At 43.3% G+C, this 133,849-nt stretch overlaps 1 protein-coding gene and 1 pseudogene across 1 annotated transcript; both read right to left on the bottom strand.

Moving 5' to 3' along the window:
- Window positions 1-40,590: 40,590 nt before the first annotated feature.
- LOC124624995 (dipeptidyl peptidase 1-like) lies at window positions 40,591-106,434 on the bottom strand. The gene is made up of 10 exons (XM_047149143.1): window positions 106,360-106,434; window positions 96,089-96,268; window positions 79,589-79,740; window positions 79,356-79,508; window positions 74,040-74,182; window positions 71,280-71,405; window positions 67,288-67,474; window positions 56,022-56,133; window positions 51,717-51,877; window positions 40,591-41,081 (listed from the first exon to the last, which is right to left on the bottom strand). Exons 2-10 carry the CDS (start codon window positions 96,249-96,251, stop codon window positions 40,896-40,898), a joined length of 1,383 nt encoding a protein of 460 aa, XP_047005099.1. The 5' UTR covers window positions 96,252-96,268; window positions 106,360-106,434; the 3' UTR covers window positions 40,591-40,895.
- LOC124554058 lies at window positions 61,205-61,322 on the bottom strand (annotated as a pseudogene).
- Window positions 106,435-133,849: the final 27,415 nt, after the last annotated feature.

The raw sequence follows: 133,849 nt of genomic DNA on the forward strand, positions 1-133,849 counted from the left end.
GCACTGGCGGCTGCCTTCTATGATGAGGCTATTGAAAAGTTGGTACAACGCTATGACAAAAGTCTAAGTCAGAACGGCGACTACGTAGAGAAGTAGCTGAAAGGTGTAGCTAGTTGTTACAAGTAAAACATTTCTGATGTTCACTGTGGTTTCAATTTGGCAATCAATCGGAGCTTACTTTCTGAACAGGCCTCGTATTATACTAGAGGTGACATGTGATTACATTTTCACGCAATTTGGGTGCATAGATCCTGAGAAATTAATACCAAGAACAACCACCTCTGGCCATAATAACGGCCTTGATACGCCTGGGCATTGAGTCAAACACAGCTTGGATGGCGTGTGCAGGTACAGCTGCCCATGCAACTTCAATACGATACCATAGCTCATCAAGAGTAGTGACTGGCGTATTGTGACGAGCTAGTTGCTCGTCCACCTTTGATCAGACATTTTGAATTGGTAGTTATCTGGAGAATGTGCTGGCCAGGGCAGCAATCGAATATTTTCTGTATCCAGAAAGGCCCGTACAGGACCTGCAACTTGCGGTCGTACATTGTCTTGCTGAAATGTAGGGTTTCGTAGGGATCGAATGAAGGGTAGAGCCACGGGTCGTAACACATCTGAAATGTAACGTCCACTGTTCGAAGTGCCGTCAATGCGAACAAGAGGTGACCGAGATGTGTAACCAATGGCACCCCATACCATCACGCCGGGTGATATGCCTGTATGGCGATGACGAATACACGCTTCCAATGTGCGTTCACCGCGATGTCGCCAAACACGGATGCGACCATCAAGATGCTGTAAACAGAACCTGGATTCATCCGAAAAAAATGACGTTTTGCCATTCGTGCACCCAGGTTCATAGTTGAGTACACCATCGCAGGTGCTTCTGTCTGTGATGCAGCGTCAAGGGTAACCGCAGCCATGGTCTCCGAGCTGATACTCCATGCTGCTGCAAACGTCGTGGAACTGTTCGTGTAGACGGTTGTTGTCTTGCAAACGTCCCCATCTGTTGACCCAAGGATCGAGACGTGGCTGCACGATCCATTACAGCCATGCGGATAAGATGCCTGTCATCTCGACTGCTAGTGATACGACGCCGTTGGGATCCAGCACGGCGTTCCGTATTACCCTCCTGAACCCACCGAATCAATATTCTGCTAACAGTCATTCGATCTCGACCAACGCGAGCAGCAATGTCGCGATACGATAAACCGCAATCGCGATCGGCTACAATCCGACCTTTATCAAAGTCGGAAACGTGATGGTACGCATTTCTCCTCCTTACACGAGGCATCACAACAACGTTTCACGAGACAACGCCGGTCAACTGCTGTTTGTGTATGAGAAATCGGTCGGAAACTTTCCTCATGTCAGCACGTTGTAGGTGTCGCCACCGGCGCCAATTTTGTGTGAATGCCCTGAAAAGCTAATCATTTATACATCACAACATCTTCTTCTTGTCGGTTAAATTGCGCTCTGAAGCACGTCATCTTCGTGGTGTAGCAATTTTAATGGTCAGTAGTGTAAAATTGACGGAATGTACTTGATTCTAACAGAGGGCCTACAAATGCTTGGTAATTCTCATACTCAGTTCACCCAAGTCGCAATTTGTCATCATATTCTGCACTCAGTAGTGGAAAGTAGTGGGCGACGTGAAGCGCTGTAGACTGCAATACATCAGCCACCGATTGCTAGCAAATAATTTCTCGACATCTGCAGAGGTCGTGCCCTCTTCTGTCCCTCCAGACCAAGTACTTTCCTCTGGATCCCCAGACGGGGTGTCCTCCTCACGGTCCCCAGATGAAGTATTATCTACCTACACAGACTTCCTTCTCCCTCTCTGCAGGTCTGCACAGGTCCCGTGAACCAACTCAAAAGGCTCTGAAAAATGCTGAGCACTGACATTTTTGTTATCCAAACAAATATCTTTCCTCCTAGCAAAAGTTTTAATAGCGTTAACCAATAGTTTCATTTCCACATGAGCAGTTCTTTAACAGTTCTGAGTTACACTCCCGTATTTCTTGCTAGGTTTTCAAATACACTAGTCTCTACCACCGTATTTCTCGGAAATTGTGTCCTGACAGGGCCTTCTCTGCTATATTTTCATATTAACAAATGAGAAGCCCTCCCACAACTTTTAAGACAATAGCTTGTTCACCCTGTGTAAAGCGGCACCTGAAAGTCGGTCCATCACTTTCCAAAGAGAAAAGAACTGGAACACGATGCAATTCCGTTGCTCATCATAGAATACAGAGATCTCTGTCTGTTACTGTCCAGCCGCTGCAAGGCATTCCCGGAAGGTACCTGTCAGCAGAAAACAAAGTTCATTTTAAATGTGCTATGACTGGATCGCAGTGCTTCTGAAAACCAAGATTCTGCATGAATTCAGGCGCTCGTCATGCCACGTTATACCACATCTGTGGATGAAGGTCTGAATTCCCTATTGTGCAGGGCGCATTATACGAAAAACTGCCAGAATGTGACGCTCAGGTGCCTGAACCATTGCATGGACAGGGGCGTACATCCTACACGAACGGATGCTTTGCCCAATCCTACCCACTCCCCTCTCTGAAAGCCGGCCAAAGCCCGTAGGATCGGACACCAAGTCGCTGTCCTGGGCCTCTGCTGACCCTGGCTCACCGTGGACCCTGCTAAGCTACAGAAAATATCACACACAAAACAGCCTGTAGGAAAGAGAATTAATTTATATGAAAGTACTTGGTTTAATCCTGGCAATCAGTGAAGTTGCTCATTACAAGCGTTGAATATGTTATTAAATGCTAGAATGGAACCCAGGTTTTAATGAATTTAAAAGAATTTTTAATTACGCATGGTATGTGCCAGTCCAGCAATAGACATTTCCGTACCGGTATCCGATAGCAGTAGAGCTCTTCTGTTGACGAAATATTTCTTCTCCTGATATCTTCCGCGCTTCGACCTGGGCAATTTTGCTTCCCAGAGAGAATGCTTTCACTTACTTGTCTACTCCTTCCCAATTTCAATGCCAGGCAAGTCGCTATTCCCCTTTGAGCTGTGCTGCGGCTCGCGTTGGTGCTTTTTGCAGGTTTCTGCTCTCTGTTGCAGGGCAGACGGTATCCTTTAGTTGGCATCGTTGCGGTTGTTTGTCGTATTCTCGTGTTGACTGGCGCCACTCGGTTTCGCAAGCGTTGCCTGTCCACTAGTGGCAGCAGCGGCGGTTATCGATATGTAGTAACTGTTGCCCTATCCTTGGTGCGACATCGTTGTTTTTCCGGGTCGTGTGAGTGTGCCGGTTCGGTTGTGGACTAAGGAGGAGCCAGCAGGACCGCTGGCGGCATGCATGGACTGCCGGATGGAAGGGCTGTGGACACGAGGGTGCACGACCTCGTAGTAAACCGGATCCACCAAGCTTAAGATATGCATTTCAATCCAAGTAGAGAAACCTACACCATTGTGATATCTCGTGATTCTCCAGTGACTTGGGTTCGTGTAGATGCTCGTAGTGACGCCGAGGCGAAGAGCAGCGAGTGGAGTGCTTTCTACTCTGCTGGCAGTGGTTCCTTTCTCGTTCCGGGCGCACTTAGCACAGTATTCTGGGGACGTAGTGCAGACCGCCGGTTCCGGCTTTGGCGTATTGTTCCATCGAAGCATTTGGTTTATCGTACGTCAGATATCTTCACCAAGATTATCTTTCGTTAGACTGCCACTAGTCTGAGTTAGCATCTCGTGAAGTGAATGTAACTCTTGGCTGCCTGTCTCATCGCTCCCGAAAGCGTCTGGTGCTGGACCATCTCAGAGGTCGATTCCTGGAGCACTGTCTGTGGCCCTTTGTGTTACAAAGTTTACCATCATCTTATTTCACCCGTTTGGTGGTCAGTAGCTTGTTTCTTTTAATTAACCTTTTTGCTTGAATTTGCTGTTTTATTGCAAGTTTCTAAATTTTTTATATAGTTGCCATTCCTCGCGTGTAAGGCCTTCAGCTGTGAGTGTGGTCATTTGCTTTAAAAAAATAATTCGATATTTGTATTTAAGCAGTAACACTTAAAACTTTATTTACTGTCATTCCTGGCGTCCGGTACCTTCTCCTATGTTTGTGGCCACATACCTTTTAATATTTCATTGCCTGTAAGTTGTAATTGCAGCGAATTCTTAAATATTCTTAATTTATTGCGATTCTTGGCGTGTAAGGCCTTCAGCCGTGGTTACAGGGCTTGCTTTTTTTTCAGTATCTGTATTTTATGGTGATTTGCTGAACTGTAACGCACTGAAAATACTATTACTAACACAGTTGTTTATTCCTTCAAAAATGGTTCGAATGGCTCTGAGCACTATGGGACTTAACATCTGAGGTCATCAGTCCCCTAGAACTTAAAACTACTTAAACCTAACTAACCTAAGGACATCACACACATCCATGCCCGAGGCAGGGTTCGAACCTGCGACCGTAGCGGTCACGCGGTTCCAGACTGAAGCGCCTATAAACGCACGGCCACACCGTTTTATTCATTCATTAATGACGTGTGGTATTTTTTATTTATTGTTGAGTCTGGAATTACTGTTTTAAAAATAATGTGTGTAACTGTAAAAGGCAACCAATAGTAACTGATTACGGCCCCGTCCACAATCGTAACCGAATCCTGCCTTCCCTTGACTATCACGTCTCAACTGGTAGCAGAGCGTGGTTACGATTGTAATATCGCCATTTCAGTTACTGTTGGTTTGATTTGTTGAAGTCTGTTAGTGTTGTACGATTCTTGCCTTTGGTATTGTGTTCTGTTTTAGGTGATCAACTCTGTAACGGCGGTTAGGCAGTGCCCCGGGATCGGCCTATTGAGGAAGGACCACCTCACTTGTGAGCTGGCGATAAGAAGTTTTACCACTTTTGTCTTTGCTTTATGTTCTGTGCCTTGTTAATACCGTGAAATCAGGTAAAACTCTCAAATATTAACCAGAGCAGCGTAATGCTTCAGCGTTATGTATATGCAGAAGACAACAGTATTTTTCAGAGTAGGAAGACGCTCGGTGTATTGGAAATGTAACAGCCCTGTCGAAAAGGTATCGAGGTATTATTTTGCAGAAGGCCTGTAATAGGTAATCGCCGCCAGATTTGAAGAACACCAAACTCAAGCTGAAACGCTCATGGTGTTAACTGTCGTCCTTCCGTCCTTCGTAGACTGTGGACACCGTTTCTAACAACAGCTCCGGCATATGTTAGGCTCAGCCAGGAGTCGTAATATGCTACGAACCGAATCTCGGTCAATAAGTCATCCATCACGTTCTTCTATTAAATGTCTTAGCGTAAGAATTCAGAATGCTACGTCTCACATAACTGCCCTCAACGCAAAACTGTAAGCAGCAATGCACTTTCGGAAAATATCTCAAATACGTACTATGCGACTCAAACGGATTATTGAATTGTCCATTAAATACCCCGAAATAAATACCAGGACAGTGAGTGCCTTTATATCAATTTCCATCCAGAAAATGCAAACGCCTTATTTTGTTACTCGTGTTATGAAAGGAACATTATAACTACGTCACGATTTTTTATATCTTATAGGTATCTACTACTTTCATAGTAAATTACATACATGTACACTTAAGATATTGTACTATGCCCTTCATGGAAACCTGACTTTATATTGATTTCCACTATTGTACGACCATGCTCGGCTAGGTAGGTGGAAGTGAGTTCCTGGCAGTGGTGGCCAGTTGGTGGTCGGCGTTTACCAAGGGCGTGTGAGCGCTCTTTCGGACCGAACGTAGCTTAAAGGCGACGGCCTAGCGTGTGGAGTGTTAAGCCGTCGGCACATGGACCGTGCTGTCGAACGTTAACGTCGAGCGTGCCAAGTTAACCTGCTGCTGAACGCTCAGGAACGATGCGACTGGTGTATACGGTACGTGGGCCTCAAAGTGGCATACGCGATCGCAACGCACTCAAGCGCCAGTTGAGGTATGTTTCTAGTTCGTAAATCACACTGTTTACTCAACGGGCGCGCGTAAAATTCCGACGTTAGCTCTATGTAAACGCACATTTCCTCCATCGTCCACGAAAAGGAAAGTACCATGTCCAATCAATAAGGACACAGGCTTATAAAAGCCCCATTACAAACAGTGCATTACAAATTTATAATACTTCACCGCATAAGATAAACATTGTTTCATCATTCCCACATTTTAGTAAAACCCCAAGGTCAGTCTTACTTGATCACTGTTACTACCCAGCAGCAGAATCTTTGCAACATGTGAAGTACAAAGCGTAAACGAAAAAGGAGCAAAATATCTCTATACAAGTGGCGCAAGCTGTCCTGTAGATTGCCGCGCGGGAGTAGCCGAGTGGTCAAAGGCGCTGCAGTCATGGACTGTGCGGCTGGTCCCGGCGGAGGTTCGAGTCCTCCCTCGAGCATGGGTGTATGTGTTTGTCCTTAGGATAATTTAGGTTAAATAGTGTGTAAGTTTAGGGACTGATGACCTTAGCAGTCATAAGATTTCACACACATTTTTGATTTGTCCTGTAAATTAAGTCATCCGTCAAAAAAAGGTGAAATATTTACATAACATAAAATATTATAGTATATACTTATATTAAACTAATAACAAAGTACCAGAACCTAATAAAAACGCGAATGTTAGGAAAAAAAATTTGGAAGCGTGAACACGCGAACCATCGCCCCAACTAACATCAACACATAACAGTGACGCTACTAATCTATTTTTTTAAAAAAAATCTCATTTTGTTTGCTTTTGTTCGTTGCATCTGCTCGGGCCGGACGTCGTAAGACAACAGTTTAAGTTCGTTGTTGATCGATTAACTCAGTTTTTTTTAATTACAGAGGGCACGTATCCTTCTGACCGAACACACTTTTTTTTACCTTTTTTTTCCTTTATTAAAACAACCATATATGTACATAAGCACAAAAACAAAATATTGAAGTGCTGGAACTGATTCAACACGAATTGTATCCTACAATAGACTGAAGAACACATTTCAATATAGTTCCATTTGTAAGCTTACAAAATAGAACATAAATAGTAAACTGACAATAGCCTCTTCAGTCCAGACAGAGACATAGATCCGAAACGCAAACATAAGTATAATTGATTGTCTTAACTGGAATGACAGTTCTGTCATTTGATTCATAACCGTCCAAACTCAAAGTCATTTGGAGCACACAAACGGATAACAAGAGATGCACAGGAACATAAATTAATGAAAACGTCATAATGAAGTTAATAGCACCATTGAGGAGTCGGGAATAGTCCTAGGAACTGGTATAACCCCTTATTCGTTGTGTATTTTGTTCGCTACATAGTCTTGCATGTGATTTGTGTCCTTACCGGCACCGAGAATTACCCTACGCCTTGTTTTTCAAAAGTTATGTCTAACATGTTAGCAAACATCTTTCTGAAATTTGGGTAACGTTTCATCTTCCAGCGTGCCGTTCTCATGTAAGCCTCGAAACTAATGAGATTATCTTCACTATTGTGGATGATGATATATGTCACAAACTGTCCTAACATCCACATCACGGTGTTGTTCTTGGTAGCGGGAAAATGTTTCGCGTCCGGCCAGAGCAGGATGTCTGTGCAGTGGCTGGCTGGGCTGCTGCGGGTAATCAGGCCCAGCCTCTGCTGCACCCATTTCCAGTTAATGAGCTGGCCACCACAAGTGAAGCGATGGAGTAAGGTGTCGACCAGACCACAGCGGACGCATTCATCACTGTCACTTAAACCGATTCTATGCAACCTTTCATTAGTGGGTATAACATCGTTTACCACTTTATACCATGTGGACGCCACTTCAGCAGTGTGGACGGTTAAACTTATGTTGTCCAAAACTGCCTTCCAATGAACACTCGGATATTTAAGTTCAATGGGATTCCGGATTATTGGAGATGTCCATCTTTTTAATAACAGGTCCGTCGTCGGTAAATCCTGCGTGAAATAATGTCCATCAATATAGCTTATTTCAAGAAAAAACTGATTGACATGTCGTAGTTTGTAATGTATTTTACTTACATCAATGGGTGGATGCGTATCGGTGGGTTGTAAGGTTCGGAAGAGCCAACTGGTTACGCTGAGAGGTTCCTTGTCCAACAAATGGGTAAATCGTTTAATATATAACGCAGTACACTTTCGGTTAATGTCAGGCATGTTTAGTCCGCCTGCCTGTCTGGAAGACGTCAGCGTGGTGTATTTCACTTTGAACAGATGCCCTTGCAAGATAAATCTATTAGAGAGTTTCATCACGTGTTTGGCCTGCATCTTGGGGACTGGAAATAGTTGGGCCATATAGTACGCTTTACTGAATATATAACTGCTGAGGAGTCGTATGCGTTGGAGAATGTTAACGGACCGCCAATTGTTTTCATAGATGGCACCTTGCATTTTATTGGTGACCTGCTTCCAATTTCTTGCATTCATTTTTAGCGGGCATTTGTCGATAATCATCCCCAGAGTGGTGTGGATTTCGACACGCTTCACCCAAGGTATAATAACTGCGTCGAATCCTCGAATGTTGACAAAGGTGCATTTACCGGCGTTGATTTTAGCACCGGAAGCACTACAGTACTCGTCTACCGCAGTCTTGAGGGTTGATACGTCTCCGTCGTTGCGCAATAACACTCCGACGTCGTCGGCGTAAGCACGAACCACGAAGGACGTCCCGGCGATCGACAGGCCTCAAGTTTGTCATGAGTAGAGCGTAAGAGCGGCTCGAGCGATAAAACAAATAACATCATGGAGAGAGGGCTCCCCTACGGCATTCCTCTTTGGACCTCGATGGGTTGAGTAAGCTGTCCATTTACGCTGATTCTGGTTGTAATTCCCGTGACGAAATGTTGCACGACATTTATAACCCGTTGCTCAAAACCACAACGCTGCAGTAGCTGTAGGAGGTACTCGTGGCGGACGCGATCAAAAGCCTTGCAAAAGTCGATAAACAGCAATGCGAGATTCACGTTAGTGACTGACGCTATGGTTATTACATCTCTATATTCGGAAAGGGGCGTCATAATAGTGCGACCAGGGATGCATGATTGATGGTTGTGAATCACTTGCTTCATTAACGGAGACAATCTGCTGTTGAGTGCTCTGGAGAAGGTTTTGTAATCAAAATTGAGTAAAGTAATAGGTCGGACGTTATCTAAGGTTTTTCGGTGTTTGCTTTTTGGTATCAGTACAGTTCGGCCTTCCTTCATTTCGGCCGGCACGTCACTTCATTGAGAACATCTGTAAATGCGTGTCCGATTATGGGCCAGAAGCGCACATAGAATTCCCGTGGCAAACCATCAGGCCCAGGGGATTTATTCGATGGCGAACCAGAAATCAGTTCAAGGACTTCGTCTGGAGCAAACTCGTGTACGGCTGCCGAGTTGTCCCCAGGCGTGACTACGGTGGGCAGAGCACTCACGATATCGCCGCCGTCATCACCATATGTATCGCACTGCGAGTACAGATCCGTGAAGTACTGGTAAACTGCAGTAAGAATATCACTCTGTCGGGTCAAACGGAGTCCATCATCTGTGTCCAGCTCCCCGATAAAAGCTCGCTTGCGATGGGCACGATGTTTTATGAGGTGATACACCGATGCAAGTTCGTCCTCCTGAAGCGATTTTGCTTTAGATCTGATCCTTCAAGCTGCGTTCGCTTTATGCCTATAAGCTTCGCCTTTATTTGTTTGACGGTCATCAGCTACACAGCTGTCGTAGTCGCATACAACTCTCGCAGAACTGTTTGGTAAAAATCAATCGTGCGTTTGACATCTTGCGCCAGTTGCCAACTGTAGTTTCTTAAAGACAATCGCATTTTCCGTTTGACCACAGCATTCCACCAGGCTATCTTGCTCGGATATCTGCAGCATTGCTTGAGACAATCCGCCCATGTCGTGGAGATGACATCTTGTAGCAAGGCATCGGCGAGAATAGAAACATTTAGGCTCCACGGAATCCTATGCCATTTAGTATGCTGTTTGGCCAGATTTATCGTGACACAGAGGGTGCAGTGGTCGGAGAAGCTAGCCGGAATGACATCGGCGTCCAGAACATGTTGGCAAATGTTCCCAGAGATGTACAAACGGTCTAGACGGCTACATGCGGTGGTGGTCAGGTACGTGTACTTTACCAGGGTAGGAAATTTTAGTCCCACGTATCCTTCAGCTGCAGGTGACGCACCAGATCATGTAGTTCCCTACAGTAATTAAAGTTTGGCGATTGGTCTTTCCTGTGGATCACACAGTTGAAATCACCACTAATTATCAACTGGGTTGGGTTGCGACGTAGCAAGTGTATGATGTCTTGTTTAAAGAAGTTAGCTCTTTCTGATTTTAAGGTCGTTCCAGATGGAGCATAGATATTGACGAGGGTGACGTCAAAAATTTGGCAAGCTATGCCTCTACCGGAGTCCAACATTTCGATATTGCTCACTGGGATTCCGTCTCGTGATAGAATGGCCGTACCTGTACCCCCATCCGCCACGGTGTTTACGATTGTTGCAAATCCTGATACATGAAAACTTAAGATAGACACTTCCTGTAACAGAACTATATCAGCTTCGGACTCATAGATAAACTTCCGTAGCATTGCTAATTTTAAATCTGTCCGAACTCTATTAATGTTCAGGGACAAAAACTTATAAGCTTGACTCATGATCGTCCGAGACTTGTGGGTGATGGGAAGCGTAGGAAGCCCAGTCCATCTCACCGTCGGACTTCGAACCTACATCCGCAGGTTTTGTACCAGTTTTTGCGCTGACTTTACTTTTTGAGTTACTTACAGCCACGGAGTCCTTTGGTTCAACTTTATTTTGCCGTCGCAAAGGCGTTCGAAGTGTCATTGAAGATTTTTAAAAAAATCTAATTTTGTTTGCTTTTGTTCGTTGCATCTGCTCGGGGCGGACGTCGTAAGACAACAGTTTAAGTTCGTTGTTGATCGATTAACTCAGTTTTTTTTTTTTAATCACAGAAGGCACGTGTCCCTCTGACCGAACACACTGAGCTACCGTGCCGGCTACTGATTGAGCTAATCCTACAACACAGCACTTGCATCTAATCATATTAAGTTATCCCTTGCTGAAAACCTTAATTCTAGATATGTTACTAATTGAAATTTAATCGTAACAGATTGCACCAAGAACAATGCGTTTTGGGTGGATCTTCAGTGTGTCGCTGCCTTCAAATAGCCTACTCTCATAATACGCAAGTTACAATAATTCTTTTGCCACCAATATGCTGTTTCTCATTCTTTTATTGGAACGAATCACACAGTTAACAACGGGTTTTCCAGTGATTCTCAATTTGCTGGTGCTCAGAAACGCCATATATACATATAGGCTTGAAATGAATGCCAATATGGCGACTCACAACTCTGCACAGAAGGGAGACGGGTGCGTGTGACGTAGGTGGCGTTGTGCCATCTCATTGGTCAACGCTCAGACGCACGCTCAGAATATCTGACATGACAGATATTGCTCTGCACGTTCGGAAAGACTCCAGAGCGTGCTATTCCACGCTATGACGTCAGAAACTCGGCACGCTCAACACTCAACGTTCGGAGGCACGGTCCGTGTGCACCGACATGCCAGCTGCAGTAAAGTGTCAGCTACTCGACTGCTGAAGGAAGCGAACCTGCTCCGGGAACTGTTGCTGCCCATATTGCGGACCTTATGGTGAGGTCTTTTTGTAATGGGCAGTAATTTTGCTCCCGTCCTTTGTATGCACCTCTGCATCCTGGTTTCTTTCGGGTGTACTTGATATTTGTATCGTTCCTTCGGTCCGATGTTGGGAGCCAGAGGCACTCGTTCGTGTCTATGCCTAGGCGATTTTCTGGACATGTATTCGTGATTTGTGGCGAACGTGTATTAAATTTCAAATGTTTACTCGCCACGTTACTGAGCAACATGGCTGGCTTGTTCTGTGCACAAGAGAAGCTTCCTACCATACTATTATTTAGGTTACCTGGCACTATCGTGCATCATGGACCAGTCTGTGCCTGTGAGATTCTGTTTGTGATGTGTCACTGGTGAATTGGCAATGGTACAGCGAGGTGTTCCTATTTATAAGTTACCATGTATACACTGTGAATGGGAGGCCATTACTAGTGGTCGAAAAGGTGTGACAAGAATTTGGAATCCAGAGGCTTTCTTGATCTATTGAACTTACTGTTATTGAAAAAATTAGCACTCACGTACTCCTATGATATGATATCCTCAAGTACACCGGGCGTATGTGAAATTACGTGGAAAAGATCATCATATTCCAATTTAGATCAGGAGAGAATTATTTTTTGAGCAGGCACTGGCTTTGTTCTGCAGAGGAAGACCAGTTTCCGTCTGATATACCCCAATTGAGTAAAGAGCAGATACATGCCTTGGTGGAGGTCTTGGGGCGGTACCGTGAAGTACTTACCGACAACCTTTGGGTCATCGACAAAATCCAGTATAAGATCTTACTGGTTGGTTAGGTGCTGATCCAGCGACCACCCTACCAGTTGTCACCATCAAAGGTGAGAGTGAGAGAGAAATAAGAAAAATTGCATATCATATTTTGGCCAATGGTGTAATATAACTGAAAGAGAAGCGCACTGGTCAGTTGTGGATTATAGTGCACTGAATCAGAAGATCATTCGGGAATCCGTATCACTGCCCAACCTTCACAACTGCTTTACTTGGTGCTCAGTGTTTAACCGTTCTTCTCAGAATCAGGCTTACCACCAGGTATCTCTCATGGAGCAGTCCAAGCCTCTTACTGCTTTCTGCATGGACTGGAACCTCTTTCAATATAACAAAATTCCGTTCAGTTTGGTTACTGGAGCAGCCATTCTGTTGTGCTTACTGGTTTCTGTGCTGGTTGACATAAAATTTAAGTGTGTCTGCAACTTACTAGACAATGTGGTGATTTACAGCAAAATCCTCAGTGAATTGGAATCATGCAGATCAAGTTCTTCACTATCTCCAGTAAGCTTGGTTGACGGTAAAACATGGTCATCTGATGTCGAGTGAAAGTGCGAGGATGAACCACGATCTAACTAAAGCTTTTCATCTGTCCCCAGGCCCAATTATCAAAAGGATATAGCTAGGTTTATAGGGATGGTGAATTTTTCCTGCAAATTCGTTCTCACCTTTGCTCAGCTGTCTGACCCCTTTACGCAACTATGAAGGAAGTGCGAGAATTTTCAGTGGGGTGTTGTTCAACGTGTGAGTGTGTGGGTTTTATTTTGTCAAGTTGCGCAATGGATTGATCCAACAAGTACCCTTTGGCTCCTGTAAGAAATATTTTCCACTTCACACTACTACAGAAGTCAGACAGACGCTCCTACAGTACCAACAAGAACTGCTTGAAAAACATTCAGCAACAAATATCTTCTGGAGTCGTCCGCTGCAAGGAAAAGATACTTGGGTACTGGAGTATTGCTAGTAACTGTAAAAAAACATTAAACGAACTAAAAATATTATTTATTGCAAAAAAATTCTGAGAAATCAAGCGAAACTTTTTCTTATAAATTAATAAATTTCTGGGTTCTTTTTGGAACAGTAGATTGCCTCTTATGGATAGGAATGCTATTAATTTGCAAAGTATGGAAAGGTTCTTTTCTCCCTTTTCTTTAAGAATGTTATTTACTCGGCAGAATGGCTGACAGCCGCGCCTACACAACTTAAATAACTTTTATAGGTATTGTCAAGACTGTCGCGTGAGAAATGTAATGTGAGAAATGTCATGGAGGACAGATGGGGCTTGTATATGCTGTAGCGCACAATACCGTGAGCTGCGACGACTGCTGCCTGCGTCGCTCGCAACTGACAAATAACACAACTATCTCTTTCTATCTGGATTGACCTTCGCCAGTCAAACTCTCCCTAGGCCTTGATGAAGTCAAGGACTCCTATCCGCCCCTAGTCTAACTATTGGCGTAGTACACCGGTCAGATAACTAGTGCACTGCGATGCCACTCAATATTCGCTCACAGGCGTTTAACTAGTACTCTGTCCATGTTCACACCGCAAGTGGCCAACACAGTGAACAATGCTTAATCGCGAGTGACTCATTATAGAATATCACTCTGACTCGCTAACGACAGACGTGCTCCCCCAGTGAAGTGGTGATGAGAGACTTTGTTCCTCACTCTTTGCATACACGTACGAGCGCACTCACTCTCGTTACGTATTCCCACTCCAAGAGTGACAACGGAACAGCCCCTTTTTTCTGGAAACGTTGCAAGGATATATCATTCACTGTCTTCCCTCACTCCTCTAGCTCTTTGTATCAGAAATATTCCGCCAATCAGCATTGCTCTTTTAAACGGGAGAATGACGTTTCGTTTAAGTCAACCAATGCGAAGATATATAGCATCTCCGTTAGGCGGATACTGTCCTCCTGTGAGAACTCCGTAACTGCGCAGTTGGTCCATCAAAAAATGCGTCTTCTGGGTGCTCCCACACAATGTAGCGGAATTTGCTTTTAAGTCGAATACGGGGGTCGTTATCCCTTCGCTCTGGCAAAAGCTGTCCTCTCTCTGGGCGGTCGTTATGGCTGAAGTAGGTGTACACCGACCCATCCCTCTGAAGGGACGGGCCTCCCAGCAGAATGAAAGTTCCTGTGCCCATCATGTTGTGTACGCCAGCCTCGACTTTTTCAACCTTGGTGCGCACTTGAGATTTACTTATTGAATTTGCATATCGCTCTCATGAATTCATACAAAATTGACTCTACCTTATCGAGTTTGGGTTCGAATGAAGCATCTTGATGCGCAGAATATGATTGTGAGGACGGGTTATGTAAGAAATGAAGGTCAGGAGACCACACCACCTTACGTACCCCCCCCCCCCCCCCCCCACCCTTGTGAAAAAATTTTTGGCTGGAGTTTGTCAATGCCGAGGAAAACATTGACAAAGTCAGGCAAAAGTTGTTCTTTTAGATTTTCCAATAAACTTTCTCAACCGCTCTTAACAATTTTGTAATTATTTCTTTATAGCTATTGTTTCTAGTTTTTGATTATAAAATTTGTGTTTTGTTGTTAGGAAAACATAGACTTTACAAAGGTTGATTTTTCTTTGTCATTGCCATTACATGTCTTTATTTTTCATTTCCAAAAGTTACTTTTACAATATTATTTTTTCTAAGCTCGTTAGTTAAGCTTTGCGCGCATTTTAGCAAATGCTCTGTTGTGTCACTTTGTTTCATTTATTTAATTCTTTTATGTGTCACTGTTTTTCTTTTTAAAGAATAAAGAAGCTTTTCTCTTAATTGTATCCTCATTACTAATGTTATGATTGCAACAAAAACGTATTGATGAACATTCTTTGCGGAAGGAAAATATTACATAATTCTTTTTCTAGTTCTACATACACTCCTGGAAATTGAAATAAGAACACCGTGAATTCATTGTCCCAGGAAGGGGAAACTTTATTGACACATTACTGGGGTCAGATACATCACATGATCACACTGACAGAACCACAGGCACATAGACACAGGCAACAGAGCATGCACAATGTCGGCACTAGTACAGTGTATATCCACCTTTCGCAGCAATGCAGGCTGCTATTCTCCCATGGAGACGATCGTAGAGATGCTGGATGTAGTCCTGTGGAACGGCTTGCCTTGCCATTTCCACCTGGCGCCTCAGTTGGACCAGCGTTCGTGCTGGACGTGCAGACCGCGTGAGACGACGCTTCATCCAGTCCCAAACATGCTCAATGGGGGACAGATCCGGAGATCTTGCTGGCCAGGGTAGTTGACTTACACCTTCTAGAGCACGTTGGGTGGCACGGGATACATGCGGACGTGCATTGTCCTGTTGGAACAGCAAGTTCCCTTGCCGGTCTAGGAATGGTAGAACGATGGGTTCGATGACGGTTTGGATGTACCGTGCACTATTCAGTGTCCCCTCGACGATCACCAGTGGTGTACGGCCAGTGTAGGAGATCGCTCCCCACACCATGATGCCAGGTGTTGGCCCTGTGTGCCTCGGTCGTATGCAGTCCTGATTGTGGCGCTCACCTGCACGGCGCCAAACACGCATACGACCATCATTGGCACCAAGGCAGAAGCGACTCTCATCGCTGAAGACGACACGTCTCCATTCGTCCCTCCATTCACGCCTGTCGCGACACCACTGGAGGCGGGCTGCACGATGTTGGGGCGTGAGCGGAAGACGGCCTAACGGTGTGCGGGACCGTAGCCCAGCTTCATGGAGACGGTTGCGAATGGTCCTCGCCGATACCCCAGGAGCAACAGTGTCCCTAATTTGCTGGGAAGTGGCGGTGCGGTCCCCTACGGCACTGCGTAGGATCCTACGGTCTTGGCGTGCATCCGTGCGTCGCTGCGGTCCGGTCCCAGGTCGACGGGCACGTGCACCTTCCGCCGACCACTGGCGACAACATCGATGTACTGTGGAGACCTCACGCCCCACGTGTTGAGCAATTCGGCGGTACGTCTACCCGGCCTGCCGCATGCCCACTATACGCCCTCGCTCAAAGTCCGTCAACTGCACATACGGTTCACGTCCACGCTGTCGCGGCATGCTACCAGTGTTAAAGACTGCGATGGAGCTCCGTATGCCACGGCAAACTGGCTGACACTGACGGCGGCGGTGCACAAATGCTGCGCAGCTAGCGCCATTCGACGGCCAACACCGCGGTTCCTGGTGTGTCCGCTGTGCCGTGCGTGTGATCATTGCTTGTACAGCCCTCTCGCAGTGTCCGGAGCAAGTATGGTGGGTCTGACACACCGGTGTCAATGTGTTCTTTTTTCCATTTCCAGGAGTGTATAAAGGAAATAAGACATTGTATGACTATTCTAATTCAATTTCTTTCTCAAAAATTTTGAGGTATATATAAATACTTCACATATTTAATAAAATAATTATTTTTGCAAATGGAAAGAAGGTAAGTATTATTCGTATATATCTAATTTTTATAATCTATGCTGGTTGCCTTTATTCTGTCTGTTTCTTTGTTCGATGATCCTCATGGAAGTGCTGGAAGGTGTTGACTCATTTATATGGGTGTCACAAATCATGTGAGAAGCACTCTAGCATGCGATGCCGGGTCTTATTTGTTGATGTTGTCATCATGAAGTGGTGTTTTTAGCCGATGATGATGACGGGTTTATTGAGTATACGGTGATGTCTTGGTACTCCTTTGCTGTCACACCTGGGGCAGTATGGCTGTTCGATGATTGTAGTAAGTTGGTGATTACCGACGATCGTCACCTAATATATGTGCAATGATGTCTTGGTACTCCACACCTGGTACAGTATGGCAATTTGGTGATGTGGTAGGGAGAATGATGTTCATTTTGCTGAATCCATTTCTGGATAATGTTTGTTGGTACCGCTTTATATTTCGTTTGCTGTTCGTTTGTATTTGTTTGACTATTCAAGGTTTATTTTTGGAGAGGTGGTTATAGTAGTTACCATGCCTCAAAATTCATGGAAAGACGTTTGTAACAATTTTCTTTGTAGGATAGGAGAGAGAGGTATCTTGCTGTCTTCTGCCCTTCTTCGTCTTGCATCTTCTGTTCTTCTCTTCTTTCTTGCATTCTTCTGTTCTTCTTGGGCTATGAATATGTGAATTTTAATGTAGGAGAGATATAGGATTTGTAGGATCTGACTGCCTTTCCAAATATAAGTTGATGAGTTTATTCCTTGTACCTTCTTTGTAGTCTTGTCGTATTATGATTCTCCCCACAATTGTCCATGAAGTAGCAGTATCGTGGCATATGACATGTCCATGCTGCGCGTTGTTTTTCTGAAGTCCAACCTGGTTGCAACCTGCATTTCCAGTGTGGTGTTGGTCTTCATGTTGTTGTCGTTGCCCTAAGTGCTTTCTCAACATGTCTGTACCCTCGCCATCTCGAAGCATCTGGTGTTGAGGGAGCTGGCGATTGCTGTTGGTGGCAATGTCCCTCTGGTGCATACAAATATTTACTAATTTTGTTTTACATATATTTGTTATTGTTATTTAGAAAAAAACTCTGATTTTATATAATGCAAAAATTTTCTGATAGTGTCAAACAGTATTAGATCGATATGATTTCTTTTCTTTATTCTAATTATGTCCTAGCACTTCTTCATCCTTTTATGGGTTGTGTGTCATTTCCTGCTTGTGTGCATGTTGCAGGATACTCAATACTACAAGAGACTGTTAGTCTGTTTTGTGTCCGTTTTTTTCTTTTAATAATGTTGTTATGTTGATCTATTAATTTAACTTTTATTTAGTGGTTAGTGTAAAATAGGGTGGACGTTGGTTTGCCTAACCTCTTCCGCATTTTTCGCGTCAATTTTTACGTTTTGCAGTATTCGGTGGTCTAACTTCTACTTCTGGTTTGCCTTTGCTGTGTTGTTCTTGTCTCTGTGGACCACAATTTCCTCTGTAATTATTCGCGCCCTGGTCTCGCCAGTTGCTGTTTCTGACATCGTGACCTCTTTCAAAGTACCCTTGACCGTTGGCATTTTCATTCCTAAATCCATATCCGCCACTGTATGAGTGTCCATTACCGTTCCTATTTCGGTACCAATTATTCTGGTTATCTTTTCTATACCAATTACCTTCATTGTGCCACTGTCCTGGTCTGTTAAATTGCCTGAAATTATTGGTATTAGGATTAAGATTATTATTATTGGAATATTCGTTCCTAGTCCTCTCCTTTTGCTGTTCCCTCTCCTTTCTTTTTTCTTTCACCTCAACTTCTTTAAACATGAATTCAAGTTCCCTTAAGACCTCTTTGAATTCTTCGGCATTTTCATTTTTTCCTACTGTCGCCTGTTGATATTTTACCGGTAACTTCATTCTACATAGAGGTATCAGCTCTCCGTTACTGTATGGTTTGTCTAGACATTGATACTTTTTGTGCATTGTGTCAAAGAATTTTACCACGTTTTTCTCCCCTGAGTTTTCATATGGTGTCATCTGAAGTAACTCATATTTAATTTTGTTTTGCGCCTCCTTAGACCAATATCTTTCGACATATGCTGTTCTGAACTGTAGGTAAGACGTACAGGTAGCAGCGACCTTTTGCATCACCTCCGCTACTGTTCCTGACATGTGTGCACAAATGAAGTCAAGTTTGTGAGCCACGCTCCAATGGTTTGGCAAGCCTCCTTGGAACTGATCGATGAATATGCGTGCATGCAAGCTACCGCCTTCTTCCTTGAAATTTTGAAATTTTCTAACTGTTAGGAAGTGGTCTGTATCGTATCTACTCATAAATCCGGTTTGTGGTTGATTCATGGACTCAAATAATCTACCACTGCTTGTGTCATCTTGCCTATTCTCTGGTAATCTACTGCCTGTCTGCATATTCTCAGTTTCCTGCCCCATAATTGCATCATATCGTGACATTGGTTAACAAAAGTGTTGTTCGTTTGTCTCTACTCTCGTCATTCGCGGTACTGTTCCTGTGCTTCTGTTATATTGTGTCACTGGATTTAGTGGATCAGTCGCCTGTCTTTCTGTTAGTATCGGCTGACTGTATGTGTCCTGTTTTTCTAGATACTGTGCCTGGTTCTGTGGTATGTCATGTATTACTTTAATCGGGGTTTTCTGTTTCGATTTCTGCGCGAGTGTTACGTCTGGCCTTGGTTCTACTTGAACTTTCTTAGACGGTGCGTGTTCGTGTACTGAATTAATGCATGACGTATCAGTTGCTTCGCTACAGGTGTAATCGGTCTCGATCTTTTCTTCGATAGTTTGTATGAACTCTGTTCGAAGCTTTTCAAATTGTTCTTTGTTTTTAAGCTCTATCTTATTGATCCGCTGATCATATTTTTTCAGTGCAACTTTTGCGACCTTGCTTTGAATTGCTTGATCTTCCGAAATTGGTATTGCTGTTCGATTGGCTTTCTTCGTAAAACGTTCCACCATTTTGTCAACGTTTACAATATCCAATAGGACCTTGTCCACGCCAGTAACATCTCCATGATCGCGTCCTGTCCTGTAACACTGCCTTCTGCTGAACTGTGTGTTCTCGTTCTATTGTTTTCTACTCGGTCAGTTACGTCGCTTACTGGGCTATGCTGTGCCGTTTCTAAGTTTGATAACTGCAATAATCCTTGCTGTCTTCCCTTCTCCCTGTGTTGTTCTTTGTGTTGAGGACTAGTTGCGCATGTCATAGAACCATTACGTGACGCAAACAACTCCGCCCATTGCGGAGGGACACAAAACAGACTAACAATCTCTTGTAGTATTGAGTATGTCTTGTGCCTGTAGGTACAGTTGTGTCTGTTACGGCGCCCTTTCGCGGCGCTCACAACTCCACAAAATTCTGTGCCTGCTGCTGAGGCATATTTAGAATGTGTACAAGAGGTTCGACGTATTCTAAATGTTCCCCCTCTTCCTCACTGTCTACTTCTCTTTCGACGTCAGCTGACTGCCGATTCATTGACTGTATTGACGCGTATTCTGTCTCGGAATATGCGCCACACAAACGCGTTTCTTTATCTCGTTTCGCTGCTAATCTTTGCCACTTCCTGCGTGGGCTGTTTCTGGCTCAGAATGTGCCCTACACGGAAAATTTCGTATTCTGGAAATTCGATGTTCTCGTCCCTTCGATTCCCATCTGTCTGATCTGTCTCAATTCTATCTCAATCGAACTGAGCCTGCTGATTCTGCAGCTCATCGACTGACCTATCCTCTTTTTCACAGTCTCTCCTATTTTCCATTAGTTCGTTTACTTGCTGTTTATCTGGTTGATTTTCCACCATCTTGTCTACCTGCTGTCCATCACGCAACCTTTTGGCTTGTGCTCTTGTTAACATGGAAGTTCTTTCAACACACCACAACCCTATCTATAAAACTGTACGACTGATTACCAGTTGGTTGAACCAACAACAACAACGTCGTGAATGCTGTGCTTCTGTGTGCTCTACTACAGTCTCCAATCTCCACCTGTGCCCTGGCAAAGGGAGAAAAATGTTATTTCTTAATTCTAACTCATTTGATACTGCGTCACTCTGGGTCTCTGCGTCACTCAGCGTCTGTGCCTATCACCTGAAACTCCTATGCCCTAACAGCTACTCAAAAATCGTTAAAATCCAAAATTTTCCAACACAATAACACGAAACCATGTCCCTACAATTCTACTTTCCTCGCTACTGGTATCTATTCTAACCATAAATCTTTCCAAATAACTGTTTACTACATTAAAGAAAATTTCTTCAAAGTGATAATGCTATGACCTGCCGTTCCTAACTATCATATATCACCTATTGCGACACTTTCCTATCTTGGTAACGTACCTATTTTACCTATCTTGGCAGTTTTACCTATCCTGGCAGGGTCGCCATGTTCTGTGAGTGTGTGGGTTTTATTTTGTCAAGTTGTGCAATGGATGAATCCAACAAGTACCATTTGGCTCCTGTAAGAAATAATTTCCACCTCACACTAAAACAGAAGTCAGACAGATGCTCCTACAGTACCAACAAGAACTGCTTGAAAAACATTCAGCAACAAATATCTTCTGGAGTCGTCTGCTGTAAGCAAAAGACACAAAAATATTATATATTCTTACATAACTAGTGGATTACTTGGGTACTGGATTATTGCTAGTTACTGTAAGAAAAACATCAAACGAACGAAAAACGTTATTTATTGCAAAAAAATTCTGAGAAATCAAGTGAAACGTTTTCTTATGAATTAATAAATTTCTGGGTTCTTATCGGAACAGTAGATTGCCTCTGATGGATAGGAATGCTATTAATTTACAAAATATGGAAAGGTTCTTTTCTCCCTTTTCTTTAAGAATGTTAGTTATTCGGTAGAATGGCTGAAAGCCGCGCCTACACAACTTGAATAACTTTTCTAGGTACGGTCAAGTCTGTCGCGTGAGAAATGTAATGGAGTGTACTGTTATGGAGGACAGATGGGGCTCGCATACGCTGTAGCACACAATAATGCGCTTACTAAATATTAAATGCCGATCATTTTTAATAGCTTGTCTCCTAGATCAGTTGGTGGCGATTTGCGCAGCCGCTGATGTGACCATTTCATTTAGAAAATTATCATTTATATTTATTACATAGAACTTACATGTATTATATTAACGAAGTATCGCCTATCAGCGCGAATAGAAATTGACGTGCTTATAATTTTGAAGATCCACGGTCATAAAATTTTCAGCCAAGTCAGTTACTTGGAAAAGAAATACTTCGTGTCATATATTCACGGACAGTAATGTTATGGAAAACGGCCCTGAGATCTTTCTCGATGGCGTAAAGGACGTTTTTGTGTGACCTGAAACCACGATTCGCTACTGAATCAGTCCCACACTGGACATCTTTTAAGCTAAAAGATTTTTCGTAATTCCTTCTTTGCTCAGACAGCATATAACGACGTTACATAGTGTAATTCTGTCCACATAAGTTTGCTTTGTGGTACCTGTAAACTGGCCTTGTGGTCGAGGAAACGTTTTCCTTAACGAAAATGGCATCTAAATTTGTATTAGTTGAAATGACTTCGCCATGGAAGGCACTTATGATTGTGTCTTAAGCCGTCTGTGCCATTGCTAAGAATAATACTGATTGGTCTTGACCTGTAACTCGTACTGCAGCTACATAAAACTTTAAATTTTTGGCTTAGTCGTGAAAGACACTTGTCATTCGATAAATTTTCATTTGTGGGACATCCCAACTGAGGACTGTGGGACGTCTTCAGCATGTTCATGGTAAAGGAAAACATCACAGTTGTAAAATACTTTTATCGACCGAAATCTTACAGAACAGAAGTCGCTATACACAATCACTGTTTCGAGATCTTAACCCCATCATCAGGTGCATCTGAAATCTAACAGTAGTAGGTGTCATTTCCATTCCCAAACAACTGGCACACAAACGTCATAAGATCCCAAATTGTGGCTGCAAAGATTCCCCACATTCAAGCCCGGGAATGCGATTAACAGTTTTGTTGAATATGCTTAAGAATTAAATCCTGGATCATCTACTCTCTTTTCGCGATAGTAACATGATTTGATTGTATTGCATCTAATCATGCAGCTAAGATGCTGCGAAACCAGTCGGGCTTATAAACAAAGGACTTACAGCTAAAGCGGTCATATCTTTTCAAACTGACATATCTAGGCTGTTGGTTCCTTGACTACAAAGTCTGCTGAATACAACTGCATGGTGCTTGAATCATTTGATAATTTCATTTGATCCTCCAACGTGGGGCGATCTTTGTTGTTTTTAATTATGATCTTACTCGCAAGCATTTCAAAGGTTATATTTAACTGTGTATTTTCTCACTGCAAAAGGTTTAATTTTTTTTGTTAAGAGATCACTGTTCTAGTACACTTAATTTTGTGGTGCCAGTATCTTTCATTCCCCTACCAGCTCCCTATCGCTTCACTGGGGATACACAGTTTCTATCTTCATTGCAGTGGTTTCCATTGCCTCTGCATCCTCATGCCGCTGGTCATCGCTGAGTATTCCGCTTTGTAGGGGCAGTTTCCACCGAAATGACAAGAGGGTGCCATGGCCGCTCCTTCGCCCTCTCTGACAAGACCGTTGGCAGAGAGTGGCTCCTTATACTGGAGGTCTAGGGTCATCAATACTGAAGATATTCAAAATTTAAGCAATTCCTGGATTCGAATCCTGGACCCAGGAAGACTTGAGTACTACTCAGAAAAGGATCTCTTACACCACGGTGGAAAGATCAGGTGGCACTAAGCATATGCGAATTGCGCGTAACTAGGCGAAAAAGATCTGGTATTGTTTGATTACGGGATCGAAGTTCATCGCTGGAATAAGTTCAAATACTCAAGTATCTAGGAGTTTCTGTCCAGAACGATTTGACATACAACGGCAATGTAAATCTAGGCATGGGGAAGGCAGATGGCAGACTCAGATTAATTGGAAGAATCCAAAGGAATCGTAAACCATGCACGGAAGAGATCGCATACACAACCTTCTTTCACCAGTTCTTGAGTATTGTTTGTTTGAAACCGTTACCAAGTTGCATTAATGTAATAGATAAGATTCAAAGAAGATCTGGGCGATTAGTTTCTTTCATTTCAGCGTAAGTCTGTACACAGGTACAAGATCGCTCCACTCACAAAACTGTGAGTGTCCACGTTCCAAACGAGTTAAGAAACATACTCTTGATTAATCTGCTCGGGTTATCAACCTAGTAGCGTCGTTGTGTTGTTACAACGTTTCGACGAGTTTTCTACTCGTGATCACGTTTCACCACATCGTCTGAAAATGACGAGTAGGAAATTATCGAGACGTTGAGACAACAAGACGCCACGACTAGACTGAGTTCATCGATGAAATTCTCCGAGAAAGACTACATAGTATAAAGAAACACACAGCTTCCTCCAATATACATCCCGCGTTATAAGCATGATCCAGAATTGGATAATTTCGGTCTCCCGCAGAGAGATACCAACCAACTTCCTTCTCCTGTAACATATGAGAAGGGAAGGGAGAGGGGAAACAATGCTAGAACATTACGTACTGTGAAGGTAGAGCTGAGCTTCCGAGGGTTGGGGGTTGGGGAAGGAGACCAGACAGCGAGGTCATCGGTCTCATCGGATTAGGGAAGGATGGGGAAGCAAGTCGGCGTGCCCTTTCAGAGGATGAGCTTCCGACATTTTCCTATGGATATCAGAATTATCTATCTCGTTTGGACTGCCCGATGCTCATATCGCTCCACTTGGGTTCATATGCGTTTAACACAAGATGTGAAATGGATAACCAACAGGACAGGTCTGGTCCTAGGAAACATGTGACATGGATGTTGTACCTCACAAAAAATAACAAACATGATAATCATCTAACTATGAAATGAATTAATTGCTGTTTATTATAGAGTTCCTAAGTTTTCTACTTCGGCTAATACACTAATCTCCACTTCCTCATTTCTCGGAAACTGGCGTCCTGACTGACTTCCGCTTCTCTGCAATTTTTTTTAAGATTAACCAATGAGGACAAGAGGTTGTTCATTCCACGTACCGCGGCGCCAGAATCCAGGTCCATTACTGAACAAAGAGAGAAGAACTCCTGTCCACAATGCATTACGTTTGATTCTCAGAGAACATCCTAGGAGAGCGGCCAGTCAGTGCAAAACAAAGTTCCTTTGAAATCAATTTTGGCTGGATGGCACTGCTTGTAAAAACTAAGATTCTGCATGAGTGAAGATGTTCGTCACGCTACATTGCACGACTTCTATGGACGTAGGCCTGAGCCCCTTATCGTACAGGGTGCGTTATGCAAAGAACTGCCAGAAAGCAGAACCCCGATGCCTGCTCCAGACAGTGCTTGGATTGTGGTGTATATCTGCGACTAGCAGACGCTGCATACCATCCCACTCTCTTTCGCCTCTGAAAGCGAAGCCAAATCCCCCAGGGGGTTCCGACCAGACACCAAGTCACTGCCTTTACCTCTCTCTCAACCCTAGCTCCTTATGGGCCCAGCTAAAGTACAGAAAGTATCACACATAAAACGGCCATTAGTAAAGAGAAGGAATTAACATAAAAGTACATGGCTCACTCCTTACAGTCACTGACGTAAATATTTTATTAATTGATAAGAATAGAATTCAGATAATAATGACTTTAAATCAATTATGAAATATGCAAGAGATTTGCCAGTCCAGAAATGGACTGAAACACATCAGTGCCCTGGGCCACCCACCGAATGACGGCTTTGCGAAGTACAGATGTAGATGGAAGACATGGAGAACTACGCGCCGGCCGAAGTGGCCGTGCGGTTAAAGGCGCTGCAGTCTGGAACCGCAAGACCGCTACGGTCGCAGGTTCGAATCCTGCCTCGGGCATGGATGTTTGTGATGTCCTTAGGTTAGTTAGGTTTAACTAGTTCTAAGTTCTAGGGGACTAATGACCTCAGCAGTTGAGTCCCATAGTGCTCAGAGCCATTTGAACCATTTGAGAACTACGCTCCACGCCACACAACCAGCGTCTCGTCTGAAAGCGTCCCTATTAAATGAATATTAGGTCAAGAATGAAGGTTTCCAGTTTTTCACCAAATCACAAGACGTTTGCTTTCAGAAACCAAACGACCCAAAGCATAAGACACAGCATGCATTACAGAGAGTTGACCCACTTCTAGACCGAATACGCACGGACGGATAACGACTGTGGGCCGGTACACAAGCCAGACTGAGTGTGATTTTTAGAGGGTTTCCCACCCTCGATTAGGTAAATGCTGGGCTGGTCTTCAGATATTACGATACACAAACAATTAAAATGCGGTAACATAATGAACAAGGTTTACACAATTTACACACATATGGCACAACTGACTCCTTCTCTTAGTTTACCATGACGACAGTGGCTTCACGTTAGGCTTCCGACCACGATGCTAAAAAATAAAATGAAATTTTCCAAATCATGGGAAAGCACACCCCGTAATGAACGTGGTTAAAAGAAAAAGAAGAATGTCCACTTCCGGTTGAATTAGAAGAACAGGTATAACAACGTGGATGAAAAAAACCGGTCGTGTAGGGAATAACAAAGTAATTTTAAGGAGTAGAACTTACAACGATTAACACCAGGGATCTGTGTCATGGTTATAACAGACAGGGGCCGAGTACTTGATTGTTTTTTCAGTTATCTCGTGAGGCCTCCATATCGGCTCAGCCAGATGTTGACGTGAGCGCCGGTACTTTCCCAGGGGTCTGAAGGCCGCACATCTCACAGCGCATGTCTCTCTAGTCCGTACTCACTGCACGTGTCAGCAAAAAAACTGGATCTTGTGCCTGAATGTCCTGATAGATTTTTCTGACAGGTGACTGACAGCCAGAACCGTATATCTGATTCCTTGGGTTTGCCTGGTCGAGTTAACCTTAAGCTGCATGGTTACCCCGTGCTTTTATCCTCCTTCGTGAACTGGGTTTGGATGGGAATATTTTAATAAATCAAACGCAGAAATAATCCTTAGAATGTGATCTTTAATTACCAATATTCACTTTTCCACATAATAAGCAGCCAATTGGATACATTTCTGCCAACGATGAACAAGTTTTCTGAAGCCGTCACGGTAGAAGTCGACACACTGTTTCCGCAACCACAGTCTCACAGTCCTCTCGACGTCTTCATCAGAAGCACCACGTTTCATATCCTGTCACAACTGAATGGAGAAAGGCGTCACCTTCGTTCTCGTAACGTGAGAGGAGTTCCTGGCAAGTTTCAAGTCTGTGCGTTTACATTTCAGGAATCAGCATCCGGGGTACCCATCGTGCGCAGATCGTCCGATAGCCAAGCAAAGCAATAATGTGACCCACACGTTCTTGTGAAATGCCGATTGTGCTTGCAATTTCTCTCTGAGTGATACTACGATCGTCCTGAATCACTCTGTCAACATTTTGCTTGTGAAGCTCGGTGGTTGCTGTCACAGGAGGTCCAACTCATTGTTTGTCAGCCAGGTCAGATGTTCTCGCCTCAACATCTTTAAACTTACTCGCCCAACGACGCACAGTACTCACAGCAACACAATCACTATAAACTGCTTTCATTCTCTGATGAATCTCCTTTGGGGTGACACCTTCTGCTGTCAACAATTCAATGACTGCACGTTGCTTAAATCGCATTGACCGACCGTCTGCGCAGGGTTCCATACTTTACACTGTAACAACACAACCGTTCAATGCTAAGGTTTCCCGCCAACTGGAGTTGTAGAGAAGAGGCTACGAAACAAGCCAGTACCTGCCGCATACCAATGCTGCCAACTGTTGAAGAGTTACGAATGTAGAGGCATTACTTTTCAGTCAACCCACGTATGTGAAAAAAATTAAGGAAATTGCTTTTTACTTCAAAAATAATCGACGTAAGTGTTATGACAATTAGCCCACTGAGAGACAAGACACTCAGTGCCTTCATGGAAAAATGTCTGCCGTTGCCCAAGGAACAACGATTGTACCCAGCCGTGTGTGTCTTCCGGAGCAAATCGACAGCCACGAATATCTTTCTTCAGAGCTCCAAAAATATATAAAGCGCCTTAAAACTGTGTGTATTTAACTAAAGAATCACACGTGTAACTTCACTTGACGAAGCCAACTGCATGGTAACATGCTGGAAAGTTAATAAATAAACATCTAAACATATAAAATTTAATGCCACGTGTTACTATCAGTGTAAATGATGCAACGCTTCATTACAGTTTTCTCAACGATTTCACAATTTCATGTGGCAGATCTGTGATACAAGTAATATCAACTTATATATACTATCTGTCATCAGTATTTCGGAATCAATATCGTGATAGGCACGCTGATAAGTCTCAGACCGAGTGTACACAGTCATTGTTAAAATGCTCTGAGAATAATTACCGCAAGCTGTTTTCGTGTCCAAATATTGCATAAAAATGTGACAGCGCAAGAATGAAGCTTCAGGGGTGGTGGTTTTTGTTTATCAGGATATCGTTGAAATCATTGTTCAGTGTTAATATTTACACACAAATTAATTTTTATGTAAATTAACGTTCAATTATTTAGTCATATAGGGCCAATATCGTTACAGTGATCAAAACCGTTTCATGCAAAAGTGTAACGATGACTCCTAGAAAATGTACAAGTCTTTTTTCAGACTGGGTGGGGGGCAGAGGAATTTTAGGACCTATTACTTGTACCGATAGTACGGTCTTTTGGCTATCAGCATTATGTACGAGAGCAGGAAATTTGCTTTCGCCATTCGGAAGAGTTAGCATCTGCAAGCAGTTTCTCTTGATAGGACCGATTCCTTTGCAATGATGACGTACAACCTCTTCTGTCTGCTACAGTAGTAGAAATATCGCCTAAACGCAGTAAAAGACGTCGATCTCATCTTAGTTTCAGTAAAGGCACTTTGAACAGCTCAATCGTCGCTAATAAGAATAATTCTTCCAAAGAAACCCAAATTTAAAATAAAATCTGGCAAATGAATCTGTCAAAAACCTTCCAACGTAACTTAACGACATGATTGAATTTAGCGAGATATTATCTGATAAAACTGCTTTATCTCCCGCTAATACTGGAGCACGCACAGCGTCGGTTGCAGTAGCTACTACTGATATACTTTCTGCATCTGGTGCTACGAAAAAAAGAAGATGAAACATACTCTACAATTCACACGTAAATGACTGGCAGAGGATCCTTTGAACCACCTTCAGTCTAGCTCTAGGTTTCTCTCTCTATCAGAGCGTGGAAAAAATGAGAGCTTAAATCTTTCCGTACGAGATCTGATTTCTCTTATGTTATTATGATGGTCGTTCCTCCGTATGTAAGTTCGCAATAATGAAATATTTATGAATTCAAAGGTGATTCAAATTTCGTGGAAAAAAGCCGTTGTTTCAATGATTCCCGCCTCAACTCGCTTTCGTATCTGCGAAAATCCTGTTTTTCGCAGTAATACAAAACGACCTCTTCTTCTGACTCTTTCGACATCTTCTGTCAGTCTTATCTGGTAAGGGCCCCGTACCGCAAAGAAATACTGTGGCAGTGTAGACAGTCTCTTTGGTATACCTGTTACATCTTCTGTTCTGCTCGCAACGCGCAGTCTTCGGTTTGCCTTTCCCACAATATTGTCTACGTGATCGTGCCAACTTAATTTGTTCGTAACTGTAATTCCTAACTATTTAGTTGAATCAACAGCATTTAGATTTGTGCGATTTATCGTGTGAACGAAATTTAACGGATTTCTTTTAGTACTCATATCGACGACGACACACTTTTCCTTACTCAGAGACATTTTTCATTTTTCGCACCATACAGATATCTTAAATACATTGTTTTGCAATTGGTTTCATCTTCTGAGAACTTTACTAGGCGCTAACGAACAGCATCATCTACAAACAGGAGGTCTGATCAGATCCTCACCTAAATCGCATATATAGATCAGGAACAGCAGACAGCCTACAATACTTCTCTGGGAAACGCCAGATACTGTATCACTTTTGTTTTGTTCGATTATTTTTCGTCGATTACTGCGTACTGTGTCCTTCTTGATAGGAACTCAAGGATCCAGTCACACACCTGAAAATACAGGGTGGTCCAGGGTGGGCCAAATATCTCACGAAATAAGCGTCAAACGAAAAAACTACAAAGAACGAAACTCGCCTATCTTGAAGAGGGAAACCAGATGGAGCTATGGTTGGACCGCTAGATGGCGCTGCCATAGGTCAAACGGATATCAACTGCGTTTTTTAAATAGTAACCCCCATATTTATTACATATTCGTGTAGTACGTAAAGAAATATGAATGTTTAGTTGGTCCACTATTTTCGCTCTTTGATAGATGGCGCTGTAATAGTCACAAACGTGTAAGTACGTGGTATCACGTAACATTCCGCCAGTGCGGACGGTATTCGCTTCGTGATAAATTATCCGTGTTAATATGGACCGTTTACCAATTGCGGAAAAGGTCGATATCGTGTTGATGTATGCCTATTGTGATCAAAGTGCCCAACGGACGTGTGCTATGTATGCTCCTCGGTATGCTGGGCGACATCATCCAAGTGCCCGGACGGTTCGCCGGATAGTTACGTTATTTAAGGAAACGGGAAGTGTTCAGCCACATGTGAAACGTCAACTACGACCTGCAACAAATGATGATGCCCAAGTAGGTGTTTTAGCTGCTGTCGCGGCTAATCCGCATAACAATAGCAAACAAACTGCGCGAGAATCGGGAATCTCAAAAACGTCGGTGTTGAGAATGCTGCATCAACATCGATTTAATCACGCTGTAACAGCATGCGTTCTCAGAAATGATAAGTTCACAAAGGTACATGTATCACACTGGAACAACCGAAATAAAAGGTTTAATTTAAAAAACCTACCTGTTACTAACTGTTGGTCTAAAATTGTGAGCCATATGTTTGTGACTGTTAGAGAGCCATCTATCACAAAGCGAAAAAAGTGGTCCAACTAAAAGATTCATATGTCTTTACGTACTACACGAATATGTAACAAAAAATGGGGGTTCCTGTTTTAAAAAAAAAATGCAGTTGATATCCGTTTGACCTATGGAAGCGCCATCTAGCGGGCCAACCATAGCGCCATCTGGTTTCCCCCTATAAGATCGACAAGATTCGTTCTCTGTAGTTTTATCGTTTGATGCTTATTTCGTAAGATATTTGGCCCGGTCACGATCAATGGACCACCTTGTATACTCCATAAGTACGTAGTTTGATTAGGACTGTTCTGTTAAAAGCCTTCTAGATCGGGGATCCAAATGTGGTTCATCAATTCAGATTTCTCAGTGCGGTACTGGCGAAATAGCTCCCGAAAGATAGTGCCATGTATTTAAAAGAATTCAAAGTATTTTTGACACGCGACAAGAAAGCAGGAAACGATACTTCCGCTCGCAAAAGAGTACACTAAATATTTTGCAGCTCCGCGACGGTTAATTGAGAAACAACTCATAAAAACCAAAGCAATCGACGAACAACAACACTTACGGCGATTGTTAAGTGCGTTTGGAAAAGGAACGGCTGCTAAATACGATAAGTGTTCGTCATCTCTATTTTACGAGAAGAACAATGCAATAACGTCGATACGATCGAAGTAAGCAGTAAACAGTGTAAACACAATGCTGATTCAAAATCGTTAAGGCTTTCGTGGCCACTTGTTGACAAACTGCCTATTGGCTTCTGTCTCGGGTCCTTCGGCCGACGTTCATCTAATGGTTCTTCTGAGGTTCGCCAGCACGAGTGGCTAGCATTGTCAAAGCTTCATCCCCCATTGCCGGTGGTGAACTGGAGGCGAGCTCGCGGCCGCAGGCTGTATGTACATGGCGAGCCAACGTCCGAGGGCTTCTCCGCGATCATTTCCGGTGTGGTTCTCCTCTTGCTACCTGCGACGGTCCTTCGCTGCAGTACGGGAAGCCAGGATCCGTTTACCTTAAGGCTTTCCTCTTTCTTGTTGAAACTGTTCGCGGGTTTTTGGATTTCTAACGCTTCTCTGAACAAGCGCGTGTGATAGTGCTTCTCTACAGCCAGAACTTCCGTGTCGGCGAATTTTATTACGTTGTCGGTCTCATTCAGTGTGTGCTCTGCCACGGCCGATTTCTCCACCTTCCCCAACCTGCAATGTCGCTTATGCTCTTTGATCCTGGTGTTAATTGATCGTCCAGTCATTCCGACATAACTTTTCCGCATGTGCATGGTATACGGTATATTCCCGACATTGCAAGTGGGTCTCTTTTGTCCTTCGCCGATCTAAGACACTCTTTGATCTTCCTTGTCGGTTTGAAAATCGTCTTTACGCCGTGTTTGCGCAATATACGGCCGATTCTGTCCGTCGCTCTGAGAATGTATGGCAGGAAGGCCGTACCCGACATTTCTTTTTCTGGTTCCTTACTTCGCCGAGTGTTTGGCTCTGTTACACTTCTAATGTAATTTGTGGAGTACCCATTGCTCCTCAGAACAGTTTACAGGTGTTGCATTTCTCGTTTGAGGTGTTGAGGCTCACATATTCGTCCTGCTCTCGTTACGAGCGTACTAATCATGCCTCTTTTCTGGCTCGGGTGGTGGTTTGACAGTTTGTGCAGGTATCGGTGCGCGTGTGTCGGTTTTCGATACACGCTGTGTCCCAGGTTTTCGCCGTCCCTTGTGACCAGCAATCTAGAAATGGCAATTTCTTGTCCTTTTCTACTTCCATGGTAAATGTTATGTTGGCATGGAGGCTGCTCAAGTGTCTCAGGAATTCACCGAGCTGTTCTTCACCATGGCTCCACACCACGAAAGTATGATCGACGTACCTGTACCACACCTTAGGTTTGCAAGTCGCCGAGTCCAGTGCCTGTGCTTCGAATTGTTCCATGAAGAAGTTGGCCACCACTGGACTGAGAGGACTACCCAGGGCGACGCCTTCTTGCTGTTCGTAGAAATGGCCATTCCACGTGAAATAGCTCGTGGTGAGACATGCATGGAAGAGCTTTTTGATGTCTTGCGGGAACATGGAATCGATGTGCTCCAGAGCGTCACTGAGTGGCACTTTCGTAAATAACGAAACAACATCAAAACTGACCAGGATGTCGTTTGGTGCAAGTTTCCGTTTCTTCAGCTTCTCAATGAAATGTCCTGAGTCCTCAATGTATGTGTCGGTCTTCCCCACGTGTGGCTGGAGCAGAGAGGCCAAGTGTTTCGCCAGTTTATATGTCGGTGAGCCAGGAGCGCTAACGATCGGTCTCAGTGGAACGTTGTTCTTATGGATCTTGGGTAATCCATACAGCCGAGGTGGTAGGGCTTCTGTGTTGCGCAGGTTTCTCTGTATGTCCGCCGGCAGAGAACACGCCTTGATTAATCGATTCGCATTCCGAGTGATACGCTGCGTCGGATCTGCTCTTAGTTTTCGGTGCGTCGTCGGATCTAATAGGTCTCGGATCTTTTGCTCATAATCTTCGGTCTTCATTACGACGGTCGCATTCCCCTTATCGGCAGGCAGTACCAATATACTCTTGTCGGCGTTTAGATTCTTAATGGCTTGTACCTCTTCTTTCTTCAGGTTGCAAGCTGGTGGTTTTGCTCGGCGCAATATCCTGGCTGTTTCAGTGCGTATTTCCTCTGCCCTTTCACAAGGAAGGGTCCGAATGGCTGCTTCGGTGTTGGCAATGATGTCCTCCATAGGTATAGTTCTCAGGATGATAGCGAAATTCCCTCCTTTTTGAAGAACAGACACTTCCTCTTCGGTCAACTGTCGTTCAGTGAGGTTGACCACTGTGTGTGACATGTCGGGAATCGCCTTGTCGGTCTGCTTCCGGCATCTTTCAAACTTTTTCTTTTGCCGCTCGGTGTAGCGCTCGAGTTCGTTCTGCATGCTCCTGTGAGTGATGCTGTCGATCTTGTCCCAGTCGTCTCGATGCATTCTGCTACTTAGTTGATAGAAAATGTCCAGAAGTTCCTGATCCGTTCTTGCCAAGTCTCTCCGTGTTGTATGTATTCGCTCACAAAGAAAAGCTCGTTCCATTCTGTCGTAGATACGATGTGCTTGGGCGGTGGTGAATAGGCGCTTGCATCTCAAGAACTTCGGTGTAGCACATTCAACTCGGCACCATGACAGAAAGGCGAGAGAGGACATCAGTAGCGCTTTCTTCTTCCGTCGTTGGTCAAGGCGTCGGTACAATCTGCAAATCTCCTCCCCGTGGAGGCGTAATACAAAATTGTTAAGGATTTCGTGGCCACTTGTTGACAAACTGCCTATTGGCTTCTGTCTCGGGTTCTTCGGCCGACGTTCATCTAATGATTTTTCTGACGTTTCGTCAGCACGAGTGGCTGGCATTGTCAAAGCTGTGTTGTACAGGTACGTCGATGATACTTTCGTGGTGTGGAGCCATGGTGAAGAACAGCTCGGTGAATTCCTGAGACACTTGAACAGCCTCCATGGCAACGTAACATTTACCATGGAAGTAGAAAAGGACAAGAAATTGCCATTTCTAGATTGCTGGTCACAAGGGACGGCGAAAACCTGGGACACAGCGTGTATCGAAAACCGACACACACGCACCGATACCTGCACAAACTGTCAAACCACCACCCGAGCCAGAAAAGAGGCATGATTAGTACGCTCGTAACGAGAGCAGGACGAATATGTGAACCTCAACACCTCAAACGAGAAATGCAACACCTGGAAACTGTTCTGAGGAGCAATGGGTACTCCACAAATTACATTAGAAGTGTAACAGAGCCAAACACTCGGCGAAGTAAGGAACCAGAAAAAGAAATGTCGGGTACGGCCTTTCTGCCATACATTCCCAGAGTGACGGACAGAATCGGCCGTATATTGCGCAAACACGGCGTAAAGACGATTTTCAAACCGACAAGGAAGATCAAAGAGTGTCTTATATCGGCGAAGGAGAAAAGAGACCCACTTGCAATGTCGGGAATATACCGTATACCATGCACATGCAGAAAAGGTATGTCGGAATGACTGGACGATCAATTAACACCAGGATCAAAGAGCATAAGCGACATTGCAGGTTGGGGCAGGTGGAGGAATCGGCCGTGGCAGAGCACACACTGAATGAGACCGACAACGCAATAAAATTCGCCGACACGGAAGTTCTGGCTGTAGAGAAGCACTATCACACGCGCTTGTTCAGAGAAGCGTTAGAAATCCAAAAACCCGCGAACAGTTTCAACAAGAAAGAGGAAAGCCTTAAGGTAAACGGATCCTGGCCTCCCGTACTGCAGCGAAGGACCGTCGCAGGTAGCAAGAGGAGAACCACACCGGAAATGATCGCGGAGAAGCCCTCGGACGTTGGCTCGCCATGTACATATAGTCTGCGGCCGCGAGCCCGCCTCCAGTTCACCACAGGCAATGGAGGTTGAAGCTTTGACAATTCCAGCCAATCGTGCTGGCGAAACGTCAGAAAAATCATTAGATGAACGTCGGCCGAAGAACCCGAGACAGAAGCCAATAGGCAGTTTGTCACAATGCTGATTATCACTAATGACAACACCGCCCACAAACCAGACGACTTGGTCTCTTCTGAATCAAACTGGGTGCATGCTAATACATCTGTAGCCTTCACGAACCTGATGCAGTTTGTTATACAGTATCTGATTGATATTGCCTTCACCTAAGAGCCGTATTGTTATCAACAAAACGTAATGGGAATCACTAGGGGGTATAAGATACTAAGCGCAGGCAGAACAAGAAAAAGGTGAAAGTTGCCTCTTAAACAGCACATTCAATTCCTCAATTATTCGCGAACTAGTCTATAACCATACTTTTATCAACAAAACGTAGTGGAAATCACTGGAGGGGCTATAAGATATTTACCGCAAGTAGTACAAAGACAAGGTGGAAGTTGCCTGTTAAGCAGCACATTCAATTACTCAGTAGCTTCTCTTTCAATAATTCGCGAACTGGTCTCTGCTAATATTTTCCAAAGGCATTCTGTGACCTGTATCGATAGTGGTGTAGGTGTTCTTTGGTTTGTGATTACGGCGGAAGCGTGTTACCTATGGTGGTTTCCGCGCTCCCAACCAGTCAGACAACTAGCAGTTAGTTTGAAACACTCTTTGTTCTGAGGATATGTGATGGGTAGACTCAGGTCAGAAGTGGCACCAGCAGTCGATAATTTGGTGAAAACGTTCCAGTTATTCATTCTGGTTGCTAATATGCAAGGTGCTGCACTCAATTCATTCATGTGGTACTCGTATCACACGGTTTATTTTTCATTAATTTTGCCTGGTAAACTTGTGGTGATTTGCGAAGGCGAGCTGTTGATTAGACGTGTGGTGTCACAAATGTTAAGTCTTTATGTTTCCGGTGAGCTTGAAGCGGGTTACAGTATCGTGCTCTTGTCATTCGTTTCGAATCATTATCCACTCAATTCCGTCATTCTTTCCTACAATTTAAACCATTCTCTATTTCACTGAAAGTCGTGCCATAAGCCAGGTGCTTATGATTAAATTTTCCCTATATAACACGTTATACCACAGAAAGTTATTACCGTGCGAGGTCCAAACTTGGTAGCATTAATGCCAAGGACAAGGGGAAGAGAAATATTGCGGAATCAATTCAATTGAAACACTTATAATGTTCTGCTGCGGTACGTCATACCATTACATACCTGTACCAATACTGCTCCAAAAGGGTCTCAATATGGTGCCCATAAATGTCCAGAAGAGTCTAAATGCGAAGGATTGCTTTCTGCACAACAGAACGAAGTATATCCGTAGTTATGCTTAATACCTCTCTTGATATGCCGCGCTTCAACTCAGCACATGTGTGATGTTCCCTCGGTAAACACTGTCCTTCAGGTACCCCCACAACTGCAAATCACAGGGAGTGAGATGAGGTGATCGTGCCGGCCAAGCATTTGGAAACGATCGGCTGATAATTCGATCATTACCAAACGTGTTTCGGAAGAGCAGGTGAACTTCACGAGACGGGTGGGGCCTCACATTGAATGAAAACTGTTGAGTTCAATGCATGTCTCTCCTGTAGGGCGGTATGACATGCTGGCGAAGCATATCGCATTAACGCTGGCCAGTCACACTGCGCATCTTTAGCCCTTGAGCGCCAACCTGCTCAAAAAAGAATGGGCCAAGGATGAACATGGCCGTGAAGCCACACCATACGGTGTCACGTTCACCATACAGAGGGACTTCATGCCCACTGATTGGAGGTGAAGATCTCCAAACTTGGCAATTCTGTGTTTTCACCTCGCCCGTTAGAGATAAATGAGCTTCGTCTGTCCATAGGATGGTCGAGCGCCAGCTCTCGTCAGCTTCAATCCTTGCGAGAAAGTGGAGAAAGAAGTCAACAGGTCTTTGTGCGTCCTGTGATGCAAGCTGCTACACGATGTGGATCTTGTACGGATACCATTTGAGAATGGTTCGAAGCTCCACGGATCACGGGATGTTCAGCTGTCGTAACACAGCACGCGCACTGCCTGCCGATTCGGAATTGCGCGCAGCTTTGTCTGCCATAGCAACAGCGATTTCATCGACCACCTGTGGTGCAACCGGTCGTCGGCCTCTTCCCGGAGCGACGCCCAGTTCTCCAGTTGATTCGAACATCTTCATCGTACTCCGCACAGCCGGTGGAGAAAGAAGACCCTTCCGTAATCCCTTCAACCCGTAATATTCTCGAAGTGCGAAAAAAATGTTCAAATGTGTGTGAAACCTTATGGGACTTGACTGCTAAGGTCATCAGTCCCTAAGCTTACACACTACTTAACCTAAATTATCCTAAGGACATACACACACACCCATGCCCGAGGGAGGACTCGAACCTCCGCCGGGACCAGCCGCACACTTTCGAAGTGCAGACGCAGCTGTTGTTTTGATAATAGAGCTTCACTAATAATGTTCTGCTTATTCTGTCTAAACTTATGTTGACACGTCAAGAAACGCACTGTGACTGGTCAGGTGTGTGAGACAAAAGAATCAGGATGAGTGATCACGGCACCTGGTAGCCGCAGTTGGAACCGTACGGTGGCGCTGTGACACATGGAAATCATGTACCCTATACTCTGGACATTAATGCTACCAACTCTGGTACTCGTGTGGTAATCAGTTTCCACGTTAGAAAGTGCTAAATAGGGAAAGTTTAATTATAACCAGCCGGTATTTGAATTGGAGGATTATTGAATCCTCACGTGTCTCTTGAAAGTCTAGTGGTTCAAATGGCTCTGAGCACTATGGGACTTAACATCTATGGTCATCAGTCCCCTAGAACTTAGAACTACTTAAACCTAACTAACCTAAGGACATCACACAACACCCAGCCATCACGAGGCAGAGAAAATCCCTGACCCCGCCGGGAATCGAACCCGGGAACCCGGGCGTGGGAAGCGAGAACGCTACCGCACGACCACGAGATGCGGGCGAAAGTCTAGTGGAAATAACTTTGTTCATTTAATTTGAAGTCAATATAGATCATTTAATTACATTTGCTGTTACTCATCTCTACTTTTCTAAGTTATTTTTTAATGTTTACTTGTATACCGGGTGGGTCTTTTGTCTGACGCCAGCTTGTGTACATATGTTGCAAGGCACCCCCTTTTGTCTATTAATCAGTGCAAAAAGTGCAGATGATAAGGTAATTCGTTATTCAAGTAGTTTTCCCACATTAATCGTGATAAATATCCTGTTCTCTGCATGCAAATTTTCAAGCGTGAAGGTAAGTTTTGTTGTCGATTGCTGAATATAGAATTGCCGTGGCAGATTGTCTACAGCGCTTGTTCATGTTCCTTTTAAGCAATTTGCACGGCGCATTGCATGGATGTTTTCAGTATTCAGTAATAGTTATTGTAGATTCAGTTCTTTCGAACGACGTCGTTTTTCAAATAACGTGAAGCATCATCGTCAATTAGTATAAGAAGTGATAAAAAACTTCTCGTTTCACGGCGTTGCTGGAGCCTGTATGCAACGTAGCGCGACTGCGTTGCGGATATACTGTATAAGCAACGACATGTAGGTAAGGGATTAGCGTGGGGGTAAGAACAAGGGGAGACGGCACTTCCTATGCAGAGCACAGCCATCAACTGAAGCCAGAGGCAGCATCTCGGTGAGTGCAGGAAGTGAGTTTCTCAGTTAAATACCGTGTGACGCTTGCCGTCTTAGCTTTCGTACATCTAATCGGCATTCTTTCCTGAACTCGTATTTTGATACAATATAAAGTATCACTCCAGTGCAGCATAAATACACACTCGACACAGCAATATGGCGGCGGTGGCTTCACTTTTGCTACGTAAGGGCATCTTCCTTATTCTAACCTCCTTGGGAATTAATGTGACTTTCATGTTTTTCCGACGTGCATGAGGTAAATGCTGAAACGCGAACTATGGCGATGTTACTGCCAAATATGACGAAACAGGACCGACGTGCTGTTATTATTTTCTTGGCTGCCACAAAACCTGGTAGACATCCTTCGGAGAATGAAGAATGTGTATGGGGCAACAAGTTTGTCGAAGACCACAGTTGTGGGATGGTGGACCAGGTTATGTGATGGTCGCGATGGGATACAAAACCCCAGACGCTCGCAGAATCTACGCCAGCTGAAGTGGAATCTCGAGCACCCGCCCTATAATCCTGATCTCTCCCCATGCGTAATATCACGCATTCTGCCCCTTAAAAAAGGCCTCGAGGGGTCGACAATTCCTGTCGAGTAAGGGTGTGCACCAGGCTGTTATGGATTTCCTCACGGTGCAGGACACGATGTTTTGTCAAGCGGATGTTCTCAACCTGGTGCGTTGGTGGGAGGATTGCATCAATGCTCACTGCGATTTTGCCTGATTGGCATGCTCGGTGATCGCCCCTTATAATTTTCATGTTTAAGGGTACAGTGATTACAAACAGGGACCAAGATCCACACTCCACACTTTTCAGCTACAAGTTAGTCACTATTACACTCTTGTAATTTTTATACAATTTTACGAGTGATTTTTCGCAGGGGTTGATGTCCAGTCACACAGGGTAAGGATGAATTTTATTAATTGCGTGATGTTTTGTAAGTGTGAGCTACAAAATTAATTTGTTATCATTTTCCAAAGTCAGATTACATTATGAAATTGTTTGTTGGATCATGCATTTATTTATAATAAGGCGTAGTTTCACTAAATCATGGTCTGGAGATAGTACTTGGATTAGTGGTTGAATCTCCTGAGATAGCAGCCCATTTGCAAACTGATGACACATTCCATGATCCTGAACTAAGATTCTATTGATTCCTTTACTAATTAAAGTTGCAGTTTATTTCAGTTAACTGTAATTGAACTCAGGTTGGAATGAACTTTGTACAGACATGTTGCCTTTCAGATCAGCCATCGCTAAACTGCAAATTCATATAAACACGACAGCAGAAGCGCTCGTAGGCTCAACAACAGCTAACCAAACCACTCAGTTCGTGGCCACTTTCCACAATGATCCAAGAAACATGTGTGGAGAGACATCTGGTAATATTTTAACATACTCGTAATCATTTTCTTGCCAAAGTAAATTTCGGGAACTTTCGGAAGCTATCTCGTATCTAAAACAGTCCTCCAAAGTGGAAGTAGTGGTAGTGAATTAAGGTAGGCATAGTAATATTGTAATAAACCACGTTCACAACATGGGAACATTGGATGAAACATGCTGATGCTTAAGGTACAATACTGAAGCTTTGACCATCATTTAATCTGACTTAAATCTGTAAGGAATGAAGAATAAAGGAGTAATATTGCATGTGTAAGTGTTAATTGCGGTCTCTTTATTTCAATCATTGCTGTACCTTGAATCCCGTCTTATGTGACAGTCATTTTGGGAAACATAATAGCGTTTGATGATAATATATTCAAAGAAATTATAAGTATAAAAAATGAAACTTTTATCGTTGAAGTAGTGGGAGTAGGAGTTCAGAAGGGACAAATGTTTAATTCCAAAACATTCGTCGTCATGCATATTTCCAATCTACATCTTTATTGATGACCAAAAAATCTTCGTATTTATTGAGTAATAACCATGTCAAGTGGCAACAGTTACGAGAATAGCAGTTCAGGCAGGGATGGGGGTCGCCTGGAAAGCAATGCTCTCGATGCCGCACTCGTTGGTCCCCCTGAGGATCTTGAAGTAGCCGGCGTCTCCCCAGTCGCCGCCCCAGCTGTTCTTGACGATCCAATACTTCTCTCCAGAGGCCTCGTCCACTCCGTATCCCACCAGCAGCACCGAGTGGCTCACGGACTGCACAGTGAGTGACACAGACGATTAAGCACTAATAAATAAATTATTCGTAATTACCTCACATTGTCAGAAGAAGAGTGATCTCTCTGTCATTGAAAAAACGCTTCCAAAATAGAAGATTCATTGCCCAGATCGCAGTTGATACATACCCTGACCAGTGGTTTCAGTGAAGTTATACTGCCATCTTCAGGTAATCGGATACATGAATTGTAAAGCACCCATGTGTGGTACATTGCCACCTGGCCACTGGAAACATGGAGCTAAACTCACAAAAAGACAGTCTCATGCAACAGAAAGTACACTAAAATGGAGGCCATAACTATATCAGCAAGGCACAAAGGCGTCATATACTCTGTGATAAAAGTATCCGGACACCCCCACAAAATACGTTTTTCATATTAGCTGCATTGTACTCCCAGGTACTCCATATCAGCGACTTCAGTGGTCATTAGACATCGAGAGAGCAGAACGGGGTGCTCCGTGGAACTCACGGACTTCGAACGTGGTCAGGTAATTGGGTGTCACTTGTGTCATATGCTTGTGCGCGAGATTTCCAGACTCCTAAACATCCCTAGGTCCACTGTTTCCGAAGTGATAGTGAAGTGGAAACGTGAAGCGACACGTACAGCACAAAAGCGTACAGACCGACCTCGTCTGTTGACTGACAGAAAGCGCCGACAGTTGAAGAGAGTCGTAATGTGTAATACGCAGACATCTATCCAGACCATCACACAGGAATTCCAAACTGCATCAGGATCCACTGCAAGTATTATGACAGTTAGGCGGTAGGTGAGAAAGCCGGCCGAGGTGGCCGAGCGGTTCTAGGCGCTACAGTCTGGAGCCGCGCGACCGCTACGGTCGCAGGTTCGAATCCTGCCTCGGGCATGGGTGTGTGTGATGTCCTTAGGTTAGTTAGGTTTAAGTAGTTCTACGTTCGAGGGGACTGATGACCTCAGCAGTTAAGACCCATAGTGCTCAGAGCCATTTTTTGGTAGGTGAGAAAACTTGGATTTAATGGTCGACCGACTGCTCATAAGCCACACTTCACACCGGTAAGCCAAACGACGCATCTCTTGGTGTAAGGAGCGGAAACACTGGACGATTGAACAGTGGAAAAACATTGTTTGGAGTGACGAATCATGGTACACTATGTGGCGATCCGATGACAGGGTGTGGGTACGGCTATGCCCGATGAACGTCGTCTGACAGTGTGTGTAGCGCCAACAGTGAAATTCGGAGGCTGTGGTCTTATGGTGTGGTCGTGTTTTTCATGGAGGGGGCTTGCATCCCTTGTTGTTTTGCGTGGCACTATCACAGCACAGGCCTACATTGATGTTTTAAGCACCTTCTTGCTTCCCACTGTTGAAGAGCAATTCTGGGATGGCGATTGCATCTTTCAACACGATCGAGCACCTGTTCATAATGCACGGCCTGTGGCGGAGTGGTTACACGATAATAACATCCCTGTAATAGACTGGTCTGCATAGAGTCCTATAGAACAGCTTTGGGATGTTTTGGAACGCCGACGCCGTGCCAGGCCTCATCGACCGACATCGATACCTCTCCTCAGTGCAGCACTCCGTGAAGAATGGGCTGCCATTTCCCAAGAAATCTTCCAGCACCTGATTGAACGTATGCCTGCGAATGTGAAAGCTGTTATCAAAGTTAAGTGTGGGCCAACTCCATATTGAATTCCAGCATTACCGATGAAGGGCGCCACGAACTTGTAAGTCATTTTCAGCCAGGTGTCCGGATACTTTTGATCACATAGTGTATATCAGATAGAGCGCATCCTTTGTTGTCAGATGCGCATATGTTGACAACCGGTTAATCAACACAGACACATCTAATTGCAGCGGACGTGCTTTATCTTATGTATTTGACACCTCTGTGTCTTGTTGATACAGTTATGACTTTCACTTTAGTGTACTTAGTGTTGCATGAGAGTGTCTTTCCTATGAGTTTAACTCCATTTTTTCAATGGCCGGATGGGAATGTACCACACATAGGGACTTCATAATTCAAATATCTGACTAGATGAAGATGGTAGTATAAGTTCACTGAAACTAGTAATCAGGATATATACCAATTGCGGTCTGGGTACTAGAACTTGTATTTTGGAAGCCATTTCACATAATTGAGTTATTCGCATTTGCTTATAGTATTTTGGTTCCTTCCATACAACTAAAAATGCTTAACGTTTCAGTGATAGGGCTCACAGACAAATAAATTGTTTTGAACGACTTCATGGTTACCTTTTACTCTAAATACTATTTCTTCGTAAAATCCAAGCTTGTGATTTCGGCCGTATGGCCATTACCAAATGGAGTACAGTGAAAATTGTGCTTCCGTACATACCAAAACTTGCAAAAATATCTGACATGCATATATGTCATCAGCCTTTTAATACTGAGCGTATGCACTTTATGATGACATACCGTAAACTTCAGATATCTTTTAAAGTTTTAACATGTACGGAAGCATAATTTTCGCAATAGTCCACTTGATAATGACCACGCCGCCATAATAAGAATAGTGTATTTCATGAATAAATAGTTTTTGATGTAAATGGCAACCATAACATCTAATAAGTAATATTAAGAATAGTGTTTTTTTATGCCTCTCTTCCACAGTGTGAGGGATTTTTTTGTGGTTGTAATAAAGTCTTATTTGGACCAGAGGCCTTTTGCTTTATTTAAAAAGTCCTGTGTGGTCCCTGTAACAACTATGACTTTGCTTATAAATCTTTTTACCAAGATCATAAACAGTTTTCATGTATAGTTTTATACTCACATGTTTGGGCCCCTACAGTAGTTCTACGTTTTCGTTTACACACGGATGTTAGATTTTTAGCACACCACAATGCACTGGCACACAGTATCTTCTCGTTTTCATGTTATTATTAATCGACATTCACTTCATGAACTTTGTGGGATTTGTATTGATCACGCGTCTTTTGTTTTCTTTATGTGGTTGTGGCAGAATCTGCCATTCCTCTTTGTTTCTTTTTTTAAAAACTAATTTGCGGTAAGTTCCCCTGTGACTAAACTTCTGAAATCATCGGTCCCTAGGCTTACACTCTACTTAATCTAACTTAAACTAACTTACGCTAAGGACAACACACACACCCTCGCCCGAGGGAGGACTCGAACCTCCGACGGGGGGAGCCGCACTAACCGTGGCAAGACGCCTTAGAATAGGAATAGCAGCCGCGCGGCTGCTATTCCTCCCTTCGTGTTCTACGCACGGTATATTCTATGTAGGCCTATACAATTATGTCTCTCTTTCTCTCTCTCTCTCTCTCTCTCTCTCTACTTTCTCTCCATGTGTGTGTGTGCGTGTGTGTGTGTGTGTGTGTGTGTGTGTGTGTGCGGGACCGTGCGTGCACCTAGAATCACACAGGAGAATGGTAGACAGTGCATATCCACAAAAACATCACGTTAATTTAAACAATAGGTTTCCGATGTCCTTAAATCGATTTATAAGCACGACCACAATTGTTACAGTGACCACTGAAGTCGCTTTCAATAAAAACCAGAAGCATCTGGTCCAAACGAGACTATTACAGTCGCAAAAGACGGAACAGGACACATGTTAATGAAAATGCGCTTTCATTTCGACGCACGGGTTTCGTTAAATTACTTTAAACATAGTTGGTCTACAATTAAACATTGGTTTGGTTGAAGATTCAAGAACAGTTCGTTCAGTAAGTTCTTGACGTATGATGAATTACTGCATTTTCGTCTGCTTTCCGTTTACGTTAAGGAAATTTCTGCTTGCACATTTTTCAAGGATTCTTGTAGTTGGCTCTGGTCTTTATGGTCTTGTTCCACGTTCACTTGCAGCACTACCCATTTCCTGTTATAACATTTGAGTAAATGTTTCATTATACCACAAATTGAACCATAGACCTGTTAGTGGATATCAATGTCGGATGTTCCACCATTCACCATTATGCCGTCTTGAACTCTGCTGGAGGAATGGCAGCCCATTCATCCTCAAGATGAACGCTGAAGTCTTGAGCGAAGTCGACGTCCCAACTAATCTCAAACGTGTTTCCTTGGGTTTAGGTCGGGGCTCTGGACAGGTTCAAATGGTTCAAATGGCTCTGAGCACTATGGGACTTAACATCTGAGGTCATCAGTCCCCTAGAACTTAGAACTACTTAAACCTAACTAACCGAAGGACATGACACACATCCATGCCCGAGGCAGGATTCTAACCTGCGACCGTAGCGGTCGCGCGGTCCCAGACTGTAGCGCCTAGAACCGCTCGGCCACTCCGGCCGGCCTCTGGACAGGCCAGCCCATCTCAAGAGTGTTATTGTCCACAAAGCAATGCCTCACAGATGTTGCTTTACGTTGCAGTGCATTATCACGCTGATACATTCGTTGCCTCCGAACTGTTGATATACTGTAAACAGTACACAATACTGGAAAATGTGATCACATCCTTCCGCTTTTAGCGTTTTCTTAAATGTAGGAAGAAATCGACATTCTAACCTCGAAAACTACCCCAATACCATAATACCATCTCCACCACAGTTCACTGTTTGGCGCTACGCATGATGGCAGGTAACATTCTCCCGGCATTCGCTACACCCAAATCTATTCATCGAATTGCTACAGGGCATAGTGTGATTCATCACTGCAAATCACTCGTTTTCAGTCATCCACTATCCAACGGCTTCGCTATTTACGCCATCTCAAGCATCGCTTAGAAGTGACCACAGAAATGCGTGACCTAAGAGGAGTTTCTCGACCACTGTACCACGTTCATTTTAAATCCTTACACACACTCATTGTTCTAGCTGAACTGCTGGAAGCACTTTGGAACTGGAAACTGATTCCTTCGGCTGATTTCGTGTGGTTTTTTTACCCTGTTCCTGTCCGTCGTTACACGAGATCTACCTGGTCTTGGTTGAGCTGTGGCTTGTCGTTAACATTTCCGCTTCACAATCGGAAATAGCCGACTTCGGGACTTTAGAAGAGTTTTAATGTCCCCGATTAATTTTTATCTCGGGTGACATCTAGTGACTAGCGCAGGTTGGAAGTCACTGAGCTGTCCTGACCCACCCGTCTTTCTGTTACTGCTTCTAATACCACCGCCTCCATATCTAGTGGTCGATTCCTAATTACATATGGGTGTTTGAACGTCTTTGATCAGATACTGTAATTTAGTTACACTCCAGTTCAAAGCGGTGTACGTTGTTGTCTCAATGCGAAAGGAACTGAAGTGAACGCCGAAAACAACTTCGCAGGGAGGTAAAAACAAGAAAGGAATGAAAGTACTGAAGGAAAACGTGACGGGACGTGCAAGCACGTGTTAATGGTGTGCGTAGGAGAGACCTGATGCCGAGTGGAGGAGTAGGGTTCAAGTATCTACCCAAAAGAAGTAAGGTGCACACAAGAAATGCCCCATTGATGATATGGATTAATGTCTTACCACCTACCAATTTACGCGATATTGTGAACAGTACATGAAAATGTCCAGACTCTGACAGCACTGCACTTCAAGCATAGCGAGAAAATCCTGAGAAAAATGGTTCTATCTGTGGGATTTGGTTTTAAAAGATGTCAGCTTAAAAGAATCAAGTGCGAAAGAGACTATATATTTTCAAAACAGGGAGGCTACATTTTCACGACAAAATCAATCATAAGAATTAAAATGTCCAGCGGTTCATGTAGACGAGACGTGAATTCAGACCCATCACAGTACGAATATATGCTCTGGAAATGATAGCGTGCGATTATTGTCAAATAAAAGTGTTGGTTTCTTATTTCCGTCTATGGTCACGTAATGTTATGTCCTGTCTGAGGACATAACACTTTGTGATCGTAGACGGAAATAAAGAAATTTATTCTGCACTTTGCCAGAGTGGCCCTGCGGTTTTAGGCGCTACAGTCTGGAACCGAGCGCCCGCTCCGGTCGCCGGTTCGAATCCTGCCTCGGGCATGGATGTGTGTGATGTCCTTAGGTTAGTTAGGTCTAATTAGCTCCAAGTTCTAGGGGACTGATGACCTCAGAAGTTGAGTCCCATGGTGCTCAGAGCCATTTGAACCATTTTTTATTCTGCACTTTCCGGATCACTGTTCGAGTCGTGACCATCTCGCCGCTTGTGAAAAAAGTGCTGCTCATTGCCTAATTTTCAGGGCATTTACTCATTGGCATGTAGCTTGTGAGTGTGTCCTAACCTTCCCCCCTCCCCCCCCCCCCCCCCCCCCCCCACCGCCCACCCAGTTACGTGGTGCTATCATCGCTTTCCCGTTTTACCTGCTAAATATGATGTTCGTTCTTAAAAAAAAATACTGTTTTGTTCTGTGACTGGTTCTCAAATAATAAAAATACAATCATAAACAAAAAATGTAGTACACACTCAACAGACTCTGAGCATGATAACATTTCTAGATGTAGAAAGGAAACCCCTTTTGGAAATTTATGAAATCGTAAAATTACTACAGCTCATTCTGTCGTAAAATTACTTTCAATTCGATAAGGAAATAAGCACACAGGAAGAGCGGGCAGCAATGGGAAATTGTATAGCAGGTACTACCGCAGACATATTTCTTAATGTGCTAGGAGAACAATTTTTCACCTCCAGTTCTGCTTCCCTCAACAAAATTATCTCTGACTACCTTAGATCTAATTTATTTATCAACATATCGCGTCAATGGAACGATCTGTCATTTGACAAATGTTAAAGAGTAACACGAAATTTCTATAGAAGGTAAATTCCTAACCTATATTAACATCGCGGTAAATAAAAGTAATTACGTTCCAAGATGTTTTATGGACATCACTCTATCTAGACGTAAGTACAACATAAGATAAAAATCTTACAGAACAGTTACATAGACGTAGAATTAAATGTTTCTTAAATGTAACGTTAACAGGAGCACTTTAACACCAGTTTTTTTACTTCTTCCTTTACAAATGGTTGGTGAAAGCCTACAACACTAAAAACAACAGAATTGCATCTAAAATAACCTTTTTCTGCTGCCACTCACAATTTCCCTTATGTTTCTCTTTTGCACGACACATTTCGGAAAATGATTCTCATTTTCAAGAACGTTTTTCGTATATTACATTTTTTCGATGTGTGAGGGGCCATATTGTTCCATTACCTTTACTGTAATACGAGGTGCGACAGTAAAGTAATGAGACTGATGTGAAAAAAATGTTGCTTACCGTTTCAGTCAAGTTTACTGTTGTCTCCTTCAAAGTAATGCCCTTCTGATTGTACACACATTTTCCAGCGCTTCTGCCACTGATGGAAACATTTCTGGAACTCATCTTCTGTAATATCCTCCAAGACCCTCGTCACAGCTTTTTGGATATCTTGTGTTTTTTGAAAATTGTGTCCAATGACCGCCGTTTTGACTCTTGGAAATAGAAAAAAGTTGCACGGAGCGATATCTAGTGAACAAGATGGCTGTGGTAGTACTGAAATCTGTTTTGAGGTTAAAAATTGCTGTACTGACAGAGCAGTATGGGATGGTGTATTATCGTAATGCAGAATCCAATGGTCACCGATGTTGGCACGGACACGAAGAACTCTTTTACGAAGTCTTTCTAAAATTTCTTTGTAGTAATATTGGATAACTGTTAGTCCAGGAGGCACCCACTCTTTACGAACAATTCCCTTGGAATCAAAGAAGCACACAAGGATGCATTTCACTTTTGACTTTGACATGAGACCTTTTTTTCGTCTGGGTGATCCTTGTGAGCACCATTGCGAACTTTGGCATTTTGTCTCTGGATCGTGCTGAAAAAAAACAACTTTCATCACCAGTGATAACACGGCTCAACAGTTCTGGATTGATTTCCGTTTGCTCTAATAGATCGGCTGCCACATTTTTCCGTGTTTCTCGCTGTTGTGGTGTGAGATTTTTGGGGACCATTTTTGCAAAATCTTTCTCACACCAAGATCTTCAGTTATTATTAGACGAACCGTTTCTCGGTTGATGTTCGTTCTTCTGTTATCATTTTCACGGATAACCTTCGATCGGACCGTACGAGCTCACGCACCCTGGCCAAGTTGACATCCGTCCGTGAGGTTGATCGTCGTCCACTGTGGTCTTCATCTTCAACATTCGTTCTGGCTTCACTAAACATTTTATGCCAACGAAAAACTTGAGCTCTTGGCATAACCTCCTCTCCAAAAGCCTTCTGAAGCTTACCGTAAGTTGTCGCCACGTTTTCACCCAATTTAACGTAAAAAGAAATGGCATACCGTTGGGCAATATTATGCGGTTCCATTTCCGTGACGAGAGACACAAACACGTGTTAACTTATTACAGCACAACTCATGACTTAGCAGTTACATCGATGTGTCGCTTGGACTAGAAGCAGCTTATAGACCAAGGTCAAAGATATTGTGCTCACGCCACACCTTGCAAAGAAAATCAGTCTCATTACTTTATTGTCGCACTTCGTATGTAAACACGCGTAATTTTGTAAGAAATGATCGATCTTCACATAGAGATAATTGCGAATTTTTAAAGTGAATTTCTTAATATGCACCAATAACATCTTTAAGAAAAGAAACTGATAGTGATACATGGAAATAAGTACTTTCGTAAATATGGACCATAATGTATGGTCTGCACAGATTTTGTTTTTGTTTAATGGAATTAGTATTTTGTTACACCCATTGCTGATTTGCAAATCTATGTGCTTTAAAAGAGTTAGCAATATTTCATACCCCCTGCCAGTCTTTGCATATTTAAAATGTTCCAGCGGTTTTAATCTAATTTCATGTACGGAATTAAAAAAAAAAAGAAGTTCTAAGTTCTAGGCGACTGATGATCTCAGAAGTTAAGTCGCATAGTGCTCAAAGCCATTTGAACCCTTTTTTGGCAAATCGGGATAAGTGGTTCTATGGTTATCACAGTCAGTCTTAAACACCTGGTACTGAATTCTCCCATCTCAAACTGATATTCCTGTACATGGAATCATATCTCAACTTGGTACATATTTTGTCGTCGGAAATGATTAGCTTGCATATTAATTACAACAGAAATTATTCTATACGTTTATATTAGGTATACTGAAGAATTAATGTATTGAAGATCCGTTTCTTTTTCAACGCAGTTCTGACAAAGCTGATTTGTCGTGGTGACTGTTAAATTGTTTCTTTTATTTTATTCACAAATGCCACACTTTATAAACTTATTACTTTAATTAAGCCGATAAAATCACGGTCTTTCTCGACTGTACTTTCGTCCAATAAACCATTCTGCTTTCATAATGAAACATTGTTATAAATCTATTTCACCCCATTAGTGGCTGAATTTCCAGAACTCTGAGACATATATGTTTTTTATTTCTAACCGAGAAGTCAAATATCACTTTTCATAGGTATAGCTTTAGAAATGTCTTAGTAGTTCTTTAATAGTGATTTATTTTCCAAAAAAAATCACCCACAATTTCACCACCTTTGGGGTTGAATTTCCAACAATTCAGAAACGTATTTTTTTTTTTAATTTCTGTCCGAGGAACCAAATACCAATTTTCGTATTTATAGCTTTAAAATTGTCATAATAGCGACATATTTCCAAAAACCTTTCATCCTCTGTTTCACCATCTTTGGGGTGGAATTTCGAAAAATCTATTCTGAAACGATGCCCATAGTGTAAGTTCAACTCTCTCGCCAAATTTTAAGTTTCTATCTCCAGCAGTTTGAATTGTGCGATGATGAGTCTGTGAGTCAGGACGTTTCCTTTTATGTGTAAAAAGTACTAGGTTATTGAGAAAAATACCCTGTGTAGAAAGAATAGTATATCATTCTCTCTATAGCGTTATCTTTGTTGACTACATGTAAAAGTATCTGTATGACTTTTGTTTTTGTACTTCCGCTGTTCTGAACCTATACTGTGCACGGTAAATTGTATGTGATTAACATGTATGAGTTTCTCTGTAAGTGGACAACAAGAAAACCGTAAGTAAGAGTTTTTTTCCAAATTCACCGTGAACTCTTTATCAATATCGATCACTACTTACAATATTGGCCGGCCGCTGTGGACGAACGGTTCTAGGCGCTACAGTCTGGAACCGCGCGACCGCTACGGTCGCAGGTTCGAATCCTACCTCGGGTATGGATGTGTGTGATGTCCTTAGGTTAGTTAGGTTTAAGTAGTTCTAAGTTCTATGGGACTGATGACCTCAGATGTTAAACTCCATAGCGCTCAGAGCCATTTGAACCATTTTACAATATTGCTTTTGTTTATACAGGGTGAACATTAATAAAACCGACAAACTGCAGGTACGAATTCTGACCGGAAATGTATCTTTGCCCAGTAGATGGCGATGATGAATGAAAGAAATTCGTCCCTGCAGTTTGTCGGTTTTATTAATGTTCACCCAGTATATTACAGTAAAGGCAACAGCATAATACAGCAGCTCATACATCGAAAACTTTACGAACAAATTACATAACATACGAAAAACGTACTTGAAATGGAAACCATTCCCAGAAACGCTTCGTGCAAAAGACAAATAAGAAGAAAGACTTGACTGGTAGCAGAAAAATGTTATTTTATAAACAGAAGGTACCAGCTTACCTCACAAATATTTTGTAAAGAGGAAGTTAATTGCGACATTAATAGGGTACGGGCGTCAACGTGTACTACTCACCACGAGCGGATTGAAGTCCGACCTGGTGGTGGACTCGACGTGCTTATAGACGCCACTCGTGTAGGCCCGGAAGTCGTCGTAGACCATGAAGTCCACAGAGAGTGGACCGTTCTGTATCAGCGCCTCCTGCATCAGCACCTCATTGCAGCCACCGTAGTAGCCTGCAAGCGAAACCCAAACTCAGTTCCCCAAACTCACCAGAACAATACACAGGCTGTTTCAAAAATATTCATACCATTTCACAACAGCATAATTACTAAGCGAATGAAGACATTAACTTCTGGTGATTTTTAACTTATGTGTAGTGTGTTGCGGCACACTCCAGCGGTGTCAAACTGTTGTCGTCGCATCTGGATTGGACAGATTACATCTTAGCGAGCCTTTCAGGCTATAAAAATATTTCTATATAAAGTAATTAATATTAATTATAATTTATTTGCGATTGTATATGTGTTGCGAGGGCGGGCAAGAGATACCAAACAAACAGTCTTCGCACATATTATAAAAGTAGGTGTATTTAAGTATCTCTGTACCATATCTCCTCCTAAACCACTGGATCCATTGCAGTCTAACTTGGTACACATACAACTTACTGTCTGGAAAGAACCGATGTGGATGTAAGAACCACCTACCACTTAAAAGGTTGGGTGAGTGGGATGAAAAAGAAACCTAGCTCACGATTTGCAAATAGCCAGACTACATTCATCCAGTATTTGAGACTGAGAGCACTTAGTGAGTTGCAACAAACTTTACACATAAGTTCAAACCTGCAGGAGACTTTTTGTCGCTGACATCCCCCACAAAAAGGTGAAAAATAAAATGTATATCGCTGTTCGTGCAGTAAAACGCACGCATCAGGCATAACCTTTCAATGTATTGCTTCTTTACTACTAACTCTATTTGCAACATAAGTTACGAACAATATTCATATTCACATATAACACAAAATGTACTTATGATGCTTTGATTTATTACTTCTTTACTACCAACTCTATATTCACAACATGTTTAGTAGATAATAACCACATATACCACTGAATGTACCTGAAAAGTTTATATCATTGTAAGTCACATAGTTCAGGAGATATGACGCCATAAATGTATACGTAGCTCAATGTCACGTCAAACAGTCACTGTACAGTGAAATTCGTTAGAGATACAGGTGAAATATGTGTACAAATACATGTGAAATGTGTTAAAAATAAGTGAAATATAAGTGACATGTGCGTACACTGGAAAGCCACAGGAAGAAGGATCAGATGGACAGAGAGAAAGGTAGGAGGAGATGAACAGTGAGGCTGGATGTGAGCAGAGAGAGGATGAGGATTAAATGGACAGAGTGTGGACAGTGGTGAGGAAAAGATGGACAAAGAGAGAGGGGAGGAGATGGATTTAGAGGGCGAATGAGGACGGATTTAGAGAGGAGCCATGGGGTGGACAAAGGAGCAGATGTACTGTGGGGGGGGGGGGGGGGGGAAAGAGATGGACATACGGGGGAGAGATGGAAATAGAAAGCAGAGCAAGAAATGGATATAGCGGTGGGAAGAGGGAATGGACAGAGGGAGGAGGAGCATAGGTACAGAAGGGGGAGTACCAGATGGACAGAGAGTGGGGATGCAGGAGGTGGACAGATTGGGCGAGGAGAACGGGTAGAGAGGGGGACGAAGAGATAGACAGAGAGAATGGGAAGGAGGGCATGGGTTCATAGAAGATGAGAATAAATACTTAGCCGGGAACGCCGGACACTCATCTAGTTGCCCACACATTTTACCGGTACTGATTGCTATTAAATCAGAAGTTGGCAGTTTTCGCCTGGCTGGCGTTTTTCAATGTGAGGGACCTCTTCTCTGTGCCCACTTTGAACAGTCCTTTGCGCATAGATACACTAGAGATGTGCCAGAGAAGCGATCCTGACCCTTAGAGGAGGACAATGCTAGCTAGCTAACCTAACTTTGCAGCCTACCCAAAACTGTGCGAATTAGCACTCTTGGGTTGGCTATAAAAGTGGGGCCTTTTGCGCATAGGTCGTTTTCTCCGAAACGCGAGTCGTTAAATAACTCTTACAGCAATAGCTCTACCTTACTAGGACCCGTCTTCGTCCGCCATTAAGGCGTATATCCATGGCTCGTACAGTCAGTCTCCAAACCATATGGACCCAGTTCAGATGCCATGTGAAGGCGGTTTCACAGAGTGTTACAATCACAAAGACGTCGCTCTAACACTACTGATTAGTCGGAGAATCAATGCATGGTCTTGCTGACCGCTAGTTATGACAATCAAACCATACGAAATTATGATGGCCACTCGTATTTGAGACGTTAACTGGACCACTGTCGTCGCCATGTTGCTGCTAGGGTAACCTACTTCGTTCTGCTGCTGTGTACCATCGTTAGACAGTATCTCTTTTGCTCACCCTAAATTACATGTTTCATTTGTTCCTTTTGCAAGTTTTCTCTAATCATCTATGTGTGTAGTTCTTCTTGACTGACTTGGAGTTGTAATCACTGTCTTGTATTCCGGCACTTTTGCCACAGTAACTTTTCACTTTGTGTGTGTTTCATTGTCAACGTAATTGTGTTTTCTTTTCAAATTACAGCTATTTAAGTAGTCTGTAGTCGATTATCATTTCAGTAGAGTTATGCTATTCCCTTTTGACGTTAATCTGTCATCAAGCTGGATCTACTTCTCTGTGGCTGTGTAGATAAGGTTGAATTACCCCTGTTAAAAGAAATCAGTTAGATGCCTTAGGTTCTGGCAGGATAGAGGAAGGTAGAGGGTGCTTCTTTTCAAATCACACACAGCTCGGAAAGCGGTTCAGCAATTTCACAATAGGACTCCAAAGATTTTATTTTCAAAACATCCATGCAATACTCCTACTCCTGTAGCACTATGCGAGCCGTCGAGTTGGACGAATATTAACAGCGTCACATGGCGCCACACAGTTTGTTATGAAACTGAGGACATGTTAGGGATTTGATACGGAACTCGTTACAAGCAGACGATAAAAAATCGTGTGGCAACCACAGCTCCCCAACATCGTCCCTCTCACCCTTATGAGTACTTTGATACGGCCTGCCGTCATTTCTGCCCCTATGGCAATCTCTTCATCTCAGAGCAGCACATACACCCAACATCGTCTATTATACGCGGTATATATTCCGGTTTCTGCCTACAGATCTCTAGTGCAATGCAAGTTATTCATTGATTACTTACCATATGTCATATCACCCTGCCCCTTCTCCGTATTAATGTTTTACAAATGCTTCTCTCCTCGCCAATTGTCCAGAGAACCTCCCGATTTGTCATCATTTCATCTACCTTTCAACATACTTCTACAGCACGTCTCAAATGCTTCGGTTACTTTCTTTTCTGATTTTTCCACAGTCCATGATTCACATCTATGCGTTGCTGTGCTTCAAAAGTATGTTTTCAGAAATTTCTTCCTCAAATTAAGAACAATTTTTGATACTCGTGGACCTCCCTATAAGGAGTGCCCTCTTTGGCTGTGTTGGTCTGCTTTCCATGTCCTCCTCAGTTCGCCCGTCACGTGTTACTTTGTTTCCTGTTTCCATGGTAGCATAATTTCTTCACCTCGTCTGCTTCGTGGACCCCAATTTTGATCAGTTTCTCGCTATTCTCATTTCTGCTATTTCTCGTCTTACCCCTCGTTCTATTCATTGCTTTCCTCGCCGATTCTGCGGAGACCCACATCTTTTCTCACTTCTTTTCAGCGCCCTTCTCTTCTTTTTTTAATTTTCTCCCGTCCACTCACTTCCACAGAATTTTGTGTTCAGCTTGAACGTGCTCTAAAATATCGTTCTCAAAATTTAAGCGTTGTATAATATGAGAGATCAGACTGTCTGTATTCTGAGCAGCTGAGTTCCGACACGGACGAGTTAACGTCGAAGCACAAGGCAGACTGAAGATGGATCTGGAAGAAACGCAGGACACTGTCCTTTTCAAAGGAACAATCCCTGCAATTGCCTTAAATGGTTTAGGGAAAGAAAGAAAAATCTGCACACAGACATCCCGTTGGAAATCTGAACAGCTGCCCCCCGGCTGAGGGAATCTGGTGGAGAACATGCAGCGAATGGCGGTCGCATTACTTGTCAGGTTCCATCCGGACTCAGCATGACAGGCATGTGCAGCCTCCATGAGAGAAATGTTACAAATAATATCCCGTGCGTTGCTAACGATGCAGGAAAAGGAGACATTTCATAAAAGACAGAGGTACACATAATGCCCACCGCCAGAGACGATAAGGTAGCTTGTACAGTGTACGTATATACGAAAAGGATTGCTCACCGCCAATGAATTCGTAGGCAGAGGAGTAGTGACGCGTACAGGTGACGTTAGTGGAACATTCCGTGTTGCTGCCGACATATGGGCTGCACGACTCCTCCACGAGACCGTAATCCTGCACGAAGGAGAAAAAACATATTAAAGTAATTACGGCAGCTAAAATCTTACTGCACAAACAACATCATTTTAGGCCAGACAAAGGCGATAAATATGTTAGACAAGCCACATCCTAAAGACAGGCCGTAACTTCAGATTTCGTGGCACCATACAGTTGCTCCACACACGACCTACAACCTGGTCCATGGACCTCATGGAGAAACTATAAATGCAATATATGCAAATAAGATCAAGACAGAAGCAAGATACTAAGTGAAGTAACGAAATTTAAGATGAAATATTTTCTCAGCAATCTGATCGATCGGATGAATAAATACCGAGTGCACAAATACATTTTATGTGGTAGTAATTGACTATGTTTAGTAAATATGTAATTCACCTACTATAAACTATTAATTCATGGAGAACAGAAAGCATTTTCACGCAGTTTCAATATTTTTTTCATGCCAAAACATCAACAGAACTCCTATTCGACTTCATACGTAATTATGTGTTGATCGTTTTGTAATAAATGATATCAAAATGTCAGCAATAGCCCTTATCTCAAGTACGTACGAGTATGTGCACAAAGTAAGTTCCGTTTGGTTATATAAAACAAACGTGTACAAATACAGAAAAAATATTTATTGCACAAAAATCTATAACTATTAAACAACTTTTCTACATAGCTTCCGAAATGTTGTAGGCACTTGTCACAGCGTGGCACAAGTTTTTGTGTGCCTTATTCATAGAATCCTGCCAGAACCTAAGGCATCTAACTGATTTCTTTCAACAGGGGTAATTCAACCTTATCTACACAGCCACAGAGAAGCAGATCCAGCTTGATGACAGATTAACGTCAAAAGGGAATAGCATAACTCTACTGAAATGATAATCGACTACAGACTACTTAAATAGATGTAATTTGAAAAGAAAACACAATTACGTTAACAATGAAATACACACAAAGTGAAAAGTTTTAACCATGTGGTAACATGTTCTTTCAGCTCGTCATCATCGTTGAATTGTTGACCACCAAGAACAGATTTTAGGTGTAAGAAGAGATGAAAGTCGCTAGGAGCGAGGTTCGGGCTGTACAGAGGATAATCAAACGCGTCCCAGTGAAATTCCTGTAAGAGTTTTTGGTCCAATTCGGGGTATGAGGTCGGGCATTATCGTGGAAAAAAACAACACCTTTTGACAGTAATCCTCGGCGCAATTTCTTAATGGTTTCGCAGTAACCATGTGCATTGATTGTTTGGCCTCGTGGTAAGAAAACAATCAGCAAAATGCGTTTTCTGTCCCAAAGAACGGTGCACTTGACTTTTCGAGGTGTCAATATTTGCTTACGCTTAACCTTCTTTGGGGATGAAGTGTGCCTCCATTCCACTGATTGTCGTTTTGTTCCAGGGGTGTGGTACGATACCCAAGTTTCATCCCCCGTGAGTATCTGAGAAAGAAAACCATCGGCTACTTCATTGTAGCGTGTCAAAAACTGAAGTGCACTGCCCATCCGTTGTTTTTTGTGTTCAGTAAGAATATTGGGTACCCAACGTGAGCAAAGTTTTCGAAATTTCACTTTTTAAGTAGCAATTTCATGAATTAGTGGTCATGAGATTTGCGGAACTTCCATAGCAAGGGCACTAAGTGTAAACTTACGGTTGTGCTTAATCTTCTCTTCAATTTTGTGAACCAGTTCATCAGTAACCATAGACGGGCGTCTACTTCGTTCTTCATCGTGCACTTGATCATGTCCTCCATTGAACAGTCTGACCCATCTTCTAACCATTGAATCACTTATAGCATTTTGTCCGTAAACCTCACAGATTTGTGATTAATTTCCTTTGGTTTAACTTTCTTTGCATTTAAAAAAAGAATCACAGATCTGATTTCACACGTGGCGGCATTTTCAATTACGGCTGACATTATAAAGAAGCACTGCAAAGCACACGTCGGCAGCAGCGATCTGAAAATGGCGAACCTGTCTTCTCCTTGAGTCAGAGTAACTGCCGCGCAAGCTCGGAACTGCTATCGTAGCGCTGCCGCGGATAGAAATACGTAGATACGGAACTTACTTTGTGGACGACACTCGTATATTAGCACACACACTGAGGTGACGGAAGTCATGGGGTACTTCTTAATATCGTGTCAGTCCTTGTTTTGCCCGACGTAGTGCAGCAGTTCGACAGGGCATGGACTCCACAAGTCGTTGCAAAGTGTTGTTGATGGAGGATTCTGTGCACAAAACGACCTCTCGATTATGTCCCATGTCGGGCAACTTGGCGGGCCATATCATTCTCTCGAATTGTCCAGACTGTTCTTCAAACCAATCGCGAACAACTGTGGCACGGTGACATGGTGCATTGTCGTGCATAAAAGCCGCGTGGGGTAGCTGCGCAGTCTTGGGCATCTTGCCATGGTTCGCGCGCGGTCCCCCTTGTCGGAGGTTCGAGCCCTCCATCGGGCACGGGTGTGTGTGTTGCCCTTAGTGTAAGTTATTTTAGGTTAGATTAAGTAGTGTGTAACGCTAGGGACCGATGACCTCAGCAGTTTGGTCCCATAGGAACTTACCACAAATTTCCTTTCCTTTCCATCCATAAAAATTCCATCGTTGTTTGAGAACATGACGTCTACGAACGGCTGATAACGGTTTCCAAGTAGCCGAACATAACCATCTCCAGTCAATGATCAGTCCATTCCATGTAAACACAGCCCACTCCATTATGGAGGCAGCACCAGCTTGCACAGTGCCTTGTGACAACTTGAGTCCATGGCTTCGTGACACCTGCGCCACATCCGAACCTTATCGTGAGCTCTTACCAACTGAAATTTGGACTCATCTGACCAGGCCACGGTTTTCCAGTGTCTAAAGTCCAACTGACATGGTCACGAGCCCAGGACAAGCGCTGCAGGCGATGTCGTGCTGTGGTTTGCTGCCATAGCTCACTATCGCCAAATTTCGTAGCACTGTCCTAACGGATACGTTCGTCGTACGTGTTGCACTGATTTCTGCGGTTATTTCACTCAGTGTTGCTTGTCTGTTAGCACTGACTACACACACGCCCAGTTCTCGGTTGTTAAGTGAAGGCCATCAGCCACTGCGTTGTCTGTGATGAGAGATAATGCTCGAAATTTGGTAGTCTCGGTACGCTCTTGACACTGTGAATCTCGGAATATTGAATTCCGTAACGGTTTCCGAAACAGAATGTCCCATACGTCTAGTTCGAACTACCACTCCGAGTTCAAAGTCTGTTAACTACTGTCCTGCGGCCATAATTAAGAGTTACGTCTTTTCACCTGACTCACCAGAGTACAAATGACAGTTCCGCCAATGCTCTGCTCTTTCATACCTCGGTCCGCCCCGATAGCTGAGTGGTCAGCGTGGCGGTCTGTCACGCCAAGGGGCCCGGCTTCGATGCCCGGCTGGTTCAAAAATGGTTCAAATGGCTCTGAGCACCATGGGACTTAACATCTGTGGTCATCAGTCCCCTAGAACTTAGAACTACTTAAACCTAACTAACCTAAGGACATCATCACACACATCCATCCCCGAGGCAGGATTCGAACCTGCGACCGTAGCGGTCACCCGGTTCCAGACTGAAGCGCCTAGAACCGCACGGCCACACCGGTCGGCTTTCCCAGCTGGGTCGAGGATTTCTCCGCTCAGGGACTGGGTGTTGTGTTGTCCTCATTATCATTTCATTTCATCATCATCAGTGGAAGGCAACGGGAAACCACCACTGTAATCACTTCCCTAGACGCTCATGCGGTGGACCTCTCTGACGAGGCTTCCCCCAAGACAAGACCAGCCGTAAGGCAGAACACAAAGTTTAAGTTCATATCTTGTGTATGGGATACTGCCACTATCTGCATATGTGGATATCGCTATCCCATGACTTTTGTCACCTCAGTATAAGTACAATATAAAAACTTTACTACAGGGTGACCTAACTTCACGAAAAAATTTCGGATGTTGTTTAGAGACATTTTCTGAGTATTTTGGTATCAGAGACTCGTGACTCCAGCGGTTCGTTACAGAGTAATGATGTAATAATGATTTATTCTGGTTCTTACTGCAGTTACCTTTGTGTCTGTGAAAATATTTTCACAACAGTGATAAAGCCTGTAAATTCGTCACCAAAACGGACAAAACAGAGTACTGCAACAAACCGCAGACCCTCTTAGTGAACTGATGCCCGAGGTGCACATCGGCCATCTCTCGCCAGCCAACCAGTGCGTACTGTTGTGTGTCACTGATAACGTACTAATCCGAGACAGAACCGAGTAATACAGAATATAATACTGAGGGCCAAGAGAAAAGTGCACTTTGCTTTTGTGAACAGGAGGTATACTGTGTGAACGAACCATATTTGTTTCCAAACATATACATGACAGCACGTCTTCTGTCAAGAAAGAAAAGGAAGAAATGGAAACCTTAAGCCCTATATCCGAGATGGGTTCAATAGAGTTTTAAATGAAAAGATAGAGCTATGAAGTATGAAATTCCTCGAAAATTTTACACCAATTGTATTGCGATTTCCTGCAGCACCTAGAGCTCACCATCGGTGTCAAATGGCTCTGAGCACTATGGGACTTAACATCTGTGGTCATCAGTCCCCTAGAACGTAGAACTACTTAAACCTAACTAACCTAAGGATATCACACACATCCATGCCCGAAGCAGGATTCATCGGTGTCGTGGTGACACTAGACAACCAGACAATACAGATGATTATGAAGAGACCTTAAACCTAAGAGGATGGTTTTAATATGTAGATGTAAAATAGTACTATATTTTAATAATTTATCGTGACTGATAGATTGTACGCTGCTATTCTTAAATTTTATTCACATATTGCTTCTATACCTATGAGCACGACGTTAGATAGCGCTCCGTCTTCAGGCCACAAGTGGCCCATCGGGACCATCCGACCGCCGTGTCATCCTCATATGAGGAAGCGGATAGGAGGGGCGTGTGGTCAGCACACCGCTCTCCCGGTCGTTATGATGGTTTTCTTTGACCGGAGCAGCCACTATTCGGTCGAGTAGCTCCTCAGTTGGCATCACGAAGCTGAGTGTACCCCGAAAAATGGCAACAGCACATGGCGACTCGGATGGTCACCCATCCAAGTGCCGACCACGCCCGACAGCGCTTAGCTTCGGTGATCTGACGGGAACCGGTGTATCCACTGCGGCAAGGCCGTTGCCACGACGTTAGATAGATGTGGAATATTAATTATCTTTTTAAATATGCAGGCTGCCATTGGCATAAGTTCTTTATACTAACACATTCTGGAGCACTGACGATATTGCCAACGCAGCAGATAATTTGATGAGCAAACTGAAAACAAATATATCTTGTAAATCAGTACATGTAGCGTAACTTATATTGTTTCACATTACCGATTCAACTTTATAGAAAGAATGTACTGAAGATCTCACATTATTTTATAAATGACCCTTTAAACAGGGTGCTTGAAAGTGATCTACGACCATAATTGCACAAAAGTATGAAAATAAACTGAAAATTAACAATTGCAAGCAGCATGAAGTCATTCAAAAATTCATACCAATCATGGAGCCAGGTTCAAAGAAAATCATAGCTTAAATAACTGTGCAGCAACTGTGGACCCTACAACGAGACAACTGAAGAAGTTCACTAAAATTTTGAATATTAACTACATATTAAGTTTCATCACGTTAAATACAAATAAGTTAATCCCTCTTAGTTTATCTAGGGTCTCGTTTAAATTGGGAGTTGTTGTATTCTAGGCCCGCATCTCGTGGTCGTGCGGTAGCGTTCTCGCTTCCCACGCCCGGGTTCCCGGGTTCGATTCCCGGCGGGGTCAGGGATTTTCTCTGCCTCGTGATGGCTGGGTGTTGTGTGCTGTCCTTAGGTTAGTTAGGTTTAAGTAGTTCTATGTTCTAGGGGACTGATGACCATAGATGTTAAGTCCCATAGTGCTCAGAGCCATTTGAACCATTTTTTTTTTGTATTCTAGGACTGAAGCCCCCTATGGTACAGTGAGGTCTGCTGGGCTGCCTACCCGGCAGACGTCAACAACACAACAAGCAGCAACATGGTTGCAGTCAGGCTCGTGGGAAGTGCAACACGGGATAGGAGGCACCATCACTGCTGCACTGTTTCCTTAATCTTGTCTTGTGTAAGAAAATAGAGCTGGTCGAGTGACGTTCAGCCCAGACAACATTTCAGAGCCTACACGGTTCCATGATAGTCAGTCGAATTGTTACTGCAGTGATAAGCATTTACCTCAGAGTTCTACGACCTGTTTTCCACAAGTTGCCTGACAGTGGTCATGGATTAACCATCGAGCAACCTGCCAAACTTCTACTCCGGTTTATGAAAATTTATAAACTACACCTAGCCAGCTTACTATCCAGGACAGGACTTTGAATAAGCAACATATAATTAATCCAGTTTGGATTTTGCTTCTAAGTGATTTTCAGTGAACTAATGTATTTTATACACAACCTACCCATACGACTCGAACTATATACTGTGCATTGAATAAACTTGGTGAAGCTCGGTAATACCATTATTTGCACTTGCGTAGCGACCTCGGAGAAACTGAATTTTATTTGGGGTGCAATGTAACTGCCCTCACAAAAAATGGCGACACGGATGTTTGATAATTTACTTGAGTGACAATTTACATTGCAAAATTTTTTTGTAAATTTGTGGTTAGATCTTATGAGATAAAACTGCTTAGGTCATCGGTCCCTAAGCTTACACACTAGTTAATCTAACTTAAACTAACTTACGCTATGGACAACACACACACTCGTGCCCGAGGGAGGACTCGAACCTCCGACATGGGGAGCCACGCGGACGCGGACCTTGACAAGAAGCCCAGACCGCGCGGCTGCCCCGAGTGGTTTTACGTTGCAGTTGTGGTTACTTCATGCAGAGCATATTTTTGAACTATTCTCAGTGAAATATTTTGGTCTTCCTGCCAATTCCTTGAATTTGTTCTGATCAGACGCTTTTCCGTTTCAGTTTTCTAACTCTGAAACTGGATATCGCAATGTAATTAATATTGCTCCTGCAAAATGCGCAAAGGACACAGGAAAACTAACTTAGCCCAAGCGATGAGAATGCCATTTCCGCCGTTTCCCAGTTTCGACAAGAAGTTGGAGCCGTGGCTCAACTACGTGGCCAGATCGGAACTACATACGCAGGCACTAAATCACAGGTGAAGAGCAACAAAGAGCCTTTCCCCATGCATATTTTGGTGATATGTACATTCTCATCCAGAAGCTTAATCATGAGGTAGAGCCTAGTGAATTAATAATCGTTCAGTTGAAAGAGAGCAAACAGATTACTATGATTCCCAAACACATGCAGTGCGGCTATACATATTTTTTCTCTGCGATTGAATGAAGAAAACGGACAAAGTTAGTGTGAGTGGTTAGCCTAATTACATTGGTTAACGTGCGATTTGTAAATTCCATTGTCTCAGTGAGAACCAATCATACCTGAATTCATTACCGTGGAAGATTATTCTATTGCATCCAGCCGACAAATTTCTGAAAAATGATTTATTGAGGTTAGACGCTTGTTTACCACTCATCTGTGCTTTTGAACAAACAGTGACGTTGTCCATGGCATTGCAGGATTTCTCCATCATACCGTATTTCAAACTAGTACACCGCGCAGCAGCCCAGAGCGTTCACACCACCCCAGATCACGTGACGGGCGGACAAAGCCAGCTGCTCTCTAGGCAAAGCAAGAAAACAAGTTCCCACGAAGTTACGCTCTTGTCTTAGTTATTTTATAATGCACCAGTGTGATGACTGTTATTTTCAAAGGACCAAGTGTATACAAGAAACACCACAAGGCCTAACTGTGTAATTCTGCGCATCAGCTGTACATTAATGTCGTACTGACGAGTGGGTTCCGTTTTAGAAAGACTTTCAGGTAAACGTAGTTTTGCCATGGTCCACAAAAATTTCAAGTAGTGACGTAGCAATCAACTGCACCCTTGTCATTTTCCAGACTAATACAGGTCCTTCATCCACAATTCTCAATTGACAGTCTTATGAACAGTTAAGCTCACCACGTCTCAGAGTCAGCTGGCCAGTTACAACAATGACTGCATATCAGTCTGCCGTCAGTTCTGTACTAATGTACCTTGCAAGGATACAACAACCTCAGCAAAGCTGTTAGTGGTCAAGTAGCAGGGCGCTAGTAATATTCTTGCTCTCAGCCTATTCTCAAATTTGTGACTGGAAGAGCACGACTCAGCCAATCAACTGCTGGCCGTAGTACCTCATACATACCTTATGTGCCTCTTACGCAGGTTCGCAGCTACCTTCCGCAGCAAAACTACTTCTGTCAGGGATTATGGAGCACGTATTACGCTAGAGTGTTCAGCAATACCAAAATTGTTCAGAGTGCAAAACATTCCCTTTGTCTTGAAGGACAAACTTTGAATTCCAACTACTACAGGAATAATGTGTCATTGGACCAAACAGCAACAGCCAATGGCTAAACCAATTGCGTCCGTAGAGAAACCAGATGGTCATATTCAAGTAGTAGAGTTACATAGCCCACCCAAAGGATACTACTGTCTATCGTAAAGTTGTAAAGCTCGTCGGGCAGAGTGGTCCACAGACAGCTTGGCATCTACCCAAGTTCAAACTACTTCATAGGTTATTTGCCTCTTTATTTTACTTAGGAAAGCAATGTTGGGCGCCATCTCGAATCACCAAGCTGTTGGGTTACTCCATGTCTGACAATCAGGCCTTTACCAGAAAGCACCTCAATTAGCTACGTCCAAGATGCGGAAAACATCTCACATTTTCTTTTCCAGATGCTCTCCGTTCGTATGTCGACCTGGGCGACCCACGACAGCCTCAGCCAGCGTCTTCTCCACCTCATGGCCACATTTCGATGGACAGGGACAGTGCTACTGTCTTCGAAACCATCCCGATGCAGGTCGATGTTTGCCGACTGCAAGACTTCATCCCACTGACCCACTCATTGAGGCTGTTACCCACGACATCGATATGGGTCCGCCATCTTTGCCGGCCACGGTGGCCGAGCGGTTCTAGGCGCTTCAGTCCGGAACAACGCGGCTGCTGCGGTCGCAGGTTCGAATCATGCCTCAGGCATGGATGTGTGTGATGTCCTTAGGTTAGTTAGGTTTAAGTAGTCCTAAGTCTGGGGGGCTGATGACCTCAGTTGTTAAGTCCCATAGTGCTAAGAGCCATTTGAACCCTCTTCTTGAACCGCCATCTTTTCCCTAGGCAGAGGGGCGTGGGAGGGGGGATTCTGCACCCTAGGGCTTAGTCCCCCTGCCATTACAGCCAGATCTGCCAGATTGTCTACCCAGTAGACATCAACAGCACAACAGTAACACGTTTACGGTCAGGCTCGCAGAGGGCGCTACACAGACATGCAGCGCCAAAATCACTGCATTCTTTTCTTACGCCAGTCACATTTAGGATAATAGAGTAGGGCAAGCAACAGGTTGCTCAAGCATATTTAGGAGACTGCACGTCTCCACGATAGCAAGTGGAATTGTGACCCCAGTGAGATGAAGTGCTCAGCAGTTACCTCCAGATTCTATTAATGGTGTCAGCCTGCATAGCTGGGTGCTTACGTGCTCGTCTCCCATGCAAGCGGGGCCGGGTTCGATTCCCGACCAGGTTGGAGATTTTCTCTGCTCGGGGACTGGGTGTTGTGTTGTGCTCATCATCATTTCATCCTCATCACCGGTGCGCAAGTCGCCCAATGTGTCGTCGACTGAAGACGTGCTCTTGGCGGCCGAACTTCCCTGGATGAGGCCTCTCGGCCAACGATGCCATACGCTCATTTCATTTTTGTTAGTGGTTACCCTCGAGTTTCATAGCAGTTTGCTATCAAACACATGGGGTCGCAAATGTCGGGAAATACCCCAGAAGTGGATGACAGATGTTGAATATGTACGTCACCAGATGACGTACCTCGCCGCATGTGCAGTGGCTGGGCATGTCGATCCTACTCTCGCGAGTAGTGGGCAGTGTTAGACATCGCTCCACTAGACTACTCTGTTTTCGTAAATGTACACCAGTTCATCGAGCCAGTGTATTACCACAAGCACTACCGCATCACATCGGACAATACAGGAATGAGTACAGAGTACCCTAGTGGAACAATGTGTAGGGCCTAGCACTGTTAGCCGGCCGAAGTGGCCGTGCGGTTAAAGGCGCTGCAGTCTGGAACCGCAAGACCGCTACGGTCGCAGGTTCGAATCCTGCCTCGGGCATGGATGTTTGTGATGTCCTTAGGTTAGTTAGGTTTAACTAGTTCTGAGTTCTAGGGGACTAATGACCTCAGCAGTTGAGTCCCATAGTGCTCAGAGCCTAGCACTGTTCCCCTATCGGCGAGAGTAACATCTATAAGCCAAACTGCTGCACATATGGTGAAGTACGCCATCTGCTGACGTTACACGTTCAACATTTGTCATCCGCTTTTGGCGTATTTACCGTCATTTCCGACACCAAGTCTCTTATAACAAATTAATCATATCAGTGTTTCTACATCGCTTCTGTATAGTGCCTTGAATGAAAGTGGTAATTTTCATTAATACTGCCATTTGTGGTTACGTAGCCGTCTTGAAGAATCCGACATTTGTCGTTCAATACAGCCCTTCGTGACTGCTGTCACAACAGGAGTACTGGCCGATATCTGAGGTAGTGGTCTCAGACTGAAACTTCCTGGCAGATTAAAAATGTGTGCCAGATCGAACCCGGGACATTTCTTTCTTCTAGGAGTGCCAGCTTCACAAGGTTATCAGGAGAACTACTGTGAAATTTAAGAGGTCACAGAAGAGGTACTGATGGAAATACAGCTGTGAGGGTGGGTCGTGCGTGAGTTGCGCTTGCAGGGTGAGTCGTGAATCGTGGTAGGGTAGCTCTCGCACTTTCCCCTGAAAGGCAAAGGTCCTAGGTTCAATCCCGGTGCAGCCCAGAGTTTTAATCTACTAGGAAGTTTAAAATCAGTGCACACACAACTGCACAGTGAAAATTCATTCTGGTCCCAGACTATATGGGAAACACTACCCTAAGGCGCTGCAACTTTTTGTATTGTTAGTGTTGAGCCAAGGATCAGTGTGACAGTAACATTCATCAATTAAAGACTGGTAATAAACCTGTGAGTATAGTGTACCTTGCCATATCTGCCGGCCACGAGGTAGGCGAACCCTCCGGAGCAGCCCTGGTCGAGCGGGCTGCAGCTGACCACGTCCTGCGGGGAGAATACGGGCTGCTGCGTGCTGTTGGTCTGGATGCGGATGCGTGCCTCCAGCATGCCGGCCGCGGAGAAGGCGAAGCAGCTACCGCAGTTACCTTGGTTCCTGCAAATAAAGACGCTCTCACTGTGCGACACTTCAGCAACAACGGATCAGGCTGAGGCAGAATTTTTCTTGCCGAGGCTGTTTTTCTTTTCATACTTACCGTACTGTGTTGTTATTTACGGTACCTGATGTGTGTAAATTTTAGTGCTAAGGGCAAAGAGAAAACATTGCCCTTGTAATTCAGTGAAAATAAAGCGGGAAAGAGTTTAAATAGTGTAGGAAGGATGGCACGTGAATTTTTGTGGAAAACTATTTGAAAGTACATGAGGTCAATTAAGTTTTGTGGAAGAGTGTATGGAGTAAAGCTTAAATGGTATATAATCAAGGAGTACTGACCAGGTGAAAATTCCTCAGTCAGTATTAAATTATAACTGGTTTATGTATTCCCACAGTTTAGAAAACTGTAAGTTACAGAACAGATAAGCAAATTTACCGTTTCAGATCATGAGGTATCCGTAATTTAACATACTGACTATGTTTCTTTGATTTTTGTTTATGTTTGCGTTAATGTTTGCACCAACTATGAAAATCTGAATTGCCAGTGCTCTCTCTCTCTCTCTCTCTCTTTCTCTCTTTCGGTGTGTGTGTGTGTGTGTGTGTGTGTGTGTGTGTGTGTGTGTGTAGGTTATGAGCCCTGAACCATCGATGATGTAAAGATGCATTACTAGTAAATAGCATTTTTTTAAATCTGGATATCGGACTGTGAAAGAACGTTGTCAAAAGCAGCAAATCAGATAGGAGATCAATTTCACCTTACGATAGAATCAAACGGGTGCCTGATAAATAGCAGGACACTGTTAAAAGTAGTCACACAGAAAGAAAAGGAGATTAATTCCATTTGACGATAGAATTTATAAGGTGCCTGCTTTGGGGAAGCATGTGAATACCCTGTACGCACAACGGCAAACCTTTTACTGTGTTTAGTAATATTTGCCTAACACAGTAAATGTCTTTCATCTATTTTACGTTCACTCTAAGACGACCCTCGCTGAAGAAGCTGATGGGAGTGACTGAAATCGATATAAACTGACTGACATCGACCGGTGTTTACTTATTTATGGTCGCTGCTAGCTCAAAGTATCAGACAGTGCTGTATTTAATACGCCTGCGTCTACGAAAGCAGAAGTGAAACACTGAGGTAACGACCACTGAAATGCTATATGTAATAGAATTTCAAATAACCTTAATTACTGATTACAGACGCATGAAGATAGATGCTAACCAGCCCGAGAAAGTCTACTCACAAAGTTCCGAGGACCGTCTTGATATGATTACTACTATCCCTTACATATCGTTGCAGTAGGGACCGTGAGAACAAGGTTAGATTATTTACAGCGCGCATAGAGAGATTTCCAAACAGTGATCCTTTCTGCGCTCTATAAATGAATGGAGCGGGGAGAAGCCCTAACAACTGGTACAGTGAGAAGAAGTCTAACACGCACTTCATAATGATTTGCAGAGTATGATTGTAGATGTAGACGTCAAGAGCGGATGTTTCAACATTTGTACAACTTTGTGACTCCACAATGAAGTGGAATGTAGGTTTCGAAAATTCCAATCAGATTAAAACTGTGCCTGATCGATGTTCAAGTCCAGAAACTTTGCTTTCAGGGCCATTGCCCTTACTGGCTGAGCTAGCCATGCGCGACTCAGGACTCACGCTCACAGCTGCGCTTCGGCCAGTACCTCCGTCACACTTCCCGCGATTCACAGTAACTCTCTACGTACACGGAAGACCTTTTCTGCCAGGAAAGAGATCGCGGAGAAATGGCTTATCGATTACATTTTCGCCGGCCGAAGTGGCCGTGCGGTTCTAAGCGCTGCAGTCTGGAACCGCGAGACCGCTATGGTCGCAGGTTCGAATCCTGCCTCGGGCATGGATGTGTGTGATGTCCTTAGGATAGTTAGGTTTAACTAGTTCTAAGTTCTAGGGGACTAATGACCTCAGAAGTTGAGTCCCATAGTGCTCAGAGCCATTTGAACCATTTGATTATATTTTCAGAATGAATATACAGGGTGTTTCAAAAATGACCGGTATATTTCAAACGGCAATAAAAACTAAACGAGCAGCGATAGAAATACACCGTTTGTTGCAATATGCTTGGGACAACAGTACATTTTCAGGCAGACAAACTTTCGAAATTACAGTAGTTACAATTTTCAACAACAGATGGCGCTGCGGTCTGGGAAACTCTATAGTACGATATTTTCCACATATCCACCATGCGTAGCAATAATATGGCGTAGTCTCAGAATGAAATTACCCGAAACCTTTGACAACGTGTCTGGCGGAATGGCTTCACATGCAGATGAGATGTACTGCTTCAGTTGTTCAATTGTTTCTGGATTCTGGCGGTACACCTGGTCTTTCAAGTGTCCCCACAGAACGAAGTCACAGGGGTTCATGTCTAGCGAATAGGGAGGCCAATCCACGCCGCCTCCTCTATGTTTCGGATAGCCCAAAGCAATCACACGATCATCGAAATATTCATTCAGGAAATTAAAGACGTCGGCCGTGCGATGTGGCCGGGCACCATCTTGCATAAACCACGAGGTGTTCGCAGTGTCGTCTAAGGCAGTTTATACCGCCACAAATTCACGAAAAATGTCCAGATAGCGTGATGCAGTAATCGTTTCGGATCTGAAAAATGGGCCAATGATTCCTTTGGAAGAAATGGCGGCCCACGCCAGTACTTTTTGAGGATGCAGGGACGATGAGACTGCAACATGGGGCTTTTCGGTTCCCCATATGCGCCAGTTCTGTTTATTGACGAAGCCGTCCAGGTAAAAATAAGCTTCGACAGTAAACCAAATGCTGCCCACATGCATATCGCCGTCATCAATCCTGTGCACTATATCGTTAGCGAATGTCTCTCGTGCAGCAATGGTAGCGGCGCTGAGGGGTTGCCGCGTTTGAATTTTGTATGGATAGAGGTGTAAACTCCGGCGCATGAGATGATACGTGGAAGTTGGCGTCATTTGGACCGCAGCTGCAACACGGCGAACGGAAACCCGAGGCCGCTGTTGGATCACCTGCTGCACTAGCTGCGCGTTGCCCTCTGTGGTTGCCATACGCGGTCGCCCTACCTTTCAAGCACGTTCATCCGTCACGTTCCCAGTCCGTTGAAATTTTTCAAACAGATCCTTTATTGTATCGCTTTTCGGTCCTTTGGTTACATTAAACCTCCGTTGAAAACTTCGTCTTGTTGCAACAGCACTGTGTTCTAGGCGGTGGAATTCCAACACCAGAAAAATCCTCTGTTCTAAGGAATAAACCTTGTTGTCTACAGCACACTTGCACGTTGTGAACAGCACACGCTTACAGCAGAAAGACGACGTACAGAATGGCGCACCCACCGACTGCGTTGTCTTCTATATCTTTCACATCACTTGCAGCGCCATCTGTTGTTGAAAATTGTAACTACTGTAATTTCGAAAGTTTGTCCGCCTGAAAATGTACTGTTGTCCCAAGCATATTGCAACAAACGGTGTATTTCTATCGCTGCTCGTTTAGTTTTTATTGCCGTTTCAAATATACCGATCATTTTTGAAACACCCTGTATCACTCCACTGCGAAGTGTGATCTGTAATTAATGGCAAGACTGAGAGTTGCTGTCCGGCTCACAATTTAATCTGCTGGGAATTTTCAATGCGATCTTTACTAGTCTGTCATCTAACATATTGCCAGTCAACATAAGAAGAATGGAAGTCGAACTAAACCATTGACTGTTTCTGTCTGCCGTTCGTAGTGACTTTTTGAAGTTCAACTTGGCTGCACACTCCAGTTGGTCAGGAGGAGGCTCACCTGACTGGAGACACGTAGTTGACTCCGTCGACGTCCCTCCAGTCCCACTGCCTGGGCAGGTAGGAGGCGCGTCGCTTCAGCTCCGCCGTCACAGGTGCGGGCCCCGGCCTCTCTGCCAGCCACGTACTGCAAAAAGAACATACACCCGTCCGCTGTCACTCGTGTTGACGGCATCGTCCATTCGACTAGTGTTAGGGCTACTTATCTTCCTTTTATAAGAGAAGCCGACTTCGTATGGGTAGTACCAAGCGTATAAGGCCGGACAACTTTATTAAAACTGACAGAACAACGTTAACTCTAAATTCTAGTATTACTTAAATGATTTAATCATCACAGTTCAAAAAAGTTCTCATAAATCACGACTTCGTCGGCAAAGATCGTCTTAATTCAACTAACTGACACGAAATATGTATTAATTATACAGAAAACCTTCCTGTCTGTCTGTGTGAAAACCATACCTACAGAAACTGCTGAGATTAGCCCAAACACACAAACAGCAAAAAGCGGCGGGTGTCTTTATAGATGTGTATACAGGGGATGTCCGGCACATAGGTCTCGTGCGGTTGAAGCGGTACTGAATAGCATATTTCATGACAGGTGGACTGGTCGTAGAAGCACCATACCATACCCCGCGCATTCACCGGATCTGACGTCCCCGGATTTCTTTCTGTGGGGAAAGTTGAATGGTATTTACTATCGCGATCCACCGACAACGCCTGACAACATGCGTCAGCGCATTCTCAATGTATGTGCGAACATTACGGAAGGCGAACTACTCGCTGTTGAGAGGAATGTCGTTACACGTATTGCCACATACATTGAGGTTGACGGCCATCATTTTGAGCATTTATTGCATCAATGTGGTATTTACAAGTAGTCACGCTGTAACAGCGTGCGTTCTCAGAAATGATAAGTTCACAAATGTACATGTATCACATTGGAACAACCGAAATAAAATGTTCAAACGTACCCACGTTCTGTATTTTAATTTAAAAAACCTGCCTGTTACCAACTGTTCGTAAAAAATGTGTGCCATATGTTTGTGACTATTACAGCGCCATCTATCACAAAGCGAAAAAAGTGGTCCAACTAAAACAGTCATAATTGTTTACGTATTACACGAATATGTAATAAAAAATGGGGGTTCCTATGTAACAAAACGCAGCGCCATCTAGCGGGCCAACCATAGCGCCATCTGGTTTCCCCCTTCAAGCTAGACGAGTTTCGATCTTTGTAGTTTTTTCGTTTGATGCTTATTTTGTTAGATATTTGGCCCGGTCACTATCAATGGACCACCCTGTATAGCGCGATTCAGCTACCCCTACCTATGGGTTTTATATAACCTGCAACGCCTTCAAAAACTGCGTGCGATATTTTCATAGTTTTCGTTACATGCAAACTGCAAGACCTACAGGAAAAAATGAATAAGACCTTTTCATGGGAAACTTAATGTAGTTAAATTTTATACTGGGATACATTTCCGCTAGAGGCCGCAGTTTTCGAATTATTCATGAAAAACGCACAAAAGTGACCATAAGACGCGTGTCTCTTCAGCTCCGCCTTCAAACACGCTTCTCTTGAATAATTCGAAAACAATCGCCTCCAGCGAAAAGGTGTCCCCGTACAAAATTTAACTACATTAAATTTCCTACAAAAAGGTCCTGTTCATTTTTTCTATAGGGCTAATAGTTCCTATGTAACGAAGGAGGGAATATGAAAATCTTGCTTGTGGTATTTGAATGCAATGCGGGTTGCATAAAACCCATAGGTAGAGACAGTTTAATTAACCTGTGTATAAAGATATGTAGTAATATTAAAGTCAACATTGTTTCACAATTACTTAGCAATAATCTGAATTACAGTCGGAAGTAGCCCGTACACAAGCATGATGAAAATTGTTGTAAGATAATAATATGTTGCCTATTCCATGATATTTCGCGATTTCACCCGAAAGATGTTAACTTGCTGCAACCACTTTCCCACTGACAAACACTCAGCCATTCGCAAGTGAAATTTAGAGTTGAAGAATGCCAGTATTGTTAGCTATATTTATGCGACGCATGCACATCTTGTCAGCATCGCCACCGCTGTAGAATTTAGCACCTTTAATTCGGCAGCATATCGCGGTAATGCGAGTTGGCTTCGTCACAGTGGTCCAAAACGTGTCTAACCATAGGCATACACAAGCAAACGGCGGCGAGGAGATGAGGGCCGGGGGGGGGGGGGAGAATGCAAGAGAAAGGTGGCACTTTCTCCTCTTGGAACCATTCTAGAGCATAACTGTTTGAAGCATATTGCAAAGGCTACCGTGCCGCTATCAGAACGGACGGCAAAAAGACATAATAACCATGAGCCCATTCGGCACGGTTTGTCTATCTTGTGCACGGAAGACGCACTGTTACGTGCTTTGAAAGTTCGAAAATATATCTCAAGTTATTCTCAGCCGATGTTACGAAGTAACATAAAGTTGAGAACGGATATTATCTGACAGGCGAAAATATTGCATTATTGAGAAGTTTTAGAATAATTCATGCTATTTAGCAATATATCAAAACTTTGTAGTGTTGCACTCTGCCTGATTTCTAGCGACCTGTCAAGGACCTCCTAAGTTGATGGTAAACGATCATTCTGTTTAGATGGACATGCGGAGTTCTTAGATGGTCGTCTGAGACTGAATAATAGCTAATTTAGTCTTTCTGGTTATTGAATGAAAAGATTAGAATCTCAGCCATTGCAAAATTCTCTTGAAAGTAGGCTTACCTTTTGCCTCCAGCCATATTAATGAGCTCTTCTCTTGTCATTCCTACAAACTTATCGTATACCTTTGCTTTCCACAACTTCTGCGACTTGTTTATTTCAGTTACCAAACGTGTCTCCTGCAAAACGTCAACTATTTGCGCCATCTGCAACAGGAAGATACCTTAGTCATATTCCAATAAATGCTGGTATGTAGTAAGCATCGAAGATAAACATTTGAGTTTCTGAACTGCCTAGCTCTATTAGATAAAGCCTGAAGATTTAGTGTGCACTGTCAAACATTTTGGTATCATCGTAGTGCCAAAGATTACAAGTTATTAGAGTACACTAAAAACTAAAATATTACCTTTTTTCCTAAATGTCCGTCGAAATTACGCAATTCAAAATTTTTTTTAAGATTGCATAGGCAAATTTAATGCGAGATGCTGAAGTGTAATTAAGTGATAGTAAATAAACTTACGAAGTGTCAGTCAAATTACATAAATGTGCTGAATCAGGTCGTTGTGATGTGAATGTAAGTGTCTAAATGGAACCGCATTAACATGAAAGATTCGTGAGTCAGCAATTAGTCTCAATCCAAACGAAATACAAACCGTTACAGCAGTGTGCCGAATGGTAACTGATAATAACAGTACTATGATTTTGATATACGTCTTGCAGTAAATAACTGAGTTTTCGTAAAAATAGTTGCCCAGAGACGTACGAGCGCTGTAATGATGGCTTGTAAATCTCAGAGAACCTCTGGTAAAAAGCTGAGAATAAATGTAAATATAATTCATATTCTGTACTCTGATGATTACGCCAATTAGAAACTGAAGCAGAAAAGACGCTCCACAAGCGTTCAGATCAATGTCAGTCCATATGTAAATTTGCAGTGTTCCAAAATATACATAACATAACTTTCCTTTATTAGGGATCGAGGTGGACGGATTCGAATGTCCGTATAAGATTGTTGCTGAAACACTAAGCTTGTGTTACGTCATTATGTGCAAGATGATTCGCGATGGAGCAATATGAATACTGGTAATGATGAATAAAGATATTAAAAGTGATTCTTTGAATTACCATGTTGTTATTCAACAGGAGTAATGTGAACAAGCACTAACGACAGTTAGAAAAGCGGTAGCATCGGAATTCTAATTGAGCACTCCCTACATTGTATTTCTGTGTTATACCGCTTCACCATCTCACTCTCTGCATAAAGTGAATTGAGGATACTTTAACTCCTTTCTAGGCCTCAAAGGGTATAACTCTGATTCTATAGTAGTCTGAGGGAAGATGCCAAATGAGGCACAGTACGTACCAAATTTCTTGATAAACACTATCCGATCAAAGCTATCCAAACGCTATTAGTGGGCATAAATAAGGAGTGTATACGCTCTTCACCTTTATGACGGTTTGAGCTTTGCAGGGGACACTTTCAACGAAGTGTCGGATGCTGGGGTCTGGGGAGAAAGTGATGTTCCAGCTCATCCCAGTGACGATCCATTGGGTTCATATCGGGACTATGAACAGGACATCCATTTCAGGAATGAGAGGATGCATTGTCATGAAGTTTCAAACATTCTTTGTCCCCGAACTGTTCGTCTACTCTACGCAGTAAGCGATGCTACAAAATGTGTTCATATCCTCCCACATTTAGCATTTTCTTAAGGGCAACAGGAGGCAACATCATAAACACGAGAAGCACCTCCATACCGTTACACCACCTTCTCCGTACCTCACTGTTGGCATTACTCACGAAGGCAGGTAAGGTTCTCCAGGCATTCGCCAAACCCAAACCCTTCCATCGGATAGCCACAGGATCTAACGTTATTAATCACTCGAAATCGCCCGATACCTGTCACCTACTGTTCAGTGGCGTCGATCCTGTCGTCACCTCAAGCATCACTAAGCAATGCCTGCAGTACAGCGTGGCTTACGAGCAACTGCTCGAATATTGTACCTCATTCGTTTTAACTCTTACGCGTGGTCATTGTGCCAATTGGACTTCTGGTAACAATTTGGAATTAACAACTGATTCCTTTCTGCTGACTTCACGTTACTTTTTACAGCCACCTCCGCAATGCTCGATGGTCCCTCTCGTCAGTATGTGAGGTCTGCCTGGTACTGGTTTCTCTGTGGTTGTTCTTTCACCTTTCCATTTCAAAATCACATCCCCAGCTGTCGATTTGGGCAGCTTTAGAAGGATTGAAATGTCACTCAAGGATTTCTTATTCCGGTGACGTCCAGTTAAATAGTCCATGTTTGAAGCAACTGGGCTCTGCTGGCCAACCCATTCTGTTGGTATTGAATCTCTTCTGACAACACAATACTTGAAGTTTTAAACATGGCTGCGTAGTCAGTAACCGTTTACAAATCACAGTTAAAGCAATTACAGCCCTCGGTCACAAAATTTAAGTCTTTTGACCAGGTTTTGACACTTCTTGGGTGCCTTCATCAGAAATTAAATATTCAAATTGGCCTATAATATAAGTACAAAATTATAGGAAAAATTTTTTATATAATAGTTTAAGTAATGACTAACAATACAAGGAAGAAAGAGTATTTACATATCACGTATAAGATAAATATCAAGCGATACGGCTTCAGTCACAAAATTTTAAAAAAGAATACATGGAAGGCGCGCCACTATGAGCTGCTCATTCATATAAATCCACAGGTAGCAACAGACTGAGTCGCCCGCGTTTGCAACTGCGGGCAGGTTAACATGGTACCAAGAGTGCCATCTAGTAGCCGCAAGTACAAGCTAGCTACTTAACATTCAAATAACGACAGACGAATATCATGATTAACATTATTCAGTGCATGACGTAAAAGGTAATATTTTGTTTGACAGCAGCAGATAAGGTAACATTTTCTCTACATCAGAGCTTAGAAGTACAGTTTAAAGGATGAAAACACCATTACAGAAAACACAAAGGGGGCTGAATACACAGCCTGTAGAAAAACGATATAACGTGAAATACAGCCAATATAAACCATTTAATAAACGGAAAATTATGATCTGATTTAGATTGAAAAAACATTTCGGTAACTGCAAGAGGAAACCCGAAAGCAAATATCAAGTAACAGCTTTATACAGTTGAAGAAATTTTATTACGTAATTATACCTGGTCATTGGGAATGAGGCTATCATGTAGAGAAAGATGTTTAAAAATTTCTAATTCTTCGAGAATATCTAATCTACGTCCTTTCTTCTCGGAGTGCAAAATGTTGATATCGTGAACAGTTTTAGGCGCGTGACCTGTAATCAGAAGATGGTCGGCAAAAGACAAATTTTGGGTGCTAGTGCCATTTTTCCTTAAAAGATGTTCTTTATATCTGATTCTAAAGGCAGGCCCTGTTTCTCCAATGTAGTAAGAACAGCAGATGTCGCAGAAAAACTTATAGACGCCAGAATTTTCCAAAGGGTAACGAGTCGTTTTTAACTTATGAATGAAGTTTCTCTTCAAATTATTATTGGTAAAAAAGGCAACGTTATGGCTATATTTACGACGAAAAAAGGCATTGAATCTAATACGAGATGGGCCCCGAGAAAGGGATAGAAAAATGTTTTTTGAGTTATATTCAATGATAGAGGTGCCGAGAGTAGTAACTCTTTTAACAGTTTTCTTTTTAGGGATGTCATCCACTAGGCCAGGTTCATATTCGTTACTAACTGCTACCGTTTGGAGCAAATTAATCTCTTCATTGAATTTTTCTTTCGAGAGTGGAACAGAAGTAGCCCTATGAATAGCAGAGTGAAAAAAAAGCGTTTTTATGAGTTTGTAGTTGCATGGAGGACGAAGGTACGATCTGGTCAGTGTATGTTTCTTTACGAAAAACATTGAATGAGATTTTATTTTCCTCTACTGTGAGCGTCAAGTCAAGAAAATTTAATTGACGGGCCTCGTTTTCGAGTTCGATGGTGAAAGAAATTATCTCATGAATTTCATTAAAGAGATCGAAAATACGGTCAATGCCATCAGCAAGTCCCTTGTAAACGACTAACATATCTACAACGTATCTGACATAGGAGAGAATGCCTAGTGCTGTAGCTGAAAAACAGTTGAAAAACCTTTCTTCTAGAGAGTTAATGAAAATATCAGTAAGAATACCAGCTAACGGATTTCCCATAGCGACACCGTCGGATTGCTGGCACAGTTGTTCATTAAATTCAAAATAGTTGTATTTGACTACGACTGTGATTAGATTCATGAAGTCTGTGATTTGTTCATCTGAAAGATTTTTTTGAAATGACGTAAATTTTTTTCTACGATCCTAAGCGTTTCTTGTACGGGAACGTTAGTATATAGATTTTTGACGTCTAGTAAAAACAACTTGGTATCTGAACTGCCTTCTAAATCTTTTATTTTATGGACTAAGGCGTGACTATTTGGGATGGAATAATTGTCCTTGAATGATTTTGTCAGAGTTTCATGCAGAAATTTGGTTAAATCATGGTATGCGCTAGTCATAATATTAGAAATCGGCCGTATCGGATGGTTAGGTTTGTGAATTTTAAATTGAGACCGAAGTTTTGGGGCTGAGGGTTCATGTGGATAAGTATTTTCTTCTGAAAAGGTTCGATTAGAAATTTTGCGCTATTGATAGCTGACCTGACTTCTTTTTGTAATTCTGGAGTCGGATCCTCAAGCATGTGACATGTGGGTACTGTTTCTTTCTTGTACAATTAAACAGTACTTACACTTCTATATAAAAAAAAAATTCCCATAATTTTGTACTTATGTTATAGGCCAATTTGAATATTTAATTTCTGATGAAGGCAGTCATAGAAGTGTTGAAACCTGATCAAAGGACTTAAATTTTGTGACCGAGGGCTGTAATTGGTTTAACTGCAATAGAATACTCTTCGCCTCCTTTCATATTGGCCTCTCGTGACAATTCCGCATTACACAGAGGTATGCGGGTACTTTCGAACATTTAGCTGTAAGAAAATCATTCCTGGTTTAGAAATACTGTATTCACACTATAGGCTCCTGCATGTCTTGCTGTTCCTTTGGCACGAACGTTAGCCACCTTCCATACATACTTACTGGGTAAGTATCCATTGGATATGAATTCGCTAAACGAATGTACAGAATCTTATTTTTGACACATATATTCGATTGTTCGTATTGTATTAACTTTGTATTAACTGAGGCAACAGCAGGAAGGATTCCTTAAGAACGCCATAGCTTTCCCCCTTCTCCGTCCTCCTCCCTGTCCCCTCTAGAGAGCTTAGTCAGTAGAACGCTCAGGTCTATCCTTCATTCCCTTTTTTAATAGAGTTTTGATTGAATTAGTAGAATTACGCAATAGAATAGCGTATCTTACCAGTTGCGGCTTTGCTGCGAACGGATCCTCGTGGGTCTTTTTGGAGACTGGCGAGTTCTTGACACCGTAGTAGCAGGACCAGTGCCTCTGCGTGACGTCATGCGACCAGCCATTGAAAGTACGGTCGCAGATACTAGTTACTGTGCCATTATCCTGAAAACATCAGATGTCAGCAGTGAGCATACTTAGCCCCACGTTAACAATCTAACCTACTTCCGTAAATCAAATCTTACCGAGGTGTAGTAAGAGAATGCGAAGTAGCTCCTGCCGTTGACGGTCACTTCAAACCCCTGGTTGTATATCAATGTCCAGGTGCCCACGTTACCAAACTGGTCAGTAGCGATGTTGGGATACGTCAAGTCGACCGTAACTGTCTGGACGGCATCTTTGGACAAATAAACAAATTTCTTTCAAAATAATGAAACACAACAATTTCTTGTGACAAGAGTAGATTGAAGTTGGTAGAAGTTGCATAAATTATTATCTATCCACATGCAAGGCTTTTACAAAACGTAACTGCTTCCCTGAGGTACCTCCACGTCTTTGTAGACCGTGAATCACATGAAAATACATCTATAAGCTTCCGTCTTCTCTAAAAATATTAAGCCAGATTCCAACTTCCACAAACGGCAAATTTCGTCGTGTACATTCCTAAATCGCTCTCGTGGCCAGTACTACAATAAAGCCTAAAGCGTGCTTAGGTGCTATTTAGTCACGAAATACATTGATGGGAACATAAAGTGTTATACCATGAGCAGCAGTCCGATGTTTATCAAACTTTATGGAGATGTTCGTCACATCACGGATTTACTTGATAAAACTTTCATTGAAGTTGGAACTGATGTCAAACATCAGTATCAGGTATACCCTAACGGGTAGGAATACATTCTTTTACTGGGTAGTTATAAAGTGCAGCTACTCAGAGAGGTCCCATATGGCTTGTAATTATCGTATAGTAGCGAAACGTGTTACACATTCCAATGCCTTAACGCGGAACCGATTCATGACGAAAAAACTTAGTTCTAGTTTTGGTCAGGAGGAGCGAATCTGGCGCTCTGAAAGCAAGAGAGACGTACGTAAATGTTTCATACGTAATGAATTAGAAATAAGACGTGGGCAAAAAAGGCCAAACAAATTAGAAAACCGTAATGTTGATTTTATTACTAACTGCTGCTTACGCAGTTTGTTCTATATGAGCATAGGAGACGTCGAAAACGCCAGATTTGCACCTGGTGACCAAAATTGGAACTAATTTTTTTTTTTTTTTTTTTTTTTTTCCAGATCAGATCGTTCCCATTAAACTATTAGAATATCTACCAAGTTTCGCTGCCATGCTACAATTGAAGTCCACAACGGACCTCTGTAAGCAGCACCACTTTAATTATAATCACATGGTGTTTGTTGTGGCACATAAGGAAAAAGCCTCCGGATGTCGCGTGAGGATTTTGAGGAATTCCTCACCATCCCTGAAACACACTCTGTGTCATTTCACGAAGATTGCTGGCTGGAGACTGGTATGAAAATGTACGTCTTTGCACAGCATCCCAGACATCCTCTAGGAGACCAGGTAGGCGAGTGAACAATCCGTACATTCCCCAAGGCGTTCATGGTCTGAACTCCAATATGATGTCATGCGTGCATTATCTTTCTGAAACAACCATTTGGCACCCTGGTCATAAAGGGTACAGGAACAGGGCTTACCACTCTTGACAAACAACATTCCACCTCCCTTCGGCAGTTACCACATCAGTCCTGTTGTCATATCCAATAGCTTCCCACACCACGAATCCACAAGGTGGACCTTTCACCAGGTCGTCTACGGCCACGGTGGAGACGATACGACCGCCACAAATAGTCGTCTGTGGTATGGCGTCAGCAGTAAACGACGCATTGTAGATCCACGTCTCAAACCAGCGTGTACTAGTCTGTTCCCAACGGTACGTAGTGACACTTTGCCTGCAACCAGCTGTTGCCAAAAGTCTAAATGTCGGGGCCAGTCCAACAGTCCTACGATCTTCTCGTAGTGCGGTCCTTCTGCAAAGACACCTCCCTACTATTCTCGTCACACTGTTGTCCTCAGCCCATCTCGCCGCCACCCTTCTGCAGTCATTAGTCTGTGCTCTCTATCGGCCTAATGCTCCCGTATCAATCGTACAATTGATTCAACCTTTTTCAAAGTGCGAAAGACAACAGGAGCTGTACATGTACGCCCTCTTGATACACCGTGTTACGAAATCCACCTGAAGACAGCTTGAACGATATACACAAACACATGGACACACAGCAGCCATGGCATATTCACTTTATTCATCATCTGTAGGAATGGCTTTTTTCTGTACTGAATATAATCTCAAAAATGGAAGAAATATTAATCAACACATTCTGCAATCACGGAATACTGCAGTACCAATTTTTGTGGGGTTCGGTCAAGAAATTCACGGTGCACCGCTTTCCATTTTCGTCTGTGAATCGGCAATGTACTTCTCTTCGTCTGCACTATAATCACACAAAACACGTTCGCAGAATAGAAACATTATAATATAGTTTTCGATCATGAAGAAAAGAATGTAAGAATGCCTAGCACAATGATTAGGATACAAAGTGAAACATCGTTAAATTTGATACCAATGAAACGGATAGGGACATGCCAGAGGAAATCGAAGGTACATGACTTTTTCGTATGTCAGTGAAATATTCTTATATATAACAAACTTTTTTGCCTGACTGAGGCTGAATTCCGGACATGTCCTTGCGTAGGTTACATTGTCTAAGTTATAAACACCGCGATCTAGGAGCAGCGATTTTGAATTAGTAACCAAAACGTTCTTGGTCCGGGGTTCCAACTTTACAGTGCTTAAATTTTGAACGAAAATCATCAGCAATGGCGGTCGACGGCTTACGTCATAAGAAGTCCCCTAATTCAGCTAACGGTTTTGCAAAAGAGCGTCAACGAGCGGAAAGCTGTTCAGGACACTCTCTTGCCCATGAGGATGAAGAAGGAAATGGAAACCACTGCATTAAAGACACGTGATGTGTACCCACAGGACATGTGGCCCGTAATTGAAAAAGTGTCAGTATGATCTCTCGTTTGGCAAATGATTCCGGACTCGTCCTCCATTCGGATCTCCGAAAGGAGTCTGCCAAAGGGGAGGTGACCACGATAAAAAGACTGAATAAACAACGAAAGGACAAAGTTCTACGAGTTGCGCCGTGGAATGACAGAAGTCTGGACGTGGTACGGAAGCTAGAAAATTTGAAAATGGAAATGCTAAGGCTCGATTTGGATATAGTGGGCGTCACTGAAGTGAAATGGAAAAAAGACAAGGATTTCTGGTCAGACGAGAAAAAGTAACATCAGCAGCAGCAGAAAATGGAATAATAGCAGTAGGACTCATTATGAATAAGAAGATAAGGCAGAGAGTGTGTTACTGCGAACAGTTCAGTGATGGGATTGTTCTCATCAGAGTCAGAAGCAAACCAAAACCGAAAACATTAGTTTGGGTATACTTGCCGACGTTGCAAGCATAGGATGAAGATATAGAAAAAGTATTTGAGGATTCTGAACGGGTAATTCAGTAAGTAAATGGAGATTAAAATCTAATGGTAACGGGGGATTGGAATGCTGTTGCAGGGGAAGGAGTAGAAGAAACGATTAAGCGAGAATATGGACTTGGTTTGGTAGTAGGAAAGAGAGAGGAGAAACAGTAACTGAGCTCTGCAAAAAATTTAACCTAGTAATAGTGAATACTCTGTTCAAGAACCACAAGAGGAGGAGGTATACTTGGAAAAGGCAGGGACATGCGGGAAGATTTCAATAAGATTAGATCAAAATCAAACAAAGATTTGGAAATCAGGTTCTGCATTGTAACACGTACCCAGAAACAGATATAGACTCAGATCAGAATTTATTAATGATGAAGATACAATTCAGAAAGAATCAGTGTGCAAAGAAGTGTGATACGGAAGTACTAAGGAATGAAGACATAAGCTTTAGGTTCTCTGAGACTATAGATACTGCGGTAACGAATAGCTCAGTAAGCAATTCATTCGAAGAGGAAGGGACATTTCTAAAAAGAGCAATCACGAATGTTGGACAGAGACATATAGGCACAAGGAAGATAGCTGCGAAGAAACCATTGGTAAAAGAAGAAATACTTCAACTGATCGAGGAGAGAAGAAAGCACAAAAATGTTCAGGGGAATTCAGGAATACAGAAATACAGGACACTTATGAACGATATAAACAGGAAGTGCAGGGAAGCTAAGGTGAAATTTTTACTTGAAAAGTGTGACGAAATCGAAAAAGAAATGCTAGTTGTAATGGTTGACTCAGTGTACAGAAAAGTCAAAACAACTTTCGGTGAAATGAAAACTAATAGTAAATACATTAAGAGTCAGATGGGATTCCCACAGTTAAATGTAGAGGAGATAGCTCTTAGGTGGAGAGAGTGCACTGAGGGCCACTCTAAGGGAGAGGACTTGTCTGATGGCGTTACAGAAGAAACAGGAGTCAATAAGAAAGAGATAGGGGATTCGGTATTAGAATAAGAATTTAAAAGAACTTTGGAAGACTTAAGATCAAACAAGGCCGAAGGGACAAATAACATTCCATCAAAATGTCTAAAATCTTTTGGGGAAGTGGCAAGAAAACAACTATTCGTATTGGTGCATAGAAGGTATGAGACTGGCGATATTCCAACAGACTTTCGGAAGAACATCATCCACACAATGCCGAAAATAGCAAGAGCGGAGAAGTGCGAGAAGTATCGCACAATGTGCTTAATAATTCATGCAGCCAAGTTGCTGACAAGAATAGTACACAGAAAAATGGAAAAGAAAACTGAGGATTCAGTAGATGACGATCAGTTTTGCTTTATCTAAGGTAAAGGCACCGGACACGCAGTTCCGACGTCGCTGTTGATAATGGATGCGCGACTGAAGAAAATCACACATTGTACACCTACATCTACGTACGTATTCCACAAGCCACCGTATTGTGCTTGGCGGAGGGTACCATGTACCACTACTAGTCATGCCCTTTCCCGTTCCACTCCCAAGTAGAACCAGGGAAAAACGACTATCTACAGGGTGGTCCATTGATAGTGACCGGGCCAAATATCTCACGAAATAATCATGAAACGAAAAACAACAAAGAACGAAACTCGTCTAGCTTGAAGGGGGAAACCAGATGGCGCTATGGTTGTCCCGCTAGATGGTGCCGCCATAGGTCAAACAGATATCAACTGCGTTTTTTTTTTAAATAGGAACCCCCATTTTTTATTACATATTCGTGTAGTACGTAAAGAAATATGAATGTTTTAGTTCGACCACTTTTTTCGTTTTGTGACAGATGGCGCTGTAATAGTCACAAACGGAGAAGTACGTGGTACCACGTAACATTCCACCAGTGCGGACGGTATTTGCTTCGTAATACATTACCCGTACCCGTGTTAAAATGGACCATTTACCAATTGCGGAAAAGATCGATATCGTGTTGATGTATGGCTATTGTGACCAAAATGCCAAACGGGCGTGTGATATGTATGCTGTTCGGTATTCCGGACGACATCATCCAAGTGACCGGACGGTTCGCCGGATAGTTACCTTACATAAGGAAAGAGGAAGTGTTTAGCCACGTGTGAAACGTCAATCACGACCTGCAACAAATGATGATGGAGAAGTAGGTGTTTTAGCTGCTGTCGCGGCTAATCCACACATCAGTAGCAGACAAATTGCGCGAGAATCGGGAATCTCAAAAACGTCGGTGTTGAAAATGCTACATCAACATCGATTGCATCCGTACCATATTTCTATGCACCAGGAATTGCATGGCGACGACTCTGAACGTCGTGTACAGTTCTGCCACCGGGCACGAGAGAATTTACGGGACGATGACAGATTTTTTGCACGCGTTCTATTTAGCGAGGAAGCGTTATTCACCAACAGTGGTAACGTAAACCGGCATAATATGCACTATTGGGCAACAGAAAATCCACGATGGCTGCGACAAGTGGAACATCAGCGACCTTTGCGGGTTAATGTATGGTGCAGCATTATGAGCGGAAGGATAATTGGCCCCTATTTTATCGATGGCAATCTAAATGGTGCAGTGTATGCTGATTTCCTACGTAATGTTCTACCGATGTTGCTAAAAGATGTTTCACTGCATGACAGAATGGCGATGTACTTCCAGCATGATGGATGTCCGGCACATAGCTCGCGTGCGGTTGAAGCGGTATTGAACAGCATGTTTCATGACAGGTGGATTGGTCGTAGAAGCACCATACCATGGCCCGCACCTTCACCGGATCTGACGTCCCCGGATTTCTTTCTGTGGGGAAAGCTGAAGGATATTTGCTATCGTGATCCTCCGACAACGCCTGACAACATGCGTCAGCGCATTGCCAATGCATGTGCGAACTACTCGCTGTTGAGAGGAATGTCTTTACACGTATTGCCAAATGCACTGAGGTTGACGGACATCATTTTGAGCATTTATTGCATTTATGTGCTATTTACAGATAATCACGCTGTAACACTATGTGTTCTCAGAAATGATATGTTCACAAAGGTACATGTATCACATTGGAACAACCGAAATAAAATGTTCAAACGTATTTTTTTTTTCTTTATTGATTTTCAATTCCCTCCGAAGGGGGCGGGCTGGCAGCAGCTTACTACGCTGCTCTACAGCCTACAGACTTTTTTTTTAAAAAAAAAAAGGAAGAAAGAAAGAAACAAGAAAAAACAGGCTATAAAATGGTGATTTAAAGTGGAAAATGGCGTAAAAATGCAGAAAGTTAAAACAGAAAGCAAAAGGGGATGGCAATGTTGATAAAATACACTGGAATAAGACAAGTAACATAGTAGACACACAATTAAAAAACATGGCGACAGTCTGGTTTCTGTTCGCAAAAAAAAGCACACCCAGCGACAGTATGATGGCTGTTCGCTACACTTCCCAAAAGACACAACACGGAGCATGCACTGGAAAAACGCACTGTAAAACACTGCACGAAAAAGGCGGCAGAAAGATGGCACTCCCGATCCAAGGCAGATGGGGGGGGGGGACCAGGAGTAGGGGGAAAAACAAGGAGGGAGGAGAGGAAAAAACGAAATGGGGGGGGGGGGGACCAAGGAGGGAGAGGACTAATAAAGGGGGAGAAGGGCAGACGCGAGATGGAATGAGAGGAGGCAGAGGAGGGAAATGTAAAAGGACTCAGGTGAGAGAACGGGGCAAAAAGAGGGGAGGTGTGGAAGAAAGAGGATGGAAGGGGGGGAGAGGGAGCCCGGGAAAAGGACAGAGGAAAGGAGGGGGAGTGAGGATCAGAGTTGATATGAGGGATAAATAGAGGGGGAGAGGGCATCATCCGGGAGGGGGAGTTGATGGAAGCCACCTTGGGAAAGGAGATGTAGGGTGTAGAGATGGAGGGTAGGGGGGACACAATGGTGAAGACATGGCAGGGGGCGGGGATCAGAGAGGAGAGGAGCAACCAGGGGGTGAGGGGGTTCAAGACGGCGGGAGGTGTAGAGGATGCGGATACGTTCGAGGAATAGGAGCAGATGGGGGAAAGGAATGAGATCATAGAGGATCCGCGTGGGGGACGGGAGGCGAATACGGAAGGCGAGGCGGAGTGCATGATGCTCAAGGATCTGGAGGGACTTATAGAATTTGGGGGGGGGGGGGCAGATATCCAGGCAGGACTGGCATAACATGGGATGGGACGGATTAAGGATTTGTAGGTGTGGAGGATGGTAGAGGGGTGCAACCCCCATGTCCGGCCAGAGAGGAGTTTGAGGAGTCGGAGGCGGTTGTGGGCTTTGGATTGGATGGAGCGGAGATGAGGGATCCAGGTGAGGTGACGGTCAATGCTGAGGCCAAGGTAGGTGAGGGTGGAGGTAAGTTCAAACGTACCGACGTACTGTATTTTAATTTAAAAAACCTACCTAGTACCAACTGTAGGTCTAAAATTGTTTGTTTGTGACTAGTACAGCGCCATTTATCACAAAGCGAAAAAAGTGGTCCAACTAAAACATTCATATTTCTTTACGTACTACACGAATATGTAATAAAAAACGGGGGTTCCTATTTAAAAAACGCTGTTGATGTCCGTTTGACCTATGGCAGCGCCATCTAGCGGGACAACCATAGCGCCATCTGGTTTCCCCCTTCAAGCTAGACAAGTTTCTTTCTTTGTAGTTTTTTCGTTTGATGCTTATTTTGTGAGATATTTGGCCCAGTCACGATCAATGGACCACCCTGTATGTGCCTCCATAAGAGCCCTAATCTCTGAAATCTTATCTTCATGTTGCTTACGCGAAATGCACGTTGGTGGCAGTAGAATAGTTCTGTAGTGAGCGTCAAATATCGGTTCTCCAAATTTTCTGAATAGTAATCCTTGAAAAGATCGTCGCCTTCCCTCCAGTGGTTCCCATTTGAGTTCCTGAGGCATCTCTATAATACTTGAGTGTTGTTAGAACCTATCGGTAACAAATCTAGCAGCCCGTCTTGAATTACTTCAATGTCTTCTTTTAAACTAAACACTCGAGTACTACTCGACAATGGGTCGCTCTAGCGTCCTATATGCGTTTTCAGATGAACCATGTTGTTGTTGTGGTCTTCAGTCCAGAGACTCGTCTGATGCAGCTCTGCATGCTACTCTATCCTGTGCAAGCCTCTTCATCTCCCAGTACCTACTGCAACCTACATCCTTCTGAATCTGTTTAGCGTAGTCATCTCTTGGTCTCCCTCTACGATTTTTACCCTCCACGCTTCCCTCCAGTACTAAGTTGGTGAGCTCTTGATGCCTCAGAATATGCCCTACCAACCGATCCCTTCTTCTAGTCAAGGTGTGCCACAAACTCCTCTTCTCTCCAATTCTATTCAATACCTCCTCATTAGTTATGTGATCTACCCATCTAATCTTCAGCATTCTTATGTAACACCACATTTCGAAAACTTCTATTCTCTTTTTGTCTGAACTATTTATCGTCCACGTTGCACTTGCATACAAGGTTACACTCCATACAAATACTTTCAGAAACGACTTCCTGACACTTAAATCTATACTCGACGTTGACAAATTTCTCTTCTTCAGAAACGCTTTCCTTGCTATTGCCAGTCTACATTTTATATCGTCTCTACTTCGACCATCATCAGTTATTTTGCTTGCCAATTAGCAAAACTCATTTACTACATTAAACGTCTCATTTCCTAATCTAATACCCGTAGCATTACCCGATTTAATTCGACTACATTCCATTATCCTCGTTTTGCTCTTGTTGATGTTCATCTTATATCCTCCTTTCAAGACACTGTCCACTCCGTTCAACTGCTCTTCCAGGTCCTTTAACTGTCTCTGACAGAATTACAATGTCATCGGCGAATCTCAAAGTTTTTATTTCTTCTCCATGGATTTTAATTCCTACTCCGAATTTTTCCTTTGTTTCCTTCACTGCTTGCTCAATATACAGATTGAATAACATCGGGGATAGGCTACAACCCTGTCTCACTCCCTTCCCAACCACTGCTTCCCTTTCATGCCCCTCGACTCTTATAAATGCCATCTGGTTTCTGTATAAATTGTAAATAGCCTTTCGTTCCCTGCATTTTACCCCTGCCACCTTCAGAATTTGAAAGAGAGTACTCCAGTCAACAGATGAACCATACTTCCCCAAAATTCTCCCAATAAACCAAAGTCGACCATTCTTCTTCCCTGCTACAATCCTTGCGAGCTCATTCCATTTCATCTTGTTTTGTAACGTTACGCCTATGTATTTAATCGACGTGACTGTGTAAAACAGCACACTGCCAATGCTGTAGCCGAAGATCACGGGTCTGTTTTTCCCACTAATCTGCGTTAATCTGCATGTTTCTTCATTTATAGCTAGCTGCCATTCATCACACCAACAGGAAATTTTGTCTAAGTCGTCTTGTATCCTCCTACAGTCACTCAACGACGACACCTTCCCATATACCACAGCATCATCAGCATACTACCGCACGCTGCTACTTACCCTGTCTGCCAGGTCATTTATACATACAGAAAATATCTTCCCCTGAGCACTCCTGTCGATTCCCTTGTATATGATGAACACTCGTCGTCGAAGACAGCACACTGGGTTCTGTTACTTAAGAAGACTTCGAGTATTTCACATACCTGGGAACCTAGCCCGACGCTTGTACCTTCGGTAACTGTCGGCAGTGTGGCACCGTGCCTAATGCTTTACGGATATCTAGGAATATGGAATCCCACTGTTGCCTTCATACATGGTTCGCATGATCTCGTGAGAAAAAGGCAAGCTGAGTTTCCCACGATCGATGCTTTCTAAAACCGTGCTCATTTGTGGACAAGGAAATTTATGATATTCGACTGAAAATATGTTCAAGGATTTTGCAGAAAACCGGTCTTGAAGATACTGGTCTATAATTTTGAGGGTCCATTCTTTTACCCTTCTCGTACAGAGGAGTCGTCTGCGCTTTTTTCCAGTCGCATGGGGCTTTGCGTTGGCCGAGAGATTCACGATATATGCAAGCTAAGTAACGGACCTATTCTGTAGAGTACTCTACGTAACACCAAACTGGGATTCCATCAAGACCTGGCAACTGTTCCGCATAAAACTCTGTTGTTTCTCTCCTCCAGAGATGCTTATTACTATGTCCTCCATAGTGGAGTCTGTGCGATGGACAAACCGAGCGAGGTGGCGCAGTGGTTAGCACACTGGACTCGCATTCGGGAGGACGACGGTTCAATCCCGTCTCCAGCCATCCTGATTTAGGTTTTCCGTGATTTCCCTAAATCGCTTCAGGCAAATGCCGGGATGGTTCGTTTGAAAGGGCACGGCCGATTTCCTTCCCAATCCTTCCCTAACCCGAGCATGAGCTCCGTCTCTAATGACCTCGTTGTCGACGGGACGTTAAACACTACCCACCACCACCACCGCGATGGACAAACGACGGTATGATTGTACCATTCTCCCGCGTTAACGACTTCTCAATTTGCGAAATTGAGAACTTCGTCTTTGCTATCTCCTTCTGCCACAACAGACTGGTCAACGGGTGATTGGATGGAAGCCTTAGACCCATGTAGCGATTTTACGTAGGACCAGAATTTTCTCGGGTTCTCGGCAAGATCTGTTGCTAAAGTATGACGAGGTAGTTGTTGTAAGCTTCGCCCATCGATCTTTTTACAAAGGCAAGAATTTCTATTAACTTTAGCCTGTTGTCATTTGCGCGTTCTCTTTTGAACCGCGAGTGCGACAGTATTTTTCGAATTTCGCTGTTAAACCAAGGTGGGTGTTTTTCGTCCTTAATCCACTTACTCGGCACAGTATGATTTGCACTTCGTTAAATTTTTGCCTCTAGTTCCTCTACGTCCATCGTATTGGAACTAAATGATGTCAGTTCATTGCGTAAGTGGGATGCTAGCAACTGTCTAGCTGCTCTTTCCAGCAAAAATACTCTCGTAGCCTTCTTGATTGACCTGTCAAATTTACTAACCAAAGCTGCTATGACGACATCATGGTCACTAATCTCTGTACACTGACGCCGTCGATTATGTCAGGCTTGTTTGTAGCAACACGGACTTTCATAGGATTTCTCGACCTTGAAAACGCGTTCGACAGTGTAAAGTGGTGCTAGACGTTCGCAATTCTCGGAAAAGTTGGAGTAAGCTGCAGGGAATGATGGGTAATATGCAACATGTACACGAACCAAGAGGAAACAATAAGAGTGGACCGCTACGGTCGCAGGTTCGAATCCTGCCTCGGGCAGGGATATGTTTGATGTCCTTAGGTTAGTTAGGTTTAAGAAGTTCTTAGTTCTAGGGGACTGATCACCTCAGAAGTTAAGTCCCATAGTGCTCAGAGCCATTTGAACCATTTGAATAGCAGTGGAAAACCAAGGAGGAACTGCTCGAATCCAAAAGGGTTAAGACAGGGAGGAAGTTTTTCGCCCCTACTGTACAATGTACACATCGAAGATGCAATGACGGAAATAAAAGAAAGTTTCAAGATAGGGATTAAAATTCAAGGTCAAAAGATATCGGTAATAAATTTCGCTGATGACATTACTATCCTAAGTGAAAGTCAAGAAGCATTACGGCATATATTGAATGGAATTAACAGTGTAATGAGTATAGAATATGGATTGAAAGTAAATAGAAGAAAGGAGAAAATGATGAGAAGTAGAAGAAATGAGAATACCGAGAAGCTTAACATCAGAATTCGTGATCAGGAAATACACGAAATTAAGGAATTTTGCCACCTAGAAAGCAAAATAACCTACGATAGACGGAGCAAGAAGGACATCAGACGCAGACTAACACTGGAAAAAAGGGCGTTCCTGGCCAAGGGAAATCCACTGATATCAAACATAGATATTAATCTGAGAAAGAGATTTCCTGACTGATTGATGTCCCCGGGCAGAGAAAATCCCCAAGCCGACCGGAAATCAAACCCGGGACCCCGTGATCCAGAGGCAGCAACGCTGAGATTTCTTAGAATGCACTTTTAGAGCACATCATGGTATGCTGGTGAAATATGGACTGTGGAAAAACCGGAACAGAAATTAATCGAAGCATTTGAGATGTGATGCTACTCAAGAATGTTAAAAAATAGTTAGATTGAGGAGGTAAGAAATAAGAAGGTTCTCCGCAGAATCGGCAGGAACGGAATGTGTAGAAAACAGTGACTAGATGAAGGAACAGGACGATAGAGTATGTTAACAGGGATTAACTTCCATGGACCTACAGGGAGCTGCAGAGGGTAAAAACTGCAGAGGAAGACAGAGATTGGAATTCATCCAGCCAGTAATAGAGGACAGAGATTGCAAGTGCTACAACGGGGCCGAAAAGTTTGGCACAGCAGAGGAATTCGTGGCGGGTAGCACCAGAGCAGTCAGAAGACTATTGACTCACAATTTAAAAAAAACATGGTGCACCTCATATCTGAAACGTGCAGTCGATAGGACGATGGTCCAAATACCCGTCTAGGCCGTCCTGATTTAGTTTTTCTGTAGTCCCTAAATCGTTTAAAGCAAATTCCGGGATTGTTTCTTTGGAGACACGATCGATTACCTTCAACCCGCTTGTCCAACCAGAGCATGTGCTCCGTCTCAAAAGTCCTGGTCATCGACAGAAAGTTAAACGTTAAACTTCTTTCCTTCCCTTATCTTCAGTCTAGCCGTACTGGTCTCCTACTTTCAAATATCCACGGCTATGTGTCCATCGATGGACTACCAAACCAGGAAGAAATGGATCAATTGATGTTCAGACGGAGTTGTTTTCGCAGAGAATATTTGTTCAATAGCAGAGAGTAAACTGTTATAAAACTCGCTGACAGATTACAACCTTATGTCGGACTCGAACTCGAAACCAGATCGTGGACTTCCGTGGTCAGTTCCTTCACCAATGAGTCCTTTCTCATCTCTAGCGACTCCTTGTGCAGTCTGCAAGCTCTTGACCAGTGTAACCCTCGCCATCCCTTGGTCATTGCTATCCAGGATTCCCTGTATGCCCTTGAACAATGTGGACGCTCAGTGACCTTCGTCAGATTCTTGACCACGTCGGGATACTGGGGAATTGATACTGGAGATTGATAGCCTGGCCAAACTGGCTACCAGTAAGCCGACTCTTCAAATCAGTATTCAAACTTTAGGGTACTGGAATACGGAATAGCTCACTTTGACTTCACCAAATAAACTACATGCAATAAAGGAGACGACAAATCTACAAGATCCTCCATGCAGGGCGCTTGCAAGGACTCTACCATCCTTTGCCTGCTCCGCATTGGCCATACTTGGCAGATTCATGGTCATCTCCTTTGCCATGAGGACCCAGTCCACTGTTGTTGTGGTTCTCATTTTACAGTGGTTCACATTTTGCTGGACTGTGCCAGCCTGGCAGCCCTGCGGTGGACTCTCAACCTCCCTCACTCGCTACCCCTGGTATTAGGAGACGATGCTTCTGCAGCAGACTTAGTTTTGCATTTTGTTCATAAAGGGGGCTTTTACCACTCCTTTTAAGGAAGGGAAATTAACCTTATCGGCCCATTGAGGGAGTTTTCATAAAGGGGGCTTTTACCACTCCCTTTAGGGGATGGCCACTTAACCTTATCGGCACACTGAGGGGTTGACACAGCATTGCGTTGCCTCCTCTGCCCAGACTGGGCAGCAGCTGTCTCGGCTTGGTGGCCCACCCTGCCCCTAACCCTACCTGCTCTTCCCCCTCCCCCCCCCCCCCCCTCTCATGTGGTCTGTTTGACTTCCTCGTCGTATGTCTATCTGTGCTTCTCTTGCCCTGCCGTGTTGGCAGTCTGTCCTAGGAAATTTCTGAGTTGGGTACCTCTGGTAAGTGGAGGGGGATGGGGCTGTATGTCCCCTCATTGTATTCTGATTTTGGGTTCTTGTTGCTGCTCCCTAGATGGAGCAACATGCCTCCCTTTCTTCATGTGTCTCCCGTTCTTCTTCTTTTGTCCCTTATCTCGCCTTCGCTGACCTTTGGTACACCTTGGGTTTTCCTTCCCCTGAGTTTTCCGCGGTAGGTCATTCGATATTAATGAAAGCTTTTCTTATGTTGTCAGTCTGCATGTTATACACTCTGTACTTTGGGCATCTCCACTTACTTTGCTGTACAAACAACTAAACTCGACTAGTACTTCCCATGTCTCATTTCCTAGTCCGAATCATTCAGCATTATCTTAATTCGATTGCGTTCTATTACCCTTGTTTTACTTTTGTCAACTAAGAATCTCTTTTCAAGACACTAACCATTCCGTTCCACTGCTCTTCCAAGTCCTATGCCACCTTTGACATATATCACAATTTCGTTGGAAAACATGGAAGTTTGTATCTTTCCTTCCTGAATGTAAATTCATTTTCCGAATTTCTCCTTGGTTTCATTTACTTCCTGCTCATTGTACTTATTTGATAACACTGGGGACAGGCTATGTCCATCTCTCACTCCCTTTTTGACTACTTCGTAACCTTTTTCGTCTCTCTCAACTCTAACTGCAGTCTAGTTTCTATACCAGTACCTTTACCTCGGATGCAAGCCCAGAAGCGTAGCAACTAGCAGTTTCGGCGAGAAGTTTTGATGGGATATATCTCAACCCACATAGAAATAAAGCGCTCGTATTAAATATACACAGATCAAATAAAGTTTTGCATCACCTCGGTTCCGAGAATTCCGGAACCTGTACAGAAAACTGGAATAGAGATCAACATAAACATCATTTCTGCTCATGAAAACCACGCATTGCATGTTGTACCACCACACAGCGAGACCTTCAGAAGTGGTGGTCCAGATTGCTGTACATAACGGTACCTCTAATACCAAGTAGCACGTCCTCTTGCATTGGTTCGTGTCTGTATTCGTCGTGGCATACTATCCACAAGTTCATCAGATCAGTCCAGATTGTCCCACTCCTCAGCGGCGATTCGGCGTAGATACCTCAGAGTGGCTGGTGGGTCACTTCGTCCATAAACAGCCCTTTACAATTTATCCCAGGCATTTTCGATAGGGTTCATGTCTGGAGAACATACTGGCCACTCTAGTCGAGCGATGTCGTTATCCTAAATGAAGTCATTCACAAAATGTGCACGATGGGGCGTGAATTGCCGTCCATGAAGACGAATGCCTCGCCAATATGCTGCCGATATGGACGCACTATCGGTCGGAGGATGGCATTCACGTATCGTGCAGCCGTTGCAGTGCCTTCCATGACCACCAGAGGCGTGAGTTGGTCCTGCATAATACCACCCCAAAACAGCAGGGAACTTCCACGCTGGACAGTGTGTCTAAGGCGTTCAGCCTGACCGGGTTGCTTCCAAACACGTCTCCGACGATTGTCTGGTTGAAGGCATATTCGACACTCATCGGTGAAGAGAACGTGATGTCAATCCTGAGCGGTCCATTCGGCATGTTGTTGGGCCCATCTCTACCTCGCTACATGGTGTCGTGGTTGCAAAGATTGACCTCGCCATGGAAGTTGGGAGTGAAGTTGCGCATCATGCAGCCTATTGCGCATAGCGTAAGTCGTAACACGACGTCCTGTGGTTGCAGGAAAAGCATTATTCAACATGGTGACGTTGCTGTCAGGGTTCCTCTTAACCACAATCCGCAGGTAGCGGTCATCCACTGCAGTAGTAGCCCTTGGGCGGCCTGAGCGAGGCACGTCATCGACAGTTCCTGTCTCTCTGTATCTCCTCCATGTCTGAACAAAATCGATTTGGTTCACTCCGAGACGCCTGGATAATTTGATTGTTGGGAGCCCTTCCTGGCACAAAGTAACATACGGACGCGATCGAACCGCGGTATTGACCGTCTAGGCATGGTTGAACTACAGACAACACGAGCCGTGTACCTCCTTCCTGGTGGAATGATTGGAACTGATTGGCTGTCGGACCACTCCGCCTAATAGGCGCTGCTCATGTATGGTTGTTTACATCTTTGGGCGGGTTTAGTGACATCTCTGAACAGTCAAAGGGACTGTGTCTGTGATAGGATATCCACAGTCAACGTCTATCTTCAGGAGTCCCGGGAACTAGGGTGATACAAAACTTTTTTTGGTGTGTGTACTATTACTACAACTAATTTGCCATTTCTTGTTACATGGTATGTTAATATTTGTTATAGATGCTGACTATATTTACAGCAGTTAATTGTGAATTTATTTACAGGACAAGAACAAATCGATAACATCGTTTTGCTAGAAACTTTCTGTTCAGATACTTACCAAACGAGTCGCAGGTGGCGGTATTGTCGAGATTCCTCTCGCCTTCGTAGAAAGTCCAGCTGCCCTGCACGTCACTGTACAGGCAACTCGCTGGAGTGTCTGCTGTAACGCCCACCAACAGCAGGGCTGCCACCACCACCGACACGCACGGGGATGTAAACATGGCTGCTGTCTCAACTCCTGCAGCCAAAATTAAATATGAGATACTATACATCAACAAAGTATTAAGCGGATCTAGTTATACCCACCTCTCTCCTTTCAGATTTCCTATATACTACACATTATGGTCTCTTTCGGATCTATTCGCGTAAGAAGTGCAAGAAGAATGTCTGTCAAATGTCAGTGTATGAGCTGTAAATCAGTCTAAACCCGGATTAGCGGTCCATACCGGAACAGTGACGCTCCAACCAAGGTAACATTCAGAGTCATTCCTAGTAATAAATCTTCAGACTAGTTTCTAAACTTGTCTGATAAACACACGTGATTGTAATTTCGTCAATAAGCATTAGTGTGGTATTGAGGATCAGCACAACACGTGCACTGAAAATTGTGTTGCTGTTGTTCCTGCTGTTCCAATACCTCTACAGCCAGACTTCAAAACCTATGGCAAGGCAGGCTAGCTACAAGATCATTCTGCCAAGGCTGGAATTTTGTTGCTATTTCAAAGAGCAAGGGCCTGGCCACCGCAGTGGTGGCTCGAATTAGCCCAAGCCAGGGACCAGCACTGCTTCCCCTTGGTTGACTACGTGATCAAAATAGAATCAATAAATGTCATAAAAATCAGACCAACTGAGTACTAGTACTGGTCGCTCGCACCTAGCAGTATCTCGTCTCCGACTGTTATCTGCACTGCCTACTCCAAGACAGACAACCGTCCCATATGGATCACTCAGCTTTATCTAAGTCGAGCCACATCATCTACCAACTACTGGCCTACTGGTCAGTGCTAGACCTGCTGCTACCGGGGCTTGAGAAGCAGCGATCAAGAAGGGGTCCACCTTAAGGATGACCTCAGCAGGCTTTTGGACGTCTACATGTGGCATAGGTTCAGTATCAGCACACGAACCACGCGCCTAGCCCACTACAGGTACTGCAGGGCTGTGCTACACGTATGCCTACTCAGGGATATATACAGACCCTGAGGCATAACACAGGTTATAAGAGTTCTGGCGGAGTCGCTGGTGGGGAGGCAGTTACTATTTCAGATCAGATTAGCAATTCGTAAATGCGCGTTTAAAAACATACAAATGCGTGATAACACAGGACAGCGTTAAGGACTTTCATGGGTACAGTCTCATTGACATATTGATAACTTGTGGATCCTGAACGGAGCCGATCATCCATGATGTATGTTGAGCAAGACAACCCATGTGAGCCGGCCGAATTGGCCGTGCGGTTCTGGGCGCTGCAGTCTGGAACCGAGCGACCGCTACGGTCGCAGGTTCGAATCCTGCCTCGGGCATGGATGTGTGTGATGTCCTTAGGTTAGTTAGGTTTAATTAGTTCTAAGTTCTAGGCGACTGATGACCTCGGAAGTTAAGTCGCATAGTGCTCAGAGCCATTTGAGCCAACCAATGTGACATCACAAGTTCGTTATGTGGCCCATATTACTCGTGAGACCCGTATCTGCAAGCCAGACGGCAGCAAGGCGCGTATGCCACCGCTGCTTTGTTGAACCTCCGTTCTGCTGCCCTTGCGTCCTCGACTGGTGCAGGCAGAGCACGCAATCTGATCATTGCTAAGGCATCCACCGCTCCATGGGCACCATGCCCAGTGACGAGTCATCGTCTTCAGATACTTTACGACCATCTTTTTAAATAAAGAACTCTGTCGTTATTCGAAGAATTCCTGATTCTTCGACGTCGAGCAGCTGGTAACATGCACCCAACGTCAACGTCCTACACAGCATTCTCAGATTGCCACCCTGCATACAATAGTGTCCGGGCCTGCGGCACTATTACATTCCGTGCAGTCGGTTCCACAATCAGAATATCACGAGAAATGACAGCTGAGTTCGACATCCCTTACAGGACAGTTCTTCATGATGAGATTCCAACCGTTAACCACGAGATCGACTCCGATGACAAATGGTCCCCCCCGCAGCATTTGTCATGGGCACATCGATAGCATTGTAAAATTACTGTCGCTAACGAAGTCACAGTGACTTGCACATTGACAGCAACCAAGATATTATACAGATCTGACGCTGAATTTCGATAGCCATCACGATCGAAAATTTTTATCGCAGTCCTACCCCACAGTCAGGCACAGAAATACAGTCACGATTTTCAGCCAGTACAATAGTGATATTGGGAGAGATCGGGAAGTGCCACGTGTCACATACAATGCCGCAGCCTGTATGATTTTTGTAATTGATGTAAGTTCCATCGAAACTTAACGACACGTTACATGTCCACCAAGCCTGCCTCACGTTCCGTTTCAAATCTTTAATCGGCCAGGACCTACTTGAGCTGACATGGAGGTATTACAGTAAAATAACTGAAAAACGAAACAACTAATTCGTTTCAGTAACAATTGTTACCATCCGCCGTGCTCACTCTATGCAATGCATGACTTCTTATTTTAAAAGTAGGGAACATTTACGGCTTGGATGGTCAAGCCAACTTCTTCACCTCACCTTGCAACTGACAGTAGATACCTAGGCAGACAAGATACTGCTAGGTGCGACCTAGGCAGTAAAATAACGAGTGACGGATGGAGCAAGGAGGACATCCAAAGCAGACTAGCAACGGCAAAAAGGGCATTCCTGACCAAGAGTAGTCTACTAATATCGGTCTTAATCTGAGGAAAAATTTCGGAGAACGTACGTCTGGACTACAGCTTTGTATGGTAGTGAAACATGGACTGTGGGACAACCAGAAAGGAAGAGAATCGAAGCATTAGGTGGACTGATATGGAAAGGAATGAGGAGGTTCTGTGCAGAATCGGAGAGGAAACGAATATGTCGAAAACACTGACGAGGAGAAGGGACAGTATGATGGGACATCTGTTAAGACATGAGGGATGACTTCCATAGTACTAGAGGGAGCTGTAGAAAGCAAAAACTGTAGAGGAAGACAGGAATACATCCAGCAAATAATAGAGGACGTAGGTTGTAAGTGCTACTATGGGATGAAGAGTTTAGCAGGAGAGGAATTCATGGCTGGCTGCATCAAACCAGTCCGAGGACTGATGACCCAAAAAAAAGTGTTACAACCTGTCATGGACCACTACCAACCTCACTTAGGAACATATTGTGTGGATGTTCCTATCATCTGGAGATATATACAGCTTAAAAATTGTTGAGGACTGTCCTCTGTGCCCACGCAGACAACTAGAGAACCGAACTATTAGCCCAGACTGACGTGAGTCAAGCATACCTGACAGAACTGCAGTGTGCAGGTACCGCACAGCTCACATTCCAATTAGGAGATCCAGAGGGCCCTGGTGTCCAGTATGTTGTATTCCTTTTTTTCCGCAACGCTTCGACACAATTCAGAATCGATGTCGAGTGAACAAAATACGAGATCAAATGGATTCAGAACTTCGTTTCAGATAGAACTCAACATGTCGTTCTCATTGGAGCTTAATTCTCGGATGTAAAACTAACTTGGGGAGTACAGCAAAGGAGTGTTACAGGACCGTTACTGTTGACTATACGTACAAAATGTTTATTCGTGGATCGTGCTGTTCTATACAGAGAAGTCGTGATGACAGAAAACTGCAACAAAATGCAGGATATCCTGCAGAGGAAACACTCTTTTTGAATGGAGATACAGTTGACTTGCAACGTAAGATTCTTTTATGTTCGAAAATATTTCTAGTGATATATCACTGCAAACATTGAAAACTGTAAAATACCTACGAATGACCGCCCAAATCAACCCAAGTAGAATAACTATATAAAGTTAATTGTACTAAAATCAAATGCCGGGATCAGACTCATAGAAGGAATATTAACGAAGTGCAATTTATCTATTCAAAAAAGCAGATAAAAATTCATTTGACGCTTTCTGAGAGACAATCTCCACTCATTCCAAATTAATAATAGAAGAGTAGACCAGACGAGGCTTGAAGTGAAAGAAATAGTATAGGCAGCAGTTGAGAGATTTATAACAAATAAATTAACAAACGACGGAGCTGATCCTCCTTGGTTCACAAAACGAGTTAGAACACTTTTGCAGAAACAACGAAACAAACATGCCAAATTGACAGACGCACAATCCCCAAGATTGGCGATCCTTTACAAAAGCTCGAAATTTAACGCGAACTTCAATGCGAGATGCTTATAATAGTTTCTACAACGAAAATTTGTCTCGAAACCTGGCAGAAAATCCAAAGAGATTCTGGTCGTATGTGAAGTATGTTAGCGGCAAGAAACAATCAATGCCTTCTCTGCGCGATAGCAATGGAGATACTATCGAAGACAGTGCTGCCAAAGCAGAGTTGCTAAACACAGCCTTCCGAAATGCCTTCACAAAAGAAGACGCAGTAAATATACCAGAATTCAACTCGAGAACAGCTGCCAACATGAGTAACGTAGAAGTAAATATCCTCGGAATAGTGAAGCAACTTAAATCACTTAATAAAAGCAAGTCTTCTGGTCCAGACTGTATACCAATTAGATTCCTTTCGGAGTAGACGATTTGGGAGACAATCTGAGCAGCCGTCTTAGGTTGTTTGCAGATGAAGCTGTCGTTTATCGACTAGTAAAGTCATCAGAAGATCATAACAAACTGCAAAATGATTTAGAAAAGATATCTGAATGGTGTGAAAATTTGCAGTTGACCCTAAATAATAACGAAAAGTGTGGGCTCATCAACATGAGTGCTAAAAGGAATTCGTTAAACTTCGGTTACACGATAAATCAGTCTAATCAAAAAGCCGTAAATTCAACTAAATATCTAGGTATTACAATTACGAACAACTTAAATTGGAAGGAACACATAGAAAATGTTGAGGGGAAAACTAACCAAAGACTGTTTTATTGGCAGGACACTTAAAAATGTAACAGATCTACTACCCTTGTCCGTCCTCTTTTAGATTATTGCTGCGCGGTGTGGGATCCTTACCAGATAGAACTGACGGAGTACATCGAAAAAGCTCAAAGAAGGGCAGCACGTTTTGTATTATGGCGAAATATGTGAGAGAGTGTCACTGAAATGATGGAGCATTTGGGCTGGACATCATTAAAAGAAAGGTGTTTTTCGTTGCGACGGAAGCTTCTCACGAAATTCCAATCAACAACTTTCTCTTCCGAATGCGAAAAAATTTTGTTGATACCGACCTACATAGGGAGAAACGATCACCACGATAAAATAAGGGAAATCAGAGCTCGTACGGAAAGATATAGCTGTTCGTTCTTGCCGCGCGCTATACGAGATTGGAATAATAGAATATTGTGAAGGTGGTTCGATGAACCCTCTGCCAGGCACTAAAATGTGATTTACAGAGTACCCATGTAGATGTAGATGTAGATCCAAGAAAGAAGTGTTTCACAAAGAACTCCTTCGACCATTATTGAGTCTTTCCCGTCAGCCTAGGACATTTTTCATTCAGGATAACAAGTGACACAGATTTAACGTAGAATGGGATGTTTTGTCACAGATTCATTTCGTTAACACGAGAGCGCTACGGAGACAAACAGTGCCAGTGTCTCCACAGCAGAAGCGTTCTTCATCATGCAAAGGTTTATTGTTAAATGGTTCAAATGGCTCTGAGCACTATGGGACTTAACTTCTGAGGTCATCAGTCCCCTAGAACTTAGAACTCCTTAAACCTAACTAACCTAAGGACATCGCACACATCCATGCCCGAGGCAGGATTAGAACCTGCGACCGCAACGGTACCGCGTTTCTAGGCTGAAGCGCCTAGAATGCTCTGCCACTCCGGCCGGCGTTTATTGTTAAAATTCCGACACCGGAGGACATAATTCCACATACGTCCCACAAAATGACTAAGACGGCAAAGTCAAATAAATCAGAGTTAATTTGATGGCTTACTGGCTGTCGTCCTACCCACGCATAGTTCGCGATAAGAACAGGGAAGGGAAGAAATGACAGGAGGATCTGAAATGCGCTCCGCCACAGACGATAATGTGGCTTGTTTTGTATACAGGGTATTTCGAAGTCCTTGCAACAAACGTCTCAGGGTGACAGATCACATTATAGAGAACAGCTTATGTTAGAGACAAACTGTTCGCTGACACTCTTCAGCGACACTAGACGTCGTTTAAGTCTGGTTTGTACCCTGATAGGCAGCAGGGTGTAGGCACTCTGCAGCGTTCATATGCAGTGTGTGTTGCCTACCATTCGGTCATCTGATCCTTGTGAAAGGCAGTAGGTCGCGCAAAATTAAAGTTCTTGAATCGCTTCTGAAAGGTTCTGATGGTTTTCTTGTAGAAAATCACTGTCAGTTTACTGCGATAAATAGTATGTTGCGCACTAGGTTGGTAGACCTTGCTAGTTCAGTGAAATCTCGTCTCCAGGCCGGCGAATACTAAAGGACACCTAACATCGTTGGGAAGCGCCAGCACATCTTTGCCTCTAACAAAACTTATTTCCCATGACATCAACTATCTCCCTTAGACGTTCGATTCACAGACTTTGAAACACCTTTAATATGCATGTGTTATCAATTGTTTCTTCTCAACGCTCCACCACCGTGAAATTCATTTATTTCAATTTATAGGTGTAATTTTTGTTTTACAAAGGTTTGCACTTCCTCAATGTGAGATGTGATCATTCTTTTGAGATTCACTTAATGTTTTACAACCATTAATAATAGCTGTATAATGAGTGTTTGACAGGGCCCGTACAAGGAAACGCAGGCTGGCTTTACCTAAATAACTGGTAGAAGTAGTTAGCGAAATGTTGTCCTCGTTAAAAATACGATTTGGTAAGTACAAAATCTGAACGATTATGACAGTGTGAAACCTATGTCGTTTCGGTTACGTAAAGATAATATTTACCATCTAAAACTACGCTATAGAAAATTAGGCGCATTTGTGTCAGCAAGGTTCTTTTCCAATACACAGTCAGCCACGGATTGAAAGTTTCAGTGTGATACGCACACCAATCCTTACCAGCTGGTCACTGCTCTTATTGTTGTTTTCGTAGGCTTCAGTCCGAAGACTCGTTTGAGGCAGCTGTCACGCTAGTCTAACCTGTGCAAACCTCTTCATCTACGAGTAACTGCTGCAACCTACATTGATTTGAACCTACTTACTGTGGTAAAAGCTCCGTCTCCCTCCAAAACTTGTACCCCGACGCATCCTTCCGTTACTAAATTCATGATTCCTTCATGCCTCATGATCTTTCCTGTCACCATATCCCCACAAGTCTCTGTGTGGCCACCTTTACAGAGATGGTTGCAGGACCTAAGCTGTCTAGTACAGAATGTCGAAACAAAACACCTTTCAGACGTCTAAATTTCCAGTTATTATATTACTCAGCAACCGGTTTCGGCGGTATATTGTGCCATCTTTAAGCCCCCTGACCGACGTGAAGGAAGATTCTCATCTCTGGTCCAGCCAAATAGGAACCAGCATTCACTGTCTGGTATATGTCAGTTTGTGACACAACGATCCCTTCGATTATCACAGTCGGCAAGTAATGATTGAATGGATAGCTGTGTCAAAAACCGACGGATACCAGTCAGTGAATGCTGGCGCCTGTTTTGACTGGACAAGAGGTGAGAATCTTCCTAAACGTCGGTCATGGGGCGTGAAGATGAAGTAATATATCACCGAAACTGGTTGCTCAATAAAATAACAACTGGAAATTTAGACGGCTGGAAGATTCAGATCCCCACAATTTCTTTTCTCCCCAAATCGATACACTCTTCAACTGCTCGATAGTAATCTGGCGTATCCATCTAATCTTTAGCATTGTTCTGCTACAAGAAGATAAAAGGTTATGCTTTTGCCTGAGCTGTTTATCGTAGACGTTCCACTTGAGTACAAGGCTACGCTCTAGACGAGTACCGTTAGAAAAGACTTCCTAATATTTGAATTTATTTTCGAATTTAACGAATTTCTCTTTTTCAGGAATGCCTTTCTGATTATTGGCAGTCAAAATTTTATCTCTTTTCTATTTCGGCCATCATAAGTTATTTTACCGCTCAAATAACAAAATTCATTAATTACTTTTCGTGTCTCATTTCCTAATGTAATGTCCTCAGCATCGGCTAATTTAACTCTACTACATTCAAAACATTCCCTGTAAACACTGCTGCACAACTTCAATGTATTTACAGGACGGCACTCAGTAGTTAATAGAAAAGTGTAAAAGACAATGTACGCACGCATAAGTGACGAATGCTGCAACAAATAATAATTATGTACTTGACGCCAAATAACATTCTGTTAAGCTGATGTAAAGGTATCCTTGCCCTGAGGATGGTCACTTGACTAAAACCGTCTGTCGATAAATAAATACACATTGCAGCAGCTTCTGCTAGTTTCGCAAAGCTGTTTTTTAAATGTACTACACTCCATTAGACATTTCGTTACCCTTGTTTTACTTTTGTTGAGGTTCATCTTATAAACTTTTATGAAGGCACTGTCTATTCCGTTCAACTGGTCTTCCGAGTCCTTCGTCGTCTCTAACAGAATTATTCATCCACAAACCTCAAAGCTTAGTTTCCCTCACCCGCATTTTAATTTCATCGATTCAGATATAGCAGTGTAATTGTCAAAACACGTCTTACATGAAACAATCAGGGACGAATGCTGATCTCTACTTATATACTTTAAATTTTCCTCGTTGCGAAAGGAATAATTGAAAGAAGGTAATTCTGTCCTCGACATAAGGTGGGTTTGAACACCGCAGTTATCTACTGGCGTAGTCCTATTGGATTTGGTACGTTCTTTTCTTCCTTTGAAGTGTCTTACACCACCAGTTATAAAGAGATGGAGAGTGGTTTCCAAACAGCGCTGCAAGACGTATATAAATTATTTCCATACGTGAAAGATGCGACAAGTAACAGAAAGGCACCTAGGACTAATTGACCCTAAGTTTTAGTAATCTGTCTTACCCGTTTACCGAGCCAGACAGTAATTGAAAATTGCTGCATAGGCCTGCTGACATAGGAATTGATTTGGCAGTATTTTCATTGTCTACAATCCAAAACTCTGTAATATTTTTTATTATTGATTAATGTTTCATCGAAACTTGACGTCAGATTGCAAATCAACCGAGCCTGCCCCATGTTCCGATTCAAATCATTAATCTGCCAAGACGTCTTGGAACTGACATGAAAATATTGCCGTAAAATAACTATAAAACGAAATGATTGATTCATTTCAATGACTGTTATTAAACGCTATCATTTTCGAAATTCATCTTCACTAGTAACACATTGTTGAAACTTCGGTTTTTACCTTCGCCATCTCATTGTACTAGTATGATTTAAGTTATGTTTGACGAACGGTAGTCCACATTATGTTCATTGTATCGTAAACAGTCCGATAAAAAGAATTTGAAGTTGTGCACTGGAGGACGTGACACCTATCTCCGGTTCCCATAATGGTACAGCAAGTCCTGGTGTAATCCTGATTGAATGACACAAATAGTAGACACAGTTTTTTAATTTTTGGGCATATTAAGGGACCTGTAGACTTTCAAGCTCCTGTAGGATCACTCTATGATGTTTGTTGTATGTTAACCGGCGACCTACAAACGACGGAGAGGCTCCGTCCCCGCCGCAGCCGCAGTGGTCCACAACCCCACGACGACTACCGCAGTCCACTTCACCCCTCCATCGCCCCACACCGAACCCAGGGTTATTGTGCGGTTCGGCCCTCGGTGGACCCCCCAGGGAACGTCTCACACCAGACGAGTGTAACCCCTATGTTTGCGTGGTAGAGTAATGGTGGTGTACGCGTACGTGGAGAACTTGTTTGCGCAGCAATCGCCGACATAGTGTAGCTGAGGCGGAATAAGGGGAACCAGCCCGCATTCGCCGAGGCAGATGGAAAACCGCCTAAAAACCATCCACAGACTGGCCGGCTCACTGGACCTCGACACAAGTCCGCCGGGCGGATTCGTGCTGGGGACCAGGCGGTCCTTCCCGCTCCGGAAAGCCGTGCGTTAGACCGCTCGGCTAACCGGGAGGGCTTCACTCTATGATAGTCAACACACTTTTTAATCACTGATTCTACATGTAATAACAGCAACGCTTGTCGCAGGAAAGCAACACACATATCGGGGATCAACATAGGCTGTCAGTCTTGGAAAATAACAGAAATGAAAGCCTCCTGGTACACTTACCTCGTGCCTGACGTCGATGATGGCCAGCTCTGTAAGGCTGGCTTTATACCCACAGACTGATAACATCGGTTGACATGTTGATGGCTATCGTCCAGATAGAGTAATATCAGATATTGTTTTCACTTTGTTCTATATCGAGGGACTACTTACTTGCCGTACCCTGATGATGTGGTGCACTTAGCGTTATCAATGAAACGCGAGTAAACGCGCACCGTTTAGGTTGACTCAGAAACTATTCCACGTTGGGCAAAGAGTGAACAGGCAAAGCTATTTACTTCAGGCAATCTAATTTAAATAATAATTTTTCTTGAGATTTTTATCTTCCCAGAGCCCTAAAAATACTCGACACAGTACACGCATTTGTATTTATTTCTTCGTCTTCTTCTTCCTCTTCCACTTTTCTCTAACTGATAATGCGATTATTATCACAGTACAGTTTACTAGTAATGGCCTCCCAACCTGATATTGTTTTCTCTGCAAATACACAAAAAACTTATTATTTCATTTGGATACCTTGACTTCATATTTGGTCAAAACATTTTTCGTGTCATAATGGATTCGCCGTTACTTGGCAGAATAAATTTCAAATTTAAAGGGTGAAAAGTAAATAAACTGCGCCTTGTTGCACTAACATTTGTTTATTACTAACCATTTTTCGGCTTATTAGACAGTCATTAGTAATATTCACGATAAACGCTAGCTTGGAGGAAGCCAAACTCTGACAACTAAAGATAACTATTGCACAGAATGTTTGGTCATGACATAAGGCAGAAATTGACAAATCGCGCACTCATCGCTCGCATTATACATGGTGAACCCGAACTCTGTCGACACAATCTCAGAGGTTATTCATGGATATTTTCCAAGTACTTTGGTATAAGAATCAGTCGAACGAAACGAGCCATAATAAATAAGTAATTCGTCTATTATTTCAAAAGTAATCGCCATAACTATTAATACATATATCCCACTGCGAAACAAAGCGTTCAATACCTTCATGGAAAAATGTTTGCGGTTGCCTGCGGAAACAGGTCTGTACCCAAGCTACCACTTCTCCGTCCGAACCAAATCGACAGCCACAGATGTCTTTCTTCACGGCTCCAAAACTGTGGAAGTTACATGGAGAACTATCAGGAGGATGCGTAAGGGCCTCTCTACTTCTCACTGGACGGACATCGCGATCTCCTCAGAAACGAACTCCGTTCAAACGCGAGAATGAATGAAAAGCTCGGTGTGTAATCTTCTCTTGTACATTGAGGTGAGAAAAGTCATAGGATAGCGATATGCACATGTGTAGGTGGCGGCAGTAACGCATACACAAGGTGTAAAAGGGCAGTGCATTGGCGGAGCTGTCATCTAGACTTAAGTAATTCAGGTGAAAAGGTTTCCGGTGTGATTATGGCCGCACGACGGGAATTAACAGATTTTGACCGTAGTGCGGTAGTTGCAGCTAGACGCATGGGAAATTTCGTTTCGGAAATCGTTAGGGAATTCAATATTCAGCGATCCATACTGTCAAGAGCTTGCCGAGAATACTAAATTTCAGGCTTTACCTATCACGTCTATCACCACGGATCACTTAACGTCCTAGAGCAGCGGCGTTTCGTAATGTTGTCAAAGCTAACATACAAGCAACACCGGGTCAAATAACCACAGAAATCAATGAGGGACGTTCGACGAGCGTATCCGTTAGGACAGTTCGTCGAAATTTTGGCGTTTATGGGCTGTAGTATGGAAGCAAACGACTGACACGAGTGCCTTTGCTAACAGCACGACATCGCCTGCAGCGGCTCTCCTGACAATATCGGTTGGACCCCAGTCGTCTGGAAAACCGCGCCCTCGTCAAATGAGTCCCTGTTTCAGTTGGTAAGAGCTGATGGTAGGATTCGACTGTGGCGCAGACCCCTCGAAGCCGTGGACCCAAGTTGTCAACAAGGCACTGTGCAAGCTGGTGGTGGATCCAGAATGGAGTGAGCTGTGTTTACACTAGATCCTGTGGTCCAACTAATCCGACAATTGACTGAAAATGGTTGTGTTCGGCTGCTTTGAGATCGTTTGCAGCAATTCACGGACTTCATGTTCCAAACAACAATGGAATTATTGTGTATTACAATGTGCTACGTAACCCGGCCACAGTTGTTCGCGAGTGTTTTGAAGAACTTTCTGGACGATTCGAGCATATGATTTGGCCACGTAGATAGCCCGAGATGAATCCCATCGAACACTTATGGGATATAATCGAGTCCTACATCGGCAACATTTTCGCGATGGTGGATGGCTACAGAGGCAGTATGGGTCAATATTTCTGCGTGGGAGTTCTAACGACTTTTTGAATCCATGCCACGTCGAACTGCTGCACTACACCGGGCAAAAGCAAGCCCGATATGACGTTAGGACGTATCCCGTGACTTCTGTCACCTCACTGTATGCAGAACGAAGACCCTTCCTACTCTGTTGGGTTGGATTGGAATGCTAATGACTTGCACGTTTATTAATACATTGTACGAGGGTAATCCCAAAAGTAAGATCTCCTCTTTTTTTATAAGTACATAGACCTGTTTATTTCTACAATGATTCAAAATGGTTCAAATGGTTCTGAGCACTATGGGACTTAACTTCTGAGGTCATCAGTCCCCTAGAACTTAGAACTAATTAAACCTAACTAACTTAAGGACATCACACACATCCATGCCCGAGGCAGGATTCGAACCTGCGACCGTAGCGGTCGCACGGTTCCAGACTGTAGCGCCTAGAACCACTCGGCTACCCCGGCCGGCTTTCTACAATGGTTTACATCAGTTTCAGTTTACAGCTTGATCATTTAGCTGTTTTTCGACACAATCACCATTTCTGTCGATGCATTTTTGTAGACGCTGTGGCAGTTTTTGTATGCCCATGTCATACCAGCTCGCCGCCATGCTGTTTAGAAATTTATGAACCTCTTATTTCACCTCGTCTTCAGAGCTGAATCGCTGGGACCACAATTAACGCTGACAGGTACTGTGAGACTCTGAAAAAACTCAAACGGGCGATTCAGAACCGGAGAAGAGGAATGCTGAGCAAGGGCGTACACATTCTCCATGACAACGCGCACCCACACATCGCTCGGCAAACCGTTGCTCTCCTGCAACAGTTTCAGTGGAACATAATCACCCACCCTATAGTCCTGACTTGGCGCCCAGTGACTACCAACTGTTCCCTAGGTTAAAAGAACATTTGGCCGGAAAGCGATTCAGCTCCGATGACGAGGTGAAAGAATTAGCAATCATATACAACCGCTCACTTGACGAAAGGTTGTTTCTAAAGGCTGGAAAGTAGCACAGGTCACACCAATATTCAAGAAAGGCAATAGGAATAACCCATTGAATTACAGACCCATCTCACTGACCTCAATTTTCGTTAGGATTTTGGAGCATATACTGTACTCGAACATTACAAATCACCTTGAAGAAAATGACTTATTGATACATAACCAACACGGATTCAGAAAATATCGATCTTGTGCAACACAGCTTCCCATGAAGTAATGAGTGCTGTCGACAAGGGATCTCAGATCTATTCCATATTCCTAGATTTCCAGAAGGCTTTTGATACCGTTCCTCACAAGCAAGTATTAATCAAAATGCATGCATATGGAGTATCGTCTCAGTTGTGTGACTGGATTCGTGATTTCCTCTCAGAGAGGTCGCAGTTCGAAGTGATAGACGGTAAATCATCGAGTAGAACAGAAGTGATATCTGGCGTTCCGCAAGGTAATGTCATAGGCCTTCTGCTGTTCCTGATTTACATAAATGATCTAGGTGATAATCTGCAGCTCCCTTAGATTGTTTGCAGATGACGCTGTAATTTACCGTCGAGTAAAATCATCAGACGATCAATTCCAACTACAAAATGATCTAGAGAGAATTTCTGTATGGTAAGAAAAGAGGCAATTGGCACTAACCAAAGAAATGTGGGAGGTCATCCACATGGGTACTAAAAGAAATCCGATAAATCGCACAAATCTAGGGGTTGTCAATTCTACTAAATCCGTAGGAATTACAATTACGAGCAACTTAAATTGGAAAGACCACATAGATAACGTTGTGCGAAAGGCGAAACAAAGACTGCGCTTTGTTGGTAGAACACTTAGAAGATGCGACAAACCCACTAAAGAGACAGCCTATATTACACTTGTCCGTCCTCTGCTGGAATATTGCTGCGCGGTGTGGGATCCTTACCAGGTAGGATTGACGGAGGACATCGAAAAAATGCAAAGAAGGGCAGCTCGTTTCGTGTTATCGCGCATCAGGGGTGAGAGTGTCACTGAATGATATGCGGGTTGGGGTAGCAGTCACTAAAACAAAGGCGGTTTTCTTTGCGGCAAGATCTATTTACGAAATTTCAATCACCAACTTCCTCTTCCGAATGCGAAAATATTTTGTTAGCACCCACCTACGTAGGGAGAAATGACCATCACAATAAAATAAGAGAAATCATAGCTCGAACGGAAAGGTTTAGGTGCTCCTCTTTCCCACGCGCCATTCGAGAGCGGAATGGTACAGAAGTAGTATGAAAATGGTTCGATGAACCCTCTGCCAGGCACTTAAGTGTGAATTGCAGAGTAACCATTTAGAGGTAGACGTAGATGTAGATATAGATGTATCTTACACTTTGTCTATCTGTGACGTGTGTTCTCCAGGCACAAGTATTATGCGTATTGTTGAGACTTCCTCGGCTTATTGATAAAGACTACATGAATTTACGCAGAGACTCAGTGCTTGAACTGCAGAAAGTGTGCTTATTTGATGTCTCATGGTATACATTCCCTTTGCACTGCGTATGGCTATAAACCACCTTGCATAAACGCTTTTACGCTTGAGATACTTCGTATGACTGCACATACTTACTTGGAGCCAATTTTCCTTCTATAACCACTATAAATCATTACATTCGTGAAGTACGTGTTCACTGCATAGGTAATTTTCTATAAACTCTTCCAGTCAGATGACGTTACTAAAATTAGTTCTTGGGTCTGAATTTTGTATATGAGAGAGCATAGTTTTCAACTCAGAGCTTATGCGGATACACTATCACTGGTAATCCGATTTTCAAACCTAGTAGTAACCCTGCAAGGTTAGGTCCACTACCTATTTGTTTGTTGTTTGACGCAGTTTGCTGGTACACAATCAACGACTAGGAGCAACAACTTTACCTTCGAACACAACCATAATATCCAAATAAATTACTTTATCACCTTCCAAGAAAAGTCTGGCTAAGCACACTGAGGTGACAGAAGTCGTGGGACAGCGATAGGCACATATACAGATGGCGGTAGGAACTCGCTCACACGATATAAAAGGGCACTGCACTGACGGAGCTGTTATGTGTGCTCATTTGATTCAGGTGAAAAAGTTTCTGACGTCATTGTGGCAGCACTACGGGAATTAACAGACTTCGAACGCGGAATGGTATTTGGAGCTAGACGCAGGGGGCCTTCCAGTTCGGAAATCGTTAGGAAATTCAATATTCCTACAGTGTAAAGAGTGTGTCGAGAATACCACAGACAGTGCATTACGTCTCACCACACTTAATGACCAAGAGCATCGGCGTTTGAGTAGGGTTGTTAGTGCACGCAGACAAGCAACACTGCGTCAAATAATTGAAGAGATCAATATGGGACGTACGACGAATGTATCCGTTACAACAGTGCGGCGAAACTTGGCGTTAATGGGCCAGGGCAGCAGACGACCAAAACGAGTACCTTTGCTAATAGCACGAGATCATCTGCAGGCCCTGTCCTGGTTTTGTGACAAGGTCGGTTGGACGCTAGACGACTGGAAAACCGTAGCCTGATCAGGTGAGTCCCGATTTCACCTGATAAGACCTAATGGCAGGGCTCGAGTGTGGGTTCGAGTGTGGCGTAGACCCCACAAAACCAAAAACAAAAGCTGTCAACAAGGCTCTGTGCAAGCTGGTGGTGGCCCCATTACGGTATGGGCTGTGTTTTCATGGAATGACCTGGTCCTCTGGTCCAGCTGAACCGATCGTGGTCTAGAATTGCTCAAGTTCGGCTACTTGGAGACCATTTGCTGCCATTCATGGACCTCGTGTTCCCAAACAACGATGAAATTTTTATGCATGACAATGTGCCATGTCAGAACATTCTGGACAATTCGAGCGAGCTATTTGGCCACCCAGATCGCCCGATATAAATTCCTTTCAACAATTATGAGACATAATCGACAGGCCAATTCGTGCAGAAGAACACTTTCGCAATTGTGGACGGCTGTGAAGACAGCATGGCTCAATACTTCTGCGGGGGACGTTCTACGACTTGTTGAGTCCATGCCATGTCGAGACGCTGCACTACGCAGGACAAAAGAAGATCCAACACGATATTAGGAGGTAACCCGTGACTTTTATCACCTCACTGTATGCAAAATTTAACATTTGAGCCAAGTGGAATTTAATTACCGTCTCTCACAACTGTTGCTGAAAGTGACAGAATTCACAACTGCAAAGAATATGGTACGTAAAGTATAATTTCATCAGCTAGTTCTGTAGTGAATAGTTCAAGGATGGGGAGTTAAATGTCGATTGCTGCTGTGTATGGTTGCTAATGCAGAGGCTTCGTAATTTCGCAATTACCAACAAACACTTAAACAAGCTTGAATAGAAAAGGATTTGGCCGAATGTCTTACCGGCACTTTCACACTGACATTTGAGGCATCCCAGACCCCACAAAGGAAAAAAATTGGGCCGGCCGGGATGGCCGAGCGGTTCTAGGCGCTACAGTCTGGAACCGCGCGACCGCAACAGCCGCAGGTTCGAATCCTGCCTCGGGCATGGATGTGTATGATGTCCTTAGTATAGTTAGATTTAAGTAGTTCTAAGTTCTAGGGGACTGATGACCTCAGAAGTTAAGTCGCATAGTGCTCAGAGCCATTTAAACCATTTGAAAAAATTAGAAATTTGTGGTAATGTCTTACGGGACCAAACTGCTGAGGTCATCGGTCCCTAAGCTTACACACTATTTAATCTAACATAAACTAACTTACGCTAAGGACGACACACACACCCATGCCCGAGGGAGGACTCGATCCTCTGACGGGGGGAGCCACACAGACCGTGACAAGACGCCCTGGACCGCGTGGGTACCCCGCGCGGCTTGCCAAGGAAATCCACTGTACTCTAAGGCTTCTTACGCACTGATTTTCAGTAGCAGGTTACGCACTTGGTTGCCACACTCATCTGATCATCAGAAATCACGAAGACACGAAGGAACATACCTGGCGAGGCCGGCCGCGGTGGTCTAGCGGTTCTAGGCGCTCAGTCCGGAACCGCGGGACTGGTACGTTCGCAGGTTCGAATCCTGCCTCGGGCATGGATGTGTGTGATGTCCTTAGGTTAGTTAGGTTTAAGTAGTTCTAAGTTCTAGGGGGCTGATGACCACAGATGTTAAGTCCCATAGTGCTCAGAGCCATACCTGGCGACCAAGTAGTGGGGCAGCCAACGTGTTGGCTTGAAGCATGCCACGCATGTGTGTAGAGTTTAACAAGCAGTCGGCGACAAGAGTGTTTCCAGAACATGCCGTTTGATACAAAATGAAACCGAACATCGTGTGGTGATATTGGATGTTTATTCCAATGAATATTCAAACCGAGATTTGGAAAAGAAGTCAGTGATAGGAGGTAGTTGACACTTTTGCGAACAAAGAACTGAATGAGAAACGAAAAGGGAGCGATTTTTATTCAGTAGTGATAAATTCGCTTTCCCATGCTTCGATTTTACATACAGTTACTGTTTTCCTTGAATTTCCTAGTTGTTAATAGTTCATCGCTATTTATTACAATGTCATCGGCGAACCTCAAAGTTTTTATTTCTTCTCCCTGGATTTTAATACCTACTCCAAATTTTTCTTTTGTTTCCTTTACTGCTTGCTCAATATACAGATTGAATAACATCGGGGAGAGGCTACAACCCTGTCTCACTCGCTTCCCAACCACTGCTTCCCTTTCATGCCCCTCGACTCTTATAACTGCCATCTGGTTTCTGAACAAATTGTAAATAGCCTTTCGCTCCCTGTGTTTTACCCCTGCCACCTTTAGAATTTGAAAGAGAGTATTCCAGTCAACATTGTCAAAAGCTTTCTCTAAGTCTACAAATGCTAGAAACGTAGGTTTGCCTTTCCTTAATCTTTCTTCTAAGATAAGTCGTAAGGTCAGTATTGCCTCACGTGTTCCAACATTTCTGATCTTCCCCGAAGCCGGCTTCTACCAGTCTGTAAATAATTCGCGTTAGTATTTTGCAGCTGTGGCTTATTAAACTGATAGTTCGGTAATTTTCACATCTGTCAACACCTGCTTTCTTTGGGATTGGAATTGTTATATTCTTCTTGAAGTCTGAGGGTATTTCGCCTGTCTCGTACATCTTGCTCACCAGATGGTAGAGTTTTGTCAGGACTGGCTCTCCCAAGGCCGTCAGTAGTTCTAATGGAATGTTGTCTACTCCCGGGGCCTTGTTTCGACTCAGGTCTTTCAGTGCTCTGTCAAACTCTTCACGCACTATCGTATCTCCCATTTCATCTTCATCTACATCCTCTTCCATTTCTATAATATTGTCCTCAAGTACATCGCACTTGTATAGACCCTCTATATACTCCTTCCACCTTTCTGCTTTCCCCTCTTTGCTTAGAACTGGGTTTCCATCTGAGCTCTTGATATTCATACAAGTGGCTCTCTTTTCTCCAAAGGTCTCTTTAATTTTCCTGTAGTCTGTATCTATCTTACCTCTAGTGAGATAAGCCTCAACATCCTTACATTTGTTCTCTAGCCATGTCTGCTTAGCCATTTTGCACTTCCTGCCAATCTCATTTTTGAGACGTTTGTATTCCTTTTTGCCTGCTTCATTTACTGCATTTTTATATTTTCTCCTTTCATCAATTAAATTCAATATTTCTTCTGTTACCCAAGGATTTCTACTAGCCCTCGTCTTTTTACCTACTTGATCCTCTGCTGCTTTCACTACTTCATCTCTCAAAGCTACCCATTCGTCTTCTACTGTATTTCTTTCCCCCATTCCTGTCAATTGTTCCCTTATGCTGTCCCTGAAACTCTGTATAACCTCTGGTTTAGTCAGTTTATCCAGGTCCCATCTCCTTAAATTTCCACCTTTTTGCAATTTCTTCAGTTTTAATCTACAGTTCATAACCAATAGATTGTGGTCAGAGTCCACATCTGCCCCTGGAAATGTCCTACAATTTAAAACCTGGTTCCTAAATCTCTGTCTTACCATTATATAATCTATCTGATACCTTTTAGTATCTCCAGGATTCTTCCATGTATACAACCTTCTTTTATGATTCCTGAACCAAGTGTTAGCTATGATTAAGTTATGCTCTGTGCAAAATTCTACCAGACGGCTTCCTCTTTCATTTCTTAGCCCCTATCCATATTCACCTACTATGTTTCCTTCTCACCCTTTTCCTACTCTCGAATTCCAGTCACCCATGACTATTAAATTTTCGTCCCCTTCACTACCTGAATAATTTCTTTTATCTCATCATATATTTCATCAATTTCTTCATCATCTGCAGAGTTAGTTGGCATATAAACTTGTACTACTGTAGTAGGCGTGAGCTTCGTGTCTATCTTGGCCACAATAATGCGTTCACTATGCTGTTTGTAGCAGCTTACCCGCACTCCTATTTTTTTATTCATTATTAAACCTACTCCTGCATTACCCCTATTTGATTTTGTATTTATAACCCTGTATTCACCTGACCAGAAGTCTTGTTCCTCCTGCCACCGAACTTCACTAATTCCCACTATATCTAACTTTAACCTATCCATTTCCCTCTCTAAATTTTCTAACCTACCTGCCCGATTAAGGGATCTGACATTCCACGCTCCGATCCGTAGAATGCCAGTTTTCTTTCTCCTGATAACGACGTCCTCCTGAGTAGTCCCCGCCCGGAGATCCGAATGGGGGACTATTTTACCTCCGGAATATTTTACCCAAGAGGACGCCATCATCATTTAACCATACAGTAAAGCTGCCTGCCCTCGGGAAAAATTACGGCTGTAGTTTCCCCTTGCTTTCAGCCGTTCGCAGTACCAGCACAGCAAGGCCGTTTTGGTTAGTGTTACAGGGCCAGATCAGTCAATCATCAAGACTGTTGCCCCTGCAACTACTGAAAAGGCTGCTGCCCCTCTTCAGGAACCACACGTTTGTCTAGCCTCTCAACAGATACACCTCCGTTGTGGTTGCACCTACAGTACGGCTATCTGCATCGTTGAGGCACGCAAGCCTTCCCACCAACGGCAAGGTCCATGGTTCATGGGGGGAGGGAATGTGTTGTATGAACACATAATAAAGCCTAACCAGAGAATAAGTGCTGGATAACTGAACCGGTGATTCTGGCAGAGTCTGTAAAGTTAACTGGAGAATAAATTTCGACAGTGGCAGGACTGGTTATAGAATTAATAACGACAAGATTGTTTGTTAGAACGAGTAAGGAAACGGAACGGGGACATCACACAAATTACATGGAAGAATATAGCGATTCCAAATTTATACAAAAATTTCGTACTACTATTACTTTTCGATCCCATGCTTGAGAAACTGGAGCATATGAACCAAATGTGAAACTGTTCCCTAACATAAAATTTTGGCTTGTTCTAGGTGTAATAGGCATTTGATATTGGTGCTTCGTCAATTACATTCTGTCGTGTTATTTATGTAAATGAGGTAGATAAAAATGACCATTTGTGCCAAAGCAGCCTCGCTTATTTGGCGAGTGTTAGAACTGCTGCAATATTAGAAAGGTCTGTTTCGTTTCATCTAGCAGACAATGACAAAATAGACGCAATCAAATCGATAAACCACACCAGTCTTGGGTATTATTCGTATTCAGTATTAAACAACGACATTTTAATTTTTCATGCAGCAAAACGTTTGATGAATTTTGATGAGGTAATAGCTTCTTGCAGAGAAAGGAACACACACCGTGTAAAGACGTAGCAAGATTAGAGAGAAAAAATTCTAGGAACTAACGATTGAAGAAATGTACACTGTCTTGACATTACTATTTTATGTTTCCTATATTTAATTTTATGTCACGCGAAAGAAATAGTTATTAGCTAACAGACAATAAAGAATGCAAATTTTCTGAAGAGATCTCATTCTCCCGATCACAAATAATCCCATATGGTATTAATTGTGGGTTTTTTAAGGGGGGAAGATGCCAAACCGGCAGACTGGGAGCAGGAGAGACACCACAGGACATTTTAATTCCCACTGTCCTAAATATAGGCTTGATGGCTTCCATTACAAACGGTACGCGTTTGAATTTCACAGAGCGAAATAAAGTGGCGTGTGATAGAAGAATGCTGTGTGAAGAGGCGTGGCACTGCACTTTGGCACACTTAAGACCGAATAACATGTCTTACATTTCCTCGAACATTGGGTTTTATATATCAACTTCTTCAGAAAGAAGTGCGCTACAAAATGAACAAATTTTTGAAAAATCGTTTTTTTTTTTTTTTTTTGTTTTGGACGTCCTATTTCAAACGCTCAAGGGGCAAGGGAGGGCAGCACTATCAAGTTTTTGCCTGGGTTCGGAAATATCGTAGATCTATGACTGTAAGTGTTTATTCTGCCACACTTGGTACCAAAAACTTTGCATATATATCATACTTTCATTCAGCCTTGCTTTGAAGGTAATTCAATATCGACGCACAAACAGAAGATACTCGGAATCATTACAGCACCAAAATAAAATTAAATATTCTTCACCTGATTTGACTGACGTATATATTACAGACTGAACTGTCTAAATTTGAACAATTCCATTAATACTATCGTTGTTTGTGGAGGCACCAACTCGACTAAACTGCGTCCTACGTCCGATGACGACGACAGCTGGCTGGTTGGTTGGTTGGTTGGTTGGTTGATTTGGGGGAGGGGACCAAACAGCGAGGTCCTCGGTCCCATCGGATTAGGGAATGAGGGGGAAGGAAGTCGGCCGTGTCCTTTCAAAGGAACCATCCTGGTATTCGTCTGAAGCGATTTAGGGAAATCACGGAAAACCTAAATCAGGATGGTCGGTCGCGGGTTTGAACCGTCTTCCTCCCGAATGCGAATCCAATGAGCTAACCACTGCGTCACCTCGCTCGGTGATGGTGGTGATGACGACGACGTTGACGACGTTTAGTTGTTTAGCGCGCTAAGCGGCGAGGACATCAGCGCCGAATAAAATAACCTACGTCCGATACCGTTGGAGGTCGCTCCTACACTAAGATTTATCTCGTTATAACTTTGAACTGAACTTCGGGCATCTTCGCAAACTCTCGTGGACGATGGGTTTCACAATGCGTTTATTATTAAACTGTATTTACTACCAACGTCTGTATCACTGTGGTGTCACTTTGAGATTAATGAGCATTTTCCCTGAGTTTTGAGTTTCTAATTTGTGAAGCTTTAAGGAATATGATTATATTCATGTGATTAACTTTCGGAGGCTGGGCCTGCTGAATACGTTACGATCAGCGCTTGCTTGTCTCAATGTACGCTATCTGGTGAAAAGTATCTGCCGGCCGCTGTGGCCGAGCGGTTCGAGGCGCTTCAGTCCGGAACCCCAAGCGCTTCAGTCTGGAACCGCGCTGTTGCTACGGTAGCAGGTTCGAATCCTGCCTCGGGCATGGATGTGTGTGATGTCCTTAGGTTAGTTAGGTTTAAGTAGTTCTAAGTCTAGGGGACTGGTGACCTCAGATGTTAAGTCCCAAAGTATCTGGACATGCTATGTAATTTGGAATTGATCACCAGATGGCAACAGAGGCGGGTCCGCCAGTATAAAATTAGGCGAGGAGTATCGTGTCGTCAGTAGAGATGCCGTAATAGCAGAATGGGTCGTCGGGGAGACGTCAATGACTTCGAACGTGGACTAGTCATTGGATGTTACCCAAGTAATAAATCAATCAGGCATATTTTAACCGTTATGAAGCTGCCTAATTTGACTATTGGTGCTGTAACTGTGACGTGGAAGCACGTAAGAACAACCACAACAGACCTCACGTATTGCCGGACAGGGATCATCGATCATTACGGTGTGTAGTATCAAAAAAAATAACACGTGAAATAAGCGGAAGGAATCTCCCGTGAGCTCAAAAATTCACAGTCCAGCTAGGACAATGACTGTGCGCAGGGAGTTAAAAAGAATGAGTTACGATGGTCGAGCCATACACAGCTGCAGTCAGTGCTAACCGACGCTTGAGATAGTGTTATGATCGACGGCACGGGGCAGTAGATGACTGGAAACGAGTGTTTTGGAGTGATGAATCACGCTGTATCCTGTGGCAGTCCGATGAAAGGCTATGGGTTTGGCGAGTGCCTCGAGAACGTTGCCTGCCAACAGTGTAGTACAGATGATGTGATGTTATGGTACGACGGTGTTTTTCGTGTTTATGCTGTGGCCCCTCAACGGGCCTAAGAAAACTGTAAATGCGGGAGGATATGAACACATTTTACAGCACTGTGCATTGCATAAAGTAGAGGAACGGTTCGGAGACGATGACTGCTTACATCTGTATGACAATTCACTCTGTGATAAAGTTACATCTCTGAGGCAATGGTTTGTGGACAATAACATTCCTAAAATTGACTGACTTGCCCAGAGTCTTCTGCTGAACCAATAGGAACACCTTTGGGATGAGTTGGAACATATACTTTGCTCCAGAGTCCAGCGTCCGATTACCTTCTTTGGTTTTGGCTCTTGAGGAAGAATGGGCTGTTATTCCTCCACAGGCATTCAGACACCTCACTGGAAGTGTCCACATTACAATTCAGTTAGGTATAAAGCAGAATGGTGGACACAATCCATGTTAATTTCCGCTAACAGGTGGTCGGATACTTTTGATCAGATAGCACACATTCCCACACGGGCCATCTGTTACGCCAGCGACTGCTGCCTAACGTTGCACGAACATCGGTGTCTGGTCCTGTGCGTGTGCGCAACTTTTAAATGGCTCGCCTGTTTGCGCTGAGGTTGACTTTGCCCAGCACGATTACTTTTAATAAAAATGATCAGAAAGGAAAGTGTCGGTTCTGGTGGAAATGCCACAGCTGCTTTCGATATTTATAGAGAAACTGTGTAACTAACTGTAGCATTGGTACATTTGGCAATTTACTGTATCTTCTGACACATTTCACATCATTTGCAACTAGTTCTGCATTGTACAGTGGACTGGGACTATTCCATACATGCATTTATAGAATGATTCCGCTTTGGTCACTTTATTGTGTTGTGGCTGCGGAAAAGTGAGTGATAATCTGCAGAATTGTGAATGATTATGTTTAGTTTCAGAATCCTTGATATAACACGCGGGATTTATGGGCCTCAAGTTGCGTGGCATCTTAGGCGATGTATTAGTGGTTTCATTTTATTTTATTCTGTGTCAACTCACAATTTGTAGCTAGTCCTGTATTATGTATTAGTTTATGTATTATTATGTTTAAAATTATCGTGCGAGACCACTTACATAATTTCTGAGCATATTATTAGTATTATTATTATTGCGCAAAAGCCAGTATTTCTATTTCATTATAGAATGAGTGACACTACACATAGGATGTACAGGCTTTACGTTGCACAGCATTACAGTTGTTGCATTACTCGTTTCTCATTTTACACTAACATATCCTGCTTAGTTGATTATTTCTCACATACGATGTAAACCTTTGGAATCTATGGCATGTGACGTGCGAAGCAAGCGTCTCGCATCTGTAGTCCCGTCCATTAGAGACGGCTAATGACTGATACTCGACTCCTAAAAAAAAATATTTGTGGTGGAGACTGTACAATTGTGATATACAGCATATTTAACTGTAGCGTCAGATTGCAGCTTCTACATTTATCGTGTAAAATGTACGCTTCCCTAATGTTACTATTCAACACTTACGTCATTTATTTGACCAATATCAGACTAAAATTGCAGGTATGTGGCCAGTAAGTAAAATTTGAGTATGAATTTATCAGTTGGGATCAGTGTGCGTTCTGAAACACAGCGCAAAATTAATCTCAGCATCAATCACTGATCTGACGCTATTCTGTTTCACAATATTGATGCGCAGGAAATACATGACAAGTTAAGAGCACATAATCTCTACAGTAGGACGTTAATGACTTAAGTGCGACGGTCGTTGCTTATCGTATTACACAACTCAACAGAAGAGATATCGACTAGCTGTTATTGCAAACTCCTAGCCACAACCGAACCGGTGCCAATGGTAACTCTCTTCCCTCAAACGCTTGTAAGATACGAAAAAACGTAATTTTGTAACTGTCGATGACGAATGGTCATCTTGTTAAGAAAGTATGCGTGAAGTTTGTAGGTGTGACGTGTTGCCAGTGAGTCAGACTATAGATACTGGAGACCAGGGGAAGCGCCATTTGGGCTGCTTGGTGTCACGCATGAGGCAATTGTTGGAAATCGATAGGTGTTCAACCTAATGAAGGAGAGGGGAAAACTTTTCAAATCAGTAAAGAATTCTTGTAATGGGAGCTAGAAGGATCTGGAAAACCGAAATGCATAGGATTCAATGATTTTTAGAGCTTCATGGAATTCGAGGGACTGTAAATCTACGTAACACTTTAGAGAGTGGGTTGGCTCAAAGAGCTGTAGGTGTGCAGGATAACTGATGGAGATAACCTCACTTTTAGCCAGTTATAACTGTCAGTTGTAACATAGCCGACTGTGAGTTTTCTGTAGCACGGTTAATAGGAGGGGCTGCCACATTGGTTTAATATCCAGAGCTAGCACAATGTATTTTATCAATGATAAGGACGATAATGTGTGGTCACATTAAATATTCATGAATTCGCAAGTTCTAAATGATTCGTTCTCTAATTGTTTTTTTTTTTGGGTTTTGGTACGGTTTATCTAAATGAGAAACTAATTGCATCAGGTAATAAAGTGACTTGGATGGGGGTTTTATTTATTTATTTATTTACACGTCAAGTTCTGTAGGACCAAATTGAGGAGCAAATCTCCAATGTCATGGAAGGTGTCAGTACATGAAATTACACCATAAAAGTAATAAGAGATAAAAATAAAATGTTTATGAACCCGGAAAAAAATCAGTCCATAATTTAAGTAAGCGCAATCAGCAATACAACAAGAATCAACTTACTTTTTCAATGAACTCCTCGACAGAATAGAAGGAGTGACCCATGAGAAAACTCTTCACTTTGAATATGAAAGCGCGTGGATTACTGCTGAGATTCTTGAATTCGAATGGTAGCTTACTGAAAATTAATGCAGCAGTATACTGTTCACCCATATGCACAAGAGTTAAGGAAGTCCAATCCAAATGCAGGTCTGATTACTGCCGAGTATTAACTGAGTGAAAGCTGTTTATTCTTGGGAATAACCTAATATTATTAACAAGAAATGACAGTAAGGAATATATATATTGAGAGGCCAATGTCAAAATACCCAGACCCGTAAACAGGGGCCGACAAGAGGTTCATGAACTTACACCACTTATTGCCCGAACCGCCCGTTTCTGAGCCAAAAATATCGTTTTAAAATGGGAAGAGTTGAAACTTCGTGGCAGATTAAAACTGTGTGCCGGACCGTGACTCGAACTCGAATCTCGGTCCGGCACACAGTTTTGATCTGCCACGAAGTTTCACATCAGCGTACACTCCGCTGCAGAGTGAAAATCTCATTATGGAAAGAGCTACCCCAAAATATAACACCATACGACATAAGCGAATGAAAATAAGCAAAGTAGATTAATTTTCGCGTCGAACGATCACCCACTTCAGATACCGTTCGAATAGTAAACATGGCAGCATTACGGCTTTGAACAAGATCCTGAACGTGGGCTTCTCACGACAGTTTACTATCTACATGAACACCTAGAAATTTGAACTGTTCAGTTTCACTAATCATATGCCCATTCTGTGACATTAAAGCGTCAGGTTTTGTTGAATTGTGTGTTAGAAACTGTAAAAACTGAGCCTTACTGTGATTTAGCGTTAGTTTATTTTCTGCAAGCCATGAACTTAGGTCATTTGAAACCGAGCCAGCGTTGCACACAACATCCCTTACTACCAAGCTAGTGTCATCAGCAAACAGAAATATTTTGGAGTTGCCCGTGATATTAGACGGCATGTCATTTATATAAAAAAGGAACAGGAGTGGGCCCAAAACTGTTCCTTGGGGCACCCCACACTTCACTGTACCTCTCTCAGACCCCACATCACAGCCATTCTCAACATAATGCGACTTAACTTCTGAGGTCATCAGTCGCCTAGAACTTAGAACTAATTAAACCTAACTAACCTAAGGACATCACACACATCCACACCCGAGTCTCAACATTATGAATAATGACCATTTGCTCTCTGTTGCTAAAATAAGAGGTGAACCAATTTTGAGCTACTCTCCGTATTCGGTAATGGTCCAACTTCTGGTGCAATATTTTGTGAGTAACACAATCAAACGTCTTGGTTAAATCAAAAAATATGAGTAGTGTTCGAAACCTTTTGTTTAACGCATCCAGTATCCCACAGAGAAAAGAGAATATAGCATTTTCAGTTGTTAAACGACTTCTAAAGCCGAACTGTACATTTGATAGCAAATCGTGTGATATAAAATGATCAATTATCCTTACATAGACAGCCTTTTCAATAAATTTAGCAAAAAGCATAGAAATAGGTCTAAAATTGCCTACATTATCCCTTTCTCCCTTTTTATAAAGCGGCTTTACTACTGAGTACCTTTATCGTTCAGGAAACTGACCATTCCTACAGGAAAAATTATAAATATGACGCAAATAGAGGGCTAACATGTGCAGCACAGTAACATTCTGCTAGGCTCTCCATCATGAACATGACAGTCCTTAGTCTTGAGTGATTTAATTATTGACTCAATCTCCCCCCTGTCTGTATCACAAAGGAGTATTTCAGACATCAATCTCGGAAAGGCATTTGCCAGGAAAGCTATATGATTCCCTGTAGAAACTAAATTTTTATTTAATTCACTAGCAATGCTCAGGAAATGATTGTTAAATACTGTACATATATCTGATTTATCAGTAACAGAAATATTTTTACTACGAACTGACTTTATATCGTCAACCTTGTGCTGCTCACCAGACACTTCCTTCACAACTGACCATATAGTTTTAATTTTATCCTGTGAGTTAGCTATTCTATTTGTATACCACATATTCTTTGCCTTCCTAATAACATTTTTAAGCACCTTACAGTACTGTTTGTAATGGGCTACTGTAGCTCGATTGTGACTACTTGTAACATTTTGATATAATTCCCGCTTTGTTCTACATGATATCCTTATCCCACTAGTCAGCCACCCGGGCTGCCAATTACTACTAGTATCCCGTTTAGAAGTTTAGAACGTTCTAATGGAAAGAAACACTCAAAGAGCACGAGAAATGTGAAGGGATCATTGTGCTTTTTGGAGGGTAGGGTAAGGAACTAGGATAGCGATCATTATATCGGAGTATTTGAGAATGAAGAGATAGTTTATGCACAGTCGTAGTGCAGACGAATGCTCTGGAACGGAAGATGTCGAAGTTGGGTGTTGTTGGCGGCAACAAGTAATGGTCGATTGGACTGAAAGGATCAAACACGGCGAAAAAGTGCATCCTTTGCATTAAAGCAGAAGTAACGTGCAGAGTGCGTAACTATTAAAACGTCATTTGGAAAAATGGGTCCTCAATGACGGTCTGAGTGTTCTCAGAATGACTGGCTGCAGCTGACGTCCGACGCGAAGTGGTCCTTTCATTGTAAGCCACGTTGCCGTGAAAGATGACTTTAATCTGTCAATGGCGATTGTCGTAGGGCTTCCATTTTTATTAGCGCCGAAAGCCTTTTCGCAACCCGTAATCACCTTGAGCGGGCCATCAAGCGGTGGCTAGCATGGCTTTCAACTGGTATCGTGACGAATAAACGCAGTTCATGGAAGTCGAACGACAGTATCGCACATAGTTTCCTCATCTAAACAATAAGTTTAACACTTCGATGATATTGTTGGATGGATCACAGAAACATTTTACGAGCAATATAGAATTCGCCCGGAGACAAGTTTAGAAGTCGTCGCGATGAGGTCTTCTTAGAGAGCTTTTCGCAAATCCTGTAAGACAATCCGTAGATTTTCTGTCCGGTAGTGGAAGGTAAGGCAACTAAGGGAATCTTCCAGTTGTCGATATAAAGGCTGCACTAAGCCGCTGGCTGTGTGATTGTATGCTATAGGGGAAAAAGTAGAATTCAAACTGTCTGCTTGGATCTCTTCTTGCCGGCCGGTGTGGCCGAGCGGTTCTAGGCCCTTCAGTCTGGAACCGCGCCACCGCTACGGTCGCAGATACGAATCCTGCCTCGGGCATGGATGTGTGTGATGTCCTTAGGTTAGTTAGGTTTAAGTAGTTCTAATTTCTAGGGAACTGATGACCTCAGATGTTAAGTGCCATAGTGCTCAGAGCCATTTGAACCATTCTTTGGATCTGTTGTTATTTTAAAATCTAAATAGTACGTTAAAACGCGTGATACATCTGTAAATTAAAACGGTTATTGTTCCTTTGGAGGGCTTCAGGGGAAAGTGTAAGTACTTGACTGTTGCCAAGCACGACACGCGATTTAAGGATGACAGAAGTGTTCCAACGATGTCGCTGTGCGCATATTTCAAATTCTGATTCGCTAGAGCAAACGTAGCAAGAGGAGTTCAAAAATTACGGCTTGCCAAACGAGGCTTTTGCCGTTTTTGGTTATGCTAGATGAAGCAAATGTCTTCTCCTTCTACTGTAGGGAATGAACTGTTGCCACACGAAGAGATGACCTGCTGTCGAAAATCAGATGTAATAAACGACGTACATTCGACACTGAGACATCAATTTGCGAGATGCTGAGTGGGATTCCAAAGCATCAGAGTTTTAGGTTACCTGTGAGTGTGATAAATACACTGACGGAAAAAATCGATGCATCAAAAAGCAATTAATGTAGCGGTATGAAATTTGGGGAATACACTTTTCTAGGTGACATATTAAAGTGATTAACATAGCAAGATCACAGATTCTTATAAGCGCGAGATAAGACGTTGCAAATGTGAAATGCTAGTAGTATATCAACAATCGGCGTAGCCGCGAGAACGTAGGGTGCAAGCATGTGTAGTACAGGTGCCGGATGACAGTTTGTGGGATGGAGAGCCATGCTTGTTGCACATGATCGGTTAGTGCAGTTTGTGAACGACGCTGGAGTTGTCGTCCGATAATATTCCATACGGGCTCCATTGGAGACAGATCTGGTGATCGAGCAGGCCAAGGTGAAATTTTACACTCTGTAGAGCATGTTGGTTGACGACAGCGGTATGTGGGCTAGCGATATCCTGTTAGAAAACACCTCCTGTAATGCTGCTCATGAAGGGCATACAACAGCTCGAATCACCAGATTGGCTTTCAGATTTTCAGTCAAGGTGCGTGGGATAACCAAGAGCGTACCAAACCTTGGTACGCTGCAGGCCCTCAACTTACCTCCTCCTAACCACAAACATCACTGGCACCGAGGCGAAAACCAGATTTCATCAGAAAACACAACAGACTTCCACCCTGCCCTGCAATGAGCTCTCCCTTGACACCACTGAATAGCGGTGGTCTGGGGCAGTGGAGCGCACGCTAAAGGCGTCTGGCTCGGAGCTGTCCTTGAAGTAACCGTTTTTCTACTAAAATTTCTTCTGCAAATGGAGTACTATGTGGCAGAGCCATACGCCGAACATGATGGCCACTGGGCCGTCCGAAGCCCGGTCTTCTTGCGAAGGTACATTCTCGGGACCACCGCTGCCAGTAATCACGTACAGTGGCCGTATTCCTGCAAGTCTTTCTGCAATGTCCCAGAAGGGGCATCGAGCTTCTCTTAGCATTATTAAAAGACCTTGTCCAAGCTCAATGAGGGTTTAATAATGGGGTCTTTGTCGTCTTAAAGGCATTCGTGACTAACATCAACTCACTTCCACCAATCTCAAAGGTAACTAATGCTGACGGCCACTACAGCAGGTATTTAAAGCAAACCTGATTTGCATCCTCATAGTGGCGGGCGCTGCTAGTGTCGTTCTGCCGGAGTGGCCGAGCGGTTCTAGGCGCTACAGCCTGGAACCGCGCGACCGCTACGGTCGCAGGTTCGAATCCTGCCTCGGGCATGGATGTATGTGATGTCCTTAGGTTAGTTAGGTTTAAGTAGTTCTAAGTTCTAGGGGACTGATGACCTCAGATGTTAAGTCCCATAGTGCTCAGAGCCATTTGAGCTTTTTGAGTGTCGTTCTTATGCGACTGGCGTGAAATTTGGACAGACACCTTTCAGACGTAGAAACACGCCTACCAACTTTCGTTTATGTCGCACTACTCCTTCTTGGTGTTGCAATTTTTTTCCGTCGGTGTATATTCAGTTAATTTTGAACAGGGTGTCTCTCCTAAGAGTCGTCAGGCACATTTTCTCTGGGATTTTAGCAAATATTTGCAGTTTTGTTTTTGCGCTGTGTAGTTGGAGTCAGTCTCAACAATTACTGCACCTTTCATGCGATGCCCAGTGTCAACGGAAAGCTCTGTTTGTTTCCCATAGGAAACAAAATTATTTTTCAAAACGGAATTGTACGTGTCCATTAGATAGAGCGCACTCGAATCATTCTAGTCCGATATTTGTTTTATCACCATGTAGTACCACCAACAGTAAAACACGAAAAATAAACAGTAATGCAGCAGCGACTTACAAGGGAAACTCCCCTCCGCATCCCCTCATATTTAGTGCTAAGATGGCCCAGTAGATAGCCCGTCAGAAACTGAAAACAGGAAGAAGGTGTACTGAACTGTGAAGAAAAAGCAAAATAGAAACAGTGAACGGTCCAAGCTTAAGAAGTGCAATACTGAGAAAAGTGCTACCATAGCGGCGTCATGGTTAATTGGCCACGGAGTTGGACTGTAAACCGGACGAGCTGTGTTCAGAACTCTTTCGTGCCATTTACTTTTTTTTATTTCGCACCATTATGAACTGTTCGTCCGGTCATTGAAATGTTTGTTCTCTTTCTTTAGTCTTAGCAGTTATCACACTATATTCATTGGTTATAGAATATGAGTCATGTGGCAAGAATACTTTACCGTCTCAAGTAAATGTGATGAATAGTGAGAGCAGGCGATCTACCACATACATGCCTCACAGGAATGAAAACAACAAATAAACAGATGTGAACTATGTTACAACAAACGAGTTCAAGAGTCAAAACGTGCAAAACGGAACGCAACTTCAAAAACGTTAAAAACTGTGACTGTGAAACTGCTGCGTTTTTTTGTTGTAGCTTATATGAAAAACTAACGTGTTTTCATCATTTCCTTGGGAGTGATCACGTTCACATTCATACGTAACCTAAATCGGGCAAGGAGGCATATCTCACTCACTTACCACACGTACAGATTAGGTACGTCGATAAGAGATTCCTATCTTACGACACACGCACTGTCTGTTACTAATATTGTGAATGGCACACATGACATGCTTTCCGATGGAGGATTCGGTTGAATTGTCGCCTTGCCATCAAACGTTTGCGGTTCCCATTCACAAACCACTTTCTACGGGCTGCTAATAGAGTAAAATGAAATGAAAACCGAATCAAGACAGGCGTTGATATACATCAACGGGGACAGTTGAAAATGTGTGCCCCGACCGGGACTCGAACCCAGGATCTCCTGCTTACATGGCAGGCGCTCCATTCATTTTTTTCCGGTATTTTTCGTTGCGTTTGGTCTGGGCCGACGTCACAAGACAACCGTTCAAGTTGATCTTTGATTCCTTTACTCAGTTTTTTATTACAGAGGGCGAGCAGTCCTCTGACCCATCTGAGCCACCGAGGGCACAGAGGATAGTGCGACTGCAGGGGCTTATCCCTTGCACACCCCCCGTGAGACCCACATTCCCATCTTAATGACTACACACTACATTCGTAGTGCCCCTGCCCATTACACTCATTACTCGCTGCAGACAATCTTACCGAGTCCCGTAAGAGTTCGGGCAATACTTTTGCATCCGTACAGAAGAAGAAGGTTAATGACCGGTTATCCTTAACTATATATAAAGATGGTATCTGTTCTTTCGTACATATCCGAAAGAACACATACCATCTTCATGTATAGCTAATAGAGTAGTCGTCGAGAATCAACTTATCATTATAGGACCCTACCTTACACCTCGCTGTTGCAAACAAGCGTTACACCACCACACACACACACACAAATGTGAATACAGGAAACAGCGGAAAAAATTAAATCGGCACGAGCGCGATCTGGAGACCGCGACCTCTTAACCACGACGCCATTGCTATATCAAGCTACTCTGTATTGCACTTCTTGTCCCTGGCGGGTCACTGTTTCTATTTTACTTTTTTTTCACCGTTCAGTACACCTTCTCCCTGTTTTCATGCTTCACCTGTGTTCATTTTTGACGGGCTGACCACTGGGCCTTCTGACCACTTAAGTCTGAGGGAGCTGCCCATGTTAGTAGCGGTGCATGTTTGGCGGTAGCAGTCAGTGCGGCCCAGGCAGTGCTGTAGCTGCTGCAGTACTGGTTATTCTTCGCGTTTTACTGCTCCTATTAATACATATCGATAAAACAAATATCGCACTGTGTTAAATTCGGTGTCTCTACCAATGAACACATAAAATTCCGCTTTAAAAATAATTTTGTTTGTAACGAGCAACATATGGACGCTTTCTGTCGACACGGGGCGACGCATGGAAGACGTGATGAGTACACCTTGTTTGGGTTCACTCCAACTACACGACGCAAAACCAAGATGCAAATATCTGTTGAAACACCAGAGAAAATGCGCCTCATGACTCCTGGGAGAGACACCCTTTGCGTACAATAAATCAGTCAGTAAATGCTCTCTTTTTCGTAGCTGTTTTCCTGATGTGGCAAATTTATTTTATTTTCGCTTTGTGGCTGCATAACACTCCTCTACCCACAGTCGACAGTTAACCTAGAGGAGAGAATCGAGTGTGCAATCTGCGCATGAAACGCATAAACGTTTTTTCTTTATGTTAGCGTATTTTAAATTAACTGCTTGTGCATCTTATTTTCTGAGTCGGAGATCAGAGATAAGCCCAAATTTCACCTAAACTAGCATAGAGAACCGCCTAAAAGCTGCACTTCTGCTAACCAGTAAGCAAAAACTACGGTCGTATTCGATCTGCGTCTGGCACGGAAGCCGTCGCTTCGCGCGCTAAGCTATAGGAGCAGATCATCAAACAACTCTAGGGGCCGCTAACCCAGAAAAAGTACGTCTTGAGCACTATTGGGGGTTTTAAAGTATAGTTCTTCTGTTAAGACATCGATAAGAAACTTTAATTTGTATGGTTTCGGAGCAAACTGCGCGATCACAGGGCCGTCTTTAAGGGGACGAGGCGGGGTTGAGGGGGCGAGGGGGGTGGAGACAAGGCTGTGTCACCGCCCAGGGCGGCTGATTTAAGAGGCCACTAAATCTGAAGTTTTAATATGGCTTGCCGGCCGAAGTGGCCGTGCGGTTCTAGGCACTGCAGTCTGGAACCTCGAGACCGCTGCGGTCGCATGTTCGAATCCTGCCTCGGGCATGGATGTGTATGATGTCCTTAGGTTAGTTAGGTTTAAGTGGTTCTAAGTTCTAGGGGACTAATGACCTGAGAAGTTGAGTCCCATAGGCCTCAGAGCCATTTTAATATGGCTCAAAAAGACAGAATTAAACAAGACAATGAAAGTTTTGTGTAGATGAAGAAGTGTGATAATAAGTTACAACAACAAATAATTCATAAAATATAGCGCCTCACTGTAAACTGTACTGTGAAACAGATGACAGAGGAAGTGCTTGACTTCGTCGCCTTGGCTGCGTCTTTCAAAATAGCAAAGGTCTTATTTGGCAATGATGTGAACTCTAATTCCACCCTGCGCCTACACAACACTTGCAACGTACCTACGTCAGTTTGAAAGGCCCTGCAGTAGCGAAAAACTTCGTAATAAGGAAATAAAGATACATGTCAGTATATGACTGCCTAACAATTCCTTAAATTTTTGTAAGTCCATTGTTCTCGCGGACATGGACAGTGTCAGATGATATAAATAAAGAAAACTAACCACCTTAGTCTTACCATCAAAGAAATTCATTTCAAACGACTAGTTTCGGCGCAACTCTTACGCCATCTTCAGGTTCACCATAAACCAAAAGAGTACCTACATTCCTTGGCTCAAGTATCGTAGCGCCCATATAATGCTAGTAGTAGTGTATGACATACGTCAGGAGTGTATAGTCTATGACGTGTTGTCATGACTGACAATGGTGACAACACGTTGTAGACTATACACTCTTGAAGTGTGCCATCCACAAGAACAAGTATTATATGGGTGCTATGATACTTGAGCCAAGGAATGAAGGACTCTTTTGGTTGACAGTGGAGTAGACGGGGTATGTGCTACGCAGAAACCATTAATTTGAAATAAATTTCTTTGGTGATACGAGTCTGGTGGTTAGCTTCCTTTATTTCTGATTCCTTAAATAGTAGTAGGTATATCCCTGGGAAAAACAATTTGTAGTAAACAGAGAAAGAATAAGTAAACTATGCACTGCCCGTCACGCGCCATAGTCTTTTGAAACCTGACGTTCTGATTAAGTGGCATCCTCCCCCCCCCCTCCCCCCCAACACTACTCCCTCTCTTTTGAAACTGTCATTGATACCATTTACATTGCTCTTCTTCTTTCACTATCATCTAAAATAAGGTTTCTGCTTTTTCTGCAACATATTTTAAGTTTTCCCTCATTCCCTTTCTTTTCTCGGTGTTGAAGCAACTAAAATGCACGAACTGTTCATCCATTTCGTTGTATTCCACACTGTTTATCATATGACTGTTACTTTTCGCTACAATTAATGAAACTGCTTTTGAAACTTTTTGTTTTGAGCTATAAATCACGGGCATGTCGGAAAGCATCCCTTCTCGATACTGAACCACAACCGTTTTTCCTTTAGTGTTACGGGTACATTAAATAGCCACTAGCGATTTATGCACTTTCTTTCAACAATTAAAGCATTTACATGTCAGCCAGTCGCTGTCCTGTGACGATCCGCTTCGTACAGGAGAAGCCACGACGATTCCGTCGACAAAGCGGTGCTCAACTGCGCTGGTTGCTGTAGGGTTTGTAATGCACGCTCCCCTCCGCTCAGGACACGGCAAAAAGCGAATAGATTTTAGTTACATACTCTGCGAGTGACATAACTTAATTTTGGTTGCATAATTCATTTTCGAACTATAATTCAACATGTATTACACTGTAAGCGTTTCACTTCTGCTTCACTAACTGGTGCCCCACACCCCTAGCCTAGGCAGCTCTGGTCTTAAAGACATATGTGTGAGCTTGGTACGTAAAAATTAGAAGTCATGGCTGAATCAAATTGCGAAAACGATTGACTATGTTTGAAAATGCAAGGGGTGAATGAAGCGAGAAGGGCGGGAGGAGGGGGGGCGGGGGGAAGGGGAGGTGTAACAGGCGCTTCAAAATTCCGCACGGAGCGGCGAAATCCCTTGAGTCAGTCCTGCGCGGTGATCATTTCTCTGTTTTCCGGCGCACAGCGAACGTGAGAAGATTGCCGTCGATGGAAAATGTGAGCGAACCTCCGGTAAAAATACTTCAAACCAAATTTGCATCGCAATTCACGCACTTTAGTTGGTTTCTGAAATATTGGAACTGTCTCTGTTCTACTGTGCTTGTCAAATTCCTTACTTGTTGATCAGACAGAGGGCCTGCACCTCTGTTGCTCCAAGGACGCTGTCAGAGGGACCGATCGCTAAGCTACGTTCTTATAACGGTGTGAAAACCCTTCGGAATGGTCAAAGGGCTCTGTTCATACGTGACATAATAATGAAGAAATCTAAATAGCAGAAATAAATATCGCGAGTTGTCTTGTTCGCAAAGCGTTGAGATGTCTCTGCCTCTGTGAATTATCCAAATGGTATCTGAGTGAATTTATAAAGCGCAAATGAAGAAAAACCGGAATTTTTATGAATGTCTTAAGAGGGTACGAATATACATATAAAGGAAAGCAGATGTGCTAATGTACCTTCCACATATCCCAAGTGAAATGGTCCACATGAATGTGAAGTAAAAGTAATGACAAGCTTACTACGAAGCATGTAAACCTGCAATGATGAAAATGTTTACGTCATTGTAGCTACACACTATCGAAGAAGAAAACTGGCCACGCGCGAGTAGGACTCGCGCGTTGAGGGTTCCATATATATATCCCATTCCATGAATCAGAATATCGACGATTTTTGCCTGTTATCGACACTTATATTGGCAATATATCGGTCCTAGAGATTCCAACACTTCATAGAATGTTTTAATTTCAAGTCTAACGTAAGATAATAAAATATGAAAGTAATATTTTTTCGTGTCATGTAATTACAAATTAACAGTTTTCT

Source organism: Schistocerca americana, chromosome 1 (assembly GCF_021461395.2).
Source record: "Schistocerca americana isolate TAMUIC-IGC-003095 chromosome 1, iqSchAmer2.1, whole genome shotgun sequence".
In the NCBI taxonomy this organism is placed as follows: domain Eukaryota; kingdom Metazoa; phylum Arthropoda; class Insecta; order Orthoptera; family Acrididae; genus Schistocerca; species Schistocerca americana.

Coding starts and splice junctions, on each gene's coding strand:
- LOC124624995 (XM_047149143.1), bottom strand. CDS start 96,251: ATGTTTACATCCCCGTGCGTGTCGGTGGTGGTGGCAGCCCTGCTGTTG. Junction 79,509..79,588: donor CATTCTCTTACTACACCTCG/GTAAGATTTGAT, acceptor TGATGTTTTCAG/GATAATGGCACAGTAACTAG. Junction 71,406..74,039: donor AATATGGCTGGAGGCAAAAG/GTAAGCCTACTT, acceptor TTCTTTTTGCAG/TACGTGGCTGGCAGAGAGGC.